Source organism: Onychostoma macrolepis, chromosome 08 (assembly GCF_012432095.1).
Source record: "Onychostoma macrolepis isolate SWU-2019 chromosome 08, ASM1243209v1, whole genome shotgun sequence".
Lineage (NCBI taxonomy): Eukaryota > Metazoa > Chordata > Actinopteri > Cypriniformes > Cyprinidae > Onychostoma > Onychostoma macrolepis.
The window spans coordinates 6549958-6657973 of record NC_081162.1 but is presented as its reverse complement, the minus strand read 5'-3'; the positions used below and the strand labels follow the sequence as shown (position 1 = coordinate 6657973).

The window sequence follows — 108016 nt, the reverse complement described above, 5'->3', positions numbered from 1 at the left end:
GTTCTTGCCCTTACTTTTTTAAACATGTACAATCCTCTTAGATTATACTGACTTTCTCTTATTTTTAACAGCTTCTGAATACAATTTGGAAGTAAATTATTATAAACTTTGTACATTAACTGCGATGTATATAAATCAACTAAATCTACAAATTTTAATGCATGGAAATTAATAAACAATTTATTTGTTGGTTCGTAATAATCAACCCTTTTAACAATCCTAATAGCTTTCTTTTGTAACATATATATTGAATGTAAATTGGATTTATATTTGTGACCCCACACCTCCACACAATAAGTAATGTATGGAACTATGAGCGCACAATACAATATATATAAAGTGTTTTCATTCAAAATATGTTTTATTCTATTTAATATTGCAATGGATTTGGACATCTTTGTTTTTACATGATTTAAATGTGATTTCCAACATAATTTATGATCAAGTATAACACCCAAAAATTTGTTGTCATACACTCTTTCTATTTCCTCATTGTTAATCATTAATTTCACTTTATTGTTTTGTCGATTACTAAATATTATAAACTTTGTTTTACTTAAATTCAGTGAAAGCCTGTTATCATCAAACCATTTTTTGAAAACCATCAGTTCGATTTCCACTGTATTCAGAAGCTGTTCCACATTTTTCCCGGAACAATATAAATTTGTATCATCAGCAAACAGAACCATTTTTAATACTTTAGACACTTTACAAATATCATTTATATACAGGACAAACAACTTAGGGCCTAGCACCGAACCTTGCGGAACACCACAAGTAAATTCCATTAAATCTGATTTAACATTATTTATTTGTACAAATTGATATCTGTCATCGAGGTAACTTTTTATCCAAGCAAAAGCTTTTCCTCTTATACCATATCTCTCCAGTTTCATCATTAATAATCCATAATCAATAGTCCTAATCAAAAAGCTTTTTTTAAGTCACAGTATATTCATTATTATCCATTGAAGAAGAAATCTCTTCTACCAGTTCCATCACAGCCATTGAGGTTGACCTCATGGATAAAGAAGGTACAAAAGTGTCCCATTGAGGGTATTACCCGAGTGACAAGCTATTGTACCACTATAGATACAAATTTTGTGCTTCTTTTCTGAGAGTGTTAAAATGCCCCTTTACTCTTTTAAACAGTAAATTGAACGTAAAATCATAGTTTTTACTTCTAAAACCCATACTGTTATTTTACAGTAATATTTAATGTAATGATGTTAAAACATTTATACTTTTTCTATGTATGGTAGTTATCTTGGTTGAACAATTAACAGTTTTAACAGTGTTTTTTTGTAATTTTGCTCATTTGGGTTACTGGTAGTAAAATATGTACTATACAATCTAGAGTTAAATATGTATGTTAATCAGTTCTAGTTCTGATAGCTTATTAGTGTCAATGCCATCATGCTTTGTTTAAACATTACATGAAACCCAAATAAGCCAATAAAACATTTCTTCGCTGTGCACCTGTACATCAGTATCTCTTTCATCTGAGCTTATGAAGGCTTTTCCTTCCTTCTACAGTCTGACAGCCATCCTGAGAGGCAAACTGAACTGCAATCATGTGTTTTATTAAACAACTTCACATCCGTTTCACTCTCGGCAATCCAGACCTCTGGGGTTTTTAACGTTACGAGTGTCATATTAGATGACAGCTCTTACAATCTAAAGGGTATAAGAGAAAACTGATTAAAGAAGATAAAGTCAAGTTTTATCCTCAGGTCTGCGTTGAGTGTGCTGAGGTATTTGGGTCCAACATGTTGACATGTAAAACTGCTAAACCACAATGTTGCAATGTTTTAACTTTAGAGCATTTTGATGGTGAAAAGAGAGGCTAACTTGAAGCTTATTTTATTTGACTGAAGAAATGTGTTAAATCTTACAACCACAAAAGAAAAGACCAACAGCTTCTGGCCAAATGTACTGAAGCCTATAGAGAAAGAACGAAAGAAAGAGAAAAAGAAGAAGAAAAAAAATAAAATGAAATGAAATAATGTAGGTTTGCCAGTAGTTTTTCAGGGTCTCTTTGATTGAAACCCCAGTCTGTGCTCCTCAGAGGCCATGGGCTGCTTTTAAGATACATTATATTTTGGGGCTTCAAAGCTTCGCAAAATGCAGCCTGTGTACGAATGCGAGGACACTTGAAAACATTCTTGTGTTTCCAAATGGACGCAAAGAGGTTTGAGCTGCCGTAGCTGCAGTCTTGCTAATGCGCTCCCGCAGCTTGTTTTCCCCGAAAACATTGTGCATTGCACCTTGCCATGTGTTCTTTCGCCCAGTTCCTCTATTAATAGCTTCTTCCTAGTAAGCCAGAGTAGGTTGTGCTCTTTGAAATATGGTTAATTCAAATATAAATACATATTAAATACACAGAAAACACTTAGAATTCCTTGAAAACAAAATTAAAAGAATATCACAACTATATATTATTTGAGAATGCTTTATATTTATGTTTGTGTAAGTCTTTCTTGACAGACTAAAAGGGACAGTTAACCAAAAAAATCTAAATTCTATCGTCATTTACTCACATCATGATTTCTGTGGACTGAAGCAATTTTGCTGCTCTGTTCCACACAATAAAAGTGGGTGGTGACTAGATGCACTCAAAACTTTTGTGCTTTTGCAAATTCAAACTCTTTTGATGCACAAAGACTGAATGTTCTGGTGCTTATATGCTTTCATTATATGGAAAAGAGCAGCGTGAACATTATTTGAAATATTTATTTTCGTGCCCCACATAAACGTTTTTCAAAATTTAATTTAATTTTTTAATTTTTATTTAATTTCTTCAATTATAATTAAGTTAAATATTTGTATTAAATCATTTTTTTTAATCATTTTTTTAACTTAATTTAATTGTTTACTTGTAATTTAATGTATTTTTAAATGTAATTTCTTTTAAGTAATTGAATTGAATTTCATTTCATTTATAATTGCAAAATTATAATTTGCAGGTGAGATGTTTAATAAAGTTTGTCTTGTGTTCTGACTTGCCACATAGTTCCTGTCACCACAGACAGTATTGATGTAAATATTCCAGCATCAGCTACATCTGTGTTTTCTCAGCTGAGCTCATTCTATCTGAAAGTAGGCATGGAATGATGGACCGGCCGCTTGTGCAAGAGGTCGTCGACCTTATTTGAATCCTGTGCAGAACCTCACGGGTCTGACATACACAGGATGTTTGGCATTAACTAGTGGCCATACGTCCGAGCGAAAGCATGGTTGATGGAGGACAGCTGGAAGTAACTTTATACTTCTCTCTCTCTCATTCCTCGGCTCTGCCACTCTCTCTTTTTTCCCATCACCACACTTATGAATTCACCCTTTGTCTCAGACTTTAATGGCTATGCAGATAGATCCAGTGTATGGGTGATTAGATCATCTGATCTTCCTCCCTGTGAGATAAGCTGATGAACCCTGAAATGGTAACAAGATGTTTCTTAGTTGACTTGCAGCAGATTCTTTCATCAGTGTTAAAGCCATAATAAACCCATTCACAGATTGCATAATCCCTAAAGTAAGCATGAAATGAAAAAACTCACTCTGTCTATTTTTTAAATGCATTTCTGGTCCTTATTGTGAATGATTTATCTGTGCTTCATTTTGTTTAAAATTTGTTGGATTGGAGATGTTTAATCAAAATGTTATAACAGTATTTTGCAGTGAAATGACAGACTTCTCGCTGGTGACATACTGGCATCATTTACAGCCACTTTAAACCCCATTTCTCCAAGCTCCTGTTCATCTGCCTCTAATTTTGTGAACGAATTGTAAATTTTAATTCAAGTCCTTAATCCATTTCACCCGTATATGTGTCACAATATAGAAGAAAAGATCTGTCGGTACTTCCCTTGGATTGTTTTTCCTTAGAAGTTCTAATGGCCTGATATACTTCAGTCTAAATAGAAGAACAAACTGGTGTGACGTCATTAAAAAAAAATCAGGAAAAACTAAGTAAATGTTCTTGCCAAAGTGAACTTTCTGGAAAAGTTTGCTCCTGTTGGTAAAACCATCAAACTACCATTGGTCCGTGCTGATTAAGTCATATTTAGGTGTGATCTGGGGAATTTTTTTATGTGGAAACATTCTGTGATTCATTTCTTCTGTTCAGTTCATTATGGAACCCTTTTCCATTATGGAATAAAATTATTTTAAAAAAAAGGTTATTGTGATGTTTTATCTCACAGAATTGCGAGAAAAAAAGTCTTACTTTTCTTTATAGAATTCTTACCTATTTTTTTTTTTACAATTTTGACTTTTTCCCAGAATTGCGAGATAATTTGTATAGTATGAAGTGTAAGATATAAACTCAATTCTCAGTCAAAGGCAATTACCTTTTTAAGTTTCTTCAAAGACAGACACAAGTAAAAATTTATAGCAGAAACTGAAGTTGTAAATTTAAGAGAAACTGACAGTGTTTTTTCATGTTTAAACACCAGGCACTCTGCTGAAAATGCCAAGTTGTGAGCACCGCGCTCAATTGAGACTTTTTGACGGCTATGATAATGAATATCCACATAAGTGTTACTAGTATCTCATTTAAAAAATATATTTTTAAACTAAATATAAAAATGTTGACACAATATAAAGTACTTGCTTGGGCCCTTGTTTTAAATGATTTTGTTCCATTGTCATGCTTCTTCTTGTCGTCTGTTGCTGTTGTACAAGCAGGGTGTGATGGTTGGCTGGTTTGGTATTAATCCCGCCCCTCCTCCACTGTGATTGGACGGCCGGGTAAAAAGTGACAGTGATGAGTGCTGTCTTCCAGTCTCGGGGCTTGGGGAAAAAAATGCAGAGCGCCCCGTCAACCTCCTGGCGTTTAAAAAAAAATTCAGCAATCCCATTGAAAACAACTGAAAAAAATACACTAGCCTCGGGAAAAAATGCTCTGGAGGATACACGACTAAACTATGACATACTGGACTTGGAGTGTCGAGATCGCTGTGATCAGATGCTTTCTTAACTGCTGTTTTCGTGTATTTATTTTGTTATTGAAAGGAAAGAAGAAAGCACACAGCACATATTTACATATTCATGGGTTGTGCACTAATGGTGTGTGCACACCAAAAGCGAAGCAAATATTTGCATGGCGTTACTCGCTCTAGATTACTCACAAGATGTTTGACACATCACTCACGCAGATAAAAACAATAAAAAACATTTTCTGATACAATTGGAGGTGTTAATAAACTCTTCGCTGACTGGCTTGTGTGACAATGCGTTGTGCGAATTTTCCGCTCAAGTTGCGCGAAAGACGCGATTGAGGCGCATATCGCGGTTTGTAGCAAACGTGTCGCCCAATTGGCGTCATTTGTGTCTCCCGGCAAATATTCGTGTCTGTCCGCATCTTTGCATTGACTTTGTATGTGAACTACTCACGCAAATAATTAAATTTGCTTTTGGTGTGCACACACCTTAACAGTATATAGACCTTATGTAGCTCCGCCCCGTTTCAGTGCTGCACTTGTTGTCTTCTGTACTCCATTTGTATTTCCACAGCGTGAACATAAGGTCGTGCAAATTTATGAATGAACCGCTCGTTTTAAAAACTTCCTGATCTACTGGTATCTGCTTCAAACATTCCAATGCTCATGATAACTTTAATTAACTCTACATTAAGTAAATCCACTTCTCCAGCTCATTACTCTTCAGCAGCGATGCCACAGAACTACCGCAAAAACTGAAGTTCAAAGACAGAAATCTAAAGATAGCAGTGCGCTTGTTTTTCTTGCGCATAAGGTCTATAGCATTACTCAGGTATTCTGAACTTCTTTTTACTTCACCATGAGTATATCAGAGCCTTTAAACCACTTAGTTTTCCAGCAAACTGATTAAAACCCATGTAGCCTGATTCCTGGAAAGAACCATTGTATCTTTTGTGAATAGCGCTTGTGAAATAGTTCATGTAAGGACCAAATGAAGGTATATGTGTAGCACATTAAGGTCTCGCACCTGCCCTTAAGGTCAGCACAGGGACTCGGGTCAAGCATAGAATTGAAGAGCGTTCACCTCCCAGCTGGCCTCTCTACACACACACACACAATGAGCTCTGCTCCTCATCTGTGTGGTCCTCAGATTAGCTGTTTCAGGCCCGGCTTAACTTCCCTTCAGCCCTCTATTCTTCTCCTCGCTCCTACGCTGGGTTTAGCCTTGCAGGATGCGTTTGGACGGTCTGTTTTAAACATTGAGACAGGAACCCCCCAGGGGGCAGTTGAGGGGATGTCAGGGGGGCAGTTGAGGAGGTCAGCGAGATCCAGTTATTCTGTTTCCTACTGCTGGCCTTGGGAAACGCTGAGCCACCACCACATCCCGATGCCTGTTCCCATGCCGTCTCTCTCTCTCTCTCTCTCTCTGGCTCTCTTTTACAGCATATCATTCCCAACATACACGCAGACCGGCCCTATAAAGCAGCGTGTCTGGAAACCATCATTTTTATGTGTTGCTGTGTTAAAAGTCAAGACCATAAAATTACAAGATTACAACACAACCATTTTCAGGCATCGGGCAGATTGAGGCCTAGTCCTCTTCTGAGAGCACTTTCTGTTCTTGCGGGTGAGAGCTGAGAAAAATAGCGCTAACCTGTTGCTCTTTCTCTTTTCTGAGAGTCGTCGTTCTGGAAAAGGCTAATGGGGACAGAACAGGAAACAAACATTCTCTGTGGGCACCGCTCTGATTATATCACTCGGGCTATTTTTGACACGGGGGAATAAAATGCTTTGTGCAAGAAACACATCGCTAATTTGTTTTCCTTGTCAGTGAATCTTACAAAACCTTTCAAGAATATGTCGGGGTCATATTTCACCTCCCAAAATCGCAACAAAGAAATATGTAATATTTAACTCAAAGAAAAGGAAACCTATTTGTGTACAACTGTATTAATAATATTATGTGGCCCTGCACCACAAAACCAGTCTTAAGTCGCTGGGATATATTTATAGCAATAGCCAAAAATACATTGTATAGGTCAAAATTATTGATTTTTCTTTTATGCTAAAAATCATTAGGACATTAAGTAAAGATCGTGTTCCATGAAGATATTTTGTAAATTTCCTACTGTAAACATATCAAAACTTGACAACTTTAAAGGCGATTTTCTCAGTATTTAGATTTTTTTGCACCCTCAGATTCCAGATTTTCAAATAGTTGTATCTCAACTTTCTTTCAGACAATATATAAATCTCAATTTCGAATCATGTCTTTACTATAATAGTACATGTTATATGACTTAAAATCTTTATTATATGAAGTATACCAATCAATTATATTTAGTACGCAATTTAAAATATTTATATTATTGAATACTCTTGCTTCTCAAGTTAATTTATTTTGTTTAAAGGATGTTTAGATAGTTATGTAAATCAATACAATAATATAAATTATAATAATAAATATTATAATACATATAATAATATAATTAATAATAAATATATTTATAAATTAAATAATAATAAATTATAACATATTGTAAATTTATTTTCAAGGCTGTTTACATACAATTAGTTAAATAAATACTGGTAATATAATAATACATTTAATAATAATTTTAATTATAATTATAAAAATATAATGAATAAATGTTATAATTATTACAATGAATTACAATAAATATAGCAATACATTCTGAGATTTAATAAAAATGCTAATTTATCTTGTTTAAAGGATGTTTATATGTTTACTTTAATAAATTAAATACTGATTATATAATATAATAAATATAATAATACATTCTGAAATTTAGGGGGAAAAACAAGTAGATTGATTTAAAGGTAATTAAATAAATACAACATTCATAACAAATAATATTATAATGTGATATATGTATTATGTGTGTGTGTATATATATACTGTGACAGGAGGAACCAACGACAGACACAGTGGGTGTGGTGTCAGGCCTCGGAGAGGCTTTTATTAAACAAAAACAATAAATTAAAGTGTCCAAGGGGAAAAAGTGTCCAAAAGAAACAGGGGGTCTGGTGTCCTCGTCGTGCTGCGGTTTACTTAGGGGTGTACTCACTGTTGTGGCCAGTGGTTTAGACATTAATGGCTGTGTGTTGAGTTATTTTGAGGGGACGGCAAATTTACACTGTTATACAAGCTGTACACTCACTACGTTACATTGTAGCAAAGTGTCATTTCTTCAGTGTTGTCACATGAAAAGATATAATAAAATATTTACAAAAATGTGAGGGGTGTACTCACTTCTGTGGGATACTGTATATATATATATGTTTAGATATTTTAAAATAATAATTATGTGACATTATAACAAATACAATAATAAATACAGATTTTTTCTTTTATTAATTAATGTTTTTTATTTAATTAATTTTTTTGTAACAAATGTGTAAGTACAAATTTTTTATATAGGCGTGCAATAAGCATGCAAATTGGGATACTGCCATACTGTAAGGCTTTTTAAATCTTGTACGACACAGGAGATGCTCTCTGTGAAGTGTCTGCCCGGTGAAACCCAACACCCATCCATAAATGAAAGTGAGACAAATGCAAGCAAAATCAGGCACCTGAAGACAAGCTGCTCTGTCTGCCGATCCCTGAGCCAAACCCAGCATAAGAGCAGGATTCAGACAGCCTTTGTGCAACTGTGAAAATCTGCATGCAAGAATGCAGATGAACAGGCCCAACACGCTCGTCTATCACAGCGCCATCGTTCAGTTAGCCTTCATGAGGGTGCTGTGTGTGTGTGTGTGTGTACCTGTTTTTCTATTCTGGTATGGACTTAAACCTGAATACACACAGACTCATGGGGACTCGTGTCACGGTGGGGACCTAAATTGAGGTCCCCACAGGTAAACGAGCTAATAAATCACACAGAATGGAGTTTTTTGAAAATCTAAAAATGCCTGAAGTTTCCTGTAAGGGGTAGGTTTAGGTGTAGGGTTGGTGTAGGGCAATAGAATATACGGTCTGTACAGTAGAAAAAGCATTACGCCTATGGAGCATCCCCACAAGGATAGCAAACCAGACGTGTGTGTGTGTGTGTGTGTGTGTGTGTGTGTCTGTGTGTACAGGTGAAGTAGGAGTGGTAGAAATGGGTGTGAATTACACTATTAACTGCCAAGTTATCAAAGTAGATTTCACCAAAACTCCCACTGCAAGAAATAACTGGATATTTTTCATCTAAAATACAAATTTCAACCAGCAGGTGCATTTTACAAAGACATAGTCGGGTCATATTTGTAAAAAAAAATTTAAAAAATAAATAAATACAAACAATATATATATATATATATATATATATATATATATATGACTTAATCAGCACGGACCAATGGTAGTTTGATGGTTTTACCAACAGGAGCAAGCTTTTCCAGATATATATAATTTTAGTTAGATATTTTTCCTAACACATTTCTGCAGGCAGGTGCATTAAAGGCATATCCATGTCATATTTCTGCACAAAGAAAAAAGAAAGAAAGAAAGAAAGATTTAATATTATTATAAAATATAAAAATGATTTTTAGATTTTTTTTTTCAGCAGACAGGTAGATTTCACATATCCTAATCATGTTTCTACACACTCACACACACAAATAAAAAAGAAAAGGAAAAGAAAGAATTATATATATATATATATATATATATATATATATATATATATATATATATATATATATATATATATATATTGGATGTGATTAATCGTGATTAACCGTTTGACAGCATTAATATATATATATATATATGTGTGTGTGTAAAATGTATAAATTATATATATATATATATATATATATATATATATATATATATATATATATATATATATAAAGATTTAGAATATAAAATAGAATAATAATTTTCTTGTAATGTTTATTATTATAACATATAAATGCAATTTTTAGATCTAATTATAAGATTTTTTTTTAACTAAAGTTATTTTTAGACTTCAAAACAAGCTGATTAAGTGATTTTTTTTTTTTTTTTTTTAAATGTAGCATATAAATTACATCACAAAATTGCATCTGGGCACCAGCTCATATTGTTTACATGTAGACATTAGCATTTAGCTAAAGTTATGAGTAAATCTTCAAAAATTAAATTTCATAATTACTTCATGTCGAAAGAAAACCATCTTATCATATTATGATATGCCAAGGATTATGGGCAATATTATCCCCAAAAAAAAAAATGCACAGATGCACAATTCAATGATATACTATTTTGACTCTAATTATTATTATTTATGAAGGATATATACAAATTGCATAAGTCTACGATGCGATGCAAAATGGAAATATGCCATGAAGAGACAAACTTTACATTTTAACATTAAAACACTCGAACATTCCCAAATGAATCGATCCTAATGAGAGTACTCTTGATTCTCACAGCATCACTAACAGCATGAGATGTGATTTCTGTTCAGATGCCTCCAGAAAGTCAAACAAAGGATTTTTCCATCAGCTCTTCTTCTTTATTTCGAGGTTCAGTCAGTCTGCAGCAACGCAATCATAATTCTGAGAAAACCTGAGTACCTGCCAATGAAAACAAGCCATTTTGGTTGGCAAACGTGTGTGTCTTTATCTCTCTTTCTGTCTGTCTCTCCGTGCAGCTGTGTTAAACAAACAGCCTAGTGCAGCTGGACCCCTGAACATGGCGAAAGGGGAATTTTAATCCCCTGTTTTTCTGTTCTTTGGCACCAGTCAGATTTATGTGGTCATAAAACCAGGAGAAAATCAGCCGCTCCATCCGCAGCGCTGGAGGAACTGACCCCTCGCCACCGTTTGTGTTTTGCTGAGGAGCTGGACAGACGTCGCAGGAAGGTTTTGGATGCGTTCGTGTCAACTCCAGACTAAAGTCACTGTGATTTCGAAGTCAGACGACTTAATGGAGTGATAATTGAGCGTAAGCTGAGCTAAAGACTCACGCAAACAGACACGTTCTGTCTCGGCGACTTATGAAATATCCATCACTGTCAGCAAAGCGTAGAAGCGACGCTTGCATAACAGCCAGATCTTTTTCCTCAGAGCTGATCTGAAAACAAACTCTGTGCCGCACACCAAACCACTTCCAGCTGTCCTCCAACCCACACAAACACGCTGCGCAATTACCATCCCGTGCCAGCGGTGCCAGATTAGGTGATACGTTAAGCCTCCGGCCAGATTTTAGAGCGAAACTCTAGTGGCTCTCATTGTGCTCCAGCGGCCATCTGAAACCAGCGCACACACTGAGCTCTCTGTGGCCTCACCATACACATCACCTCCTGCACGCTTCTCCTGTGAGCTCTGAGGCTGTGATTTCTGATGGTCTGTTGATGAAGGTGACTTGTGTGTTTTCTAGATGTGTAGTGGAGGTTTGTGCTACGTTCCAGATAACTAACAACTTGGTATTCATTGCGTCCTTCTTGGAAATGAGCAGTGGAACAGAGAAGTCCAACACTGACAGATAGAGTGAGTTCTCACTCATTTGATAGCATTGCCATGAGCCTAGCACTGAAAAAAAAAAAAGTTATTTTAATATTAATTTTGTTGAGAAAAATCGTTAGGCAAAAATAAAATAAAATAATATAAAATTAAAAAGAGGGTATCTAAATTTGATGGCACTGAAAAAAAAAAAAAAAAAAAGCATTTTAATGTATACTCTGAAATTGAAAACCAAAAAAGGGGTATCAAAATTAACTGGTTTTATTAAAGTCACTAATTCTGCCGAAACACATTGATTTATACCAGTTAAAGTATTTGTGTATGTGTTAAATCACATAGAAATATCTCTTTAAACTAACAATAGCAAGTTACCACTTTTTATAGTGTAGTTTTATAATGGAACATAATAGCATTACCTTATTTTTGCCAATTGTTAGTTTTTGTTTTTATTGTTTATGTTTATGCCATAGTATGCAGAAAAAAACTAAATTCATTCAAGTTATCATGAGCCATGAATGCCATAATATTGGAATACTTTAAAAGTATATTGCACCCAAAAATGAAATTAGTTTCTTTCTTCTGTGGAACATAAAACCTTTTCCGCAGTAAATTGTTTTTATATTTTTCATTTTAATCTTAGTTCAAATTTATGTCATTTTATTGAGCGTTTTGTCATTTTTATTTATTTTTAAATTTTTTAATGTGTTAATGTGTTTTATTTCAGGTTCAGTTTTAGTTATTTTAGTACATCCAGTTAATTTTTAAATGAAAAAGTTGCCTTTGCAACTAGCTGAAAGTTTTAGGGGTTTATTTTTTATTTTATAAAAGTATTTTCATCTTCTGCCATTAATTTTGAAATCAGGGATTTTTCAACTTATCTGACAACTTCTGAAATGAAGCAATGATTGTTTACTTATTAGGGCAGTCCATTTAAGACATTCATTTGGTTTGATTAATTATTTACAAATAAATGCATTAATGCAAAAATACCAATTCATGTCCCATGACAATCTTGCAAACTAATCACAAATGAATTTAATTGATAAACTGGCATGTCGTGTCATTAATTTAATGATATTTTCATTGGATTGATAGTCCTATACTCACACGCTCAGCCTCTGAACAGACTCTCACCCTGAGAAACACAACTTAAAAAAATCAGGGCACGTGTTGCATCAGTCACTGAACATCCAGTCCAAGGGTACGTCTTACAGGAAGCTCCCAATCTCCTGGTAAAAAACGGCCCATCTGGAAATCAAACAGCGCTCTGCCATAAAAAAGATAAATGAGGCTTTGAGAATGTCCATATTGAAGCGAGCAGCGCTCACCATCCTCAGAGATCACGCCTGCAGGAGGTCTGCTGCATTCTGGGATACGTGCTGCTTCTGAAGCATCAGGTGCTTGAAAGTAGGACTGAATGATTTGTACTATTGTAAAAATGAATGTAAAAACACTCAAAGTACAAAAAAATCCAAGAAAAAACAAACAAGATATTTCTACTAAACCGCAGGGAGTTGAAATGGAGAGAAAACCAAGACTCACTCAAAGAAACAGTTCAACCAAAAATGAAAAAGATGTCATCGGCTCTTAAAAACATTCCACATATTCTACATATTTCCATTCAATATCTGACAGAATGCACCGAATGACCTGTATGAATTGTGAAATGAGCAGTGAAAAGATGTTGATCTGCTGAAGTATCTCCACTGGCCTTGAGAAGTCATCAAAACCCTGTATCTCTCACCCTTATGTTTTCAAAAGCATCTTTCCAAAATCATGATTGAAAGTGCAATTTACACTACTGGCCAAACATTTGGAAAAATTACAATTTATATGTATACATATATATATATATATTCCTCTTATGCTCACCAAGGCTGCAATTATTTAAAGGGGTCAAAGGGGTTATCGGATGCAAAATTCACTTTACAAGTTGTTTGAACATAAATGTGTGTTGGAAATGTGTGTACACATCCATCCTATAATGATAAAAATCCACCCAGTGTTTTTTTTAAATCCCTATTTTAAAATCCCCTTTCTCAAATCTGGCTGTTCTGAGATTCCTGTCAGAATGATGTAGTTCTGTGCAGGCCGCTCCCACGATAGTTGATTGACAAGGCGGTCTTACCCGAGAGCTGTCTGCCGACTCCGGTGCAGGGGAAGACGAGATGTCTCCGATTAAGCAATTGAGGTGTTTTGTTGTTGGATGTAATAATGAATATAGCAGTCGTCAGATGTTTACTCCCAACATCTGAGCCGCTGAAGACGCAGAGGATTAACTTTACTTTCGTTTTGAAGGGAATGCGCCGATCCCCGATCTGCCTAAATGCGTTTATGTTTTCGCGAATCATTCGTGATCCAGCTTCATCTACAAGAAGGAGTATAAGGGTTTTTTTAATGTATCTTTGCAAATCGCATTTCCTAATAACGGGCTAGTTAGCCAGTATTGCGGCTGAAGTTTACAGTCTGCTCGTCACCCCACGGAAGAGAGGGGCGGGGTCAGCAGAGCTCATTAGCATTTAAAGCGACATGGACTAAAAACAGCTTGCTGAAAACAGCTGATTCTGACAGGGTAAAGAAGGTGTTTTTTATCCTACCATTGAGAAATTTTAACCAAAGTATGTTATATACTTTTCATAAAGACCCTAAAGATCAACTTGTGGAAAATGGGCATCCGATGACCCCTTTAATAATAATAATAAAAAAAAACAGTAATATTGTGAAATATTATTACAATTTAAAAACTGTTTTCTATGTTGTTTTCTAATTTATTTCGGTGATGCAGAGCTGAATTTTCAGCATCATTACTCCAGTCTTCAATGTCACGTGATCCTTCAGAAATCATCGTTAATTAATGTTGAAAAGAGTTGTGCTGCTTCATATTTTCATGGAAATGGAGATAAACTACCAGAGATCAAAAGAGACAGTAAAGACGTTTATGTTATAAAAGATTTCTATTTTGAATAAATGATGTTCATTGAGCTTTCTTAATCAAAGAATCCTGAAAATGCATCACACTTTCTCCAAAAACAGTACAGCACAACAAGAAAAATATATTTAAAGTCCGCATGAAATCAAAATTTACAATATTTATTTTGTTAGTGCACATTGTTAGTCTTAAAGTGAATAATTAATCCGTGCAAGTTAATCCTCTGAAAAAAAAAGTCTTGGTAATCTTTAATCAAAATCTGCTCATTTGATTCCGCTCCGGAACGGCGCTCCTGCTCTGATGACATCAGTTTAACGGCTTGGACAGAATTTGCTTAACCACGCCCCTCCAGAGATGAGAGAAACCCCGCCCTCTACTCAATATTCCGTTTCAGTTGGAAATACGTCACCATACTGAAATAAAGTCGGCAGCAACTTCCGGTTCATGCGAACTTAAAAATATATCAAAATAGAAAAAAAGTTGTTTTAAATTGTAGTATTTCACAATAATACCACTTTTACTGTATTTTTGATCACCTCGCACAACTCATCGCAGCATAATAGACTCCTTTCAAAACAGAAATTACTCTGAACGTTTGACCAATAGTGTATGCATTGGACTTTAAAATGTATGCGTTGGACTCACAAGCGAACCGTCTGCTCAACAACTAACGACAAATAATGAAAGTGAAAGTTCAGATTATTCCCAAAAATAAATTCTCTGTCAATTAATAACCTACTGACATGAAAAGTTCGACTCGAGTCAACTGAATACATGCCATTGTAACCAATGCTGAGGAAACCATTTATGTCAATGTCATGAAACAAAACAAAAATTGAACAGTTCACTAACAGATGACTCTGTTTATGATGCTCAAGTTATCCAATTGTGTTATTTTTTATTCATTTTGTAAGTTGCAGCGGTATTCAAACTTGGTGTGGTGCTTTTGGTCTTTTAAACATCTTAATAAGCTCAACATTACATTTCTTATCAAAGACCAAATGACCTGATCTCAGCAGAGCTACACTGTAAAAAAATAAAACTTTACATTTTAAGGCAACCAGCTTCAGCAGAATTATGAGTTTGCTCAAATTATTTTTGTGGGAGATACTCAAATTTTTGTTGTATAAACTTAAAACTACAAGTTGAGAAAACTCAAAAATCTGCTGAAGCTGGTTGCCTTAAAGTTTTAAGTTGGCTCAACTTTTTTTTTTACAGTGTACTTTTAATTGAACTTTTCCTTTTATTAATAAACATCTGAGTTCAAATGAACACTTTGGCCTAAATATCTCCTGAGCTATGAAATATCAAGCTCTGAGTGACAAAATGCATGAAAACAGGTAGAGACTAACAAAAACGGGGAATAAACATGTTCCTGTCTGAGCTCTTAAAATGTTCCCAGTGCTGAGGGTCAGACACACGTCAAGTGCTGCTGTCTCTCTCTACCTCTCTCTCTCTCTCTCTAGTAAATGTGGCACTGCATTGTGCAGCTCTGTGAAACTCCACAGGCATCTACTAATGCTCTACAGTAGGAGAGAGGCCCACACACACACACACACTCAATGGCTTTGACTAGTGTCAGAACTAGAGCAAAAGGTCCCAGCAGCTTCCCGTTTACAATCCCGCTGGGGAATTATTTGCCTGTCAATCAGTGCCACTTTACATGTGTGCGAGTCATTCTGTTTAATAATTCAAATATTTATTTACTTACTTACAATGTGCAATGCTCACAAAGAGCAATTTGTCATACAGTCCTGTTTCATAACATTTGAACTGGAGTGTGTGTGCATAAGCTTAAGACAGATTGATGAACACACTCCAGCGGTATATTTCAACATTGACAACATTCATGGCAGGGATAATAAATGATGATCTGGTCTGTTCACGACTATGATGGAAGACGCTTGGAAAGGCCAACAGAGAAAGCACATTGCCAGGGCTTGCCTACACATGGAGTCGTTCAACATTTAGTTGAAGACAAAGAATCTGTTTGTTTGTTCTTTTCTTTATTGTTTTGTTAGTTGTGATGTCTTAGTAAATGGTAGGATTACATTGTGTAGTTACTTCTAAAAGTTACTTGTTGAAAATGTATTGAAAAGAAAATCACATCTACTTTAATTGACAAAATTGACATTTTGCTCAACACGAGAATGCAAAATGAAATCAAATATTCAAACATTTTTAGATAATATTTTGACATTCATCCTTGTGAAAACCTGGTCTTCTGAAATAACAACACTACTATGAGTATACTTATATAACAGTGTTTTGAATATTTGACCAATTTGAGCATTTCTGGCAAGTTGGAATGGAAATTCAATCTTTTTTTTTTCTTTCCCTAAATGCATCATATTATTGTGAACAATTCATCCTAGCATATGTTTCTTTTTCTTTTTTTCCCATGTAATTTATAACCAAACAGTCACTTGATCATCATTGAAACGACAGACTTCTCTTTGCTAACATTTTTTTATTTTCTGTTTTCTTAAAAGGTTTTAGTAATTTTGTTGTGTGGTTTTTAATAGAAAATGAGAAATGTTGCCTTGCAAATAGCAGAAATAAAACAATGTTTTAATGTTAAAGTTACCATTTATTTTAGAAAAGTAGTGTAAACCTTTTTTTTTTTAATGATTTTGATTTCAGTTTTTGTTTTTTTATTAACTATAATAACCCAGGCTTACATTTTCTTATAATTGACTGCAAGCTCGCGTTCAGATCTGCCTCCATCCAATCAACAACCAGCAGACTGAACCAAGTCCCGCCTTTTTTGATAAAATAATAATTTCTGTTAATAGTATATTTCACTAAAATCACTTTGTTAGTCAGTTTGTGTTTCACCTTCACAATATCCTCCTGAGAACCATAAACATAAAAGTTTTGTGAATTTGTGAATGTCACTGCATTGGTTGGAGCATAAGAAACAAATGGAGAATTTTTGTTTTTGAAAAAAGATATTTTAGAGGACACAGGGACTAAATAAAATAAAAAAATAGACTTGAAAAGACATGTATAGGCAAAATAGTGGGAGTAATAAATTGGAAACATTTTCATAAAAATATATCATATTTCATAGGAATATTGATCTATAATTTCTTTCCTTATTGACTTCTTGTGTCTCCCCTAAAAGCCTGATTTAATATGCTGTATGTCCTGCTGTCCTCTACAGAAGTCATGTATGAAAATGATGCCGTTTCATAACAAAATGTCACATTACGTTTTGAAACCCCATAACGTTTTTTTGATATGTTTAAGACAAACAATTTGAAAATCAGTCAGACTCAGAATGCTGAAGAATTGTGTAGAAACGAATGTTTTGCTGTCCTCTGAGCGTCGGAGATGTTTATTTGTTGAACTTCGACACTCTCATTCATTCTGTACAGGTCAAACTACTCTCCATGTTCCTCAGTGGGAAAGCTGATGTTCATCCCTGTGCTCTGTGTGTTATAATAAAGACATCCAACCGGCACGCAAGGAGAGGGAAAGCGCTCAATACAAACGCAGGACTGACCGTGGCCAGTCAGGAAGTTGATGGTGAATTGGTGAGTTGTGCTATTGTGTCAGAGGTGCCCCTCTTTTTGTGCTCCTCCAGAACCCCACCCTGCCGTCCTCTTGAAAGAGCAGAATCTGATAATCAATGAAAGAGAAAGAAAAGAGGGAAAGACAAGAGGGAGAGAAAAATAATACATTTAATGTGCTTTTTTCCATGGGGGGCTGGAAAGGCCTCTTTATCATGACTTGCGTCCCACCTCTCACCTCACTCATTGAACGCTTTAGAAAAACTCCCTGACCTTTGGCCTCCAGGACAATAGGGAGCGGGATGTTTCCCAGTGTGCACAAACCTGGCCAACAACAGGAACACGAGGGTGCTCATGGGAAAGCAACTGTTTACTGTGAGACAGGATGAGAAGACCTCTTTTACACACACACACACGTCAAAACACACTTTTGCAAACTAAACAGCTGATATCAATGGCTAATACAAAATGACTAATGCATAATGGCTAATAAAAACAACTAAAAAGCTGATCATTTATAATGGATAACACAAAATGTCTAATATAACAGCTAATAGATAACAAACTAACAACTAATGCAATATGGTTTAATAAAAACAGCTAATAATAGCTAATAAAAAACAAAAACGCATTACAAAACAGCTATTATAAAATGGATAATTCCGGTCCTTGATTCTGATTGGTTGAGCCGCATTCAAAGCTGTTGTAAAATACTCTACAAACATACACCTTTGTTTACTTTTGTGTGTTGCTTGGCAACCACTTTGTTGCAACCACAACTGTTTCTGAGGAACTACATTGTTTGGTGGAAAAATACTGTTTTTATTTATATCATTACAATTGATTTGCTCTGTTTTATTTTGTGAAACCTTACTACGTATATGGAATAACCGTTTTATAAAAGCAATAAGCCCCGTGAAGCCGTGGTTTACAGTGAATTTATAACAGCTAAGGAGGTTTTAGGCACACTGCTTCACGTCGTGCCTAACAATGCCCCTTAGCTGTTATAAATTCACTGTAATCTACGGCTTCTTGGGGCTTATTGCTTTAATAAAAACAGTTACAAACTAATAATACAAACCAGGTACTTGCTAATACAAAAAAGCTAATACAAAAAAACAGCTACAAAACTTTTAATACAAAGCACCTATGTAGGCTACTGGTTAATACATTATGGCTAATAAAAACAGCTAAAAATCTGTTATTTAAAATGTCTAATACAGTATGTAGGGCCTATATCATACACCTGGCACAATGCATTAGTAATATGCGCCTATAGGCGGGTCCACAACACGCGTACACTCTGCTTATTACACACACAGAAATGCGCAGCAGCACACAAACATGCCAAATATTAAAAATGGTAAATATTATTATTGTGCAGGCTACATAAATATAAAAATGCCTACATGTTATAATGGATAATCATTGCATGTATCAGAATTAGCCTACGTATTTGCTCGCGCATGAGCAGCTCTGCTTCCTCTCTGGAGACGCGTTCAGTCTTTGCACTTGCAAATTCCGCTGTGTAATAGCGTGTAAATAGTGAATCCGCCATGGCGCAAACGCAACTGGCTCTTAAAGGGAATGGGAGATGAGACTCTGATTGGTTTATTGCATGTTATGCCCAAAAACACACCCATCATTCATTAAGAGAATAGGGACAACCCTTTTAGACCATGCGCCAGGTTCCCATCATTAAACTAGCAAAAGTGTATTTGGACTAGGGCTGTGCAATTTGGGGAAAATATCTAATTGCGGTTTTTTTGACAGATATTGCGATTGCGATTTTGATTTTGCAAAGTCAAGATTCAGCTCAGTATTGTCAATAGTGTGCAGTACGGCCCTGACACTATTATATTAAAACCAATACAATTCCCATTATAACCCTTAAATCCATTAAATTTTCTGTTGTGTTTTGGGAGGGCTTCTATTGTTATTTTCAACAGGGAAGATTATAATGGTATTACTACTTTTACAGAATTTACTTAATTACTGAATTTCACAGGAAAGATTTGTTTATTTTGTATAAAAAAGAACTGTATTACTTTCTTATTATGCAAAGTATTACATAGGTTACTGGCTGATTTATTCATTTAAGTATTTGGGATTTTAAGAACAAGTGGAAAATGTGCTGAATGTTTCATTTCATCCAAGTGAAATCAGTTAGACTGAATTTACATTTGCTTTAAAAGCGGAGCCAGGCACGAGTTGACACAGGTTGCGCGCAATGTGTGCATCTAGCCTCATCCATATTGCCAAATGGGCTCGTGGAGACTTGCGGTGCGGAGTCAGGCACGAGTACAAATGAGCATTACTAAACAGGCTGCTTGTGAGCGGCAAGTGTGAACGGCTCGTCCGTGAAAAAAAGCACAACTGATAAGGGAGCTCTTATGTGTTGTGGCACCATGCATAATTTTCATAACCAACAATACAAACCAGCTAATATATTGCCCACAAAATGGTTAATTAATGGCTACTAAAAAGCAGTTACAAACCAGCAATACAAACCAGTGAATATATCATTGCTAATACAATATATATCTAATACGAACAGCTACAAAACTGTTAATACAAAATGGCTAATATAATGGCTAATACATTAATTGCTAATAAAAAGCAATTACAACCTAGCAATACAAACCAGCTAATATGTAATTGCTAACACAAAACAGTTGTTGATGCAATACGTCTAATATGTAATCGCTATGGCAAATAAAAACAGCTTTAGAGTACATAACAGCTAATGAAAACAAAAAACATACAATGCATGCTAATACAAATTGGCTAACGCAATTGTCTAATTAATATACATAATGGCTAATGCAAATGTATATAAAGGCTAATAACAAACCACTACAAAATGATTAATACATAGCAGCTAATGCAAACAGCTCATACAAAATGGCTAATAGATGATGGCTATTAAAAAACAAGTAAGCCTACGACAAAACTACTTTTACAAACAGCTAATTTAAAACAGCATTTTATTTTCACCAAACTGGAAAATTAGTGCTCTATAGCTAAACCAACAAAAAATAACATTTGTGTTAGTCTATATTGGTTTTTGCAGGTTGAAGCAGTTAAACTGTCAATGTGTTTGTTGTTATCCTGAATAACAACTCGTCTGGTTTAAAGGAATAGTTCACCCAAAAATGATTTTTTTTTTTCACTATTAGGCCATCTAAGATGTATATGTCTTAATGAATATTTCTTAATGGAAAACAGATTTGGAGAAATGTAGCATCACATCACTTGCTCACCAATGGATGCTCTGCAGTGAATGGGTGCCGTCAGAATGAGAGTCCAAACAGCTGATAAAAACATCACAATAATCCACAGGTAATCACTCCAGTCCATCATGCCTTGTGAAGCGAAAAGCTGCATGTTTGTGAGAAACAAATAAAATATCTGCACTATAAACACAGCTCGCAGGTCAAAGAGTCAAGCCTCGTGTGACATGACCTTATAGCTAAAGCTATATATAAATGTATTTATAACAGCAATGGATTGCGACTTTAAGGAAAGGAATTTGGCTTTCTTGTTGCCTTATAAATCTGCTCTTTTGTCAATGGTTGATTTAATGAGTAAAATCTTTCTCTGTCTCCATCTTCCTCTTTTGTTGACTATATCTAATAAAGCACAAAAAGTCTCTCTCCATCCGTTCTGGATTTCAAGGGCATAGTCAAAAGGGCAGTCATGTCTTTTATCCACACATAAAGCTTGTTTTTGTACAGATCCCCTCTTCCCTCTGATGAAAGGAACAGTGCAGAACCCTTTCAGAATACAGAGTGCCACATAAACGCTGCCTTTCACTGAAGTACAGTTTCAGGGCTCGTTCAGAGCGCCGGGCCTGCTGGAGTTCATTACATTACAGAGTTGCAGTTCAGTGAACGTTATACTCATAATCTGTGCGTCTTCCCCAAATTTTACAAGCGACGTGACCACACATGTGGACTGCAAATGTTTGATCATGTGTAATTGCGTTACTGTAATGAATGAGTGTTTTTGTTTTATGCTGCAGCTTGTGTGTGTGTGTGTGTGTGTGTGTGCGCGGAGGAGGATTTCCAGCTTTTGTTTCTTGAGGAAGCGAACAAACTGTATGAGCTCTCTGGATGATCTGTCACTCAAAGAGCTGAGTGGCATAAATACTATACAGTGTTTAGTTAGAAATAGCATCATTGAGATTTCTTGTGAAAGAGAAGTGCATATAATTGTGAGTGTATGCTTATAGAGACTGTACTTCAAATCTTATAAATGTGTCTGTATGTATGTACTGTATATAAAGCTCTACTTCTAGATAATATAATATTGATGAAATAAAAGGCCACTTAAGTGTATATAAAGATAGTATACTTTCATGACTGTTTCTTAACACACTTAAGTTCACTTCTTGTAATAAAGCCAAATTATAAGTTTTGGTTTAAAGTGCAATTTAAATCATGTTTTAATAATCTTTGGTTGTGCTTTAAAGAAGTACACTTGTTTGAATGTGTTGACTAACAACTAAGGTACTTAATTATACACTCTAAAAAATGCTGGGTTATTTATTTATTTTTTTAATGGCCTGTTGGGTCATTTTATTGGGTTATTTTTAATATTTTGGGTTGGGTTATTCAAAATAACCCAGCATGTGTTCTGTCCAATATTTACCCAGTGCTGGGTTGCCCAGCATTTACAATAAAGTAGATTCATCAGTACACTTGAATCATATTTCAAAGACAATAAAAGTAATTATGAAATTACATAAAGATGTACTTAAGTCATACTTAGGTGTATGCAACTAATTGCAGTTAATATCAATTTAAACAATACCTTTTCATTTAATTGTAAATAACAAACAATTAAGCGTCCAAAAACATTACATTCAGCTCACACTTAAGTATATTCTATGAAAGTAGAGTCTCTCTGTAATAAGTACTATTTTTAAAAGTTAACTTCTTTTTCACAAGGGAAGTCTGATTCTTTTTAGCAAATTTATTTGTTTCAATAAAACACTTTGAAACTGATTTATCAATTCAAGTAATCACTCTTCAATTTATTGAAGAGATATACAGTATGATAACATTCAATTTAATAGTTACCGCTGCCTTTTAAACTGAATATTAGCATGCAAATCAGCATATTAGAATGATTTCTGAAGGATCATGTGACACTGAAGACTGGAGTAATGATACTGAAAATTCAGCTTTTATCACAGGAATAAATTACATTTTAAAAGACATTAAAATAAAAACCAGGTATTTTAAATTGTAATAATATGTCACAATATTACTGTTTTTCTGATCAAATGAATGCAGCCTTGTTAAGCATAAGAGGCTTCTTTCAAAAACATAAAAAAGAACAAAATAATTATATACAATTAGGCTTTGTATATACTGCACACTGAGCCAAACTGACTGTCGTTTCTGCTGGTTTAATTTTAGAAACATGGCATTAGCTACAGTACCAGTGTAATCAAAGAAACAAATAATACATTCTTCTAAAAGATTTCAGTTTTAACTTATGTTTAACAGAAACTCTGAAACTCTGTGATGAATCTGAAGGGTGTACAGCAGCGAGTTCAAACTAATTGTCACATAATCAAACACACTAATAGCTAAATAAACAATCACACCCTCCCTCATTATGTCTGCTATGATAATTTACTCCGCTTTGCAACGTTTACTGCACATGTCATTAGGGATTTGAAAAGAAGCCGTAATAAAGCTTATGTTAGAGGGTGTTGCATTTCCTTTTTCACATGTTCATACCTGCTCCTCAGCCAGAGCCAAAACCCAAATGATCGTCTTCTCTGAGAAAGACTGAGTCACACAGTTCACGAGTCGCTGAGTAAAGCAGGGAGTGAACAAATTAATGAGCGATTGGATGAGTGAGAACGTGTGCGAGAAAAGGCTCAGACCGCTGTTATAGTCTCTTCTTGATGATGTCAGTGATTATGTAAGCGAGAGCAAGACAATAGGGCTCTGTATGAGCCAGTAAGGTGTTAAAAGTTTTCCCTATAGCGCTGTTTGGGCTGGACGCCGCAATAAACTTCCATCTTTTTACAGTTTTACAGTCGCCTCTGGCGCCTCAGAGAAATGTACACTAAAACACATGTTTATTCAGTCCAAAAGTCATCTCTGAAAGTTCTTATCAAACATATTGAAGCTGATGATCACATCCTAATAAATGTTGGTAGCTATAGGGTGTAATTTTCCCTGTTTGAAGCCCTCTTCCTCCCTTCACTCATCGCTGGGGTTGTACAGTAATGGTCCTCAAGTGGTTTTGCTAAAATGTGAGTTTAAATCGTGCGATTGTGACTTCATAACTTTATACGTTGACTTTATACGTTACAACTGTCTCGGAATGGAACGCACAGGATTGTGGGATATCAAAGGCAGGGAAGGAGAGAAGGGTTTTTACAACAGTTCAATAAGCAATAAGTTAATTAAGAGACTTACGTTTTAGACAGCCTGCGTTTGCTCAATTTCGCCTACAAAAATTTGCTGCCACCTGCTGGTGGTTTTAATTTCACATTTAAAGTATCTTTACATTTTTTAATTAATTTCAAACATCAGTTGTCCACGTTTTACGTTTAAAATATCAAAACATTATTTATGCATTTGTAACTGCAGGCTAAAGCATTACATGTCCCTCAGAGCTGCATTAAACAGTGTAAAAGCAAAACTTCTGTGTTTCCTCTGCCAAAAAAGAAAAGAAAAGCCCATTAAAGGTAAAATCAATTTAAATGAATTTAAACTTATTGGAAAATATTAATCTGCTACATGACAATAGGCTACATCAACTGGAATACTTCAAACCGGAGCTATTTTTGTTTTATATGCTGCCAAGAAGACACCCCAGAAGATGGGTCAAGTATAGCTCCATCATTGTTCAAAGTAAAAAAATAGTGTAAAATTGGTAAAAAATTTTAAAAATCAAGGAAATTTCTCTGGCATTTCTTTCTTTTTGCTGTATCAAAAACATACCGAACCGTGACACCACTGTATCGTATCGAATACAGTGGTATCCCCTTGTTAAGTATTTTTAACCTCTTAAGACCCTGCGGCCTCATATGAGGACATTATATTTTAGTGAATTTCTCTGAGACTATACATCACTAGCGTAGCCAGAAATGTTTAAGTGGGTGGGCCTACATAAAACTGGGTGGGCCAGGTGTGTAGCCAGGGCCGCATTAACCATTGGGCTAGGCGGGGCTGAAGCCCCGGGGCCCGAGCAAGGAGGGGGCCCGTGATTGGCTGTGGAGTAGATTGACTGGTCATTAGCACCGATCGCCAAAGCCCCACCACGCCCCCCACTTATTAGCGCTATTATTTAGTGGAGCTTTTCCATAAATTTCAGTGCAATACCATTAGAGATTGAAACGTCACATTTGAATTTGTTTTACCAATCAAATGCATTTATTTTATATATTGCTTTTGAACGACCTGTGTAGCCTATCTATCAGGTGACCGCTGCGTCCGCACTCACCTCTCTTCGCTTCATTCTGGCGTAATCTGAAATGGTCATGCAAAGAGCAATCTTCGAAAAGTAAAAATGTCAACTATTCAAAAAAAATTTACAAATAAAATGTGAGAGAGGGGCTATTCTTTAAAAAAAATTAATAAATAAATAAGGAGAGAGGGACAACACGAGTTAGTCAGTAAAATTCCCAGCTATCAGGTTATTTTACTAAAGCTGATGATGGAGTGGAAGTTGTGGAACAGCAAGTGGACCGGACACATGGAGTAGATAAAAACAGCGTCATCGTTGCCACAGATTTTAGGTTAGTTTGATTATGAACTTGATGGATGTATATTGCTTGTTGTATTTGAACAACCTCTATAGGCCTATATTCGCTTTTGGGTTGAGAAATAATCAGGTAGAAATGTCAATCGTTTTGCGCTTATCATTTAAACTCATTTTAAACATTGTGGTGTAAAAACAAATGTAACTGTTTAGGGACATTAAGAAGCGGGCAGAATTTATTTTGGCAAATGCATGCGTTACAGCCTAAAAGCAGCGGCGCACCTGCGTAAAGCACTGCATAAACTTGAGTTATTTTTCGCCTTGAGCTTAAACGTTCAAATACATATAGTTATGTGTCAAAATGCCCGTCCTTGCGAGTATCCTCGTAAACAGTCATTTGTGTCTTACATGAACATTATAGTTAAAGATAAAGCATGCATGTGAAGTGTAGTAGGCTATGTGAGTTCCTGGCATTGTATGATGAGATTTTAAAGGGATAGATCACCCAAAAATTTAAATACTGTCATCATTTACTCAGCCTCGAGTTATTCTGAACCTGTATGAATTTCTTTGTTCACCTCAACATAAAAGAAAATATTTTGAAGAATGTTCATAACAAGAAGGTTTCTGGGCCCCATTGACTCCAATAGTGTATTTTTATTTATTTTTTTCATACTATGAAAGTCATGCAGCAGCTGTTTGGTTACCAGCATTGTTCCCAATATATTCTTTTGCCTTCAACAGCAGAAGGAAACTCATACAGGTTAAGAAAAACAACAGAATTTTCATTTTTGGGTGAACTATTCCTCAAAAGCAGCCTGATATAGCTGCTGTTGCCATTTGTGTCAATAATGTGAATCAAACATCAGAAAGAAAATCACTCCATGTCCTTGACTGAATCACTTTTGTAAAATAAGAATTAATCTATATTGAATTTATACAGTGAATAAAAGACTATTCAGTCTATTTGTATATTTACTTAATACAATGTTTTTTTATTTTTAATACAATGTTCTCTTGTCATTCATGACTGTTTACTTGTCTTAAGTAAGCTTGGTTTTACTTAGGCTAGTATTATTTTTTTGTGATATTGTAATTAGTAACAAGAATTCTGAAATTGCAGTGCATCAAAAATGTTGATAGGATAAAAATCCTATTTAAAGCTATATATATAATTTTTGTGAAGGGGGGCCTTGCAGTAAGTCATAGCCCCAGGGCCCAGTGAGGTCTTAATGCGGCCCTGTGTGTAGCATATGAAAACTGCGTGTCAAATTGCCAACAAAAAATACAGCACCAAGGTTCATTACACAGTACTTCTAAAGCATGCATTAACATTAGTAATTTGTTATGTTAATGTTCATTTCAAAATTTACTAATAGGACATTATTAAAATTAAAAGTTGTATCTGTTAACATTTGCCTGAGCTGGTTAACAAAGATGAATAAACACGGTAACAATTGTATTGCTAATGTTAGTTAATGCATTAACTAACGTTAACTAAAGGAAGTTTATTAAAAAGCATTACCTCAGTGTGAAACAACGGGGCTTCACTGATGATTTCATAATCAAGAGTCTCTGTCAGTTCACGCACATCGAGGACCGCAGAGATGTGCGCAGCTGCAAATTATACAGTTTGTTGTGGCGACCAGGATCTAGCACAATGTTTATGTGTTTCTTTCCACAAAGGACGCATCTGTTCAGCGGATCAAACGCTGTACCTATGCTAATATGATGTTTCAAACACGCTTGGTTCAGAAGTTTCCGATCAATAAATCCAGCACCCTCAGGTGGTCTGTCGGGTTTCATTTGTAGACGGTCCGGAATAATTGCTAATACTTTTACTTTTTAAAAGAATTGATCTGATTTATGTTTGCTTCACTAGGCTATTTTAAAATTTAACTTCACAAACGCGCGCATTTTACTATTATGTCCTTACGTCGTAAATATGGGTCGTAAACATAACATTGTGGGTGGGACTAACAAAAACGGACAAATCATCATTTTGACAAGCGTGATGATATATATGCACCTATAGGAAGAGGGAAAACTAAGAAATGACCTGTAATTGACCATAAAAACAAGCGTTTAATATTGTTAATAAATAAAGTTACAGTGAAATAAGACGTTTATTAGTATTGTTTAAAAAATTACATCCATTTGGAAAATTACAAACTTCTCATTGGGTGGGCCACAGATGAAAGTGGGCCCACCCAGGCCCACCCGTAGCTACGCGACTGCTATACATGCCACAGTTTTAAGTCTGGATGTCCTGTACAGAGCACATTCAGGGCTTTTCAGAGATACTAAATGTTTGGATGTTTCACCATGACCACTCCCTCTCCTTGGTCTTCAGAAATGTCTAATATTAATTTTGTGACACTCTTATGGAAATATGATAATATTTTGTAATTATCATTTAAATCTGTCTAATTTTTCAACTGTGTGCCATAAATCAACATCTCAGGAAAATGTTATGGGGTTTAAAATCAAAATATGACTTTCTGTTACGAAACAGGATGTTGATTTCATACATGTCCTCATATGAGGACACCGGGACTAAAAGCATGTTTATTACGCAATTTGGGAGACATATCAAATGAATAGGGAAAGAAAATATATTTCAATATTCTATGAAATTTTATATATTATGAAAATTGTGTCAATTACTCCCATTATTACACTTCTTTTTTCATTACATGTTGCCCCAAAAACACATTAATATGCAAATTAGATTTAGTTTATAGATACATTGTATATAATGAGAAAACCCATTATGGCCATTTTACAGAAAGAAAAATGGTATATCGAATCATTCTGTTATAACAAAGTTGAGAATCATCATCGAAGGATACATCTATGCTGCCTTCAAAAATCGATCAGATGAAGGCATCTCAGGAGACAGGAAGTGAAGCTAACTTTGGATTTGGACGAGCCTTGATGCCTTCCTACCTTGGAATGCTGCCTCCAAAGACACGTTTTAAGTGCGCACAATCTCTCTGGGCGACAGCAGCGTGTATCTGAGCGCGCGTGTCTGGTTTTGTGCGAGAGCAAAGGAAATCTGCATGCGAGCGGAGAGATTCGTGCTTGCGCATTATATTAATGTGCTTTCGCGCTACAATAATGCGCTCTCGACATTTGTCATTAAAACAACGCCATATATAGCAGCAGAATCAACTTTAAACATTTATTGTCTTATTAATAATGCATCACTGTATAAAGGTCTGCTTTTATTTGTGTACACTCACAATAAAAACAAAACATGCTTTTGTAAAATAAGGAAAACAAATAGGATGTCGCTTTCTGCCATTTGAGATTTTTTCCTGTTGTACCGAAATCGTATGGAACCGTGGCCCCCGAACCGAGGTACGTACCGAATCGTGACATCTGTGTACCGTTCCACCCCTAATACATATGTATTTTAAGATTGGAAATATAAATGTCTATAAAGCCCTTCAAGTACATTTTGAAATATATTTTGACATCTGATGGTTAAAATGAAATGTATTTTCACTTTGAAAAAATGTCATGTTTGTGTTTATATTTATTTATTTAATTAATTTATATGTAGATTGACAATACCACAAAAATATGTATTTTCTGGATAAAAATATTTCAAATATGGCTTTATTAAAATATTTTTCAAAGTGAAAATATATTTTGTTTAAAGTGACAACTGTCTAAATTTCAAAATGTACTATACAAGGAGCAAGAAAATATATTTCCAATCTTATATATAAATATATGTGTGTGTGTGTATTTTAAAATTGTAAATATAATTTCTTGCCCCTTGAAGTACATTTTAAGATATATTTTGACATTTGATGGTTAAAATGAAATGTATTTTCATATTTTGTCATATTTTTCTCTAATATATACAGATAATAAATAAACATGTTTATGCTTATATTTATTTATTGTACAACAGACCTGAGAGTCGCCGGTTGAAAACGACTGTTTTGGGTAGATCGCTGCACAACGGTCTATTTGAAAGTTTACACGGCTTACTCATATCAACAGTGGTGCATGTTAAAACCATGCTTAATTATTCCATGTTTATTTTGTCTGCGCAGTGATTCACAAATTCCAGCTGTTGCAGGTTTCCCATCAGAACATAACAATCGCTCGCGAACTATCTCAGACACTTTAATGAGGGTTATTGATGGCCGGTCATCTGTGACAATACATCCTTTATTAGGCACAAAGACGCTGCTTTACTGTACGTTAAATCACATGCACGTCGGAAACTCTGACGCATAATCAAGTACTCCGCAATTATCATTAGCTCGCACTAAGTCATATATTAAAGACGGGTCAAATTCTTGGCCGAGGCTCTTCAGCATAGTGCTGACATTCATGAAAGGCCGGCCATCTACGTCGCCTCCTTATAGAGCGCATAACTCATGCTAATTGTGTAAAATGAAGGAAATGAGGAGTTATTAAGTGACGACCCCCCGCCGCTAAATCAGCTCCCTTTCTCAGCACTCAACCACTTAAGGCAATTAAGCAGTGGGTGGAATTGGTTATGCTGTGGTTGTTAAAGCTGAGCGGTGTAGTTTAAGTGGGCAGGATGCCCCGGGCTGCGTGTGTGTAATTGGCTTGACTCATCTGCATGCTGTGAGGGGCCGCTGGAGCTCATTCACAACGCTACAGGACTACAGTTCCCAGCATGCCTCAGGCCACCACCGCCCTCTATGGACCATAAAAATCAGTGTAGCAGAAATTTCATCAACTCTACTAGATTATATGTAAGACATGGCAGAAGTTATGTTGATTACTTGGGTTTATTTTGTGTGTTTTTTTTATTTTTTATATTCCTTTTGGGCCTTGGCAAAGCAAATCAAGTAACAAAAAAAAGAAAAGAAAAATATGTGGACATGATATACTCATTAGATTTACACAACATACACTCTGGCTTGCAGGACTACATTATGAACATATCCTTGCTTAAAAGAAAATAATACCTTATTCAGCAAGGAGGCATTAAAGTGACAGTAAAGACTTGTATATTGTTACAAAAAAAAAAAAAAGAAAAAATCTAATAAATGTTCTTTTGAGCTTGCTACTCATCAGAGAATCCTGAAAAAACGATTTATGGTTTTCATAAAGATATTAAGTTATACATTATATTATTTCATGAGCATTAAATCAGCATATTAGAATGATTTCTGAAGGATCATGTGACACTGAAGACTGGAGGAATAATGCTGAAATGCTTTACATCACAGGAAATACATAAGAAATTCCTTACAGACCCCAAAGTTTTTAACAGTTTTAGCAAAAAAAGTATGAATTATAACCTATGAAACATCAATAATAGCCTATAAAATAATTATTTTAATTATTAATTTATATATACATACATACATATATGTGTGTGTATATATATATATAATTCATTAACAAAAATAATCATAAAATAGTAATCTAATTGTAAAATAATAATAATAATAATAATAAAAGATTATTAGTACTATTTAATGAGGTTTTCTTTTCAAGAACTCTTTTTTCTTAATTATGATATCAGGATAGACATTTTGAGGTATGTATGTATGTATGTATGACTGCATCAACTGCATATTTAATGTTTTTTGTTTTTTTTTATTGATAAATCCAGGAAAAAAACTCAATGTCAAACCGGAAAGGAGAAAACCGGAAAAACTCAATGTCTGATGAGGAAAGGAGATTCAAAATAATAGAGATGATCAGGTTAGATTGGATTATGTTTGACTATGTTTCCTGGTCATTTGATACTGGCTCTCTACAGGGATTGTTTTCATTCATACTGATGTTTCATGTGATTATGACACACAATATAAGACTCACATTTTGCTGCAAACACAACACATAGATAGTCACCAAAAATAGTTCACACTGCTCTTTCCAATACAACACATACAGAGACAAGGTACTATCAATAATCTTCTTATGAAATCTCATCTGTGAGATGGCCATTCAAAGTTTCAAACTTGATACATCAGGCGAAATTGAATGTAAATGACACTGTATGCCATTTTATGATGCCTTTCTGAAAAGAGCAACATGAACATTCTTCAAAACGTTTACTTCTGTGTTTTACATAGGAGAAAAAGAGAAAGTCATTTTGTTTTGTTTTTTTCGGTTAACTATTATTGAGTGATATGAGTGTGTTGATCTATGTTTCCTATGGCTCAGCTCGGTCGTGGGCAGGACAAAGGTCTAGACATACACACACGAGCTCCAGCAAACACAATTAAATCACAGATAAAGGAAATAGGTTGTGCAGGCATGACTGCAGTTCAGAGAATGAAGCCTCTTCATGAAGTGCCCTGCGGACAGGCTGACATTGTGCTGTGAGCTGCTGAGCGCACCATAAACATGAGAACTGCTCTCGCTCTTATGAGCTCATAATCAAATCAGTCTCATTGATAAGAGCTGTGGACAAACCTCTCAGTGTGGACGCAGAACAAAGGTGCTGTAGCTGCTCTTCTCCGCTGGCATGACAATGGGCCCAATTTAATCAAACCACCATTAAAACCAATGCACAACATGCCAAGCAAAATATGATTTTCCCACAGGTTTTCTTGCTTATGTGAAGCTCGGGATATATTAGCTTAATCAAATGTAATGGCATTTACAAAGCAGCCCAAGAGTTTGGAGATTTCTGGAGTCCAGACATTTCTACTCAAGGAATGTTTGTCATTTGACATTGTCAGTTTGACTAGATCATTGAGGCTCAGTTCAAGCTTATATCAGTGATTGTGACCTCGTGAGCTCTGTTTAAAGTAACGAAACTATGTTTAGGTAAAAGGAACAGTATATTCTTTTAACATCTAGTCACCAAACAAGTTCCAAATCTACACAAAGGTTAAAGATGAATAAGACTGTCCACAATAAAGGACAAAAAAAAAAAAAAAAGTTCCTCACAAAAGAGAAGTGTATAAAAATAAAAGAAAAATAATTAAATAATTAAAGGGTTAGTTCACCCACAAATGAAAATTCTGTCATTAATTACTCGCCCTCATGTTGTTCCAAACCCATAAGACTTCAACACAAATTAAGATATTTTTGATAAAATCTGAGAGCTTTCTGACCCTCCCATAGACAGCAATGTAATTACCACGATCAAGGTCCAGAAACATAGCAAGGAGATCAGGGGTTCAACCGTAATTTTACAAAGCTACGAGAATACTTTTTGTACGCAAAGAAAACAGAAATAACGACTTTATTCAACAATTTGTCTCCACCGCGTCACCCTAGCACCATTTTGGAGAGTACCCACTGAATGTAAACAGCGTATGCTGTTCTGTGTCAGCTGTGCCATGCGCGTGGCACATACTTAAATCATTTAATAATACTTATTTCATTTTTTGGTTGATTTAGTTGGATGAAATGCATTCACTTATCTAGCAAAAATCTGGTCCCATAACAAGTCTTTGAAAGATCTTCAAACAATAATGCTACTACAACAAACAAGTAGACATGAGGACAGCTATAGTATTTGAGTGTTGAACTTTTAGGTTTCTGGAAGTTATAAAGGGGGCTTTCTCACTCAGATATGGCCAATGGGCCAAGATCACCCACAGGCCCTTCTGCTCACATTACAGTGCCACTTTCAATTGTGTTCAGTGTGAGAGAGGTCAGGCCTCTCCTATAACACACACACACACACACACACACACACACACACACACTCATACAGCACCCCAGGACCTGGGGGCATCCATCATTACTAGGGTGGTGAAAGTAGACACTCTAAAATACTGCAACGTGTTTGGTCTAGGGTAACCCAACACTGGCAGAGAGCGAGTGTGAGACTCTCTAATTTTATGAGCGCTCACACGCACACTCACACTTCTCTTGCCCCCGTCCCAGGCCTGAAGCGCTACTGAAATCAGCCACGAGCGCAAAGAATTCCCTGATAAACACAAGCCTGGCAAGTGCTTCAGCCTGTCTGGATTGATTATATAATGGCTTTTTTATCAGTGAAATTTTTGGCTGTCTATATTTTTGCCCAGCCTAAAAAAAATGATGCTGTTACTGATCAAATGTTATTAATACTAAGCAATAAACTTAATTGAGGAAATTACAAATGGTATAAATAAAAATGAACATGTAGTAGGAATTTTCATAGACTTAAAGAAAGCATATGATACCATAAATCACAATATTTTATTACAAAAACTAGAGAGATATGGTATTAGAGGGGTTGGTTTGGACTGGGTGAGTAGTTATCTAAGAAACAGGCAACAGTTTGTAGAAATTGGTGAACAGAAACCTACAAATATGAACATAACTTGTGGTGTACCACAAGGATCGGTTTTAGGTCTAAACTTGTTTATAATTTATATCAATGACATGTGTAGAGTATCAGATATACAAAAATTTATTTTATTTGCGGATGACACAAATATTTTCTGTTCCGGGGATAATTTACTGCAGCTTTTGGAGGTGATAACAATTTAAATTAATTAATTAAAACAATGGTTTGATGTAAATAAATTGTCATTAAATATACGTAAAACAAAGATTATGTTATTTGGAAAATACAAAACAAACCCTCAAGTAGAACTGAAAATTGACAATGTAAATATAAAAAGAGTGTAGTAAAATAAGTTTCTTGGTGTAATTTTAGATCACAAGATATACCGGAAACCACAAATAAAGTATGTTAAAGCTAAATTGGCAAAGACTATAGCAATTCTGAATAAAGCAAGACATATTTTGTCAATATAAAAATCAAATCAACTGTCACATCGTTTAACAACTATAAATGCTTCTATTTTGCTGTTTTAATATTTTTCCTAAATTATTTTCATAACATGTTATATTATCAACATAATCTGAGATACTGAATTGAAAAATAAAAAATAAAAAAATGAATCGTGTTCTCCAGCATGATTTAAGATTATCCAAAGAGCATCTTGTGCTTCAATAGAAGCTGGAGAATCTGTCCGTCTGTACAAAGAGTCACATGATCAATTATTTGATTAGACAGCAGAAATAGTGCAGAATATTAAATATTTCATCTTCATTTTAAGTGATAACCAGAGTGCAATTTATTTCTGATGGTGTGACCAACCAAATAAAAGCTTCAAACCCCTAATAGACATCAAAACAAAGAGTTGGTGGCCCTTAAAAAGTTTGAGGTTGATAAGATATATATTTTTTAATGTTTTTGAAAAAATAAGTCTTGTAAGCTCATCAACTGCTCACCGAGGCTGCAGTTCTTTGAACAAAAATACAGTAAAACACAATATAGTGAAATATTATTTTCATTCAAAATAGCTATTTTATATTTGACTATATTTCCAAATGTAATTTATTCCTGTGATGCAAATCTGAATTTTCAGCATCATTACTCCAGTCTTCAGTGTCACATGATCCTTCAGAAGTCATTCTAATATGCTGATTTGCTGCTCAAGAAACATTTCTGATTATTATCAATGTTGAAAACAGTTTTGCTGCTTAATTTTACATAATGCATTCCCACAGCTGTAATGTTAATAATGCATTAATTCAACTGTTTTTGTTTAATAATATCTGCTAAAATTACTCAAACTATTTTCTTTAAAACTAATAACACCGAAACATAATAACAAAAATCTGATTAAAAATCAGACACACACAGACCTCTGCAAGTCCCAAAAGTTATAAATAGCATGTCCCAAAAAATTTGAAAATATTTCAAATGGGAAATATTGATTGCAGACTTTTGGATCCATTAAGAAATCTCCTCTAAAACTCTGCAGAAGACACACGTGAGATTACTGAGGTTTGATTCTCTGCACTGCCTTCCAGGAGAAACAACTGAGACTGTAGAGATTTCCTTTCCAATGGAAGTCACAGTAGCGCTCAGAGACTCATGCGACTTCCTGTTCCTTCTAACCGTGCCTTAAGAAATGATGGGCCACTCTGCACTGCATCTGACTCCTTCAGGACACTGGAGTTATTCAAAGAGCAGGGATGAGCCCTGACAATGCCATATTATCAGCTGGAATCTCTAGGTCTGCAAAAGGAAAACACTCCTTCTCAGTGTCACACTGAAGAGAGATCCCTAAACCTGACACTGAGGAGAGCCATTTAAGAGCACCGAACAGTGCCAGCTATTCATGCGCGCCTGTGAAGAGAATGGCCACTCTTCTGTCCTCGCCTTGTTTAAAACACAGAGAGGGAAACTCATGAGGGTCCGAGAGACAAGGCAGCGCAGAAACTCGAGCAGCCAGCTGACTCACACATGAATAGAGGCAGCACAATGATAAAGTAATCACCCTCACAATCCCCCGGTTTATCAGCAGCAGTGCGCTCCTCCGCTAGCCTAAACAGATAATGAAATGAAGTATCGCCGGCCTTGCTAACTAATGGAAGACGGGCTATTATACGCGCTGGCTGAGAGACGATACATGCATCTGTGCTGTTGATCGGCAACACTTGATCTGAATAACATTGCTCGGATACGCACTTATGTCATTCGAAAAATGTACAAATCAAATTGAGTCATCTGGGGAATCTTAAGAGAGTTATTGCAGATGGAATTTGAAACCGCATCTCATTGGTTAAAAGTAACAACCTGGATGTCTGACATTAAATAAGCAGCAGGAATGTCAGCTAACACAATTCATGTGGCAATATGAGATATTCATATAGATGACAGATTTTGTTAAAGGGATAGTTCACCCAGAAATTCATAGCGAGTAAAATAAGATCGGATGCCTTTGAATTTGATTGTATTGGAACCCCCCCCCCAATAAATACAATAAATATGCTGTAAAGGAAGTTATTAGGCACAACAAAGAGCTGAAGTTTATTTTATAACTTTGTGTTCAAATAATTTTTCCAGAGATGATTTAATGATTTAAAATTTACTACGTACGAAAAATAAAAAAGGATTACATGCTTAGAAAAATTACTTTATATTCACAATATAGCAGAACCTCAAGTGTTTTATTACTTTAAGAATGGTTGCTACTTAAAAATAAAAAAATAGTATTAAAATATTATTAAATCTAAAAAAAAAAACATTTAAAAAAACTAAATTTAAACATTATTATTTAAAAACAATAGGAATTTTCTGGGTTGAATAAAAGTTCAGCTGAATTGACAACACTACAAAAATTAATTTCCACTTTTTAATGTTCTTTAAAAAAAATTTTAAATTAAATAAAAATGTTTTCACTGTTTCAATAGTATAGTGAAAAGAAATAAGCAATATGCATGTTTACATGATTTTAGTGTAAAGATAAACATTTTCTGTGTCAAGATGCCTCCAATATTACAACATGTCAATAATATGACATGCCATGAAACTCTAAAATGACCAGAATGTCAATGATTACTTTGATTGTAACCACCTTGTCTTTTAAGAAACGAGGGTTGAAACTATTTTTGTTGTTAACTTCTAATTGTAAAGTAAGAGCTTTATGTTTACGAAGGCCAAAAGTAGCCATTATGGACCGACAGTATGTGAGCCATTCAATGTTAAAATGAAAAAAAAAGAAGGATATCTATAATGTTTGTATCCATGAACTTAAGTAATAATGGAAAACCTTAACAATATGTATCATAAATACAATCTCTCTGTCACTTACTTGATTAGTGGAGAAGACGAGAGAAATATCCTCAAGGAAACCGTGCTGGACACTCTTTTAAAAAGCTCTGTTCAAATTCAAAAAAGAAAAAAGGACATGATTGGTAAGAAACCAGTTACAATTTGAAAGCTTTTAACCAAAGTTATAATTTGAAAGTTAAACTCTGGAGACATTTTAAGATGCGAATGTTGAGCTCCAGAGAATCAATGCTGAGGCGACTTTGACAGAATTTAGACAGTTACAGATTTAAAAACTAAAAGAGCGGGAAAAAAAGAACGGTAAACTCTAACACAGAGAACCATTTCAACACAAACGTGTTCTTCAGGACGATACGGTTCTAAATACAACTATTACTACGTGTAAAAAAAAAACCTTTAAAGAGCCATCTTTTTTTTATTTTTTTTTTAGAGTGTATAAATATTCCTTTAAACAATTGTATTTAGCTCTGCAAGAACACTATATTGACCAATCGACATTGAGGATCTGGAAATAAAGACCTGATTTTTCTACTATAAACTTAACACTTAAAACTGCTAATTTATGAAAAGTTTTTGAGGTTGTGTCAGCCGTTCACTCGCTGACCTAACAGCTCATAGTTTAATTTTAGGAGAGTTTCTCATTGTTAAAGCGACTATAAACCCTGCCTTACTCACTTTAAGCACACAATAGGGGCACCTTTACAGGAGAGGAACTGTCAATGTTAAGCAGCTGGAATAAAATTCACTCAGAGAGATCATGACTCTGCCTCAGGCTGACAGAGAAGCCATTAGTGTCACAGTTATATTGGATAAACCTGAGACGAAATACAGCCTTTTACAACACAATACAATATCTTACACTACATTCATTAAGGCCATCTGATACTCATGCACGTGGCAGATGATAAAGAAACTGATCATTGAGTATTGAGTGGTATGAAATGTCATAACCCACTATAAAATTGAAATAATTCTCAAAATATGATGCAAATAACATTTCTACCTGCATAAATTATTGCTCACTATCAGTGTTTTTGGGAAAGCAGACTTTTACTCCAGTGAATATTTCTCAGGGAAGGTTTATTTCTGTATAGACATACCTCAAAGTCTTGGCTACAAAACAGCTATTGAACATTTCCACTGTTATTGCCCAGGAAACAAGATACAGTTCATTAAACACAAGGTTGTCACAAGGGGAACCCACCGATTATAGGCTATTTAAAAGCTTATAATGGTCTTTAAAATTATAGGCTTTACTTAGTGACAAACAGTTACAACAGAACAGTTATGGCCATCATATACTATAATTAATCAATTGTATCTGACCCAACCCCATGAGAAATACTCTTTGTGCTTGAATACAGTTCAAGTTTTCAGTTAAAAAGGCCTACCTCCATTATTTCTTTGATTTGATTTTTATCTGAATGGCGTGGATTTACGTGTTAGCCAAAAGCTACAGCAAAAATATGATGCTTAATTTTAGTATGGAGAACAAAATTCACACTCACACAAAAATATAACTTACCTTTTTTTCACGGAACCTTTCTTTTCTTTATTATGTTTTCAGCTTCCCGATGCTGTTGACATGTGCTTCATGTGACATGTCACATAATGGAAATATAGTGCTGCGCTTTTCTGCAAGTGCTAAAGAAAAGACATACCAATATTTAGGATTCTCTGTCAACTTAAATAGACAAACAGCGCTATCTTGTGGATAGAGACAACACAGCACTACATTAGATGGATATTGAAAAGCTAATAACTAAGAAACTAACAAAAATGTATATGTTTATTTTCAGGGACTTGTATTTTTTAGGAAAAAATAAAATAATAGATGCGTATGTATTATAAATATAATTTAGTTATACTTTATAACCTATTTTAGAAAGCCTATAATATAGATAATTTAAATATAAGTTATTGTAGGGTATAAAGGGCATAGAAGTAGCAAGAAATAAAAAATAAAAAAAATGTTCTAGGGTGGCTAAATAAGATAAGCATCATTTGTAAGGATTATGGTCAATATTATGGTTACCCTCCTTATTTTTAACTTAAATGGGCCATTTGTAACTTTATTGTGCCAAGCATTTGCTTCCAGTTATTCTACCTGTACAAAAACAGTCTATTATGCTGTTCGATATTGCAAACTGGTAGGATATTTCTTACCTAGCTAACACACGATGTACAAGTTACGTAACTTTTAAGTACTTTTTTGGTCATTTCATGACTTACTAACTGACAACGTAAATAGGACGTCGTATGCTCGTAATTTCATTAGCATCTAATTACCAACTCATTAACTTATAGTTATAAAGTTTCTCAGATACACCCAAAGTGATGTAAACCCATTTCTCACAGATCTTTCCATGATCACTGAACCCGGCCAACTGCTGAACAGTAGACATATACACTTGTAATAATTTCAGTGTTGATGTAAGCAACATTAGATGAATGTTGTAGATCAGGCATACATATTTTTTAAGGTCTAAAGAAAATATATTATTTACTCAAAAAAACAATCCAAGAAATATTTTTTGAATTTAGATTTAAAAAATACCCCTAATTATTCCCTTATAAATGAATTCATTTTAAAGCACTACACACATCTGAACCAAAAGCGTATGAATTTTCATATGGTAATGTGGAAATGGGCTAAACTCATACATTATTTTTGAAGTTCTGCCTAACATAGCTCTTTACTTGTAGAACTGTTCTAGTGCCGATTAGTTTAGCAATCTTTGTCCACCTGCAGCCAAACTGAGAAGAGTGAAGGATACTGTTGCCTGCCTGTTCTCATCCACGGCTTAACACACACACTAACAACAACACATCATGTCCATTTTCAGAGTATCTTTACATATAGTGTTAAAACGGTTATCACATTACTTTACCAGGATATTGCAGTTTGTCTTCCAAGCAGACTCCTGATCCTGGAGAATCTCAGCACTGCTCAGGTCCCTGTTAACAGTTAAGCATTATTTACTTTTATTATACTATAGTAAGTGCATGTAACATGTAAAAAGGACAGTTTTCTGTATGTAAACAAACAGTCCATTTCTAGTATCCACACGTGTCTTGCAAAAATTACCGGATTTAAATCGTCATCACAGCAGTTAAAAATGAATATAACGTTGCTCATGCGGTTAACACGTATAATGTATATGTTTTATGGTTATACTTTTAAAACTGTGTGAATTTTAACATTTTTTGCAACACAAAGTCTTGCCCCACACAGGCTTCCATTGTAAATTAGACTGCGTATTAAGGATCCTTGACACTGAGACATCCTTTGATGGAGCTTGATGTTGTGGCAGCTTTATAAGGAAGTGTCCTTCCATTTGAGAAGCACCCATTGTCTGGTTACCTTTATGGACTCTCAGACTGCTCCTTGTGCCTGTAAAGGATCCTCAAGTGATTTTACCTTCATCGAAGTCTTACCTGTTCCATTGCAAGTCTTCAGTGATCTCCTATACTCACCATCATGTCTCCAGCAATCTCCTGTACTCACCTCTGAGTTTTCAATGATCTCCTAAACTCAACTGGCAGTCTCCAGTGATCTCCTAAACTCACGCTAAGTCTCCAGTGATCTTCAATACTCACCTCTGAGTCTCCAGCTATCTCCTATACTCACCTTCAATTTTCTGTACTCACCTCTGAGTTTCCAATGATCTCCTATACTCTCCTGTGAGTATCCAGTGATCTTCTTTACTCACCTTTAAGTCTCCAGTGATCTCCTATACTCACCTTTAAGTCTCCAGCAATCTCCTATCTCCTCTGAGTCTCCAGTGATCTCCTGTACTCACTGCTGAGTCTCCAGTGATCTCCTATACTCACTGATGAGTCTCCAGTGATCTCCTATACTCACTGCTGAGTCTCCAGCAATCTCCTATCTCCTCTGAGTCTCCAGTGATCTCCTATGAAGTCACCTTTAAGTCTCCAGCGATCTCCTATCTCCTGAGTCTCCAGTGATCTCCTATACTCACCTTTAAGTCTCCAGCAATCTCCTATCTCCTCTGAGTCTCCAGTGATCTCCTGTACTCACTGCTGAGTCTCCAGTGATCTCCTATGCTCACTGCTGAGTCTCCAGTGATCTCCTATACTCACTGCTGAGTCTCCAGCGATCTCCTATGAAGTCACCTTTAAGTCTCCAGCGATCTCCTATCTCCTGAGTCTCCAGCGATCTCCTACACTCACATCTGAGTCTCCAGTGATCTCCTATACTCACCTTCACATCTCCAGCGATCTCCTGTATTCACTGCTGAGTCTCCAGCGATCTCCTATACTCACCTCTGAGTCTCCAGCGATCTCCTATACTCACCTCTGAATCTCCAGCGATCTCCTATACTCACCTCTGAGTCTCCAGCGATCTCCTATACTCACCTCTGAGTCTCCAGCGATCTCCTATACTCACCTCTGAGTCTCCAGCAATCTCCTATACTCACTGCTGAGTCTCCAGCGATCTCCTGTATTCACTGCTGAGTCTCCATCGATCTCCTATACTCACCATCACATCTCCAGTGATCTCCTATACTCACCTCTGAGTCTCCAGTGATCTCCTATACTCACTGCTGAGTCTCCAACTATCTCCTATACTCACCTCTGAGTCTCCAGCAATCTCCTATACTCACTGCTGAGTCTCCAGCGATCTCCTGTATTCACTGCTGAGTCTCCATCGATCTCCTATACTCACCATCACATCTCCAGTGATCTCCTATACTCACCTTTGAGTCTCCAGTGATCTCCTATGAAGTCACCTTTAAGTCTCCAGCGATCTCCTGTCCTGACCTTCAAGTCTCCAGCAATCTCCTATCTCCTGAGTCTCCAGCGATCTCCTACACTCACATCTGAGTCTCCAGTGATCTCCTATACTCACCTTCACATCTCCAGCGATCTCCTGTATTCACTGCTGAGTCTCCAGCGATCTCCTATACTCACCTCTGAGTCTCCAGCGATCTCCTATACTCACCTCTGAGTCTCCAGCAATCTCCTATACTCACCTCTGAGTCTCCAGCGATCTCCTATACTCACCTCTGAGTCTCCAGCGATCTCCTATACTCACCATCACATCTCCAGTGATCTCCTATACTCACTGCTGAGTCTCCAGCGATCTCCTATACTCGCCTCTGAGTCTCCAGTGATCTCCTATACTCACCTCTGAGTCTCCATCGATCTCCTATACTCACCATCACATCTCCAGTGATCTCCTATACTCACCTCTGAGTCTCCATCGATCTCCTATACTCACCATCACATCTCCAGTGATCTCCTATACTCACCTCTGAGTCTCCAGTGATCTCCTATACTCACTGCTGAGTCTCCAGCGATCTCCTATACTCACCTCTGAGTCTCCAGCAATCTCCTATACTCACTGCTGAGTCTCCAGCGATCTCCTATACTCACCTCTGAGTCTCCAGCAATCTCCTATACTCACTGCTGAGTCTCCAGCGATCTCCTGTATTCACTGCTGAGTCTCCATCGATCTCCTATACTCACCATCACATCTCCAGTGATCTCCTATATTCACCTCTGAGTCTCCAGTGATCTCCTATACTCACTGCTGAGTCTCCAGCGATCTCCTATACTATACAATATATGCTTTGGGTTCAACTAAACCTTCTTGTTGCAATGCTTTTAACAAAAGAGATTGTATTGCTGGTGAACATTTAATATATGAGATGTTAAACAGTCACACACTCAACATGGTTACGGTTAACATAACCATAAAAGTTTGAGCATATTAATATTCATTATTTTTAATCATTAATCATTTTTATATTTTGAAAAAGTCAATTATTTTTTATTTTGTTTATTATACATATAATTATACAACTTGTTATTTTATACAATTTCTAATTATTTACATGTACTATTTACTACTATTACTATAAAAAAAATTACATTTTTATAATTATTATTTTAGTTTTCTCTGTTATTCTTATTCTTTATAAGTTATTATTTATTTGTCTTTTTCTTCCGTATCTAGCTGTATCAGGTGGCGGACCACTTTCCTTTCTCCCATTGGTAGTTGCTGCATCACAGCTTATTTGCAAATATAATGTATTATTATTGTTGTTGTTATTTCTCATGCACCACAGCACAGGAGGTGTTGGCCTCCTTCTAGCTCCACCAAGTTCAGCACAACACCTCCCAAACACGTGTCAGCCTCCCGCGAGAAGCTGAATTGGACCCCAACCGTCACCCACCGAGCGAGGCATCACTATTGATCTTCACTGTCAGTGAGAGATATAAAGCAGGTATTCGCCATGGTAAGAGTGACTCAGCTGAGCAAGGGTGAGTGAGAGCGTCACACCACCGGATGCCCTGATCCTTCCCATAGATATGGTGTGGCGGGACACCACTCAACATCACCATCCAAGACAGCAGTCCTGCAGGAAACTGAACACAGAAGCCCATCCGTCACCCGATGAGGTGCTTCATCAAGCTCTGTGATAAGTGAAGCTGTAATGCAAAGACTACCAATTCTCTGAGATGTTGGCTTGTGATAGGACGTCCTGCTTTTGTATTATTATACATCTTATTATTAATAAGTCACCGAAGACTATAGAGTTTGGAGTATTTCTATCAGGGCTGACAATCGTTTAATTTTTTTAATCTAATTAATTACATAGTCTGGCAATTAATTAATTGCATATTAATCACACATCAAATTTGGTTGAGAAATTACCCACAAAAGATAATTTAAAGCCATTATTGTGTTCCATGAAAAAAGCATGAAATCGATATTACAAAAATTAGAAATAATTTTTTTAATTTTTAATTTTTGGGTGAACTATCCCTTTAATTAGTTTTTTATTACTATAGATTTTTTTTGGAATATGTAGATATATTTTTAAAATGAAATTAAACTCTTAAAAAAGAAACTAAAACATCCAGTAGGTGGCAGTAAAATGTCTTAATGAATAAGTCATTGAGTCATTTATTCATTCATTCGATTCAAACGGCTGATTCATTTAGGAATCAAGTAAATCTTTATGAGTGGCTAATTGAATCAATTGATTCACCCTATTTGTTCAAAACGCGGATTCATTCAGAAATTGTGTTTATGTGTGCTTGGAGAAGCACAACACTTGTGATGTGGTTTTAATAGGTAATATGTGTCGGCAAACTGAGCAAAAACAGACAATATTGTGTATAAAATATAACACAATATTAACTTTTTAATATTTTAATAATTTACTTAACTGCTGTATGAAATCACTCGTGCAATCACTGTTGCACTCGTTTTATTAGGGACAAAAACAGCAGTCGTGTGATATCACTTATCATATTATATAAATATGAGACAGAAATTCATACAGCGCCACTTTTTGGCCCAATATTTTGAATTTTGGAGGCACATAACTGCATTTGGACTACATAGTTGTTGTCTTGCATCACGTTTGTCAACAGTAAACTGCATGAAATATAAGATGACCTACAAGTCTAGACTAGTACAGGTCTAATTATTAGCTAATTAATTAAATTAACGTTGTTAGAGTCCTTGCTGTGATGTTATGTCATACAGAAGATTTATAACGCATCAAAAACTTCTCATTTAATATTCAAAAATAGACTGCCTCCTCTGGCGATGTTGATTGGTTGATGAGAATCGCATCTTTTAAATTGTCATGACTCTGATTTTTTTTAACTATTGTAATAACTCACATTCCTTGAGGTTCACTTTAATGTTAACAAAACAAACCCGCATTATTTTCAACCCTCATTCTGACCCTTATCCATTTTAAAGGGGGCTCCAGTAAAAGGCCACTGTTATGATTGTCTAACATCATTCGATAGGAAATAGTTTTATCCACTATATAAATGTAAATATAAGCTTTATAGATCAGTTGTACCAACGCCCCATGAATAAGTGTTTAAAAAAACATTACAATACAAAACCATTTACAGACAAAGCATTATAAATTTGTTTAACGTTACTTACGGTTTGCTGCAGCTGCTGTCAGATTCAATACGGTTGGCTGCTTCATCTTTCAACGAATGTTTCTTTGTGTGAACTCTCCATTACACTGTACCTCGTTTACAAAACAATCTTCAGTCAAATGCCCCGAACAAAATAATCCATCCATTCCTTCACGACGCCGAAGTCTGCTCTGCGCAGAAACGCAAATGTACTAGTTTGCAGGCGTAAAGTGGGTGTGGCCTATGGTGGGACAATAAAATGATTGGTCAATGCCTTGTCATGTCCAAATAAGGTCAAGTAGTAGTGGCTAATGGTTTTATAATTTAGTTTCAAATTTAAGTTAACAGATAGATGCTAGTTAATTTTTCTAAATGGCCTATTTACCAAACCCTGGGTGAGATGACACAAAAACAAACATAATATATTAATAAAAGAAGGACTCTTCATATTTAATGGTATTAATTATTTGTATACTTCATTCAATAGGTTACACTTTCTAGAAAACTTTTGTTTTATAAACAAATATATAACCACTGATCTATAATAGAGAATATATTATAGATCAGTGGTTAACCCACGCTTTGACTGTGTTTACGTTGCATACGCCGTTTTGACCAGCAGTTTTCGCCATTGTTTCGAGCGAAAGAGTGAATCATTTTGTGAAGCAATTCAGCTTGAGATGACCTTGATATGATGATTGTTTTGTTTGGTAGCGTTGTATGATGCTGCAACGAACTGTAGTTCGTAGTTTTTCTTTTATAAAAGCACAGTGAGGATGTTTGGTTAATGAGTTTTAGTATGTATGCACTTTAATGCAACTAGCATAACAATAGCTGTACAAAGGTAGACTGCAATAAACACTAAACAGACAACTTATATATTTTATATTTGCACATAAACCTGCCCTGCTAAAAAAACAATAGAACCCTGTCTACTGGTATGTGATGGATTCTATTGGTGGGATGTTAAATCCTATTGGAAAAATGCCCAAAACACACTACAAAAAGGAATTTTGTAATGGTTTTACTGGAAAAAGCTAATGGTTTATAATGGTATTTTAATGGAAACCATTAGAATTTCTGTGATGGTTTCTATGGGCTTCTATTGTTTTTTTTTAGCAGGGTGGTTGTTATGTTTTTAACATCAGCAAGCAAAGAACGCACAGAGACCGCATGGTGTACTAGGCCAGGGGTAGGCAACGTCGGTCCTGGAGTGTCGTTATCCTGTAGAGTTTAGCTCCAACCTTATTCAAACACACCTGAACAAGCTAATCAAGGTCTTCAGAATTACTAGGGCTACAGGCAGGTGAGTTTTTTTTCAGGGTTGGAGCTAAACTCTGCAGGACATTGGCACTCCAGGACCGACGTTGCCTACCCCGGCCTGTACTAGGCTATCTCCTTTTTTCTCTCTTCTCGCCTCTATTACATTAAAGTTCCCTTACTGGACACAATCATTACAGTCAGAACAATTAGGCCTACATAAACACAACACTGGTCACAGCATTTAGGCCGTTTTCTGGGCTATCCTCCACTTCTATTTCAAACATCCATAAGGTGAAACGAACTACCTATGTTTCGGTAATAATAAAGATGCCAGACATTTTGAATCATTGATATCTTATTATGTTTCTCCTCAGAAGGTTAACATCTGAAGAACCTTTCTGCTTCACAAAAGGTTCTTTGTGGCGAAAGAAGGTTTTTCAGATTATAAAACGGTAAGAAAGAGATGATTCTTTAACTTCTGACTGAATGGTTCTTTGTGGAACCAAAAATGTTTCTTCTATAGCATCACTGAAGAACCTTTTAAGCACCTTTATTTTTAAGAGTGTATATGACCACCCTGTGTGAAAGTTACACATGATTATGGTGATCCACTCACATGAACATCTAGTGTGTTTTTTTGTTTAGGTTACAGTTAGTGAGGCATGGACATCACAATTAGTTTGGCATGGCATCAGGGGAACACTGCGCTCTGGACTGTCTCTCTCTCTCCAGGCAGATCAGCAAACACTAGTGACATTCACAATGACAGTAGAAGTCACAGGTCAGATGTGTGAACGATACGCTGACATTTCTCTGTTTACCTGCTCTGTCTCACTGGTAGAATTTGATCTCGGCGTCCACACAGTCAAAGAACAGATCCCCGAGCTCCTGGATCTCACCCCTAAGCACAGCCTACTTGCTTGTATTGGCCGTTGGGTGAAGCAGACAGAAATTATAGAGATAACTTTGAAATTTAAACTGACCATGTTACCAAAGGATATTAAGCCCACAGACATAAACAGATAATCATCATCTGCCATCGCCGGACACCAAAAACTCTGCCACTGACCGCTCACACCTGGGTGGGACAACATTTTGAAAGCATGACACCACTGCAAGATGGCAAGGTGAACTGGCCAAGGAAATAAAGCAAGCCCACCAGGCACCTCAACTCCAGCCAGGGCTCACCTGACATGACCCTCAAGTCCCAGGTTACAGCCCCCACCACATGGCCTGAGGGCAAGATGGCATTTTGGGACACAGAACTACCACGGTATCTCACCTTTAAGGTCCTCAGTGAGCCCATCCAGAAGTGTGCCACCAGTGCCACCGAATCCAGCCGAGGGTCAGGCCAGAACCCGAAGACCATAATGAAAGTCAGCACTGGGGTGGGCAGTCCATTGACGATGTGTTCTTTCCATTTTTTAATTGTAACAATACATTCAATAAGAATAATAAGTTTATTGCACTTAATAACAGTAAGGTTGAGTGGGGGAACTATGATGTCACTTTGTAGGCCGATCAGCTGTTAGCATTCCTCGACCTATTGGCTTTTTCCATAGGCTTTTGGATTATCGCAAAAAATAAGCTCTGTGTTCAATCATAGTTCATGAAATTTACACGTTTTGTCCATCATAATCTTCACAAAATAATATCACTTTTATGAATTTTGAAGCCTAATTAAAAGCACCAGAACTTAAAAGCTAATGTAAATCATAGACTATAATCACAGTTTTACAGTTTACGCCACTGTGTTATTTGCATCTTACTTTCTTTCTTTCTTTCTTTCTTTCACAAACATAGGTTAAATTCATTTAACAGAGACCTTTCTTGGGGCTTTTTTATTTATTTTTTTACTTTAAAGATTCTATACTTTAAAGGCTGTTTGAAAATGAGCAAAATTGGGTTTTGAATTAGTCTGATATATAAAATTAACAACAAAAACTAAATAGATTAAACATATTCTTTAAAAAATAAACATATTAATTTAAATTAAGTCAATTAATTTTCATTTTCGATTATTATTACAACTAAATTACCCTTTATGCAAATTACGAGCGTAACACTCACAGAACTACATTTCCCAGCATCACCTCGCACCCCAAGCGCACGCTCTAGTATCGCGATATTATCTAAAATCCTTTGCGTTGTATCGCGAGATTACCTTCCTGCTGTCTAGTACAGCACTAAAAACTGTCAGTGAGGTTAGAGGGGGTAAGAATTTCTCAAATCGGCGACTGCCGTTCAAACAGCGGTGTGAATGTTCAAATCTGTGCTTTGGTGTTATTACAAACGTAACGTGTGACACTGAGGAGAAAAACGGCAGCGTTCTCGTCCAAACTGTACAGGCCAACAGTCTCTGAACTAGATCAAACAGTGCTGTAACACAGCGAGCAAATGGCGTTGAAAAGAATCCAAAAGGTGAGTGTGTGTGCATTGTGTGGATCGCATAACCTCACAGCCTCTGTCAATGTCCTGCTCATCATCTTCTAATGTTGTTGTGATGTAAAGCGGTCGCACTTTTCTCATTTTGTCCCCATCTGGTCAAGACAAAGACGGATGGCCAATGGTGGATGCATGCAGTCGACAGACGCACGGTGTCTTTCTGATCATTACAGATTCACACACATGCTGTTATAAACAGTTACCGTCACTTAGAGACGGCTAATCGTGAGTGTTTGTTTTGCGCAATATGCGATATAGGGTGAGCAACGGCTATTGTCGTTATGCGATGTTGTATCGTAAGGATCTGTGCGCGTAATAACGCATGATTTGGGAGTTGGCGGGTGCTGTTGTGACAGATTTGTGGCATGTAAGTGCGTGGGCGCTGGAAACATTGTTAAAATGTATCTTTTCTGTTGTCGGTCATCATGAATGAGCGAAGCGCCGCTGGTGCGCATGCGTGATGGGCGACAACTGCTTTCAAGTTGCCAAATGCTGAACCCCAATGTCAGTGTGTCCATATATGGCTTGGCAAATAGGGCACTAGGACAGCGGAGGGTATTTTTAACAGATTCGCCACCCTGTCCGCATAACCAACGACTTTAATCACAGAAAAAAATCACTTGGAGTCTGTGTACTTCTTTCAGGGATTCGGTAATCTGAGTGTTTTATAATAAACGAGTCGAATTTTGGCCTTCTTTACTCGCCCTCATGCTTTGTTTTTCTAAATGAGGAGAAATTGGAAAAATATCCAACATTTTTAATGACTAGCTCCAAAAAGGAGTATTAAAAATTTTTTTTAAATCCCAATTGACTTGTGTGCTATATTCAGAGTCTTCTTGTAAGGAACAGCCCAAAATTTAAAGACACAGTTCACCCAAAATGAAAAGTGTCATCATGTACTCATCCTCAAGCCTGTATGAACACAAAAGAAGATATTTTGAAGACTGTGTGCATCCAAACCTACCTTTGATGGTCCCCCTTGACTTCCATAGTGTTTTTTATTTTTTCATATTATGGAAGTCAGTGGAGTGCATCAACTTTTTGGTTACCCATATTCTTTGAAACATCTTTTGTGTTCAGCAGAAGAAATAACGGCATAAATGTGGGCCTGTTTCTAATACAAAAGCTATCGTATAACTTCAGACTCTGAATATACATCTTATATTAAAGATTTTCTCAAGTACTCGCATTTTGTACAATATTAAAATCCTTTGAGTATAATTTTTGTGTGACTTAATTGCTATAATAAACACGACAACTGATAATTCACCTCAGATGGTGAAAAAAAAACTTAAAGGAAACAAGAATGTTCAAACTGTGAACAAACAAGTATATTTCATAACAAGGTTTGCATCAGTCAATGAGTATGTATTTTGAATAATGTTAAAATCATTGATTTTTAATAAATTAATTATGTACTTAGAGAGCCCCGCCCACACGCTCTTCTTATTGGCTGTAATTAGTGATTTTTTTTTTTTTCACATCTGACATGGACAGATAAATGTACTTATACCTGGAATCTTATCACATTGCAACTGGGTAGTATATTAGGATACTTCACGGTGTGATTTGTACATTTTGGAGCTTGTATGGAAAAAAGGTCTTCAAAAATTCAGACTTTTGAAGTCAAAATAACAATGTACAGGATTGTAATGACTTGAAGGTGAATAAACAACAGAATTTTCGTTTCTGAGTGAACTATCCCTTTAAGGTTTGAGAGGTCCTTTGAAATAATAAGGTTGATCCATTCATAAAAAAAATATTGGATGCACATTTTTAGATATTGAATTAAAATGCATACAGACCCATGACTAATGTTAGATATCAGACATTTAACTTGTGCCGAATGCCATGTTACATTAACAAAGGGTCAAGAAAGAGTGTCAACAACAGATCAACAATAGACTGTAAAAGCTCCGCCCCCTTTAAAAGCAGCACAGATGTAACACAGTATGTGGTGTGTTGTTGTGCTGCTCCTGCCAGAGTTCGTTTCATAAGGATCAGTCTTGTGCAACGATCATGTTTACGATATCAGAAATTAGAACCTGTTTATGTGTATTTAAGCATGTAAGTATAATGTAATAGCAGGTGTGAATACAGGCTGCATGTTGATTGAAACATTGGACTGTAAATATAATTACATTTTTGACACTTTTTTTTTTTTTACTTTACTTACTGTGCACATTGATTTAATCTAAACTATGCAGTCTTTTCTGGGGAGGATAAATCAATACACTGGATTGCATGCTTATGGTATGATATATGTCATGCCATAAACTTGCAATCCATATATAAAATATATAATTGTCCCTAAATTCAGCATATAGTTTTATTTGGTCAGATAGTTTGAGGGACGGTTCATTCTTTTATTTCTTGCACTGATGTCAATGAATGACATTTAATGTCGATCTGTTGTTGTGTACAGTGTTAGGTATGATGGACTGATCCATTAAAGCCATTTATTATGTTTTTTTTAGTGTGCTGAGAGTTAAAGTTATTGAAAGTGCTGTCGGTGAACAGCTGACCGCTCTGCATCTATCTTTAGAGAGGTGTTTTCAGGCGCTGTGAGTCAGACAGCAACTTCTAGCAATACAAACAACCACTCAAGAGGGAAATTACAGAGGTGACATGGCCATGAGGATGAGATATGAGATATTTCAGATGAATGATTCAGAACAGTTACAGAAATACACCTGATGTCAAATACTGAGCCGCACTGTCAGAATACAATCGGTGCATGGAACTAACAAACCTCAGTAGAGAAGTTGGTGTGCGACTGACAAAAAGGACACTGTAAATATTGCCCAGCTCTTGTATGAAAAGAAGTGTAGATTAAGTTTCTATAATTCAGATTAACATTGTAGCAACGGTTATATTGTTGAAAGACAACTGGTTCAAATGCCTGCACAGATTTAATATCATTAAAACATTAATAAAAAATACACATGGGTGAATCTCATGAAACATCAGGAACATATTTAACTCCAATTTTACCTCCAAATTAAAAGAAAATAAGTTAATACCGTTTTAAACATAATGTATATCCACTACCGTTAAAAAAGTATTTTGTTTAAATGAATAATTTTTTCAGTGCATCAATTCATTCAGCAAGGATACAATAAATTGATCAATGAAGACATTTATAGCGTTGTAATTTTATAATTATTTGTCATTTAAATAAATGCTTTTCAGCATTCTATTCATCAAAAAAATCCTTTAAAAACAAAAAGCAACACAGTTTGCACCAAAATATTAAATGTAAATTATTACACATTAGTAAAATGAAAAGATTAGGCTAATATGAAATGTTTCTTGAGCGTCAAATCAGCATGTTGGAATGATTTCGGAGGGATCATGTGACACTGAAGACTAATAAAGCTGAAAAATTCAGGTTTGACATAACAGGAATAAATTATATAAAAAACATATGAAAAATACAGTTTATACTGTTTTTTGATCAATAAATGCAGCCTTGGTGAGCGTTGAGATACATCGTTAGTTGTACTACCTTGAATTATTGCTGATTTAAATCATTAGCACATTATATTTGTCTTTATGAAAGTCATTTGGAGATTCACACAGATGCATTTTCACATTTTGAAAAATGTTAGAGGTTATCTTGTAAAAGAAGCACATACGAATAGCCTGTTTTCCACAGCTGATATTTCTGTACACCCTGATATTTTCAGTCACACCCTTTGTTTATACAGCCATATTTCATTCTCAGACCCATTTGTGAGGTACTATAAGATGACTGCCGTAGCGTTGGTTGTGCTGGCAGTGCTCCTGAAAAATCTCAATATGGAAACAAACCTCAGAGCCAAAGCATTAGGAGTATGTGTTGGCAACCACGTTTCACTAACATGAGCCAAATTCTGTTTTTAGAAAGCATTTTGAGTAAATGAAGTATCCTGGTGCTGATAAAATTTTGATCACACCAAGAATCCTTTGTGTTACTTGTGTCTTTTATCAATTTTCTCTGAAGTACTCTTATAAGCAAATAATCAAGGTTATTGCACAAAAAAATGCTGTTTTACATGACAAGGCCTTTTTGTTTCCCTCAGGAGCTGACAGACCTACAGAGAGATCCACCAGCTCAGTGTTCAGCAGGTCCAGTCGGAGAGGACTGTGAGTAAATGAGGAACGAGTCAATTATAAAAAGTTACTATTGAGATATTTTTGTCAGATTACTGTTTAAATATATAGATATTCGCATGTATTTACTCTAGAAGTGATCCAACACTAACTACCATTTTCAGCAAGAACATTGGATCAGTTCTTGCTCTGCTTCAATACTTACTGCCCATTGATTTTATATAATGAATCATGTTTTTCAGTGTTTCACTGGCAGGCAACAATAATGGGGCCGGTAAGCAGCCATTTTTCTGCCTTATTCTTTTCAAATTACAGAGTTCCCACAGTCATGAAATATCAGGGAATTGTGATTTCTGGTCCTGGAAAAAAAATACATTTAAGATTAATAAAAATCTTAAAGTGCCCCTATTATGGGTAAAAAAAAAGTTCATATTTTGGTTTTTGGAGTCCCCAACAACAGGCTGACATGCATGCAAGGTCAAAAAACACTTTCATTGTCTTATAATATGCATTTATTTTTATCTACTTGCTCAACGATTCATTTTTCCAAACCCCTTCTTTGCGTGACGCTACTCTGCAGTGATTGGTCCAATTGGTCTCATTTTCAATTCATCATGCCTGTAATGCCTGAAAAAGCAGCGTTTGAGAGCGCAGTGCTGCTTTTGCAAAAATAAAAATCCATAATAGGGGCACTTTAAAATCTCATGGGTAAATCATGTAAATTCATTGGTCAAAATGTGTGGTAACCCTTAAATTAGTTCAAGGGATAGTTCACACAAAAATGAAAATTATCCCATGATTTTCTCATTCTCAAGCCATCCTAGGTGTGTATGACTTCATTTCTTTTTTCAGACGAATACAATCGGAGTTATATTAAAAAATGTCCTGGCTCTTCCAAGCTTTATAATGGCAGTGAATAGGGGTCGAGATTTTGAAGCATCAAAAAGTGCATCCATCCATCATAAAAAGTGCTCTACACAACTCCGGCTTCTGAAGTGAAGCGATGTGTTTGTGTAAGAAAAATAGCATTATTTAAAACTTTATAAACTGTAATACACTATATTGCCAAAAGTATTGAGTCACCCCCTTCTAATGAACAGGTTTGACTACTTTAGTAATTTCCATGAGTACAAATCCTAATGTTTAAGCATATAATGATATTCTAGGGAGTTGTGTGATTCTAATTTTAAAGCAACAGTTTGGACCCTTTTCTATTCTAACATGACAATGCCTCTGTGTATAAGGCAAGGTTCAAAAAGAAATGATTGATTCAGTCAGTGTGGAAGAACTTTAAAATTAGAATCACACAATTCCCAAGAATACCATTATACGCTTAAACATTAAGATCTGTAATCATGGAAATTACTAAAGTAGTCAAACCTGTTCATTAGAAGGGGGTGACCCAATACTTTTGGCAATATAGCAGGGCTCTCAAGTCTCACGCATTCAGCGTGACACTCACGCATTTCAACCAGTTCACACGCTCTCACGCCACACCTTGTATTTCTCATGCTGAGAAGGGATAACTTGTCCCGCTACAATTACTATACAATTAATATTCAAATAGATGAAGGAATACGGAGGTAAGTTTTCTTCTGAGTTCATAGCTCTCTCGACTCTCGAGTTATACAGAGTTAAATGCCACCTACCAGCCAATCAGAAATTAGGATGTTGTTGTTTCCTTTTAAATTACGCAATTCTGCTGCAAGCGGGTTCGTTACTAAGCAACATGGATGCGCGCGCACATGGAGTGTAAACTGGAAGAGAAAGATCCGATGAATGCTGTAGGTAACCCCTTCATTTATTATTTTTTCGATTTTAAGATTCCTCTACGAAATCACTTGCCTGTGAAAAGATAGTGAGAGGAGAGCTGATGTTGGGGAATATAGCCAAATTCGCGCTAAAGTATTATTGATGCAGTCAAAAAAAAAAAACTCTCCAACTGCTTTGCAACCAGAAGCTTTAACTTAGCTTTGGCTTCCTGAAAGGAAAGTACTAGAGATGTTATAACAGTTGGTGAATCTGATAAAAGACAGACAAATTCATCCAAATAAAATAAATCGTTTTACATAGAGAGAGAGAACACATTTCAGCTTATGAATTTTTTTTTTCTGTTGTGTTTGTTGCACATCTTGATGACAGGGTTAGGGGGCTCCCATATAAAGCACTGAGGCTTCTCCAAATTCAAATTCAGATGCAGTGTGTTTTCCATGGTGGGTTTGAACAAGACCAAAACTAGAAACAGTTTGGCTCTAGATGGAACGCTATTATCATGACAGTGCTTTATGGGGGAGTCCTCTACCCCGTCATCAGGCATCAAAATGTGCAACAAATATTTACAACAGAAAAAAAGAAACATAAGCTGAAATGTTCTCTCTTTGTCTCTCTCTCTCTCACACACACACACACACACACACACAGTTTGACATACATGCTCAGGGTAAGTACTGTAATATATATGTGTACAGTATGTACATTGAGTACTGCTGTTCAGTTGGCTCGTTTGAGCCAAAATTTATTTTATTTTTGATACATTTGTATTTTTAAATACATAAATCTTTTTATTTTATTAGAATGAATTTGTCTTTCATCAGATTTACCAAATGTTATAACTTCTATTTGTGCTGGTCAATTATGAACAATAGGTAAAATTGAACTGCTAGCAAAAACTTGGGTGCTGCAAATATTTGAGTTGCTCCTCCCCTTTGAGTGACTCCTCCCATTTGTGTGAAAGTGAAAAAGTGAAAGTGAAGTGACATACGGCCAAGTATGGTGACCCATACTCGGAATTTGTGCTCTGCATTTAACCCATCCAACGTGCACACACACAGCAGTGAACACACACACACACTGTGAACACACACCCGGAGCAGTGGGCAGCCATTTATGCTGCGGCGCCCGGGGAGCAGTTGGGGGTTCGGTGCCTTGCTCAAGGGCACCTCAGTCGTGGTATTGAGGGTGGAGAGAGCGCTGGACATTTGTGTGGCCCCTCCCCTAATCTCACTCCAAACTTTTGCTATAACTTGAGAATCCTGAATATAGTGTATCTAGCTTCTGCTAACTGTCCTACACACGTTCACTAGAGGTGTAGTGCAAGCGCCGGTGAGAATATGCTAGTCACGCGAGAACCAAGTTTTGTTTACAGCAAAGCAAAACCAGTCTCCTCTTGGCTTATATCGAAATCCTCTGACATTTTTCTTTCCATATCCTCGTTTTGTACTCCAAATTCATGACCAATGTTTTTGATTTACTCTCTCCTCTGTGCTTCTACATTTGTCACTTCTCTCCAGAGCTTACGCAGTTCTCAATTCCAGTCCTCGCGCCCCCCCGCTCTGCACATTTTGTGTGTATCTCTTACCGCTTCTGACGTTTTTTCTATTCGAACGTAAGTGCCCTGCGAAGTGAACCTCACAGGATATTCCGCCATGATTCCAGATCGAAGCGCGTGTATATGTTCCATTTAAAGGTCATTTAAAGTGTATGAGACGTGAATTTAAATAGTTTATTTACATATGCATTTTTGTCACACTCTAGTAAGTTTTGTCTATGTGTGAAGATGCTTCAGGCAGCGGCGCAGCGCAATTCCGTGAATGAATTTTTATGATGGATGGATGCACTTTTTTGGGCTTCAAAATTTTGACATCCATTCACTGCTACTATAAAGCTTGGAAGACATTTTTTTAATATAACTGTGTACACCTAGGATGGCTTGAGTAAATCATGGGGTAATTTTCATTTTTGGGTGAACTATCCCTTTAAGACAGGTTTTTAAATTATTTAAAGGGAACGTTTAACACCTTTTGTAGCATTATATTTTCTGCTAGAGGACCACTTACAATGTTAATGAAAGGTTGCTCGTACCAGAAAAAGTTAAAGTTTAGTGAAATAATCAGGTTACTGTACCTTTAACACTGCTATATGTAATTAGCATCTGTTCTGATTGGCTGATCTCCACATGCAATCACAGTACATACATTTTGCATTGTTAAACTAACAGAATGTTATTTTTGAATTAATTTGTCCTTATCATACATATAATTATTGTGACGTGTTGAAATATTGCCTGTTTTGTGACAGTTGCAAACAGTACATGCATACATTAGCAAAGCTGTGTTCTTGGTTTTTAGAATGACAGTCCATATCAAGGAGGGGTTTTCTTCCTTACGATTCATTTCCCAACAGACTACCCCTTTAAACCACCAAAGGTCAGTTGCTTTGTGATATTAGACAAATGCAAATGAACGTAATGGCTTGTCATGCTGTAATCAATATTCTCTGCATTGAATGACAGGTCGCATTCACAACAAAAATCTACCACCCCAATATTAACAGTAACGGAAGTATTTGTCTGGACATCCTGCGATCTCAGTGGTCACCTGCACTTACTGTATCTAAAGGTAAGATTCAGGCAATGTCTCAATGCATGATAAAAAAAATCTGAAATAATTTATTGCTGTATATGTATTGTTTATTGCTGCAAGGATGCATTAAATTGATCACAAATGAAAGTAAAGCAAAGCAAGCAAGCAAATGTTTATTTATATAGAACTTTTCCAAACAAGTTTATGCAGTTCAGAGTGCTTTACAAGCAAGAAGAAATCAAGTACAAAACAATAAAATGCACCAAATACAAAATAGAAATAACCCATTAAAATACAAGAGCAAAATGTAAAATATATCACTCATATATATCACTCATAATTAAAATGTAAAATATACAACAAAAACATTTAATTAAAGGAAAATAAAAACCCACATAAAATATGCAATATACTAAGATTTTATAGGACATTATAGGAAGGCCAGACTGAAAAAGCAAGTTTTTAATTTAGACTTAAAACTACAGTATTAATGCTTTCAGCACATTAAGAAGAATGTTGTTCCAGAGGCGGGTTACAGTTAAAAGAAAAGAATTTGAAGACTTAAGAGTCTTTCTGGGTTCGTATACTACAAGCATTTTTGAAAGATAGTCTGGAGCAAGTCCATGCAATGCCTTATAAACTAATAAAAGATTTTTAAAATCAATACGAAATCTCACAGGTAACCGGTGTAATGACTTTAATACAGGTGTAATGTGGTCTCTCTGTTTAGTCTTTGTTAATATTCTAATGGCAGTATTTTGTATTAGTTGTATTTGATTAATTGTTTTCTTTGGTAGATAATAGAATAGTCAAGCCTATAAATACATGCATGAATTTTTCTGTATTGGTCAGAGAGAGAAATGATATTACTTTCGCAATGTTCTTCAGATGATAAAATGCAGTTTTGCTTATATTACGTACATAAGCTTTAAAATTAAAATCTGAATCCACCACAAATTTTTAGCCACCTGGCTTGGATTCAGTATATTTAGTGTAGGGGTCAATTTCTCTCACTGAACTTTGGTTCCAATAATCAATTCAGTTCTGTATCTTTCTGTTTGAAATAAGTACTGTTCTTTTGAACTTTGCATTCATCAATTAATACTGAAAAAAATGTATCATGGTTTCTACAAAAATATTAAGCAGCACAACTGTTTTCAACAGGATCATGTGACACTGAAGACTGGAGTAATGATGCTGAAAATTCAGCTTTGCATCAGAAATAAATAACATTTAAAAATATATTAAAATAGAAATATATTTTCAATTGTAATAAAATTTCAAGTAACACTTTACAATGTGTCATTTGTTAACATTAGTTAATGTATTAACTGACATGAACAAACAATGATCAATACATTTATTACACTACTTATTAATCTTTAACGTTAGTTAATAACAATACACTCGCTCATTGTTAGTTCATAGTGCATTAACTAATGTTAACAAACACAACTTGTGATTTTAATAATGCATTAGTAAATGCTGAAATTAACATGAACTAAGATTAATAAATGCTGTGGAAGTACTGTTAATTCTTAGTTCATGTTTACTAATGTTGTTAACTAATGAACCTTATTGTAAAGTGTTACCAAATTTCAAAATATTACTGTCTTACATAAGTTTAAACATTAAAATCTTGAATGGTACTTATGATGTATTCACATCGCAGGTATGAAGTTAATTAATTATTAGTCCATAATTAGATGCATTAATCAATAAATTGTTAAATTGATGCAGTATGTTCTTCAATAATCATAATTTACATACTTGGACAACTTGAAATCAATTAGTATATTTAGAAACTGATCTAGATTAATTTGTGTAAAAATATTTTTTCATTTTTAGTTTACAATGAATTAACTGTTAAAGTGTTAAAGAAATGCAGGTATTGACTTTTTTTCTATGAAAATATTTTAATTTGCATTAATTTAACATCATTTATGATTAGAATGAATATAATACTGCATCAGTAAAACATTATTGTATTGTTAAATATTTTGACTTTAAATATGACTTAATTATATTACCAAATTATAACATGCTGTTAGTGTACAGGTTAATTGCATTGGCCAGTGGATCCTACAGTACATGTTCAAACCGACTGATGATTGTTATAATTGAGGTATTATAATGTTCTCATGTGGCTTGAGCACTTGTTGAACCGACTGTTTGACTGTTTGTTTTGAGTACTGTATAGCCTTGGTGTTTCTGAGCGCTGAGCCCGGTGTGGGTGATGCTTTCAGACTGCAGTGATTACTCTTTGTTCTAAGCAATGACCTAGTTTGGATCTCTCCACGGGAATCTGTTTGTGTTATATGACAAACAAACACAGGGCAGTGTGAGAGAAGCTCCTCATTCCAACAGTAGAGACGATCGGTATGTTTTGGTATTATATGTTTTTAATGTGTTCCCTTTCTTTTTTTAGTCTTGTTGTCCATCTGCTCCCTGTTATGTGACCCGAACCCAGATGACCCACTGGTACCTGAGATCGCACATACATATAAAGCAGACAGAGAAAAGTGAGTGACCCTTACATGCACATTTAAATTTTTTTTTAATTGTTCATTACATGTGTTCATTTCAGTTTTTTGATAAAATGCCTATTTTTGGAAAATTTAATATAAATTAAAAGTACTTGTGGTGGTTTTCTGCTTTTATTTGATGGACGTCAAAATTATAACTCATGATAAGTGTGCCATCAGTACAAAAACAGCTTTATGTACCATTTGGATTAAGAACAAAAGACTAGGGATGCACCGAATGTTCTGCAACCTTAAATTATTCAGTCAAAAAAAGCTCTTTCGGTGTTCGGCCGAATAAGAGAAAAGACCGTATAATATGTACCGAACAATAACGTGATGCGATCAAACAGAGGCGCGCACTAATGCAGCAAACATGTCAGCAGTGTGGAAGCATTTAAAGTGCCCCTATTATGGGTTATGAAAGGTTCATATTTTGGTTTTGGGAGTCCCCAACAACAGCTTGACATGCATGCAAGGTCAAAAAACACTTACATTTTCTTATAATATGCATTTATTTTTACCTTATTTGCTCAACGACTCCCAAACGATTCGCTCAACGATTCATCTTTCCAAACCCCTTCTTTGCGTGACGCTAATCTGCGGTGATTGGTCGATTTCATTTAAAGTAGTGTTTGTGAGCGCAGTGTTTGTGTACAGCCGTTACCAGGGAAACAGCTATTTTTAACACTCCAAAAGGGGCACCTGGTGGCAAAGAATGAATTTGCATTTTCATTCAGACCAACGCGAAAATCAAGTTTTCCCAGGCGCAACAAGTGCTTCTGCTCAGCAAGGCTGCATTTATTTGTACAGTAAAAAATACATGCCTGATTCAAGAAGGGGGTCTCAAAAATGGCCAAAAAATATTATTTTACTAGCTTATTAATTTTAAGTTAAATTGTGCATTGTTGGTATAATGTCTGCTAGAATGTTAAAAAAAATGTTCAGTGTTAAGTAAATATTTTTAAATAGTAGTTTAGTTGTAATTCAATTCAATTCAAGTTTATTTGTATAGTGCTTTTTATTATACAAATCGTTGCAAAGCAGCTTTACAGGAAATTAAGTTTCTACAATATATTTATATATTGTAGAAACTTAATATATTTAACTTATGGCAAAATTTGGTAATTATGTGTTGTCTGAGGGTTGACATCCTCTGAGGGGTTGGCATCATCTCTTCTCAGGTGTTTGGTCATCTCAGATCATTTAAGGGTTGGATCCAGACTGAAGCTTCTGTCATTACAGAGAAACAAATAGAGACATAATTAGCGTAGCTGCTGTTCCATCCAAGCAAAAATGATTTGTTCAACCCAAGCTAAAGTATAATAATGTGCATTTGAGCAGATATAACTGCAGTACAAGATTATGAGATGCATTATGTGAATGCTTGGCTAAAGAGATGTCTTTAATCTAGATTTAAACAGAGAGAGTGTGTCTGAACACTGAACGTTATCAGGAAGGCTATTCCAGAGTTTGGGAGCCAAATGTGAAAAAGCTCTACCTCCTTTAGTGGACTTTGCTATCCTAGGTACTACCAAAAGTCCAGAGTTTTGTGACCTTAGGGAGCGGGTTGGATTGTAGCGTGGTAGAAGACTAGTTAGGTACGCAGGAGCTAAACCATTTAGGGCCTTATAAGCAAGTAATAATATTTATATTATAGGGAGCCAGTGCGGAGACTGTTAAATTGGGGTAATATGATAATATTTTCTTGACCTGGTAAGGACTCTAGCCGCTGCATTTTGGACTACCTGTAGCTTGTTTATTGAAGATGCAGGACAACCAGCTAGCAGTGCATTACAATAGTCCAGTCTAGAGGTCATGAATGCATGAATTAGCTTTTCTGAATTAGCTTTTCTGTAGCTTGACAATGTTTCTAAGATGGAAGAATGCTGTTTTTGTAACATTGGAAATATGATTTCCAAAAGACAAGTTGCTGTCTAATATAGATTTTTGACTGTAGAGGAAGTAACAGTACATCCGTCTAGTTGCAAATTGTAATCTAAAAGATTCTGTGTACTGTTTTTTTTGGTCCAATAAGTAATATCTCCGTCTTATCTGAATTTAATAGGAGAAGATTATTGGTCATCCAATCTTTTACATTTTTAACACACTCTGTTAGCTTAGATCATTTAGAAGTTTCATCTGGTCTTGTTGAGATATATAGTTGAGTATCATCAGCATAACATCCCGTATTTTCTAATAATATTACCAAGGGGCAACATATATATTGAAAATAGCAGAGGACCTAGGACAGATCCTTGTGGTACTCCATACTTTACTGGTGATAATTGAGATGACTCCTCGTTTAAATAAACAAAGTGGTAGCGATCGGACAGGTAGGATCTAAACCATTTTAAAGCCTGCCCTTGAATACCCGTATAGTTTTGTAATCGATCTATGAGTATGTCATGATCTATAGTGTCGAACGCAGCACTAAGATCAAGTAAAACTAGCAATGAGATGCAGCCTTGGTCTGACGCAAGAAGCAAGTCGTTTGTAATTTTAACAAGTGCAGTTTCTGTGCTATGATGGGGCCTGAAACCTGACTGAAATTCTTCACAGAGATCATTTTTTTTTACAAGATGGAGCACAACTGAGCAGACAACTTTTTCAAAAATTTTAGACATAATCAGAATGGGTCTGTAATTTGCCAGTTCACCAAGATCTAGTTGTGGTTTCTTAATAAGAGGCTTAATAACCGCCAGCTTGAATGGTTTTGGGATGTGACCTAAAGATAACGATGGGTTAATAATACTGAGAAGCAGTTCTTCTGCTACAGGTAACAACTCTTTCAGTAATTTAGTGGGTACAGGATCTAATAGACATGTTGCTTTGTAATTGATTTTTTATTTGAAAAGCAAGACAAAACAGTAAAAAGCACATTTTGGCTATTTAATTTATGCAATGGTGAAAAAAAAAAGGGAAAATACATGGAGGGGGAAAATGCAAAAAAGTGTTTAATTTTGTTCGGCTTTGGCCAAGAATTTTCATTTCGGTGCATCCCTACAAAAGAACAGTAGAACTGTTGCACTGCAGATTGTTCACTCTGATTGAATAAGCCATATTCAGAGCTGTTCTAAAATAGCCAATACATGCACAGGTGAGACTTAAATTCGGCATTAATCTGCCAGGTTAGTTGTGACACTGCAACCCAAACTCCTCTCCATATTACACCCATTAATAATATGCTCTTCCTCATCTTGGCTTGTTTGGGGCATGTTAGTCTTGTGTATTCAGGTCTTTGACTGACGGTGTAAAGTCTCGGCTCTGTAGCCATTTTTGCAGAAGGAGGCCATCTGACTGACATGTACAGTAAAGTGACCAATAACATTAGTTTGCTTTGTTCAGCATCATGTTTAGAGATGGGTAAATGTTCCAGACAGGTGCGTTTGCTAAAAGCATCGTTAGCCGACTATGGTCGCAAGTTACTAACATGGTTAAAGAGATAGTTTAGCCAAAAATGATAATTTGCTGTTAATTTACTCACCTTAAGTCCATCCAATATGTAGGGGATTTTTTTCTTATATTTATAAGTTTGGGTAAGTAAGTTTTTATTATTTTTAATTTTTTTTATATATATATTTTTTAATGAAATTAATACTTTAATTCAGCAAGGATGCATTAAATTGATCATAAATGACAGTAAACACATGTATAATGTTACGAAAAGTTTCTATTTTAAATAAATGCTGTGCTTTTTGAACTATCAATTCATCAAAGAATCCTGAAAAATGTTTAGCAAAAATGCAAGTCAACAGCTACTGTCATCTGAAATGTAGCTTGAATTACATCATAAGAGTGTATCCTTTTTTTACTCGTAGGTACAACAGACTAGCGAGAGAATGGACGCAAAAGTACGCCATGTGAGAGTGCCTGCCACTAAAACACTACAAAATCAAACGGACAGAGAAACCTGTTTTTACTTTGAACAAGAGGAGTCAAAAGAAGTGAATGTTGAGGGGAGGGGACGTCTAAACACCAGACCCTGGAAAGGGAAGCAGAAGGCGGAGGTGAGGAGGTGAGAGCCGCTGGTACACGTTGGCCGCTATGTGCTGAATCCGCTGTCATGTGCCGTTCTCCCAGATCCGCCATCACAACGGCTTAGCCTGGAAAACTCCAGGAAAACTGTAAAACCGGACAAACCTCGGGGTACCACAACCCAGGAAGTTAGACTTGTACTACTGTTAGTTCTCTTATTACTGTCATTGTGATTTTCTCAGTGTTACTGTTGGCGTTCTTACTCTTGTCATCACTGAATGAGGAAACGTTGGGCTGAAGTTGGAATGGCGGCGCGACAGGATTGATCATGTCTGAACCATCGTACCGTCCCATCGGAGTCCCTGTGGAAACCGTAGTTGTCTGTGCACTTTCATTTTTAACAGTTTGAGACAGAATGTAAAAAAATCAAGCGTCAGAAAGACCTTACTGTTGTCTCCGCCTTCCAACTTCCTGCCGTTTCAGTGTTATCCCATAAAACACTACGAATGTGATTTAGGAAAAGTTTGTGTCCCTAATGAGAAAATGTGATTTTGATTTTTGAACAAATGGAGGTCATAAAAATAGTCAAGTGAGTCTATATCTTTGCGCTATAAAAAAAAAACAAAAAAAAAACATAACACCATGTCCTAACAATGCAATGAGATTCCAGCGACAATCGGCCCCTGTACCCTCATTCACTATTCCCTACGTTACTTCACTAATACAGTCCACTTTCAGGAGTGAATGAAAACAAGTGTGCGAATTTGGACACCGAGTACACTGTTGAGTACACTGTTGAGTGTACATCGGTTGTACACTAGTTATAGCAGTGCATCGTGGGATTGAATGAGTGAGCTCAATAATGTCCACTTTGGTTTTGGACACCACTACAAATAGTGAACTTTTAAGGGTATAGGGGGCGATTTCGGACACAGACAAGCAAGATGTGACAAAATCAGAAAATCACAAATCGCAGCCAATCAGATGAGTGTGTGGGCGGAGCTCTCTCTGAAAGCTCACTGCTCTCTCACTGTGCAATAAATAAAAATTTAATTTCATTCAAATTAACAGTTTGAACAATCTTTAAAATGTATCAGTGACTGATGCAATTTTGTCATTTTGTTGTGAAATACACTTGTTTGATCTGTTTGAACGTTCTTGTGTATTTAAGATCTGAGGTAAATTATCCATTGTCGCTTTCATTATGGCGTTAAATTCATACCAAAATGACAACACAAATGAAATTTTAATATTGTACAAAACACATACGTTCCTGAGATAGGTCTAATCATTGTCAGCAACGGGGTAGCAGAAATTGAAAAATAAATTTTAAAAAAATTAATCGAATCACCTGTTGCTCATCGCTTGTCGCCATCACTGTTGATTAGGACAAAAAGCAAAATGGAAAACAAACCTTTTATCTTGTGTCGTGTTGCATTGCATCTCATTAGGACACAGTGTTATTTTTATTTATTAGACATAAAAATGTTGTAATTTTTATTTGGTTATAATCATATCTCCTTTTGACATATTCTTTATTTAACCTTGAGTGTCGTTTTCAGAATTAAGCTGGCCGTTCACACAAGACATGCTCTTGCTTTCCATTCGCGCTGTATTTTTAATGTTGCTCTGTGTAAACATGCACTAGACGGACGTTTTTTTCAAACACTATTTTGTTTATTGTTTGATGCGCAGTGTTGACTTTAAAAGAATGGACCACTCAGATTGCTCTGGGGGCACGTTAACCATATTTACTGTACATATGGATAAACACATTGTCCAACAAGTGTACATTGAAAGCTCCATCAACCTGTTTTTAACGCAAAAACGCGTCTTATGCGAACGGCCACTGAATTGAATTCACCTCAGCCGCATGTGCATGATATGGCAGATGTGTAAGTATTTGTTTTGATAAGTATTGTGAAGTTGCTTTAGGAATCAAGGCAGATTTTTATACTTGTCTTAAAAATTCACCCAATTTGCTTGCAGAAAAAAGAGGGAGCAAAAAAGCTGAACGGTGGGACTGTGTGGAAAAAAAACTAACAAATGCCACCATTTCTGCCAAATGTGATTATGCCCCTTTCAGATTTGCAGGCTGTGGGCACGTCATAGCGTATGAATGCAATATTTTTCGGCTGTTTAGCATTTATCTATTCTACAAATCTGTCTTCAAGAGTGTAATCCTTAATAATCTTTAGATACTCTTGTTCCTGTAGTCACTAATAGTACTAATTTTTGACAGAGTAGATGGTACGTTTGATGTATGACCAGCGCAGGTGCTGGACTCAAGTTCTTTTACTGTAAATTAATTTTTGTAAATGCACTCATTAACTCGTGGCTGCCTATTTAGAGGTGGATGATCAAGATGTTTACACGGAGCAGAATGAAAAAATATTTCTTCACCCGTCTGAACTGGAGCTCGGGGGTTGGGAAGGCGCTTCTCAAACGCTTTCCGTCGGGAAAGAAGTGTGAACATCTCCTCACTCTCACCTCCTGGTGCTGCTCTTCACAAGCCCATGGCTCAAGACTCCCTGAAAAGGGCTAAATATTGCCAGAATTATATTTAGCACCATATATGTGTACTTTCACCAAGAGAATTGATATTTTGTGTCCGGTATAGCTTTGGATATGCTTTTAAAGGGATAGTTTACCCCAAAATGTGAATTCTGCAATCATTTACTCACTTTTCCCAACAGTGTTGATCACTTTCTTCTGTAAAACACAAAAGGAAAACTTTTGGAGGTTGTTGTTCACGCGCTCCTGTTTTCCGTACAATGAAAGCGGATGGGGACCATGAACTTTCAAGCTCTGAATAAAAAGTGCCGTGAAAGTTTATTCCGAACTAAAATTTTAGTAAATGTTTATTTGAAAACGTTGCTATTGTTGCTTGACAGCTGTGGTCACCATTCACTTTCATTGTGTGGAAGAGTGCAGCGTGAACATACTTCAAAATTTCTCCTTTTGTGTTTTACCGAAAAAAGTCATCGGTTGGATTTAGAAAACATGATGGTGTGTAAATGATAATAGAATTTTTCTTTTTTCTTTTAAATTGAATTGAATGTAAAATGTTATGCCAACTTCTCCTAACTTTGATTTAAAGACCGACGATACCGTCTTCGTATCAGCAAATTTTTCACTACTAAATGTGGCTCACTGGTTGTGCATCTGGAAGTAGAATGTTTGTTTAATTTATTTATTTATTTGCTATTTATTTGTCGTCTTCCAGTCATCAGCTCAAATGCAGTCAGCCTGGAATTACGAGTTGCTTCATCTGAAGCAGCCGGTCAAGTTTTGAGATTGTGCTAAGGCAGTATAGCATGCTTTGCACTCTGGTAGGTTACAACCTTTTTTCCGCAGCTATTTGCAAGATATCAGGGATCTTTTTTCCATTCTCTCACCTCCCTCAAGACCCTCAATAAAACCTTAGCCTTAACCATCAATGTATAAGCAACTGTACTGTACTGTTTACTTTGTGTTTTAACTGTTGATTGGTACTGTACTACTTTGTGTATCACATACACACGTACACAGAGCCATAATGACCTCTCCTGCTAACTGTTTGTGCTAGAAAACCCTTTCATCTAACCAGCTCTCTCCTCAGACTCAGTACAGCTGAGACTAACCTCCAAGGTGTCAACTTTAGTGAATAAAGCTCCTTTTGTCTAATGCGTTCTCTTGGATTTATTCTTAGACAACAGCACAGACTTTCAGAATTTACTCTTAATCTACTGCACTGACTTAATTCAATTACATTTTAATGTCTAATGGAGGAATCTCTCTCTCTCTCACACACACACACACACACACAAAGTCATATTTTTACCCCAAGATCAAAATATTTGTTATTTTTCATAATGAAACATGAATCCTGTTCTGAGACATTTAAGATTTTGTTCAGTGTAAAAAAAAATAAAAAATTCCACAATTAATGTAAAAATATAATTTATTTCTGTGATGCAACGATGAAATTTCAGTATCATTACTCGGTGTCACATGATCCTTCAGAAATCAAATATGCTGATTTGATGCTCAAGAAACATTTCTTAATATTGTTAGTGTTAAATACAGTTGTGCTCCTTAATATTTTAAAGCATAAAATACTACCATTCGCAATTTTGGGGCACATACATGCATAACTAAATAAATAAAAATTTCCAAAGATTTATATTTTTAAAAATGGTCTCTGAAGAAGGAGAAAAAAAGCAGAAAATTCCAACCCTGCTATTGTTGAAAATAGTTGTGATCTTTAATATTTTAAACCATAAAGTACTACCATTAAAAATGTTTGGGTAAGTAAAAAATATAAATAATAATAATTCCAAAGATTTGTTTTTTTAAAAATGGTCTTTGTCCATCAAAGAATCCTGAAAAAAAGGCAGAAAAATGCTGCTGCATTTTTAAATTATAATTATATGTATATTTCTAATTCTGACCATCCCTTGTCTTAAGAAATAAAGGCAGAAATGATGTTTTTCAATTTATTTGCCAAAACCTTTGTTATTTGAAGTGTAAAGTTGTTTAAATGGTAATTTTAGGGTTTAGGAACGCTGCTACACACATTCATTGAATTATTAGTGAAGTGGTAGCAAGTAACGGTAACCCCGTCCATGTGCGGCTCTCCTGCCGGTCCAGCAGATGCCGTCGCCGCTCGCGTTACAACATTCTACTACGACAAAGGCTCTGGGCTCAAGCGGAGAGTTGCTTGGTAACCGTCAGAAGTCGCAGAACCTCATTAATATTCATAAGCCGAGTCATCATTCGCCAGCTGACATCCGCCCACACACTAGCGTCAGCTCTGCAGCGAATCAGGAAGGCTTACCGGGCGAACCTCGCTTTGCGTAATTAATATTCATGAGCTACGCCTTCGCCGTAGTAGGGTTCGTAACGTCGCTCCAGGGAGGAGTGAGAGCTACGTGATGTGGCGCTGCGCGCTTCCTGTCTGCGTAGAGCCGAGAGATCCCCATCTACCCCCGGACTCCACTGCAGCTTCTGTCCCCGTTGTCGGACGGTCAAAAACCCACAGATTTCCCCATCATGGCTGTGAACCTGAGCAAAAACGGCCCAGCTCTTACCGCGGCCTATAAGGAGGTGGTGGATGAGAAGTCAGAGACTAACTGGTGAGTAGTGACTCAAGGGTTGTGTCTCTGTTACACTAACTGACATCCTCATGTTTAGCATGTTAGCGGCTCCTTTGCCATTTTAGTCGCCCTGCTTGTATTTATCACAACATAAATTCTCATTTGAATCAATGAAGTAACCGTTTATCACTGCACTTTATCCGCGTGCCCTCATCCATTCACAAAAACACTGAATCTTCCAGAAATGATTTTCTCCCAGTAATACGCTTTTGCTCTCTGGCCAACGGTGAAAGTTTATATGAAATGATGCACATGCTTTGACCTCAGTGCAGTGTTGCTTTGCTTTGCATGCTTGCATGTATGAGATCATAAGCATCCCAACTTCTGGAGAATTTGGGGTTAGAGAAGTGTACTCATGTTGAACCACTCCTACCTCCTTATTTTCCTGTAGTTTTTGTCCATATATGGCTGCAGGGGTTGACAAACCCTGCCTACTATTTGTGACTCAATTTACATGCAATCTCATTGTAATCTTGTAATCAAAAATAATTGCTATTTGTTGTCAGAATGTTGCCTCAAAAGTGTGAGTGTCAATGCCAATTGTGGTATAGAAAACAGTTATAGACTTCCTCTGTCTTGCACAAGTGGTGTCTGGTCGTATGGAAATGATATTAATGTTTGACAGGTTGACACCAGACCAAAGTCCTGTAGCTTTGCACCTTGAAGTGTAAGTGAGTTTCGGTTTCAAGAGTTGGAAATGAGGACGGGATTCGTTGGATGCTCTTGAGGGAAAGCTGTTTGAGTTGGGTCATGAACGCTTCAGAAATGAAGAGTGATTATAAATGACCTACATTAATTACACTTATCATCCTACCCAGAGATCTGACATCATTTGAGAAAAATCGCACAAATACAGACACTCGAGAATAACATGTACATTGCCGTTCAAAATGGAATTCTTTTAATTACTTTTAATCATTTTATTTAACAGGGATGCATTAATATGATTTAAAAGTGACAGTAAAGACATTTATAATGTTAGAAGATTCAACATATTCATAATTTTAACAAAATAATAAGCCATGATAAGAAGAAATGTTTCTGAGCATTAAATCAGCATACTGGAGTAATGATACTGAAAATCCAGTGTTGCATCACAGGAATAAAGTGCACTTTAAAAATATATTAAAATATATATTTCTTAATATTACTATTTTACTGTGTTTTTGCAGATCTCAGTGAGCATAAGATACTTCTTTCAAAAATCTCTGTAGTTGTTTTTTTTTCTTCTCATTTATCTGCCACTTCTTGTCGCTTTAGATTTATGCTGTAATTTGGTGTGTTTTGTACTTTTTTGGCTTCTTAAACATGGACTACATCATATTGTGCTGATGTACCAGTAAAAAGAGGTCTTACTTCCTCTCAAAAATTTACCTTTTTTTTTTTTTATATCTATTTTTCTGTCATTCAATTTTATTAATTTATCTGTAGTTGGGATTTTAAACTCTACATTTTAACCCATATAATTCCAAAAATAAACGAGGCTTTTTACCAAAAAAATGAAAAGTTGTCAAATGATTTAGAAATCTTTGTTTCGATTGTTCCTTTGGTACATTTTTAAATCTTGCTGGATTACATATAAACATCAAATCAAACTCTTGTGTTTATAATATACAGAATTTTGTAATTACAAAAGTAGAAGCATTTTCATTGTTGACTTACTGTTGGATTATTGAACCTCACCGTTGGTTCTCGCTGGTCTGTATGATATTGGCATTTAAAAAATAAAAACAACCTGTCAAGCACTACTTGAGAATTTGCTGAGAGATATTGCATCTGCTTGTTTGCTATTAAAGAGGGTATTTTGACAGACAAAATGTTACAAAATCAACAGTTTAGACGTGTCGTCATAAATCTCCGGAAGGAACAGGCTCGACCTACATCTATTAAAGAAGCAGGTTTGTCTTAACAATTGTGACTTTCATTTCCATATCAAACCACAACAGAGCGTGAATGTCACAGGATGATCTGACCTGAGAGATCTTCTAGAAATAAGACTGCTGCAGTTCTTATTCCTCATTAAAGCACTTCCTATTTCAGACTTCTGTTGACTTGGGCTCTGTGTTTCAAAGAGGAAGTTGACAGCTTCCTTGCTGTACCAAGTGTCTTTGTTTAGAGAGAATCAGGACTGAGTTCTCACACAGACTGCCACCTTAGTATCTACTTCATATTAGTTTCAGAGTTTAGTTTTTTTGCTGTGATGCTTTTCAGTTTGCATTCTGCTGATGTCAGGCAACAACTGTATTTTAGTATAATAAATATACTAATATTAATATTTTGAATTAGTTTTTATTTTTAGATTTTCGTTTTTATTTTACTTTTAGCTAAAATATTTGTGATTTTTAGTTTTTAGTATGTCTGTAAAGTTTTTATTTTATTAAGTTTTAATATTTATTTATTTTAAAGTTTTAGTTTTTAAATATAGTTTTTATTTATTTTTAATTTGAGTTGTTTTAGAGCAAGATAAAATAAATAAAAATGAGAAATGTTGCCTTGGCAGCTGACATGAGTTTTAAGGTTTTTTTGTGTATTTTTTTTTATTGCAAGTAACATATTTTTTCGGATTTGATTTTTATTTAGTAACCCTGGTCAACATTTGGCCTAATTAACTTTGATGGTGCTGTTTTACAGAATTTCTTCTTTTTAGGTCTTAAGTTAAATGGATCATCCAAAAATTGTAAAAAAAAAAAAAAAAAAAAAGTAAACTTTTACACACCCTCATTTTCTTCCAAAACTGTACGAGTTTCTTCCTTATGTGGAAGATAAAAGAAGATATTTTGAGAGTTTTTTTTGTCCATGAGGTCAATGGGCTCCCAATATTGCATGATTACCAACGTTCTTTAAAATATCTTCTTTTATGTTCCGTAGAAGAAAGAATCTTATACAGGATTGGAACGACATGAGGGTGAATAATGATGACAGGAAGTACATTTTTTGGTGAACCCTCCCTTTAAGATTTGGGAAGTTTGATATTGGAACAGAAATATGAACTAAAATCACAATGGTTACTAAACAGATAAGATAGAAGTCTGATTTACTGGCCAAACTGGTTTGATTTCCAGGTAATGCAAGAACTGATAAAAACACATAGCTTCAATAAGTCACTTTAGATAAAAGCTTGTGCCAAATATATGAATTCAAATGCATGTGTTGTAATGTTATAACTTGCTCCACCTCAAAAAATGACTTTCCTTTCTGACTGACATCACAGATCCAATCAGTTCCTGATGGATAAGAACTCTCACCCTATTTTATTTTTCTTTCAAAATGCTGATTTACTTGAAAATGCATTAGATTATGGAAGTAAAATTGCTTGTGGACGGCGTTTCATGAATGCCAGAGCCGTGTTGCCCTCAGTCTTCAGTGACCTGGCTGTTTAATGCTTATGTAATGCATTTGATGTCCCTGCAGGGCTCTCTTCACCTATGAGGGAAACACCAATGACATCAGGCTGGCAGAGAAAGGAGGTGGGTGGTCTTGATCATGTGGAGACTCATTTAGTGAATTACAGTTGTTTACATTAGTATCATGTGGTATGTAGCGTGTAAGAAAGTGTTTAAAGCAAACTGTGTCAGAGTACGTCCATCTTCAGCCTGCTGCGAGTGTTTTGAGGTGGCAAACTGAGAATGAACATTGATTTTAACCTTAGTAAAAGAATGTTATGTGCTAAAATCACTAATGCACAGCCTCTGTGTTAATAACACATCACTGCAACAGTGAAATGATAAAAGACTCCAATGAATACTAAAAATCTTTATTAATCATAGTATCTTTTTTTTTATAGATTAATATACTATTAAGTAATAAATTGGGATTCCAAAACTTTTCTTGTAAGCGCTTTGACATGAAATATTTATATGAAGTATCGCAAGAGTATTTTCTGTTAATATTTAAATAACCCTGGCCTAATTAAAAGTCACTGGTTTTAACTGGTTTCAGCTCATCATGCAAAATCGGCATATGATGTTTGCATTCCCGAGTCAGGTTGGGACCCAGTGGAACATAAGCTTTTAATATATATATGGTAATCTACTATGCTCAGTTTCTTTTCATTTATTTTGAACAGACAGTAGTGCAAATTTAAAAAATTCCATCTAGATGTGAAAATACTAAATATTATTACATGTTATATATATATAAAATCTGTTTTGTTTTCATTGTGAGTGTACACAAATAAAAGTAGACCTTTATACAGTGATTATTAATAAGACAATAAGTGTTTAAAGTTGATTCTGCTGGTATAAGGAAACAGTTGAAGTGATCGCGCCACACACACACATGTTCGTTTTTGTGAAAAGTGGGGACATCCCATAGGCGTAATGGTTTTTATAGTGTACTTACTGTATGTGCTATTGCCCTACACCAATCCTACACCTAAACCTACCCCTTACAGGAGACTGTGCATTTCAACTTTCCCCAAAAACCTCATTCTGTATGATTTATAAGCGTTTTGAAAAGTGGGGACATGGGTCAATGTCCTGAGATGTGACCTTCACCTTGTAATACCTATGTCATACCTTTGTCATTATACAAATCTATGTCCTGACTTTTCACAAAAACGCACACACACACAAAACACATCAGTTCCAACATTGCTAACTTCACAGCGCAGTTGGTACTTTATCAAAATAAAATACAGTGCGCCAAACATCAGCACACGCGCCTCTGTGTCACCGTTGGAACGCGACTGAAGTACAAAGCCTGTCATTTACATAATAAATAATAGTTTAGCATTCAGATACGTTACATCGCAAATATGGAAATATTATGGGATATTTGGATTTGTGCCGAATGAGAGAGGTAGGATACTCGAGCACAAAGCTCCATTTTGCAAACAGTTGAGTGCGCAAGCCTTTAAAGTATATTCCCTTGTCAGTCTATGTGAGAGACCCATTCAGAATCAGCACATGGTCACTGTCTAGGGGGCTTTGTTTTCAAGTGCGCAACTCATGGCATTCGCTGTTCTTCTGCTGGCGGTTATCAAACAGTGCTGCATTACTGCGGGCGCCCCCTTCTGGATTGGGGGTGAATTGCCTGTATTCGTCGTAAGGCCTCATGCACCGAACCGAGACACCCGTACCGTGACGGTTCGGTACGAATACATGTACCGTGCCACCCCTAAAATATATATATATATATATGTGTATATGTGTGTATGTGTGTATATATGTGTGAGTGTATATATGTCCTTCCGTCTCGCAGCGAGAAAGTCTCAGTCTAAACAGGATCAGATGGCTGCAGACATGTTGGAGACCAGGACGCGACGAGTGGAAGTTGACAAAGTCTGGCGCTACGCCACTCCACTCCTTCGTGCTCCAGACGCTCCGCCGCTGAAGGGGACCATGGAATCTGTTCTGTCCAGCCTCAGGAATACTGAGAAGTGCCTGAGTAGAGACCCTGAGAGAGCTAAGGTGTACGAAGCTAAAATACAGAAGCTCCTTGACTCAGGGTATGTTGTCAGGGTACCACCAGAAGGCCAGCAGGTAGACGAGGAGTCGTGGTTCATACCACATCGTGCACCATAACGGCAAGCCGTCTTCTGTGGATTAGTTGCAGATTATCGAAATCCAGACATGCTTGATGCATCTTAGTATGCTTCTTGAAGTGCCTTGGTCGACGTGACGTACCGGTACCTCCATGGGGTGGCCACCCAAGATACCAATAAAGAATCCTTAGATTACAAGTGTGCAGAAGCGCTCATCTTGAGCCAATGTCAGAAGGATTCCTTCCCAGAGGAGTTCAAGGCTTTAAAATCAGGGAACCAGGTGCCCGCAGCCAGACGTCTGAACATGCTTGCACCTGAGTTCGACCCCGAGTTTAGTCTAATTCGTGTGGGAGGTAGGCTACGGCAATTGGATAGCTTCAGTGAAGCTGAGATACATACAGTGGTTCTAGATCCCCACCATCAGATGACTAGACTCATCATAAGGCACTTTGACAAGCGTCTTCTCCATTCAGGCCCTGATAGGGTCTTCGCAGAGCTACGTCGCCATTTCTGGGTTCTAAGGGGCAGGCAAGCCATCAAGCGACACCAGAGAGAGTGCATAAAGTGCCAGAAGTGGAGAGCTAAGCTGACTCTACCTATTATGGCTGACTTGCCCTCAGCTCGTCTGCGATTATACCAACCCCCCATCTTCTCTACCGGAGTCGACTGCTTCAGGCCCTTCGTGGTCAAGATTGGCCTTCGCACAGATAAGCGATGGGGCGTCATCTTCAAGTGTCTGACGACCAGATGCATTCACCTCGACCTGCTCAACAGCATCGACACCGATGCATTCTTACTGGCATTAAGGCTAGGGGTGGCACGGTACATGTATTCGTACCGAACCGTCACGGTACGGGCGTCTCGGTTCGGTGCATGAGGACTTACGACGAATACAGGCAATTCACCCCCAATCCAGAAGGGCGCCCGCAGTAATGCAGTGCTGTTTGATAACCGCCAGCAGAAGAACAGCGAATGCGTGAGTTGCGCACTTGAAAACAAAGCCCCCTAGAGAGTGACCATGTGCTGATTCTGAACGCGTCTCTCACATAGACTGACAAGGGAGTATACTTAAAAGGCTTGCGCACTCAACTGTTTGCAAAATGGGGCTTTGTGCTCGTGTATCCTACCTCTCTCATTCGGCACAAATCCAAATATGCCATAATATTTCCATATTTTCGATGTAACATATCTGAATGCTAAACTATTATTTATTATGTAAATGATAGGCTTTGTACTTCAGTCGTGTTCCAACGGTGACACAGAGGCGCGCGCGCTGATGTTTGGCTCACTGTATTTTATTTTGATAAAGTACCAACTGTGCTGTCAAGTTAGCAATGCTGGAGCTGATGTGTTTTGTGTGTGTGTTTCCTTATACCAGCAGAATCAACTCCAAACACTTATTGTCTTATTAATAATCACTGTATAAAGGTCTGCTTTTATTTGTGTACACTCACAATGAAAACAAAACAGATTTTATATATATAACATTTAATAATATTTAGTATTTTCACATCTAGATGGAAAAACATGTCATTTGCACTACTGTCTGTTCAAAATAAATGAAAAGAAACTGTGACCCCGAACCGAGGTACGTACCGAACCGTGACATCTGTGTACCGTGCCACCCCTAGTGCTGAGCGGTATGACCAAAAATTTATATCACGGTATTTTTCAAAATTATATGACTGTATTAATTTTTTTTTCATGCATAACCGGGTGTTAACCACATTTTCTACTGATTGAGAGGAAAAACTGCAGTAGATTGACTTAGAATGCCCTATTTTACTGTCATGATAAAATTCCACACTAAATAGTGACTAAACACAACTCGTTAATACATGAGTCACTCTCATTTATAATCGTGACATCGTCTGATAAAATCAACATGCATCTAACGTTACACTAAAGAGCGGCTATGCAGCACACTGCCTGCGTCTGAGTAACAAACTAAAAAATAAACAAAAAAAAGTGCATAATATTAACAGACGAACTATGCTCATATTTATAATCCCAAACAGTCAGTTAGCGGCAAGTGCTTGGAAACGCTGTTTTGTACTCCTTTACTGACGAGTCTGTTGCGGTACGGCCAACTGAATGCAGTGCTTCTCTGCCGCTCGCTGCACAGAACAGATGCAGAGAGAGGCGACAGTGTGCCAGGAGTCAGATCTCGCGCTTGCGGGGCAGCACTGGTGACCTCTTCCAACTGAACCATAGCTAAGGTTTATCCAAAAATGTCGCTAGGTTTGTCAGTTTGTATGTTCTATGGAAAAAAAATGCTAAAAGGGTCTGAAAGTTGCTAAATATAGTGCTAAAATCGCGCTCGTGTGGGTGTGAGATGCGGGAGCTGATGGCAGCGGGCGGTGGATATTGTGAATGAGTTCTTCTGTGTCATCACGTTCTACAGCTTCAGAACTCTCACGCTTAGTAACACATACAGCTGTGTCCTCGCCACAATGCAATAGTGAAAATAGACCCCTCTCAAACAGTGTTGCGTTCCGAACGTTATTTAAGTATCACCGGTATTGCGGTATTTTAAAAATTCATATCATGAGAAAAATAAACACCGGTATTCGGTATGAACCAGTATACCGCCCAGCACTAGCCACCCCTAATATATATATATATATATATATATATATAATTTATAAGGACATATGATCCAAGAATTAGCAATATCAACTCTAAAATTGATTTGAACTTAACAGTCCAACAACATAATTATTATGAATGTTTTCAGAAAATAGATATTCCTTTTCCTTGCAGAAACTTTTACTTTCAAATGAAAAAAAAAGAAATGAAATGGTTCATCACTAGGTGTGCATATTCATGTATATCAGCAAAATTCAGCCCTGAAAGTGTGTGTGAGATATGGGACAGAGGCTAAATGTATTTTTTAAAAGTATTTTGAGACAAATCTAACTCCTAGATCAAAAAAGTCTGCATAACATCATGTCTAAAGCCTCCGTTGATACCTGGGTCAAAATGCAAACGGTGTATCTGGCTCGCCCAGTTCAATTTTACAGTCGTATTTATTGTTTTATATAGTTATTTAAATTATCTTAAAGATTTTGCATCAAAACTTGAGTTCATTAGTGATTGTAGTAGGATAGCATCATGATTTTTTTTTGTTTTCTGTGAATGTGTATTATGTGTGTGTTTTCAGATGGTGGTCTGGAGGAGTTGGTCGAGGAGCTGAACAGCGGGAAGGTGATGTACGCTTTCTGCCGTGTTAAAGACCCCAACTCCGGCCTTCCCAAATACGTCCTCATCAACTGGGTGGGTTTTTCATTCCTTCTGTAACTGATCACATTGGTTTTGTTTCTTGACTGTATAGAACCACAGAGGTGCCCTTAGGATTTACTGACCATATTGCCCTAGTGCCTCTGTCAAATGTCAAATATGAATCAGATTAGCTCCTGTTCACCAAATCTGATATAAAAAATTCATCAGGACTAAACAGCATGATGGTATATTTTATTTATTCACACGATTATCTTAAAACGGGTACTGCCACTTGGTTATTTGATATATAAATTATTTTTTACTGTTATATAACTATATTGGGATAAATGCCATTACCATAATGTAAAATAAATATGATAATGTTTTGGTCATTTGCCACCCTTAACATGTATGTTTGCAGCCATGTTTTGTTCAAGTTTACAGGTATTGACATTTCTTTTTTCATTTTTTTTCAGACCGGTGAGGGTGTTAAAGATTCCAGAAAAGGCCAGTGTGCGAACCATGTGAGCTCCATGGCCAACTTCCTTAAGGTAACTGTACTAATCTGTTCTTCTTTTCAGTGTGAGTATTGTGAACAGTGTGTTTGGTTGTGTGATTGAGTTAACAGTCTGTGAACTCTGACTATGACTCACAGCGCGGCTAGACGCTCACAACAGGATATGACATCATGGGCTATATCCAGATACATTTGGTTTGGCTTTGTTGGTAGTTATGCAGAGCATAACAACATCCGACCACAAGCTCTCACTGTGTCTAAAAAAGAATTATGGCTGTCCAAATTTAAAGCAGAAATTAACTTTCCCATTAAGGGGTGATATTTACCAATTGAAATTGATTTCTAGCAGCTTTTTTACCTTTTATAATGGGATTTTTAACTTTAATTAAATGTATGCGTCTTTCATGCTAAATTCTTAAATTGAATCAATCAGAATAATACACTATGGGTCTGAAATCAGTATCAATAAAATCCATCTTTGCACTAGAGACAGACTTGTTTAATGCAGCTCAGAGGCATTTACACTGCGATTTTACATTTTCATTAGTAAGGTTATGAGATTATTATTTTTTTAAATAAAATTGGTAATGTAGAAATATGGAAAAAACAAAACTTACATAAATTTTTTTAATATGAAACAAACAGCTGATTATTCAGAAATGAAGCAAGTAACTATTCACACATGCGTCGTTGAATAATTCACCTAACCTATTTGTTTAAAACTTCTGTGTTCTGCTGTGGCTTCGGTTGGAACTGTTGGCAAAATACAGATAAAACTGATAGTATTTTGTCTAAAATGTAAATTAATATTAACACTTAATTTTAACTTGCTGTTTATTAGAAGCTGGGTGATGCATCAAATATTAACCATAATTATCATGATAATCACTATAAAATTACAGAATATCATTAATTAAATTACAGTATATCATTAAAGTACAGTAACCCCCAAAGTAGCGCAATGACCATATCCCATAGCAAAACTCAAAATATGTAATTTCCATAGCTACCTAAAATACATATTTTATGGTCACCATTTAGCAGATTGTTCATAAACACAGCTAAAAGGCTTCCTACCAGTGGCCATCCTTCACAAAACATAACATCTACCACAGTTTTTATAGGTAGAATGCAAAATGTTTCAATACAAGCATTTCAGTCAAATGTAATTAATGCAATATTTTGTGGGGGGAAAAAAAATGGGGATTTGGCAGCCCTGCATCCGACACAAGCTGCTTCCAAAGTGATTTAAGGGTGCTTTCACACTGGCGCTTTTGGTGCGCACCCGGGTTTGATTGACGTCAGAGTTCGGTTCGTTTGGATGATGTGAACACTGTTTCTGTTTTCCGTACCCGAGTCCGCTTAAAAACGGTGGTCTGGGGTACAGTTCATGTGAACTCCGATACGGTTCGCTGCTGATGTGAACGCAATCGTACCAAATCGCGGAAGTGAACTGCTATTAATGCCGTATTATTTGATAAAAATGTAGGTTTGTGTGTGTTTCACTCACTTTTCTGACGAGCGTGACTGTCGCGCTGCAAGCAGAAAGCTGTATATTTCATTTCTGTTCGCTTTCAGCGTTCTTTAGAGCATTTGCAGTACATTTGTAAGACAGACGAAAGTGCTTTATGCACTGAAGCTTTGTAAACAAAATGAACTGTTCAAAAACTTAAATGTATAAAAATGCAGAGAACAATCTTATGCATTTTGCCACCTTCTCCTGCGCAAACGAACCGCGATTTGGACCCAAATAAAATAATATGAATGCAGTCCAGCGGGGGGCGGAGCAATCGAACTCTGGTTCGAACCAGGCAATCGAACCAAGTGTGAAAGCACCCTTACTCCGCATATTGATAGCAGCTTACTGATGCACGAAAATTATATTCAACATTAAAATGTTGGTGGGAGCAGGCGGTAGTGGTCAGAAATTGGGAGTAGGCCTATCATGATGACAACTTTTTGTTGTGTGATATACTGCCCCAGAAATAATTGCGATAAGCGATATTATTGTCATTTTAAAGACCATTTTATGCCACTGAATATATAATCAGAATGTAACTGCATAATAATGTGAGAAGGCTTTCATTTCACTTCCAAATGACAACAAACGTTTAATTTTTAAGAATATTTAGATCATGAAAACTAAACATCAACATATTAGATACTTTTAAAAAACTTGAATAAATAGTAAATAAACAAACAAACAAACAAAAAGTGCAAAGTAACAAGTAGAAAAAAAGAAAAATGGACAAAGAACTTTTGTTTTTCTCTGACCTTGTTTTCTCTGTAAATTAAGGGTGCACACTATTGCTGAAAAACTCAATCCCTACTTAGCAGTCAGATGTCCGTATGCACAAAGGCACAGATCCCTAAACAAGGCCATATCTGCAGATGAAACTTCTTTTGTAGAAGCTTTTTTTCAAATATGAACTAGCACCTTGTGACTACACCACGTTATGTGTGAGAAGCTGCAAAAGACACAGGCGCAAGTGGAATGCAAAAAACAAAAGACATTCATTTTTAAGTAAATATAATGGGCGATATATATTGTGCGATAAGTCGATATATTGATTATTGCGACAGGCCTAATTGGGAGCAGGATTAAGAAAACAGTCCCACGCAGGGCTTTAATATAAAAATGCACTCAATGAATGTCGATTATAGAAAGCAAAAATCCCAGGCCGGACGCATTTAAGGTCCAAAAAGAGAACATGTCCGGGGTAAAGAGGACGTATGGTCCACTACTTTTATGCTGTATTGGATAGGAGAGTAGAGAAGTGACAGGAGAGTATTGGGCGGAGAGAGAGGAGTGGGATCGGCAAAGGACCTCAAGATGGGAATCGAGATCGGGTTGCCGCGAGCACAGTTGCGCTATACGTCGGCGCACTAACCGCAAGGCTGTCAGCCCTGACGAATATCGAATATTGTTGAAAATTAAGATTAATGTGCCAAAGACCGCACCAATCACTGGTTTCACTCCACCTTCTCCACCTTTATGTCTCTCGAGTAGTACAAAGCGTAACTCGTCATTATCAAAATGTCGAAAACAAGCAATGTGGGTGTGAAAGAAGAATTACTCCCCAAAAAGTCAGGACACAGAGCATGTCTTAAATCAGAAACCAGCAAAAGAAAATCACCTTTTTCTAGAGCAAAAACAAAAATATTGTTAAAATTTCAAAAGATACATCGAGATATCGAATCTTAGGTATATCGGCCAACCCTTCTGTTTATTGAACTTTTTAACATTTTTGTATTTTTTTTTTTTTGCCCTTATATCTTCAATTTCTGGTGCATTTGTATCAATTTTATTAGCATTTTGGCAACCTTTTAAGTAGACTAAATGATTGGAGAAGACCACTAAACGACCACTAGAGAGAAGTCTGTTGTTTTCACTAAAAGATCAGTTTGATTAAATAAATAAATGATGGTCAAAAAATGTTGAACGCGTACAGATGCATTTAAAAAATTAAATGCGTTGAACTTCCTTATGCGGAATTAGATAAAAATCAACCCCTTGGACATTAAAGTACTTGAAGTAATTGTTTTAGAGACGATGAAAGAGAAAAGATGTTTGAATCAAGATTCCTGTTTATTTGAGCCAATCTCTTGCTTGCATCAGACGCATTGGTGTAAACAGGGAAATGGGTGGAGGCATCCTCTTCTCATTAGAAGGTGTTTGTTTGTTTTGTAGTCCTCCTAAGCTAGCTGTTTTCAGTAAGAGCTTACGGAAGTGTGTGCGTGGGCATGTTTCGCTTGAAATCTGTGAATCTTGATGCTTCCGTCTGATGGTTTCGTACGCATGTTTAAATTGAGTTTTGAGAATGTGAATGTGTGTGGGACTAAAAAAACTGACGGCACTGTTTCTGCAGGGAGCTCACGTGACTATAAACGCACGGGCGGAGGAGGACGCGGAGCCTGAAGCCATCATGCAGAAAGTGGCCAAAGCCTCAGGAGCCAACTACAGCTTTCACAAAGAATCCAATCGCTTCAGAGACAGCGGGCCGCAGGGGCCTGTGGTCAGTTCACACACACACACACACACATACCTTGCCCATAATGCAACAGAGTAGTGTCCAGTGCAGTTTTTATTTCTAGTCCTTGAACGTACAAACATTACCGTTCAAAAGTTTGGGGTCCGTAATTGTTTTGTTTTGATTTTTGTTTTTTAGTCATTTTTTGGCAATAAGGACATTGGTAACACTTTACAATAAAGTTCATAAGTTAACATGAACTAAGAATACTCAACTACAGCATTTAGTAATAGTTAATTTTAATTTCAGGATTTGCTAATGCATATTAAAATCGCAAGTTGTGCTTGTTATCATTAGTTACTGCACTGTGAACTAACATGAACAAACAATGAACGACTGTATTTTTATTAACTAACATTAACAAAGCTTAATAAATACTCTCTTAAATGTAGCGTTCACTGTTCATTCATGTTAATTAATACATTAATGTTAATGAATGACACCTTTATTGTAAAGTGTTACCAGGACATTCATAATGTCAGAATAAATTTCAATTTCCAGAAAAATATCATGCAGCACAACTGTTTTCAACATTGATAGTAATAAGAACTGTATCTTGAGCAACAAATCAGCATATTAGGATGATTTCTGAAGGATCACGTGACATTGAAAACTGGAGTAATGATGCTGAAAATTCAACTTTGCATCACAGAAATAAATTACATTTTATAATATTTTAAAATCGAAAACAGTACTTTTAAATTGAAATAATATTTCACAATTGGTCAAATAACTGTAGTTTTGGTAAGTATAAGAGACTTTTGGTAAGCATAAGAACATTTTCAAATCCTCAAAACAAGTTAAATCCAAACTTTTGAACAGTAGTGTTCATTCATCTTGGACAACAGGACTTTAATTGCTCTTTGGATACAAAATGTATTACGTTCATGTACCCTGTTCTCACACAGTTGTTAGATAATCATAACAGAGGTCATTTACATAAAGAAGTCTTAAAGGTACAGTAGCCAATCACTATTACTAACATTATTGTGAGTTCATGAGTTGTGCATGTTTTCTTCAGAAGATGTAATCATCCAGTTTGGCTTTTACATTGGTTACACTGCTTTTTTTGTTTTGTTTTTTAAACCTTTGCTAAGTTTAGTTTGTGGTCAGCAGCAGAAGGCATCAGAAAGGTCTTATGAGGGCACAGCGGTGCCAGGGTCAGTGCCAATATGCTGCTTGTTTATCTCAAACACTCTTTCAGAGTGCTGCGTCAGGAATTTCACAGGGAATGAGCCAGAATGCTCGGAATGTGGAAACTGTTATGGTGGTTTGGAATAATTTCTCTGCTGAGCTCCAAATGTACCCGCAAACTGCAGTTGAGTCCTTTATCTATAGTACATTGTGAATACATAAATTTAACAACAATAAATTTTGATGTATTTTCATATATTGGTATGCTTGAGGTTAGTCGTTTTCAAGTCTTGTTTTGAGTATAATCAGGCCCACATGGAATCTGCACCCGCAGGACTACAGAGAAAGCTGTGGGAGATCCCCCACCCTCTTGCATGGGTGTTTATTAAATATTCTGGCTAATTTGCTTATGCTTTTAGCTATAGGAGTGTCATACTCTCAGCTCTTTTTTTTATTTTTACACATTCTGTTTTTGATTCCACAGAACTTTTCCGCTAAAATCAGCACAGAAAACGCAAAGTCTAAATATCCTGTCTGGGCTTTGTCATAATTTACCACTCATTGTTTTTCCATATAGGGATCTGTTTACCAGAAGACTAACGCCATGTCTGAAATCAAGAAAACCAACAAAGACACTTTCTGGGCCCAAGCAGAGGTAATACAGCATACATGCTTCTAAGTTGCAAAATGGTGTGTTTCCTAGGACAAAATAAGCATTTTAATGCAGTTCTCAAACCTTTTGGCTGCGTGATTCCCCATGATCCACAACAATGTTCAGCTTTCTGCTTTATGGATTTTGATTCTGAATAAGGATTAAGGATAAGAACTTAAAATATATTTACTCACGAATTCTACCCATTTAAAATATGTTCAAGCTTGGCATATCTAAAAATGTATATTCATTAAAAAAAATTTTTTTTTAAATGCTTATGTAGTTATAAGGGTCTTAATTTACATGATTTTTCCAGGTGAAGAAATCACACTTTTATAATTAGGCTACCTCATTCATCCAGGTTTTTTCTAGATCATGTGAATCCTGTTTCTTCAAAGAATAAAAAGTTGTTGATGTGGTGGATGTGTCCTAATTTAAATTCAGTCATCTTGAGGCCACCTTAGAAGTTTGCTCAGGCCCCCTGATTGAGAACCATTGTTTTAACATTTTGTTTAATTATATTTATTTACAGACTCTAGAGAATCAAGATTAATTTGCAGATACAGTGTCAAGAAGATAAATTATGAATCATATATCTAGTTCAGTCATGAAACTCTAGATTGCACAGGCTCATTTACATGCAGTCTGCTGGCAGTCACGTAATTTAGTACATGGTACAAGCAGATTGACCCTGCAGATTCTGCAGCCCATGAGATTGCTTGCTCAACATTTAAATAGGCTGGTTCAGTATTTGCTGAAATCTGGTCCTGCAGCATCTATTTGAGATCCTCTGAAACCCTCCACCTCCCCCAGCACCACCTGTCTAGATCTGCTACTGGGTTTATGTATGCATATTCATGCAGCAGCAGCAGTATATCTTACGTGCTTTCAGCAGCATGTCTGAGTATTTATTGGCCATACTTGCTCTGCAGCAGCAGCGTTTAGCAGATCTAGTGCACCAAGGCCAAATACATTAACATTGTCATATACATTACCATGTCTACACTTTTGAGTTGTTATGATTGATTGAGTCTGTCTTTGTTTTGCTTAATGCTTTTGTCTCTTTTGCAGAAAGATGAGGAGAAGCGTCTTCAGGAGGAGAAGAGAAGGATGGCAGACGAGAGGCAGTGGCTAGAGAAAGAGAGGAAGGACAGAGAGGTTAAGGAGGCAGACTTACGGGAAAAGAGAGCAAAAGAGAGGGCGTCACAGATAGATGATCAAAGGTCAGAAACATTTGAACAAATAAACATCTTGTGCATTCAAGTGTCCTTAAGGGATAGTCCACCCAAAAATGAAAATTTTGGAAACAGTTTTGGTTCCTTCTATTGACAAAAATTGAATTAATTAATTGCATTGGCCTGAAACTGTTTGGTTACCATCAATTTTTTAAATATCTTCTTTTGTGTTTAGCAGAATGACATGAGTAAATGATGACCGGATTTTCATTTCATTTTGGATGGATTATCAATGAGATCACCAACAGTCAAACTGTCATTTTTAAAATTCGATTTAAACCATGTTGCTATTTGATGTAAGGTCATCTGCCAACTGGATAGCGCCTGCTGAGTGTTAATTTTAAACCTCATGTGTTTGTGTTATAGGAAGTACCAGCAGCAGCAGGAGGTAGAAAATCGAGGCCAGCAGAAACAGCAATGGGTGAGCGACATGCGCACACACACGCTCACACACACGCGCGCACACACCTGTGCGGTTATTTAAATCCACATATCACCACTCTGGACATGTTCTGACATAGTTCCTGTAGAGAAGCCACAATATGTTTAAAGCCTTCATACTAGCACAAAAATACACTGAACTATTTTTTCTTCTTTGTTGCAAACATGTGCATGTAAATTTTGTAAAATATCAAGAAAATTACCGGTCAAATCAAAGAGTTTAGAATTACTAACCCTTTGAAACCACTTTTAAATATTAAAATAATATCTCATCCATTTTGCAGTTTATTGGGCTACAAATCATCCATTTAGACAGGAAGGGACTGTTTGATCAGTTGTAAAGCATTTTTGTTTTTTGAGATGTTAATGGCAGATAATCATTATTCTGAGAACAAAGGAAAATTTATAGGTTTCTATTTTCTATGTTCTATTTTCAGATTACACCATGTTACTTTATCACTCTTACAAACAGTCTGGTGCACTTGTTGCCACGTAAATATATTTACATTGGCATAAGCACAATAGCAAACCTGTATTGGTTGGCAAAATTCTACTATTGTATGTCATACTGGCCAACGCTAATGTGTGTACAGTGACAACAAATACTTCCCTTTTGCTAGCATAGTGTGGTTATGTGTACTCGCTCTTCTTTAGTTATCATCTTAACACTTCTATCTGCACATAGATAATCTTAAACCACATTTCCAAAATAAATTCTTGACAGCCCAGCGAGATGCTGTGACACAAATAAGTGAAATGAAGACAATCTGTGGTTTTGTATTTAGGCCATATGCAACAGGGCACACTGCCACACATATACAGTTCACACCGGTCTCAGGGCCCGATCTGGAAGGGCCACAACTGATTGAATCCAAGATCATGGTTGTGATTACCAACCTACCTTGATAGCATGCTCTGTGGCTTAGCATCTCAACAGGTGTTGATACACAGCCCTTATTTATGAGATGAACCTTGTGAACTGCGTATATAAGCAGCTGCCTTATATATACTTTGTACTGTAAATGAACAATTTAAAATATTTCACATTGGCAGCAACTCTATGCATAACGTTCCTTACAAAAATGAAAATTACCCCATGATTTACTTCTTTTAGATGAGTAGAATCTGAGTTATATTAAAAAATGCCCTGGCTCTTCAAAGCTTTAGAATTGCAGTTGGTGGTCAAGATTTTGAAGCCTAAAAAAGCGCATCCATCCATCATAAAAATACTCCACACGGCACTGGGGTTTAATAAAGGCCTTCTGAAGCAAATTGATATGCTTGAGTAAGAAAGACATCCATATTTAAATCTTTAGAAACTGCTAGCTTCCGCTAACTTTCGTACTCGTGTTCATGAGAAAGTGGCGTTCCAGCATTCAATTTGCCGTGCTTCTACATTTGTGTTTTTGTCTAATACGTTTTTGCTGCAAATCAAAGTAATATTGTAATGTTGTGATTTCACATTGTAGCTGGTTGGTCTCTAACGAAGATGTTTTCTTTTTTTTTTTAAACCAATGGGAAAAATGCTTCTAGTACCAGGGCCACTGAAAAAGTGGGTGGGTGAAATAGTTAATTTTAGTTAGGTTGTTGTTGTCATCTGTACCTTTTTGAATTGAATGTTTTAGGTATATTTATATATTCAACATTTCTCTCGTTTGCCATCTTGGGTGGATTTTTCTCTGAGCTTTCACTTCTGCTCTAGAATTTGGCCAAAATAAGACGCATATGATTCCTTCAAATGCAGCTAACTAGGTTTTGTAATAGAATGAAGTGTGTGAGAGTCAAAGTGTGCTGATGTCCATCAGGAGGAGGTGGAGGAGGAGAGGAAGCAGCCAGTACAGAAACCCTTTAAACGCGGAGAGTCGGTGGAAAAAGCCAACGTGAGTGAGAGGAAGCATCAAACGGACAACAGGACTCTTTCAACTTTCTTATAACCTTCTAACTCTTTTACAGTGTGGCTGTGTCCTCTACTGCTGACTCAGTTTTTTTCTTTCTTTCTCTTCCCCTTCTCTAAACTTGCCTTACTTGGCAAACTGCGGTGGCTCAAATGAATGTCTGTTTTATCATTATGCCTCAATGCCTTGAACAGGCTTGTGCTTTATTTCTCTCTCTCTCTCTCTCTCTCTCTGACTTAAACCCAGTTTATAAATGCAATGGTTTCAGATTTATCAATACAGTGTTCATAGTATGCACTCCCTCGGTGTATGTACTTTTGAGTATGAAGTAGTAGTACTTGGCAAAATGTTATCAAATTACATATAGACATAGGATATCAGAGAACTGTCTCAACCATTGAACATGTTGTGTACAGTATTAGCCTCAAAAAGCATGCATGATCCAATGATAACATCCATACATCATCCAGGCACTTTTGTCAGTATTTTAAACATGCATACAGTAAGATGGACATGCAATTTGAGATTCAGTCTTTTTGTTTTGCTCTATTTTTCCTCTTTCAGTATAACCACTTACTTTGTATCTCTAGCTCTTATATTCTGAAAAGACACCTTGTACTGCCATCAGTGTTATCAGTCATGATACTTGATGTAGTAATGGCTACTGTGTGTGTATATTTGTAACAGGAAGCCGCAGCTCTTGTCTCCCAGCGCTCCGTTAATCCCAGAGAAATGTTCAAACAGAGAGAGATGGGCATCAACCCTGCTAACACAGACAATGCTCAGTCCAGTCCAAAACCAGGTACCGTTCATCTATACATACATACACACACTATATAAATTTTTAAATGTTATATTTATATATTATATTTAATATAAATTTAAATTCATAGTCAAATATATTTAGAAATATAATGAATAATTTCATTAATTATTTACTATTATATACCGTACTATTTTATAATAGTTTTTATGTATATTTATTTATATATGAAAAGTTAATTTGCAAAGACAGATAACCCCCAATTTTTAACAATTCCAATTAATCTCAATCAAACTGCAGTTGGGTTATTTTGATTAGGTTAAAAAAAATAAAAATACAGCTAACTAACACAATAAAAACAATATTTTTGAAAAATGTATTGTTTAGCATTTTTAGTTATCTGTTTTTGCAAATAAACTCTTCTTATATATACGTTATGTGGATTTATAAAAGTACATCAATGTTTATTTATATAGTAACAAATAAATAAGTATATTGGGGTCTGTGAGATTAAGCGTGTTATACTCACCAAAGCTGCATTTATTTGATCAGAAATATAGTAAAATATTATTGAAATATTACAAATTAAGAATGTTATTGAAATATTGTATTTATTATTATGATGACAAAGCTGAATTTTAAGCTGCCATTACTTTTGATCAAATTTAATGCATCCTTGCGGAATCAAATATTTAATTTCTTAAAAATAAATAAAAATAAAAACATTTACTGACCCCAAACTTTTGAACACTTTTTTTTGAATAACAGTATATAAACAGTAGTGTGTAAATCTCTACGAATATGAAAACTATAGAGTATGCGTGAAAATGTAGATGATTTGCCAGTATAATTTAGTGGTTATAAATCTCAAGGTTTATATCTCATGAGGATCATAAATAACAAATCCAGTCTGATCCCAAATGTGCACATTAGCAGTATGCTGATGTCCTGATGAGATCTCTACAAGCACAATTTACAGATGCCACATTATTTGCATGCTATATTTAGCTTCCCCTTTTGCTATGTGGGTCATGTTTCGTGTAGTGAATGTGTTCAAACATGTTTAAAGAATGGCCTTGTCTGTGAATTAGAAGGTGTTTTCTTGTGCATGCAGTAACTAACTCCTGATTGTTTAATGTTTTGTGGTATTTTCCCATTCTCCGGGCATTTCAACCCTGTTCGTCCGTCTGAAATTCGACACTGTCATTAAACAGCCTGCAGTTCTTCTGTCTAAAACGATGTTCGTAGTCTGTTCTGCTGTGTATAACTCCGTCAGCCATCTGTCAGCTTGGGTTTCTCTCTGTCGTTCTCTGTTCTGTGTGTCTCAGGGCGGTTGAACAGCCCTTTTCTGCCCAAGCAGTCATGTGACCCAGAGCCATCTCGCTCTCCCTTGCGTCAGGCCTCACCTTTACGAGCCAGAGGTACACAAACACACACCTTATCATTCTTTCCTTATCGCTCACTTGGAAAGGTTTGGTGTGTCGTCCATCTCCATGCTCACACACACTTTCACTCTCTATTCTTTGTGTGGTGTTTTCATGTATCTCAACTAACATCTAACCGCTCACACGTTCCTCATGCTTGCTGTCAAATTCTGCCGTGCACCTCAAAATAAACGGGATTTCCAGGATGCTGTTTGCTGTGTGTGTGTGAACACTGTGTGTTTGCTTTGTGCACTTAAAGGAGCAGTTCACCTAAAAATGAATTTCAAAGTCTTCTGAAGTGTGAGGAACAGATTGTCATTATTAAGATTAAGATCACATTTCTAATCTGCAGTGAGCTGTTGATAGCTGTGTTTTGAATGAGTGAGTTGAATTAAATATATATATATATATATATATATATATATATATATATATATATATATATATATATATGTGTGAACAAATCATTCTACTGAAAGAATCATTTGTTCATGAGATGGGCATCTCTGCTTTTCTCAGGTCATATGGACCATTGTTATGATGCTTTTATTGCGCATTTTTGTTATTTTGGTGCTTAAAAGCAGTTGAATAGCTGGACATTTCTTTAGAATTTCTCCTTTTGTGTTACATTGAAGAAAGAAAGTCATACGAGTTTGGAACGACAGTGTGTGAGTGTGAGTAAATGATAACAGAATTTTTTGGTGAACTGTGTCTTTAATGAATTAATCAGCTCAAAATAAGGCCTGAGCGTTATTGTGGTACACTACTGTTCAAAAGTTTGGGATTAGATTATTAAGATTTTTCTCTTAAGTCTCTTATGCTGATCAAGCCTGCATTTATCAAAAATACAATAAGAACAGTTATTCTATTTAAAATGAATGTTTTCTATATGAATTTAAAATAGCTGTTTTCTGTTGTACTTTATTTTGTAAAGCTTTACTATGTAAAGCTGAATTTTCAGTCTTCAGTGTCACGATCCTACAGAAATCATTCTAATATGCTGATTTGAAGCTTAAGAAATGTTACTATTATTATAATAGTTGAAAACAGTTGTGCTGCTCAGTGTTTGTGCTATGCTTTGATAAATAGAAAGTTTAAAAGAACAGCATTAATTTGAACATTTTTCATAATTTAAAAGTCTTTACTGTCACTTTTGATCAATTTAATGCATCTTTGATCAGTAAAAGTATTGATTTCTTTCAGGGGAAAAAACTGACCCAAAATTTTGGACAGTAATTTATATGCCACAGAACATTTTTATATACGATCACATTTATACTGCAGTGCTGTAGAGTCTACTTGGCTTTAAATGTAGAATGCTATTTTGATACTTTTTTTTATTGTTACTTTTAAATCATTTGAAGCATTTGCACTGATTTACACGTTATTAATAATCTGGTCTTTTGCTTTTCATCAATCAAGTTCCAAATCGAAAGTAAAATAATCAAATGGCATGATCTTTTGTAAATATTTGTGAAGTATTTAGTGCAGTCTATTATTAAAAAAATGCTTTACTAATTTATTATTTGTTATTTTTGGGTGGAATTCCCAGCAAAAATAACTATATTGTGATCTATAGTTACTATCATATAAAATCACACATAGCATGACATATTTTGGTCATGTAGCTCTCAAACTCTGACTCTACACACCTGCGGTTTGTCCGAATACAAATTTTGTTACCATGCATGTGTGTGTCCATGAGTTTCCATGCATGTGTGTGTGTGTGTTTTGAGTAGAGCCCAGTTTTGAGGAACAACCCAGATCTCAGTATGTGGAACCAGAGCCAGAACCCGAGCCAGAGTATGAAGGTGGGATTCACACACACACACACATTATCAGCTCCTTTCATTTGTGTTACATTATCCCATCTCACGCTCATATTATCATCATCAATCAATCAACTGGTTGTCAGCACCGCCTTGTGGAGAATGTGTGCTATTACAGGACCCATAGCAAATGATTTCTCTCGTCTCCTTTTCTTTCATGTCACAGATGTACAAGCGGTCGCTGATAATTATGAAATGCCCGTAGAACAAAAGCAGCCACAATATGAAGCAGTAGTGGAACAAGAAGCCATCTATGAGGATCCAGCACCGGTATGAACTGGTTCTGAATAACGACAGCAGTTACAGCAAAAATCATCTCTAAAGAGCTTTTGATTGGACAGTATTTTGTGTCATTGTTATTGTTCGTCTGTTTTTCTAGAAGTGATAGATAGCACATTTTAAATGTGTATATTTTTAGGAACTTATTTTAGCATATGCCAGATGAGCTCAAACTAATATGTATGAACCAAAAGCCATAAAATTTTCATATTTTTATTTCATGATGTCTTTCGGGGGATGTGAGGCGTGTTTGATTTGAATGTGCTGGTTCTTGAATGTTTATCAGGTGGAGGAGAAGAACACGTATGAGACGACAGATGATCGCGGTGTCTGCGCCAGGGCTCTGTATGACTACCAAGCTGGTGTGTATTGATTATGCATGATAAACAGTGCATTCTGAATATGCATAGAGATGCACATTCCTTTCACACTATTCTCTTCTGCTTTGCCATCTGCATTTGTACTAATTCTGCTATTACTGAAATCATCACAGCATGAATTCTCAGTCATGCTTTTAAGAAAATCAGATCAAAATCAGATTTAGGCCAGTGTGTGTGTGTTTAATCACTCAAAAAAATGCATATTCCTATTTGGATTTGGATACTGCATTAACGTTATTGGTTAACATGTTTGCATCACATACGTAAACAAAATAAGTTTTGTATGAGTGAAGTGACGTGGTAACCCATGCTTGGAATTTGTCCTCTACATCCAAGTGCACACACACAGCTGTGGGTGAGTAGTGAACACTCACCTGGAGCAGTGGGCAGCAGTTTTTGCTGCTACTTCAGTCATGGGTATTGAAGGTGGAAGAGAGTGCTGTTCATTCACTCCCCCACCTACATTTCCTGTCGGTATTGAGAACTGAACCCATGAACTTCAGGTTACAAGTTTGACGCTCTACCATTAGACTACAACTGCCCCCAGAATTAATATGTGAAAAGGTCAAATTCTTGGAGAGTTTATTGCAAGACTGCAGGTTTTTCTTAACTAATCACTGCAAATCTGGTTTGTTCAGTTCATTTATTAGAATTTTTGATATTGGAATTATTGTAAATATAAATAGTTTTCTAGTCAGAAATTGGACATGAATGGCCTCTCAAGTCATATTTAAAAACTGGGACTTTTTGAGATCATTTGGAAATGAAATGAAATCCAAAAATGAAAATTACCCCACGATTTACTTGCCCTCAAGTCATCCCAGGTGTATTATTTTTCAGACCAATACAATCAGAGTTATATTAAAAAATGTCCTGATTCTTCCAAGATTTATAATGGCAGTGAATGGCCCCTCTCTTGTGAACGCGTGTACCACAGTTAGCGGAAGCTAGAGATTACAGTTTATAAAGTTTCAAATATTCAATTCATGTTTATTTGTATAGCACTTTTCACGATACAAATCGTTGCAAAGCAGCTTTACAGAAAATGTTAAGTTTCTACATTATATTTAGGAGTAGGTTATTTATGACAGAAATGTACAGTAAAAATCATGCAGTTAGTTACAGATTGCATGCAATTAAACTTAGAGCAAAATTCGGTAGTTTTGTATGTTGTTCCAGGGTTAAAGAAGCTTTGACTGAATGGTTCTTCTGTGGCATCACTGTTAAGAAGCTTTTAAGCACCTTTATGGATTTATGCACTTTTTTTGGGCTACAAAATCTCGACACCTATTCACTACTGTTATAAAGCTTGAAAGAGCCAGGACATTTTTTAATATAACTCTGATTGTATTCGTTTAAAAGAAGAAAGTCATATACACCTAGGATAGCTTGAGGGTGAGTAAATTATGGGGTAATTTTAATTCTAGTTCACCCAAAAACGTAAACTCTGTCATTAATTACTCGCCCTCATGTCGTTCCAAACCTGTAAAACCTTCGTTCATCTTCGGAACACAAATTAAGATCCTCCATAGACCGCAAGGGCACAGAAACGTAGCAAGGACATCATTAAAATAGTCCATGTGGCATCAGTGGTTCAACCGTAAATTTACGAAGCTACGAGAATACTTTCTGTGCGCAAAGAAAACAATAATAACGTAAGTTATTCAACAATTCTTGTCCCCGCCAGTTTGGAGAGCACCCCAGAATGTTATTGTTGTTTTCTTTGTGCACAAAAAGTATTGTCGTAGGTTTGTAAATTGTGCGTTGATCGTGGTAGGACCCTTGCTGTCTGTGGAGGGTCGGAAAGCTCTCAGATTTGATAAAAAATATCCCAATTTGTGTTCCGAAGATGAACGAAGGTCTTACAGGTTTGGAACGACATGAGGGTGAGTAATTAATGACAGAGTTTACGTTTTTGGGTGAACTATCCCTTTAAGGCTGCCTAACATCTACATTGCTTTCTTGTGTCATCACAGTCATGTACATATGTAAATTTATATTTTGGTGCAAATTGTATATTGAAAACTGTGTTTATATAGTTATCAACGAATGGGATGCTACATTTTATTCAAAACCTGCTGGATATTGACTAAATGTCTTTTGGCTGGGATTTCCCCAAAAACAGGCAAAAATGAACTAACGAATGAGCTGACCTTCATGATTCCTATTCTTTCTGACAACAAAGTGAACAAAGCACTTGAATATTACATACTCATAATTACAGCTTCAGGAGTGGGAAGTACACTGTAAAAAGTGATAAGTTGACAACTTCAAAAAATTGAGGAAACCCGTTGCCTTAATTTTTAAGTAAATGATAATTAAAAAAATAAGTGAAGTGAATTATCAAGTTCACTTAACTTTGTTTTAAAATTATTATTTACTTAATTTTAAGGCAACGGGTTTCAGTGTACGTGTTCAGTGTAAGTTCAGTGTTCAGTGTAAGTTAAGTCAGTGTACTTTACTAATTCTGCTAAACTTTAGTGTCAAAACAGAAGCAGACTTTGGCTTTTTATGTCATTTTACTCATTTAATCTGTGATCTGATCTGCTTTATGTGTGTCTTCTCAGCTGATGACACAGAGATCTCGTTTGACCCAGATGACATCATCACCGGCATCGAGATGATTGATGAAGGCTGGTGGCGAGGATACAGTCCGGAGGGCCACTTCGGCATGTTCCCGGCAAATTACGTGGAACTTATCTAACGCAGCTCAACATCTCCCCCTCCCTCATCAGAGTCGGACTGAATTCATTTGCCCCGCGTAGATTTAAATCTCTGGTATATTTGATTGAAGACTAAAACTAAAATCACGGACCAAAAGAGTGATGATCATGTGATCGGGGGTGTTTCAACTGATATTTCATACTGTATTGATAGTTTTTGTTGTTAATTTTATTTCATTTCAAGCTATAATTTTATAAAACAATTGATTTTGAGTATGCAGGCAGACGGCTCAAAAGCAGCCACCTAAAATTGCTGTTCGTGCAGGAATTCTGGGAAACTTCATTGTTGGATAAGTGCTGTGGTGACATTCCTGTGACATGCAAAGATCCTTTTGAGACTGAACCTTTTCTTAGTGTATTTGAAGACATTCCTTTTGAACATTTCAACGCTAGTCATTACATTGGTACAGATGTTTGTAGTAGTCGGTCCTGTTTTGCCTTAGTTTTTGCCTTCTTTTCTCCACAAGACCGAGTGTGACTGCCTTGCTTTCTTGAGGAACATTTGCTGCAGTGAAGTTTGCTGAGGTCAGACTGAAATCGATCGACGAGACGAGTTTATTTGCTGTGTTCTATACGGCACGTGTTTTAAATCCAGAAAGCAGCTTCGGTTGTCGAATGTTCCGGTTCTTGATATTAGGCTCGCAGTGAGAACAGTGGGAAGTTACTCTAAGACCGCAGCTTTTCCCGTCTGCTCAGAACTGTGGAGAATATTAATACTGTGATTTTTTTTTAGGTTTCAGGGAGCCATCATTCTCTCATCATCTTGCCTTTGGGTCACAGCTGGGATCTGGATTGCGTTTAGATGCCGAGGCTGAAAGAGAAAGATCATGTCAGGTTTATTTAGACCCTTGCATTTTTACCAGTCATCCACTTTATTGTCAGTGCTGTGCCAATATGAGAGTGAGGGGAGAAGTGTTTTTGAGGAAATGTTTGAGGTTTCGTTTTTAACAAACCCGTGTGGAAAAACATCAAACATCTCCGAGTCATTCAGCTGTGCTGTAGTTCCTCCCGAGAGCTCATTGTGAATATCTTAACAAGTCTGGACAACGTTGTAACTTCAATTAAAAGAATAAATAAAGAGTTTTAAGACTGAATGAAAGTTGTTGCTTGGTGTTATTTCATATTCTCCCTAATATGCAAAGCTTTATAAGAACTGACTAAGATTGTGTCTTGATATGAGGCCGTTCTAGACGGTGTTTTCAGATGCGCTTCTGTTCAAAAGTGTGGGATTTTCGAAAGAAATTAACACTTTTATTTAGCAAGGTTGCTTTAAATTGGTCAAAAGTGACAGTAAGCATATTTATCAAGTTAGAAAAGATTCTGTTTTCAAATAAATGCTGTTCTATTGAACTTTTCATTTATCAAAAAAATGATAACTGTTTTTAACATTGATAATAATAATAAATGTTTCTTGAGCAGCAAATCTGCATATTAGAATGATTTCTGAAGGATCATGTGACACTGAAGACTAGAAAACACTTATTTTAAATGGTAATAATATTTCACTATATTACAGTTTGTTTTTTTAATCAAATACATTTAGCATTGGTGAGCAGAAGAGACTTTTTTTTTTCAAAAAACATTTTAAAAAATCTCACCAACCTCAAACATTTGAACAGTAGTCTGAAGAACATACCTATTTTTAAAAGTAATTCTTCCATGAAAAGCTTCTCTAAATTATTGTGCTCGGGATGAACACAAATTTGAGACCTGCAGAAGAAGACAAGATCATGGAGCTTCAACAAGCATTTTAAATTGTTATATATTGTTATAAGTGTGTGCGTTACGTACACACATTTATGGCAAAGCTTAATGCCTGAGCGTTGCTGATTATATATATTTGTGAATTGTATTCAAATATTCTCAGTCAACAACATGTGGCAACTGCAATAAGCAAATCAAATAAGAATACAGAAAATACCAGCTTAACACCATCTCTGGATGTCAATAGCTGTAAGACGTACATATTGAAGAGTAGCACAGAACCAGTTTTGCTTTGGAAAGGGACTCAATGAACTGTCTTACAAGTTTTGTTACACATTATTTTGTATTTGCATTTGAAGGTAAGCACCTAATCAATAGAACTTGTGTTCATTTTTAAAGTGACAGTTCACCCAAACATTATCATAATTTGCTCACCCTCATGTTGTTCCAAACCCACACGACTTTCTTTTTTTCCATGGAACAAAAAATGAGTTTTTTTAATTAATGCACTAATTAAATGTATTATTGTGATTGTTCTTTTCCATGCAACTTCGGTGAATGGGCAGTAATGCTTTCAAGCTTCAAAAAGCAGAAATAACGAGTAAACTATCACTATCGAATATAATAGTCATTTAGTCATCTCAGACACACCTCTTCTAGTTCTTGAAAGTTGACAATGAAGGTCATTCACTTTTCTGTGAAGAGATAAACGGTTTCCACACAGGAAATGAATGGAAATCTCAATTCTGAAAATGCAATTTCAGCTCACTTTTTTTTTGGAAGGCCACAGCTGATGAGGATAACAGTGATCATAATGCATATTTCATATTGAGGTATCCAATGTAAATAAACACACTTCGTTACCAGGGAGTGTTTTTCTCATCGATGTCCCTGTCATATACAACAAAAGTCACAGTTCTAGAGACCTGTGACCCGCGTGTGTCACACTCACCGGGTTTCCTGGAATAAGCGACATCAACATGGCCGTTTGGGGAATTTTTTTTTTTGTCTTTTTTTTTTTTTTTTTTCTTCTTCTTTAGCTTGATCACCCCCAGTTTCATTTTCAGAAGAAAAGAGACTGTACTTTTCCCCCTTCTTCAGAGATCACAATCTTCTTGTTTTTTAACTGAAAGTCTAACCGATGTTTCATATAACATTTCACCTATCCGTTATTAGTTTTTCCATCCATATTACCTTCTATCCCATATCATAACTGCTATTTGAGATCTGGTATTTTCTGAGAGGTAACTGTGGGGCGTGATGTATTCTAGCACAATATTAACTTTATTTTGAAAAGGGAAGTAAGAAATGTCTTGACGGAAAATATCGACTCACTTCTGCAAAAAGGGCAGCAGAAGTCCTTGCTGACCCACAGATAATGTTGGCAGTGGATGATCGTCAGCTATATTTCCATCTGAGCACAGCTGTTTCTTTAAATAATTTTTTAATAGTTGTTTTTGTTTTTTTTTAAGAAAAAAAATCAAAAATATTTTCTTGCTGAAAAAGCTACAATATAGTTTTAAAATGAGCAATTTGTTATTTTTTAAAAATGAATCCTCTCAGATTTTATTCTGTTAAAACTTGTATTGGCTTATTGATGGAACATATCGATTTGTTTTGTGTTTGAGTTGAATTTTGGGAAATTTCTGATTTCTGAGAATCTTTTTCTATTTCACGCTGAGAGAGGCGATTGTGTACGTCCCAAGAGGCTTTGCAAGCAAATTTATTCTCTGAACTGGAATACCTACTCAGTGTAAAACTCTTGACTGCAGTAATGTAACTTCTGAATCGAGTCACACTAACCACACATAACATGAGCATGTTTATGCGTTACTCATTTAATTCCTAACATGAGCGTTATGATCTCTAACCAATATCAGAATCAAAGCCTACTGTTATCATACCATCACTAGTCTAATATCCCACATATGGGCAAATGTTCTCAGAGGTGAAGTATGCCTATATAAGGGAATAATTCAGAGCACATACTTCAGGCATAACCAAAAATTGTGTCCAGACAATTAAGATATATGTTAATATTCATGTGTAAAAATGTAGATTAATATAGAAATCCATATCAGCCAACTTAATCATGCATGAATATTTTATGTGTTTGTGTGAGCTGTGATTGAAAAGTTCATAACTTTTTTGCTGCAGCACACTTACAGTGTACATAGCCAGATTGATGAATTTTAAATGGAGAAGTTACATGAAAATGAACAAATGATCTGGTTATGTCCCTTTATGAAGTTGCAAACAGTGAAATATTAAAATATCAGAATGCTTCCTTTCATTCTATAAGTAAATCTTGGAAATGAAGGTCAGCATTATTAAAATATTTTCTCACCAAATTCTCATGACTATATATATATATATATATATATATATTTAAAGTGTCAAAAATAAATGCATCAGGTGCCATCATGATATATCAATACTTTACAAGTTATATAGTATTTTAATTTTGCATATATGAGAAAGCAACTTTTGCATTAGAAAAAAAAAGAAGATTTGTAGAGAATTTTTATGTTAAAAATTATGAAATATGAAAAATGCCAAAAAAGATTGTAACATTTTTTACTGCAAAATATAATCAATTATTACTTAAATGAACTATGACATGTTCTTGACAGGCTTTGTGAAATTCATCCAACAATGCTTGTGTACTAGCAGGTGGCAAGTACCTTTTTTTCTTATTTTTTTTTCTATTTAAGATCTTACAGGATCTTTTTCAACTACGGGTGAACTTTATCATGCTGTAAATGATCAACATCAGATGAACTGAACTGGAGGAATCTGTTCTTCTGTTCCCATGCAGGAGAATGAGTCAAATCAGCCTCCGTAGCTCTGGATCAATATGACCAACCAGTCACACACTTCTTGTTAACTCTTAACGTCTGTTTTCTGCTCGAGTGCCCCTCCACATCTCATTCTTTGTTGTTACCCCTCTTTTTGACTCTCTATCTCTCACTCTTTCTCTCTCTGACATGAATAACGGGGGAATTTCTGTTGTCTGTAAATCTCTGATCTTCCACTCTCCTTCAAAGCTCTGACTTGAGTGTTTCTTCACTGACTCACCGGTGTAAACGTTCATCTCACCCGCTCTTCTCTCATCACATTCTCATCTGCCCACTCAATGTTTAACCTACGGGTTTAGATTGTAGTCACCCATCGTATAACGCTCATTACCCTCCGCCTATTCAAATAATGCAGGCTGGCATGTGACATGTGACACTGTATTACTGTAGTGATCTGGACAGCGATGAGCGGTTTGTGTTTGTTCAGTTGCTGACTGGGATGTTTTGAAAAGCTGAGCTCCTCACCATGACGAAATGTGTTAGTCAAGCCGATCCGCTATAATGTGTAAAACTGAGTTGCAATGAGAAAATATTTCCAACCTAGATTTTTCCATTTCCTGATGAAAATGTAAATGGTGCTTCCCCTGGAGCACTTGCAGCCGCAAAGCTAAAGCAATCTGTGCGGCTGCCAGGGCATTGCTTTGTGGTTGACATTCTGGGTGGTTGTCAGGGTATTATTATGTGGTTGCTAGGGAGTTTTGGGTGGCTTCCAGGGTGTTGCTATGCGGTTTCTAGGGTGTTCTGTGTGGTTGCTGGGGTATTACTATGCAATCTCTAGACTGTTTTTGATGGTTGCCAAGGTTATGTGGTCACTAGAGTGTTCTGGGTGGTTGCCAAGGTGTTGCTACGCAATATCTAGAATGTTCTAGATGGTTGTCAGTGTTATGTGAGAGTGTTCTGGGTGGTTGCCAAAGTATTGCTATGCGATCTCTAGAGTGTTCTAGATGGTTGCAGGGTTATGTGATCGCTAGAAGGGTTGCAAAGGCATTGCTATGCAATCTCTAGAATGTTCTAGATGATTGCCAGGGTTATGGGATCGCTAGAGTGTTCTGGGTGGTTGCCAAGGTGTTGCTACGCAATATCTAGAATGTTCTAGACTGTTGTCAGTGTTATGTGAGAGTGTTCTGGGTGGTTGCCAAAGCATGGCTATGCGATCTCTAGAGTGTTCTAGATGGTTGCAGGGTTATGTGATCGCTAGAAGGGTTGCAAAGGCGTTGCTATGCAATCTCTAGAATGTTCTAGATGGTTGCCAGGGTTATGAGATCGCTAGAGTGTTCTGGGTGGTTGCCAAGGTGTTGCTATGCAATATTGAGAATGTTCTAGATGGTTGCCATGGTTATGCGATTGCTAGTGTTCTGGGTAGTTGCCAAGATGTTGCTATGCAACAGTTCTAGGCTGTATCCGAAATTGCCCCCTATACCCTCAAATAGGGCACTATTTGAGGGAACAGACATTTTGGTGGTGTCCGAAACCATAGTGGACGTTCTCGAGTGCACTCATTCAATCCCACAATGCAAAGCACTCAACGGCTAGAGAAGCCCCATAATGCACTGTGAGAGTCGTGTGTCTCGCCTGCAGCTGAATCATCCATCCATTCATTTTACAACACACGCTCGTCCACGGCGTACAAGCATAATACAACATAGGTACAAATTCATTGTAAACTGATTATTAAATTATTTAACCAGAGTCTATATATAATTTCCATGACAGAGTTCAAGATAAGTCCTTTAATCTTACTACTGGAGCTACTATTAAACAGCAGCACAAACTATGCAAAAGCGGCAGTCCTTCTGGTGCACTCGGTGTCCAAATTCACTCACTCATTTTCATTCACTCCATCAAGTGAACTGAATAAGTGACCTAATGTAGGGAATAGTGAATGAGGGTATAGGGGGCGATTTCAGATTCAGCCCTAGATGGTTGCAGGGTTATGTGTTCAGAGGGGTGGTTGCAAAGGCGTTGCTATGCAATCTCTAGAATGGTCAAACAAGGCATTGCTATGCAATCACTAGAGTGCTCTAAATGGTAGTCAGGGGCCGTTTCTCAAATGGAAGGCTGCATCCTCCGGAGGTCGCATTTGTAGGCTGCATACATCATAAAGAAGATCTTATTTTAGAATATTAACACATAAATTTGACCCTTATTCTTAGTTAAGCGTAAACTGTTGTAATATGCTTATGACTCGGGAATGTAATGCTCAGTTAACTGAAATAAACCAGGCTTGATGACGTATGCAACCTACAAATGCGACCTCCGGAGGATGCAGCCTTTTGTTTGAGAAACGTATTGAGAATGTTCTAAATGGTAGTCAGGGTTATGGGATTGTTAGAGTGTTCTGAGTGCTTGCCAAGGTGTTGCTATGAGATATCTAAAGTGTTCTAGATGTTTGTCAGGGTTATGTGATTGCTTGTAGCTGTGTCTCATTTAGAAGGCTGCGTCCTCCGGAGGTCGAATCCTCTGGAGGTTGCATCCTCTGTAGGATGCGTATACGAAGTGTCCTCAACCTAGAATTAAACAAGACGGACCATCCTACGAAAAGGAAACAGGAAGTATCATGTTGCTATGCCAACACATTTAGAGCATCGCTGCACTCTCACACTACTTAAATGAAGGACAATTATTTCTAAATTTGGAAAGTAATTTGAAAAAAAAAATGCTTTTACTTGTTTTATTTTGTTCAATGTTTGAGGAGCTGCAGCTGTACAACAGACATCTGTTAGAAAAAAAAGGGTAGAGGATATTAAAAACAAAGTTTATCTGTTTTTACTGTAGTTGTAAACACCACATCTGTGCTTGTGTTCAAATTAACGACGTTTTTACGGCGACGCAAAGAATTGTGGGTTATCTGTTGCACCGAAGGATACACCTCATGCATCCTCCGAATTCCTGTGAGAGAAGGTCGCATTCGGAGTGTCCTACTTGCTTTTTTTTTTTTTTATTGCAAAAATTTTAGAAATATACAAGAACAGGGAAACAAGACATGAATTTATTCCTACAAAGTACAATCATAAAAATAAAGACAAAAAACGAATATTATGGATTTGCGTACATCAAATTATGGAATTATCTATACAGAAAAGAGCAAAAATAAAACTACATCATAGTGTCCTACTTGCACACAGCTAGAGCGAGAGCCAAGGTGTTGCTATGTTGTATGCTAGAATGTTCTAGATGGTTGTCAGGGTTATGTGATCGCTAGAGTGTTCTGGATGGTTGCCACGGTTATGCGATTGCTAGAGTGTTGCAGAGTGTAGAGGGTGGTTGACATGGTGTTGCTATGCAGTTGTTTGAGCTTTCTATGTGGTTTTAATTGTAAAACTGGACCGTTTTGATGATGTTCTGGTCCATAGAAATGGATTTTGATCTTTTTTCCCCTGTTTAATCCCTCACCAAATGAAAATCATAAATTTGGTCACTTATCAAAGTAATAGCACACACTTCCACAATAAGACGCATGATTAAGCTATCATTCATTAGACAGAAATGCTTGATAGATGCTTGACAGCAATCACCAGTAACCAACATTTACTAACATAATGGATGCCATATTAATATAATAAACAGCAAATGCTATAATATTTGCCTGCTTCATCGGTTAATTTGATGGCGAAGTAGTCTGTGTCCGTCTGATCCAGAACAGCAGCTATGACAAGCACCTGAGCTATTGTGAAACTCTGGTGTGATCTCAGACTGAGTAAAACCTGAACCTCTCAAATCGAATATGAAAACACAAGTCATAAACTCCCTAATTTCCATTTCGCCTGATATCAACATAAGCAATTTCATACTCCCCAAAAGAAATTATCTTGGAGAGTGGTAATACACACCGGGTTATCATGCACAGGCTGAGGTGCTGTATGTACACTTTCACTCCCAATAACAGGGAGGACGGATGTTTTGTTTAATATTTCACCTGAGAAACTCCCTCAGAGCGATTGGCTCTGGGCTGAAAACTGTTATTGTGACATTTAAAGGTTAAATATAGTTAAATGTCAGGGACTATGCGGGCAGGTGAGAGAGGCCCCATCCATAAACGACACATCCGAAACTTCGACAGCAAGACGTTCATAAGTGCACTAAGATATCGTGCTGGTACATAACATCTGCCAGCTTCAAAACAACGACACATTTTCATGATGGGGCTTTCCGGTGTTCTTTTTTATAGTTCATCTTCAATATGTACAAAACACACGCACTATATAATCATGGTCAATTAATGTCAAAACGATGGCTGTAACAGTGGTGTTTTGCATTTAGAGGGGCATTTCCCCGCATTTTGACAGTAAATTCTATGTCTGTAGCGTCATGCTTAAAAACAAAATGCTCCTGAATCTTTTATTATTATTTTAACAATGGTCACATGTCCTTAAAACCCCTTTAGTCCAGTCGTCTAGTGCAGCCCACAGTCTAAACCATGTCTCTTTGCTGAAACATAAAAAAAGAGAGAGAAAATGTTCATTATTAAGTACTGTTTGTAAGCTTCTAGCAATAAACATTAAATAAACAGCAACAAAGCGTGTATTAATTAATAATTTTATTGCATTAATTAAATTAATAATACATCAATTAATTAATAAATATATCAAATGAAAAACTGCTATGCCAGAATGGTTCATTTAATATCACTTGGGACCAAATGTTAGTTAATGAGGTTAACTTATACTTTCAATTCATTGACAGAAAGATTTTTTCCCACAATAACTTGGGTAATAGGACTGTCATCCTTATGTGTTTAAAATAGTTTTAATGCTAGGTTAATATTATGATATTTAACAAATCAATAGTTAAGTTTTCTAGTAATGATTAGTTATAATAAAAAATTAGGGATTTTTAAGACTATAGTGACAAAAAGGACTTTGATGTTGAAAAAATGCAGATTTTTTTCAAATTATTTGAATAATAAGTGTATCTCCATCATAAACTAAGGTAAAAACCATGAAGTGCATTATGTTTAGTAACAAAGTAACTCTACTTTGGCTTTCCACTACACAAAAAAAAAAAAAAGTGAAGAAATAATTTTCACTCAGAAATTACTAGTACGTTTCACAGACAGTTACCAAGAATCACTGAATTAAATGTAAATTTTTGAAGTGGAAAAACTAAAATAGTTTTAATTCTTGTAAAACATACTCTAATAATTGTTTTATTTACAACTTCAAAAATGTTTTTTTTTTTTTTTTTTTTTTACACAGAAATCGATTATTGATGGCTGAAAGATGTTTCAGTTGTTGTGTTCTTTTTATTTTCATTACTTCTCATCTCCTTTTGCAGGGTGTGCATGTTTTTTTAATGCTAAAATATAGTTCTGTCCCCTTTTACAGTTTTTGAGGTTTTGCTTTGCACAATACTTCTGTCCTGGTTATCATTTTCATAATAGATACAAAGGGGAAAAACTGAGAACAGTACTTTCACCAGTGCTCTTCTGCGTCAGGGCAAACCCCTTTCTCTTGCGTTTCCAGTATGTATCTGATGACAGGGTTTTAAACCATATATAATGTAAGGGTGTTCAGTAAACTACAGGCACTTTTGACCATGTGTGGAGTTTTAGAAAAACGCTCTTTTAAAATTTTAGATTTTTTTTGTTCTTAAAGGAATAGTTAACCCAAAAATGAAATTTTACTTGCTTTACATTTACTCATCCTCAGGCCATCCAAGATGTAGATGAGTTTGTTTTGTCAGTGGAACATATTTGGAGAAATACAGCATTGCATCGCTTGCTCACCAGTGGATCCTGCTGCAGTGAATGGGTGCCGTCAGAACAAGAGTCCAAACAAAAACATCACAATAATCCACAAGTAATTCACACATCTTGTGGAGCGAAAAACTACATTTGTAAGAAACAAATCAATCATTAATACATTTTTAACGTCAAACCATTGACTAAAATACAAGTCTATAATCCATAATAACACTTCTTCAAGTAAAAAGTCCATCCTCTGTTGTCCTCTCACATCAAAATCCACCCACATATTTTTTCAGAACTTTTTTTGCTTGTAAATGGTGCTTGATCTGTGCATATTTCTCTCCTGATTCAGATGACTGTTTCCAAAGAGCAATATAATCTATAGAGGACTCACATTTTGACTGTTTGCAACAGTTTGAAGTTAAGGACACCATAATAATGGATTTGTTTCTTAACTGATGGACTGGAGTGGTGTGGATTATTGTGATGTTTGGACTCTCATTCTGACGGCACCCATTCACTGCAGAGCATCCATTGGTGAGCAAGTGATGTGATGCTACATTTCTCCAAATCTGTTTTCCATTAAGAAACTCATCTACATTTAGGATGGCCTGTGGAAGAATACATTTTCAGCAAAATTTCATTTTTAAGTGAATTACTAATTTAATGTATGTAATCCACTAATAATGTTCAACAGTGTATGTAAATGCATCCCTGGAGCATTCTGTCATTTATATTTATTTATTTAACATAAATTGACAAAGTTGTGGCTCAACTGAAAATTAGGAGTCATCAAAATATTCTGTTCACCAGTGATATTTATCTTTTATTTTGTCTTCCTTTTCTTTGTCATGTGTTTCAATCTATCTGGTCAAAAATTTAACAAAACTTCAAAATCGTTGTTGCAGTGGAAATGATGCCGTAATTGAGGGACAGTGTAAATAAATCATTGTCACACATTAAATATCGAACTGTTTTCTTTTGCTCTTAAGTCATCAGAATTTTAAACATATGCGATCCTGGTATATTTGTAGCAATAGCCAACAATATTGTATGGGTCAAAATTATAGATTTTTCTTTTATGCCAAAAATAATTAGGATATTAAGTATCATGTACCATGAAGATATTTTGTAAATTTCCTACCGTAAATATATCAAAACTTAATTTTTGATTAGTTACATGCATTGCTAAGAACTTCATTTGGACAACTTTTTTTGCACCCTCAGATTCCAGATTTTCAAACAGGGTGAAGTCAGTAAAATTGGGACACTTTTTGGTAAACTGTATTAAATACAAATAAATCTATTCTACCAACAAGTATCTTGTATCTCCCAGTACAGGTGCATCTCAATAAATTAGAATGTCGTGGAAAAGTTCATTTATTTCAGTAATTCAACTCAAATTGTGAAACTCGTGTGTTAAATAAATTCAATGCACACAGACTGAAGTAGTTTTGGTTCTTTTAATTGTGATGATTTTGGCTCACGTTTAACAAAAACCCACCAATTCATCAATTCAATTCATCTCAACAAATTAGAATATGGTGACATGCCAATCAGCTAATCAACTCAAAACACCTGCAAAGGTTTCCTGAGCCTTCAAAATGGTCTCTCAGTTTGGTTCAGGCTACACAATCATGGGGAAGACTGCTGATCTGACGGTTGTCATATACAGTAAATGAAGTACATATACAGTAAATGAACATACCTTCCAGAAGGCCAACAATTCACTAAAAATGTTTTTTGTATTGGTCTTATGAAGTATTCTAATTTGTTGAGATAGTGAATTGGTGGGTTTTTGTTAAATGTGAGCCAAAATCATCACAATTAAAAGAACCAAAGACTTAAAGTACTTCAGTCTGTGTGCATTGAATTTATTTAATACACGAGTTTCACAATTTGAGTTGAATTACTGAAATAAATGAACTTTTCCACGACGTTCTAATTTATTGAGATGCACCTGTATTTTTGAAAGAATATTGATTGTTGTTTTAAACATACAGAAATTCAAAAATATTAAGCACCCATTTTTTTCTTTGGGCTTGTTCAAGTAAATTGGAACACTGTGTCTGGTGAAGTGGGACACACATTTTTATCTAGTCTGCTTACAAAATATTATTTCCTACAGCAGGACATTGTACAAATAATCTTTTGCAATAGAAAATCTTCAGAATTTAAAAGAATACCTTAAAACTATAAAAATAGACATACAAGTGGATTGTGCTATTGACTGTGAACTCATAACCACTGAATTAAATCACTTCAACAGAAGCATAAATTTAAAGAATTATTCAAACACTCCAACAGAAGGACAAATGTAAGCATTTAAAATGCTCCAACAGAATTGAATCACTTAAACAGAAATACATAGAAATGCCACATTTCATCTATGATGTGCCTGCTCCTGTGTGTGTGTGTGTGTGTACTGTAAGTGTTTGTCCAACTGTGTGCTTAAGTGTGTGTGTGTGTGTGTGTAACACATGCTTTCATATCTGTGTGTTTATGAAGTATATGTGTACGTATGGGTGAGAGCAGGCATTTGTTTGTTTACAGGCACTTTTTCCGAACAAAAACTTAATATTCACAAACTTCTATTCTTATGTTTGTCTTTACCTGTCCTCTGCCTACAGTTTGTGACATTTTTTGTAAAATAAAACAATTTGTCACATTAAGCAATGTATTATCTTTTAATTTATAGGATGTCCCACTTTAGCTGAATACTACTGTCCCAAATTATCTAACATAAATTTGGGACAGTAACAAAACTTGATTTAAAAATAAATAAATAAATAAAACAAAGAAACTTGCATGCTTTGCATGCAATTGAATGATCACAGGAACACCTGAACAAATTTATACTGTCGGTTGAAATAGGCTACTGTTTATATTAGAGTTTAAACTTTAACCATTTTAATAGACTTAT

The 108016-nt window shown here is 36.1% G+C and overlaps 2 protein-coding genes and 1 long non-coding RNA gene across 9 annotated transcripts; 2 read left to right on the top strand and 1 right to left on the bottom strand.

The window, feature by feature from the left end:
* Window positions 1-15584: 15584 nt before the first annotated feature.
* Window positions 15585-45313, bottom strand: LOC131545506 (uncharacterized). Of its 2 annotated transcripts, XR_009272447.1 has the most exons (7): window positions 45056-45313; window positions 40005-40071; window positions 38639-38757; window positions 37136-37202; window positions 21104-21221; window positions 18079-18213; window positions 15585-17949 (listed from the first exon to the last, which is right to left on the bottom strand). It is a non-coding gene; the product is annotated as an uncharacterized LOC131545506 (long non-coding RNA). The 2 variants fall into 2 exon arrangements; XR_009272446.1 differs by lacking the exon at window positions 21104-21221 and having other exon boundaries at window positions 15586-17949; window positions 45056-45309.
* Window positions 45314-48440: 3127 nt separating this feature from the next.
* Window positions 48441-67615, top strand: ube2d4 (ubiquitin-conjugating enzyme E2D 4 (putative)). The gene is made up of 7 exons (XM_058784384.1): window positions 48441-48717; window positions 52806-52869; window positions 53079-53110; window positions 56964-57041; window positions 57128-57233; window positions 59626-59719; window positions 63541-67615. The coding sequence occupies exons 1-7, from the start codon at window positions 48694-48696 to the stop codon at window positions 63584-63586; spliced, it is 444 nt and encodes a 147-aa protein (XP_058640367.1). The 5' UTR covers window positions 48441-48693; the 3' UTR covers window positions 63587-67615.
* A 956-nt stretch (window positions 67616-68571) lies between these two features.
* Window positions 68572-95938, top strand: dbnlb (drebrin-like b). 6 transcript variants are annotated; one of them, XM_058784992.1, is made up of 15 exons: window positions 68572-68814; window positions 72247-72302; window positions 77484-77596; window positions 78019-78093; window positions 81929-82075; window positions 83802-83879; window positions 84948-85099; window positions 85478-85532; window positions 87361-87432; window positions 88135-88249; window positions 89539-89631; window positions 91374-91445; window positions 91630-91733; window positions 92029-92104; window positions 94690-95938. In XM_058784992.1, the coding sequence occupies exons 1-15, from the start codon at window positions 68732-68734 to the stop codon at window positions 94824-94826; spliced, it is 1428 nt and encodes a 475-aa protein (XP_058640975.1). In that variant the 5' UTR covers window positions 68572-68731; the 3' UTR covers window positions 94827-95938. The 6 variants fall into 6 exon arrangements, with proteins under 6 accessions (XP_058640975.1, XP_058640977.1, XP_058640976.1 ...); XM_058784991.1 differs by having other exon boundaries at window positions 68574-68814; window positions 87358-87432; XM_058784994.1 differs by lacking the exon at window positions 87361-87432.
* Window positions 95939-108016: the final 12078 nt, after the last annotated feature.

What these genes read in the sequence shown, in the direction of transcription:
- dbnlb (XM_058784991.1), top strand. Translation starts at nt 68,732, where the DNA reads ATGGCTGTGAACCTGAGCAAAAACGGCCCAGCTCTTACCGCGGCCTAT. An exon ending in ACCCGAGCCAGAGTATGAAG is followed by an intron (nt 91,446 to 91,629) that starts GTGGGATTCACA and finishes TTCATGTCACAG; the next exon opens with ATGTACAAGCGGTCGCTGAT. An exon ending in TCTATGAGGATCCAGCACCG is followed by an intron (nt 91,734 to 92,028) that starts GTATGAACTGGT and finishes AATGTTTATCAG; the next exon opens with GTGGAGGAGAAGAACACGTA.
- ube2d4 (XM_058784384.1), top strand. Translation starts at nt 48,694, where the DNA reads ATGGCGTTGAAAAGAATCCAAAAG. An exon ending in AGGTCCAGTCGGAGAGGACT is followed by an intron (nt 52,870 to 53,078) that starts GTGAGTAAATGA and finishes CATGTTTTTCAG; the next exon opens with TGTTTCACTGGCAGGCAACA. An exon ending in AGGCAACAATAATGGGGCCG is followed by an intron (nt 53,111 to 56,963) that starts GTAAGCAGCCAT and finishes CTTGGTTTTTAG; the next exon opens with AATGACAGTCCATATCAAGG.